Below are 144179 nucleotides of genomic sequence, written 5' to 3'. Positions count from 1 at the left end.
AAGTTTGAGTACAAATAGATGTAATTCTTTAAATACGTCCATGCTAATATGCTATGTTCATAATGCCTATTTTAATCAGTGTACGGGCAAAGAATTCGATGTTATATAAAATAGAGAGCTGTGGTCACAGCTAACACTAGACCTCAAATTTGGGACACACCAGTAGCTTTGGGAATATGTAGTGCATATTTTGGCCTACCCTTATCCATTGTCCTCTCTTAGTAAGCCTTCTCTAATTTTCTTTTGAGTGTCCTTGCTTCTCCAACACAGTATTTAGTGCAGGAAAAGCTGACTCCATTCTCCACACCAGAAATGGATTCTGGCAAACCAATTAACACATTCAATCTCTGACATAACAACCAGAGCCTAGTGGGGGTCAATGAAACACAAGAAGATCTTTGCTGAGAGTTTCTTTAACAAATAAATTTCTATACTCTTCTTTGAGAGCTACCAAAAGAGATTTTCTCTTTTTCACTGCTTAATCTGAATTAGGAAGCATTCAGTTCCCAGAAACTGAGCCTTTCTTGGATGAAGTAGACACTTTGGCAGGCAAAGAGGATAGTCAGAAAGTAAATTGGATCTTTGGTAACATGGTTTCAATTTCTGGATCAAACCTGGACTGAAATCTGACCTACCTCTGACTCACCAGTAAGTCAATAAATTACCTTTTGGGTTGTTTTTGTTCTGTGTCATTCAGACAAGTTCAGCACCCATAGGTCACGAAGTTCATAAATCTAGAAATATCACCAATAAGGAACATACTTGAACAAATTCACAAATTTTGTCTCTAAATACTATCACTATCACTTTTTTAAAAATATGGAATGAGCAACATTTTTAAAGGTAATAATGAAGCCCTTGAATTTTGTTTCCGGATTCAACTGATCAATAAGTATTGATTGAATGATAATGAGGGCAATATTTATTGACTATTCACTATGCTCATATAACTAAACAAATGCTATTTTGCTCATGAAGAAACTGAGGTTTCGGTTAAGTAACTTATCAAATGTCACTGAAGAAGTGGCACGGTCAGTACTTGGATCCATGCCGGTCAGACAGCAAAGCTCAGCCTCTGAACCCACCATGTATCCAAACGTTAGTAAATGAAAAGTAATTTTACTACATTCTCCATGTATGTAAATACTTTTCTTTCTTTTTTTTTTTTTTTTTTTTTTTTGAGATTGAGTCTAGCTCCCATCACTTAGGCTGGATTGCAGTGGCACAATCTTGGCTCACTGCAACCTCCATCTCCTGGGTTCAAGCGATTCTCCTTCCTCAGCCTCCCAAGTAGCTGGGATTAAAAGCGTGTGCCACTACGCCTGGCTAATTTTTGTATTTTTAGCAGAGATGGGGTTTCGCCATGTTGGCCAGGCTGGTCTCGAACTCCTGACCTCAGGTGATCCACCCACCTTGGCCTCCGAAAGTGTTAGGATTACAGGCGTTAGCCACTGCGCCCAGCTATGTAAATGTTTTTCATTTACTAAACTACAAAAAGTAGTTTGTATTACTAGCGAAATATATCCTGCACTCACAAGAAAAATAAAAAACCACATGACTCCAAAGCACAACAAAATAATGAACCATAGAATCTCAGAGAACTTTCAGAATCCAGGGCCCTCATGTAAGTGGCAGAGTGGTACAAGGAAGAGATGTGGTCTAGATGCAAGAAGTTGGGTTATTCAGCTACCTTCTGGGCCTCAGGCTCCTCATTTGGCAAATAGCCTGGCAAACTAAATAATTCTTTTTTGTTTGTTTTACTAATTTATCTTTCAATTGATAAATAGAAGTTGTATATATTTATGTTGTATAATATGATGTTTCAAAATATATATTCATTGTAGAATGGCTAAATAAAACTAATTGACATATGCCTCACTTCACATACCACACTTTCTTACCAAAAAATTGTTTTGTGGTAAGAACATTTAAAATCTACTCTCTTAGCTATTTTCAAGCATGCAATACATTGTTATTGACTACAGTTAGCATGTTGTACAATAGAGCTCTTGAAGTTATTTTTCTTCTAAGTGAAAGTTGGTATCCTTTGACCAATGTCTCCTCAATTCCCCCCCACCCACCACCATTCTATTCATTGTTTCTATGAGTTTAATTTTTTAGATTTTACATATAAGTGAGATCATGTGATATTTATCTTTCCATGCCTGGCTTATTTCAGTTAATATAATGTCCTCCAGGTTTATCCATGTTTCACAAATGACTGAATTTCAGTGTTTGAAAGGACAAATAGTATTCCACTATGTATATATACCACATTTTCTTTATTCATTCATTCATTGGTGGACACTGAGGTTGATTCCATATCTTGACTATTGTGAATGCTGCTGCAATGAACACAGGCGTGCAGGTATCTTTTTGAGATACTGATTTCATTTTCTTTGTATATGTACCCAGTAGAGGGACTGCTGGATCATATGATAGTCCTATCTTTAATTTTTTGAGCAACCTTCATGGTGTTTTCCATAATGTCTGTACTACATTCCCCCCAACAGTGTGCAAGGGGCGTCTTTTCTCCACATCCTCACCAACACTGGTTATCTTTCGTCATGCTGATAAAAGCCATTCTAACAGGTATGAGTTGATATCTCACTGTGGTTTTAATTAGACTAAAACCCTGATGATTAGTCATGTTGAGCATTTGAACTGAACAATACTTAACTTCCCTTTCAGCTCTTAGTGTCTAGTGAGCCTTGTCGGAGGAAGATTTCACAGCAACACTATGTGAGGTTACAGGTGTAGTCTTTGAATAGGAGACTAAAATCATCTACTGTATAATTAAGTAGATATTCCTTTTATGACCTGATTTAATTCTTTTGATGACATGATTTAATGTTTTCAATCATAATAATACTCAATTTTCTTTAGACATCCACCAGGTTGTATATAAACAAGCAAATGCATTCTGTTTACACCTTCTACTTCCCATAGCTCTAGACCCCACTGGCAGCACCCCTCAAAATTACTAACGGAATGTTAGTCCACAGAACCTCTTTAGAGGAACACAAACTTTCAGAAGGAAAAGAAAATAAGGAATATTTTGCAACATTACACAGAATAACCAAATCTGACAAACTGATATATAGATACCAATAAAATATTGCCATTAAGCAATAAATAAGCACATTAAGTCTGTGGGTGACTGGAAGCCACAAGAACAATGTCAGGTATCTTGAGTCATTTCTAATTAACAGAAAAAGTTTTTTATTAATTGAACCTCTGGCCATGTAAAATCTGATGAGTGGCTTTGAGGAGTAAGTTACATTCTGGGAAAGGTGGGGCTAATTGAGCCCTTTTAGCCCTATTCTTATGAGCATAATGAACTTAGTGGAATTTAAAAATGACTTAAGACCTGTGAAGTATCTGGTAATTAATAAGCATAATATAATTCCTTCCTAAATTTGTCCCACAGAGTACCATATAACTCAATAATTTCTTGAGATACTTATAGTAAAAAATGCACTGACATTAATCACATTCAAATATTTATCAAAATTACATCCAGGAAGTCAGTAACACTCTCTATTGTAGGTAGCATCCATTATTAATACATCAAGTGTATTAACTGGCATTTGTTAATTATTCACATAGCAAATGATAGAGTCCCACAAAACCTGAAAGAGTTAATGCAATTGCTTAATTTATATAAAGGTAAGACTGGCCACAATGACAGCCTAGTGACTGAGCATTCACTCACTGGCAAGAGAGCCAGGTGTCATGATTTCTAAAGAACAAAATACATTAATCCTTATTTATTTCACTTTCCAGGAAACGTATTTATTGAATACGTGAGCATTAGGTGCTACTTTTGTGCTGACTTGCATTACCCGCCCATAAGAATTTTCTTTCTTAACCAGATTGTTCCTCTCTGACTACTGAAAACATTTTACCATATTAAATCATTTACCATATTTACATACTATTCCCTCCCCCGGAACTGTATCCTCAACCTTGTCACATTTAAAGGACCCAACCTTTAAACCTAGCTCCAATATTGCCACTATTCCCCTCCCAAACAAGAGGTGTCTGTTTGCCTTTTAACCTCGGGAGTCATTGTCTTCATGATCCTCGCTGACCTCAGTTTCAAATGTGCCTCCGTATGCACTAAGGAGCCTGTTTCACTTGACTCCATGACTTACATTGCCTGGACCGCCCACCTGATACTCCTTTTCATTCTCAATTTTCTTGCTATGTATGGGGTCCTCTCTGCAAGCAGTTCATAGGCAGCTTGGAGATAGACACCATGCCTTGCCTCTCTTGGCATGCCCCACAGTATGTAAGGCAATGACTAACCATCCAGGCTCCCAATGTAAATACTGGGAGGATGACTTGGAGAGGAAGCATCTTCTTTTTCCTCATTCACACTCAATTTGCAATTGATCACTAAATGCTGCACAGACCGCTTTGTATCTTTATATTCACTCTGCCATATCACTGGTTATTTTCGAATTATACGGGAGTTGGGAGGTGACATCAAGTAGTCAGCTCTTTTGAGAAGTTTGGCTAGGAAGGAATGAATAAACCTAAGTTAATTGCTTAAAGAGAAGGCTGGATCAAGAAGGATTTTATGAGCAGGGCTTAGAGGGAAACGTGAGAGTGTTTATAATAAGATGCAGGAAAGAGGACGATGCAGCAAGAGAGATGGATAGGACACGAGTTAGGATTCTGATGGATAAAGTGTAGGAAAAAGAGAAAATGGAATCAGGTGGAAAACGTATAAGCTTTTTAAAAAATACACATTCATGTGCTGGGAAAAAATGGAGCACATCCAAATTTTCGAACAAAGCAGTTAGGTGGATGCCCACTTGAAACCTAATACGCACTGTGAACACAGTGGATCGCCAGCATCATTGTGGGATATTTAGCATGTGTTGAGCGCTCACCATCTCCCAGGCACTGTACCGGTGCGATCTTACATACATTATCTCATTCAATTACCACCCTGGCAATTTAGCATGCTAACACCATGAAGTATTAAATGCAGCATAAAAAACCTCCACTAGGAAAGCTTATCAAAAGGGTTATTTTGCTTTTTAACTCAGTTGTAGCAGAATGTCTTGGTGCCATTTTACAGGAATTGAAGAGATGTATTTACATAGTGACTGCAACCAGAATAACTCCCTCCAAGAAAGTTCCCACCAGGCGGTTACGGTGCACTTCTGGAGTTATAATAAAGCACATGATTCAGTAAATTCAGTCCTTCCATTGTATGATTAACAAAGACACAGAACATTACACAGGTCACCAAACTGCAGCGTGCTCACAGCAAAGCACCACAGCCCCAGCCTGACAGCCCGGAGACCGATAGATACCGCTGTCCCGAACACACACACACACACACACACACACACACACACACACACACACACACAGCCTTTCAGGTAAAAAAACAGCCTGCTTACAGCAGAGTCCAGAAACAAGGTGTTGTTGCTTTTTTGTTTTGCTTTGTTTTGTTTACTATTTTGTACTTTACTGTACAGGTAAACCAAGCACCATTTTCCAGCATTTTCTTTTTCTTAAGCAACATGCACATTTCTCAGATAACCCATTATATTTTTCAATAATATCACTGAGAAATACTCTCCACAAATATATGAACAACCTGGATACCTTTCATTCGTGAGTCTCAGCTATCATAGTTGTATTCTGAATTCACAAATCAGAAAATATTTAATAATCATTGGGATGAATTTATATGTGGAAATGCAACAAAGAACAGGATTTTTTAAAAAATCTATGGAATATTTCAGAGCATATGTACAGAAGGAAGTAGAAATAAAGGAAATTTAATTTTAAAAGACAGTCTAAAAGCAAGAAACCAGGCCTAGGATGCATAGTTGCTCCATCAAAATCGCTGCACACCTCTACATGAATGTCCATGCAAATGCCCTTTATTCTCACAGAGTTATAAAGAATAAACCCAAAACTCAAGAGAACAGTCTCACCTCACACCTCAGACTACACTAATCCATGCACCAGTAGTCTTGAAACATAATGAAATTGATCGAGCAAGACAAAACACAGAGAATGAAATATTAGTTTCAACAATAACGATAGCTTTCCAAAATCCCAAAGAAAAAAAATTACACTGTGATAGGACTGACAAAAAAAGAATATACATATATTTATTTATTGCTTTAACTCATACAGTAGAAAGATTAAATTACATCTGGATTTTTATTATTCTATTCAACACACATGGATTATTGAGGTACTCTACCTACCTCCTATCAATAAATAATATTAAATGAAGGAGGACTGATTCATGACTGGCATAAATTTTTTCAGTATTACTACTTGCCATGGACATTGCTGCTTTAGTGTTCTCTCTCTGATACCAACACACACACACTACAATCATAACCATAAACTAAATGACTACATACTCCAAATAGATGGCTGTTAGAAAATACTCACACTAATTGATAATGACATCATGCTGGTATGCACATTACAATGTAAATGAGGCTTCCAGACTCATTTATGGCTCTTTTATTCAAAGTTTAGTACTTATTGCTTTTCTTTCCATGGTTAAGAAGGTTCTTCTTAAGGCTGTGGGATTACTTATTCCTGCTGATTTTGCCCCTTGGAATTGGACCAAGAGTACCAATTTTTAACTGTATTTTAAAACAGATGCTTACCAGCAATGAAGCAGAATTGAAATGTATAATGGAAACCACATTACTGGAAGAAAACAAGTAAAGAGAAAACTGATTAACAAATGTATGCAGGCAGCCATTCACTTTATTAAAAATTGAGTTATTCTTTGCATCAAAATACAATATCACTGTTTCCATGCATTCGTCTGAGTGTGTACAAAGAGAAAGCATCCAAATGAATATCTTTTATTACAGATCGATTTTGAAAGGTGGCTTAAAATCCATCTCCCCCACATCTGTAAGCTTAAGTGACTTCTCAGGGTCATATGAAAGATCTAGGAATAAAATGCAGAACTCTGAACTTCCCCTGAAGTGTTTGTAAAACTCGGCCAGATTTAGAAAAACCTGGAAAGAAAACAATGCTTGATATCATGCCCAACTTTTCTTTGGCTCATATCTGTAATGATTCACAGCAAGACCACATGGTTTCCCTATGTCTCAACTCCTTCCTTTTCTAAGAATTCATGTTTCGAGAAGCCTCCATTATTCTCTTCAACACTATAGAGTATGGAGGAAAATTAGAGAAATGAAAAGTCAGGATCTTGATGGAGATGTAGGAATCTTTTTTTTTTTTCTTTGTGAGTAAACTTGAACAAAGCTAATCAGTCACATCATTTGGTAGTAAATACTTAAGTACAAGAAGGCTTATGTTCTCTGTGTTTAATCCACTTATAAGAACATTCCTCTATGTTTAAAATAATTGCACATTACCAGTATAAATCATAACAAGTAACTCATTAGCTAGACATTGTTCACTTATTACATTGCTCATGGTGGAGGGAGGAAACTGCATGTATTTTCATTCTCAAATAGCTGAATAAGTTTTTTTTAAATGTAGTATATGCTCTCCCAAAGTGAAGGAGGAGAAAACACTTCATTACTGAAAATAAATTACTGAGATGTAAAATTGGGATCGGAAATGATGGAAACATTAAGAGAAGTAGACTGTGATGATCTCACCAAGTGATATCACTGTAGTCATTTTTCAGTGCAGTAGTAATTTGGCAGAGGAATGGTCTGACAGTAGCTCTACATTCTGCTTAGCTGAGAGCTTCCCTTGTAGTATAATACATCATGGAATTGAAAGCATTCAGCTTTGTTTTGCAATTCACAATTCAGCCCAGGTGGGCCACTATTACACAATAACCGTGCAGCTGTTAGTATCATTGCCTAAATTGCCCTTCCTTTTTAAAATTTACAGTATAATCTGCTCAACCAATAGATACTAATGTCCAAAAACTCAGCTCTTATTTACCATTTACTCCCTGTAAAGGTCCAAAATAACTAACAAATCATTCTCAAAGGAATTCCAATTATGCTGCTTGTTCCCTTAAAGAGTATAAAGGAGTAAAATGTCAGCATTGTGTGTAAGAAATAAAGTGCTCACAACACCTGCTAACGATACATACTGTATAAAGCACTTAGCCTGTAATGCGTTTCTGGAAATCATTTCAGAAATTTACAAACATAATTTTTGGCCTATCTTCCCACCATTTTAAAGACCCTACCATATGCTACAATTTTCATCTGAATTGCCTGATTCTTTATTCTTGATGTTAATATGGTGGGGGAGCCTACAGACACATAGATTTTTGTCAGAGTTAATGCTCATAAAAATTAATAGCTTCTGTTGAAACTTTCTGATCCCAATGAAATTGTTCATTTATTTCACTGATAGTGTTTGTCTTCCTCCAAAAGCTGTTGAGCACATCCAAAGAGCTTTGTTCAGTCTGACAAATGATAAGTAGAACATGTGTTTACTCATTTGTTTTCAAGGCTTTGAAAACATTTTTTTTCTTTTTTGTTCTAAGGGCTTTCAAAGAGAACAATAAATTAAACAAATAAGTGGGCTGAGAACAGAAAGGTCAAACCTAGGTGTAATCTATGATTTGTCAATAGATAGTAACTAAAATAACACAGAATGACATCTTTATATTTTACAGATGAGACTGACTACATGCTAAAGAGGCCCTTACCCAATATATTCACTCCTAACCAGTTCTTTTGGCAACTTTTATAGGATTTTTTTTTTTAATCAGGGAAGCATTTTACTCATCAAATATCTGCCATATCGTGTTTAAAATGAGTTCAGAAACAAGCAAATTTACTCATCCTATTGCCCCATGTAAGCATCTCTCTTTGTTGTTCACAGTCTATGTGAGCTGAAGACCAATTTTGTGACTGAAGCGATGTTTCCCTCTGACATGGATATTTCTACATGACAATATTTGACTAACAAGTATATGAATATACCTGACACAGCTTTAGGATTCTAATCTCTATGAATAGTTTCTCAGTATGTGTTATTAAAAAGTTATCTGATCCTGATTCTGTTGTTTTCTGCCTCTCTGAAATAGCTCTCATTCATTATTTATTTGATTTATATAAAATGTGTTCACTGCCCAAGGACTTCTGGACTTTTGCATAAAATTTAAACTAAATCCGGCAGCTAAAATCCCTCTTAAACTGTAATGAAATTACCAAGTTAATGGAGCAGTGTAATCAAACCAAAGTTAATAAATATGCTGTGGCCTTAATAGATGCCATAAGAACAAACGTCAATGGATATTGACAATTTGCCATGTGAATGCAGGACATGTATTATGTTTATACTCATATTGTCATGCATTTATTATTTTTATGGTCCAGTTATACCCAGTGTATTGGAACCACAGCATCGGGCCTTGTAGAAATTAAAGAAATAAACAATATCCACTTTCCAAAAGTAAGTTATCCAGGATTTTTTAAAATAGCACACACTGAAGTTCACCAGAGGGGTTAGTCCATCAAAATGCACACACTCCCACTAACACACAGTGTGAAAAATGTGCCTTTAAAGCTCGGTAGAAACACAGGAATCTACAGGTGAGGTTTTTAGTTGGAAATACACTAAATGGTGGTTGTTGCACTTCTTTGTGTCTTTTATGCTTCAATGGGGAAAATACTTAAACTCACAGGAGTCTTTTTTTTTTTGGCATGTAGGCACCTAATCCTTTGGAGCACCCTTGATTCTTACCTTCTTCTAGAAGCTCCTTATAAACATCTGCTTGCACAGCACAGACTACATTTCAAATTCTGAACTCAAGAATGAAAGTGCCCCCAAAACTGATTGCAGAGCAGACAGACAGCCCTATTACTGAAATGTGTTTTACCAAGTTCTGCCCTGATCCCTAAACTAGATGAAAAGAGATGACACACACACACGGCTGGCTACATCACCTTTTAGATCTTACTGTTCTTACGTTTCTTGTTTATGTGTTCAAAGAAATAGTAATCAACTGCCAGAAAACCTATGTGTTTTTTACTGGAATAAAAAAATAAGAAATCACATTATTGATTTACTTTTTTCATTAACAACACTGAAATGCTTTTAGCTTTCTCATACAAACATTGTTGGTGAGTAGGCCGAAGCTTTGAAAACCAGGACTTTGGCAGTGGAAACACGACGTTTTTCAAGGGAAAATATAACAAATTCTTTATAAAGAATTACAATTAATAAGTTGCTCCAGGAGGTTTGAGCACAATGGTTTCTGAGTAACTGTACTTTTAAAAAATATTTTCATTTTTCTTTTTAAAGAAGTGTAGTAGATAATTGTTGAAATGGGAGGAATAGCTACACAGAAGTTCATTATACTGCTCTCTATTCTTAAGTTTGTAAATTTCTATTAAGAAGTAAAAATAATGTTGCATATATATTGCAGAAAACTTGCAAAGTACAAATAAACAAGAAAAAAATCACCAAAAGACATTTAATATTTTAGACAACATTCCTCTAGTTCTTCCATTAAATAAACATATATTATAATAATTATACAGATAGATACACAAATGAGCATCATGTTGTATATATCTTACTTGGCAATGTATTCACTTAATTTATCATTAACATCTTCTCAAATATGATACTTTGTAACCATCTAAAATTTCATTTTATGAGTCTGACTTGATTTACTTTATCATTAACCCATTACTGGACATTACCTTATTTCTCCCTTTTCCCCTACAATTATAAACAATGTTAGACTAAAAATTATAGGTGTATTTGCAGACATTTATGATTATGTCCTTAAGACACATTTCTAGAAATATAATTTCCAAGTCAAGGAGTATGGAAAAATTTTTATGCATATTGTCATACGAACATCCAGAAATACTGCTAATGCACATGCCCACGAAAAGTGCATGAGACTGTCCTGCCCCCATGTTTGCTAATGTTGACGGACAAGAGGATCTATGATTGTTTTAGCTTGCATTTCTTTCAACATTCGTGAAGCTGAACACTTTTCATGTCTTTCTTTTCATTATCTTTTCTTTTGAGATACACTCACTTACATTCTTATTTTTCTATAGGGGTAGGAGATTTGTCTTTTTCTTATTACCTCATACTTATTTCAATAATTCCACTAATGTAATACAAAAATTGGTTAAATTTTTATGCCTTAATTGCCCCATAACAAGACATGATTTCCAGAATGGTTCAGTGGCTTATGCCTATAATCCCAGCACTTTGGGAAGCCAAAGAAGGAGGATCACTTGAGGCCAGAAGTTCAAGACCAGCATGGTCAACATAACAAGACCCTGTTTCCACAAAATACTTAAAAATTAGCCAGGTGTGGTGGCATGTGCCTGTAGTCTCTGCTACTTGGGATGCTGAGGCAGGAGGATCACTTGAGCCCGGGCGTTCAAGGCTTCAGTGAGTCATGATCATGCCACTGTCCTTCAGCCTGAGCAACACAGAAAGACCCTGTCTCAATTAAAAAAATAAAAAGACATGATTTCCATACAAGTGAAACCATCCTCAATATATTAATTGGCCACTGAAGACAATTCTGTCTAGTGGCCAAAGTAATAATTATGGAAATAATATTATGAATGCTCACCCCTTGTATCACTGACAAAAAACAACCACATGCCACCCATGCAAGTAAGTGGACTTTTTACAATTTTTAATTTGTATGGGTACATGGCAGGTGTATGTATCTATGGGTTACATGAGATATCTTGATACAGGCATACAATGTGTAATAATCACATCTAGGTAAATGGACTATCCATAACCTCAAGCATTTATGGTTTCTTTGTGTGAAAAACATTCCAATTGCATTCCTTTATTCTAAAATGTACTGTAAGTTATTGTTGACTGTAATCACCTTATTGTGCTATTAAATACTGTATCTTATTTAATCTATTTAACTATATTTTTGCACCCAATTACAATCCTCACTTTCCCCCTCCCCCCTGTTCCCCACCCTTTCCAGCCTCTGGTAATTATCATTCCACTCTCTATCTCCATGAGTTCAATTGTTTTAATTTTTAAACTCCCACAGATGAGTGAGAACATGCGAAGTCTGTCTTTCTGTGCCTGGCTTATTTCATTTAACATAATAACCTCCAGTTCCATCCATGTTGTTACAAATGACAGAATTCCATTCTTTTTATGGCACAACAATGTTCCATTACGTGTATATACCATACCTTCTTTATCCATTCATCTGTTAATAGACACTTAGGTTACTTCCAATCTTGATTCTTGTGAACAATGCTGCAATAAACATGGGCATGCAGATATCTCTTTGATATATTAATTTCCTTTCTTTTTAGGTATATACCTAACAATGGGATTGCTGGATCATCTGGTAGTTCTATTTTTAGTTTTTTGAGGAGCTTATGTACTGTTCTCCATAGTGGTTATACTAATTTACATTCCTACCAACAGTGTAAAGGGTTCTTTTTCTTGACATTCTTACTAGCATTTGTTATTGTCTGTCTTTTGGATAAAAGCCTTTCTAACTAGAATATGATGATCTCATTTTAGTTTTGATTTGCATTTCTCTGACAATCAGTGATGTTGAGCATTTTTTATACACCTTTTTGCCATTTGTTTGTCTTCTTTTGAGAAATGTCTACTCAGAACTTTTGTCTTTTTTTTTTTTTTTCCGAGACAGAGTCTCGCTCTGTTGCCCAGGCTGGAGTGCAGTGGCATGATCTCGGCTCACTGGAAGCTCCACCTCCGGGGTTCACACCATTCTCCTGCCTGAGCCTCCCGAGTAGCTGGGACTACAGGCACTTGCCACCACACCTGGCTAATTTTTTTCTTTTTTTTTTTTTTTGTATTTTTAGTAGAGACATGTTTCACCATGTTAGGCAGGATGATCTCGATCTCCTGACCTTGTGATCTGCCCATCTTGGCCTCTCAAAGTGCTGGGATTACAGGCGTGAGCCACCACGCCAAGCTGAACTTTTGTTCATTTTTAAATTGGATTATTACATTTTTTTTTCCTCTTAAGTTGTTTGAGCACCTTATATATCCTGGTTATTAAACCCTTGTCAGATGGACAATTTGCAAATATTTTTCCCATTCTGTGGGTTGAGTCTTCACTTTGTTGATTGTTTCCTTTGCTTGCAGAAGCTTTTTAACTTGACGTGATCCCATTTGTCTATTTTGGATGTCTATGCTTGTAGGGTATTACTCAAGAAATCTTTGCCCAGACCAATGTCCTGCAGTTTCCCTAATGTTTTCTTTTAGTAGTTTCATAGTTTGAGGTCTTAGACTTAAGTATTTAATCCATTTTGATTTGATTTTTGTATATGGTGAGAGATAGAGGTCTAGTTTCAGTCTTCTGCAAATGGATACTCAGTTTTCTCCAGCACCATTTCTTGAAGAGACTATCCTTTCCCCGTGTGTTCTTGGCACCTTTGTTGAAATGAGTTCACTGTAGATGTATGGATTTATTTCTGGGTACTCTATTCTGTTCCATTTGTCTATGTGTCTATTTTTATGTCGGTAGCATGCTGTTTTGGTTACTATACCTCTGTATTTGAAGTCAGGTAATGTGATTCCTTCAGTTTTGTTCCTTTTGTTCAGGATGGTTGTGGCTATTCTGGGTCTTTTGCGATTTCATATACATTTTAGAATTATTATTTCTATTTCTGTGAAGAATGTGATTTGTGTTTTGACACGGATTACATTGAATCTGTAGATTGCTTTGGGTAGTATGGACATTCTAACAATATTGATTCCTTGAATCTATGAACATGGAATATCTTTTCCTTTGTGTCCTTTTCAATTTCTTGCATCAATGTTTTATAGCTTTCATTATAGAAAACTTTCATTTCTTTGGTTAAGTTTATGCCTAGGCATCTTGTTTTATTTGTACATATCGCAAATGGGATAACTTTCTTGATTTCTTTTTCAGATTCTTCCCTGTTGGCATATAGAAATGCCACTGATTTTTCTATGTTGATTTTGTATCCTGCAACTTTACTGGATTTTTTTTTTATCAGCTCTAATACTCTTTTGGTGGAAACTTTGTCTTTCCAAATATAAGATTGTATCGTGCAAACAAGGATAATTTGACTTCTTCCTTTCCAACTTGTATGCCTTGTATTTCTTTCTCTTGTTGCTGTAGTTAGGATTCGCATTCTATGTTGAATAACAGTAGTGAAAATGGGCATCTTTTTCTCGTTCCAGATCTTAGAGAAAATGCTCTCAGTTTTCCTCAGTTTTCAGTATAATGCTAGCTGTGGGTCTGTCATATATGGCTTTCATTGTCTGGTGGTATGTTTCTTTTATACACAGGTTTTTTTTAGGGTTTTTATCATGAAGGGATGTTGAATTTTATCCCATCCTTTTTCATATGATCAATTGAAATGACCATGTGGTTTCTGTCCTTCATTCTTTTGATATGATGTATCTTATTGATTTGTATATGTTGAACCATCTTTGCATCCCTGAGATAAATCCAACTTGGTCATAATTAATTATCTTTTTAATATGTTGTTGAATTTGGTTTGCTAGTATTTCGTTGAGGATTTTTGTTTCAATGTTCATCAGAGACGTTGGCCTGTAGTTTTCTTTTTTGATATGTCATTGTCTGGCTTTGGTATCAGGGTAATACTGGCCTCATAGAATGAGTCTGGAAGTGTTCCCTCCTCCTCTGGTTTTTGGAGTAGTTTCCTTAGGATCTGTATTAGTTCTTTGAATGTTTGGTCATATTCAGCAGTTAAGTCATCGGGTCTCATGCCTTTTTTGCGGGTAGACTTTTTATTACAGTTTCAATCTAATTACTTGTTATTCGTCTTCAGGTTTTGAGTTTCTTCATGGTTTAATCTTGATAGATTGCATGTGTCTAGGAATTTATTCATTTCTTCTAGGTTTTCCAACTTATTGGCATATACTGGCTCATAGTAGCCTCTAAAGATCCTTGAATTTCTGTGGTATCAATTGTAATGTCTCCTTTGTCATCTCTGGTTTTATTTATGTGGGTCTTCCCTATTTTTTCTCAGTCTGGCTAAAGATTTGTCCATTTTTTTATCTATTCAGAAAACAACTTTTGTTTGTTCATTATTTTTATTGCTTTCTTTGTTTCAATTTCATTTATTTCTGCTCTAATATTTGCCATTTCTTTTCTTCTGGTAATTTTAGTGTGGTTTGCTCTTGCTTTTCTAGTTCTTTAAGATGCATCACGGATTGCTTATTTGAAGTTCTTCTACTTTTTTGATGTAGGTGCTTACTGCTATAACTTTCCTTTTAGTACTGCTTTTCCTATATTGCATAAGTTTTGGTATGTTGTGTTTTCATTTTCATTTGTTTCAAGAAATGATTACATTTTCTTCTTAATTTCTTCATTGGCCCACTAGTCATTAGGAAGCATATTGTTTAATTTACATGTGTTTGTGTAGTTTCCAAAATTCCTCTTGTAATTGATTTCCAGTTTTATGGATTTCTCTCCACTGTAGTCAGAGAAGATCTTTAATATAATTTCAATGTTTCTGAATTTTTTAAGACTTGTTTTGTGGTCTAACATATGGGCTAACCTTGAGAATGACTCGTGTGCTGAGGAGAATAATAATATGTAGTCTGTAGCCATCAAATGAAATGTCCTGTCAACATGTATTAGGTCCACTTGGTCTATCGTGCAGATTAAGTCCAATGTTTCTTTGTTGATTTTGTGTCTGGATGATCTGTTAAATGCTGAAAGTGGGTGTCGAGGTCTCCAGCTATTACTGTATTGGGGTCTATACAATCATCTGTCCTTTAGTTCTAATATTTGCTTTATACTCTGGGTGCTCCAGTGTTGGGTGCATATATACTCACAATTGTTATACTCTTTTGATGAATTGATCCCTTAAATCACTATATAATGACCTTATTTGTCTCTTGTTATACTTTTTGTCTTGAAATCCATTTTGTCTGACATAAGGATAGCAATTCCTGCTCTTTTTTGGTTTCCATTTGCATGGAACATCTTTTTTCATCCCTTTATTTTCAGTATATTTGTATCTTTATAGATGAAGTATGGTTTTGCAAGAACAGATCATTGGGTCTTTTTTTTTTTTTAACCCATTCAACAACTCTACATTTTTTTATTGGAGAATTTAGTCAATTTACATTCAATGTTGTTATTGATAAATAAGGACTTATTCCTGCCATTTTATTTGTTTTCTGGTTGTTCCGTGGTCTTCTCTTCCTTCATTCTTTCTTTCTTGTCTTCCTTTCTGTGAAGGTGATATTCTTGGGTTGTATGTTTTAATTTTTTGCTTTTTATTTTTTGTGTATCTGTTCTAGGTTTTTTGATTTGAGGTTACCATGAGGCTTGCAAATAACATCTTATAACCTATTATTTTAAACTTATGACAACTTAACACTGATTGCAAAAAAAAAAAAAAAGAAAGAAAGAAAGAAAGAAAAAAGAAAAACTAACAAGCAAGCGAAGAAAACTAATAAAAACTCTACAGAAAGACATTTAGTTGTAGGTCTGCAAGTGAATGGAAGGGACAGGTTCTGCGTACATAGCAGTGGCAATCTTAAACTCAAGTGAATTTTCCTTTACCCCCACCACTCCAGCAATTACCCTTCCCCAAGTTTACTCATCTAAAGTCAATGACTGAGAAATGAAATTGTGAAGGTTTTCATGTTATTTTACTTCCTTTAATGGTACAATTATACAGATTAAAATAGGTGAGAGAAAACAATTATTATTATTATTATTATTATTATTATTGGAGACAGAGTTTCACTCTTGTTGTCCAGGCTGGAGTCCAATGATGCAATCTTGGCTCACCACGACCTCCAACTCCCAGGTTCAAGTGATTCTCCTGCCTCAGCCTCCCGAGTAGCTGGGATTGCAGGCATGCACCACCATGCCCGGCTAATTTTGTATTTTTAGTAGAGCCGGGGTTTCTCCATGTTGGTCAGGCTCGTCTCAAACTCCCAACCTCAGGTGATCTGGCCACCTCAGCCTCTCAAAGTGCTGGGATTACAGGTGTGAGCCAAGAAAACAGATTATTTTGGTCATTAGACTATTTATATTCACAAAACGTGCAATATTCCTTAGCTTCGGTTAAAGCAAATGTGTGCACAGTCTATGTTTTCTATTTCCTTTTGAACAGCAGACACTCCTCATTTTCAGGGATACATTCCAAGACTCCCAGTGGATGCCTGAAATTGCAAGTAGTGTTGAACTCTATAAATACTGTGTTTTTTTCCTACATATACATACCTATGATGAAGATTAATTTAAAAATTAATCATAATAAGAAAGTAACAATGACTAAAAAATAGAACAACTATGACAATATACTGTAATAAAAGTTACATAAAAGTGGTCTCTCTCTTCCCCCCCCCACACCAAATATTTTATTGCACTGCACCACGTGTATGAAAAGCAAAACCATGGAAAAGGGGGGATTACTGCAGTTGCCATTTTAGAAATCCATGTCCATGTTTACATCACTGGGTTTTACCCCATTCATCTCCCTTGCTAATTTTTAAAAAATTTAACTTCAAAGGTAAATAAATGAATGTGTTGTATTATTTATATAAATTACTGTCCACAGTATATTTTAATGTACTTATTATAACTATAAACATATATTTACTTATTATAACATACATTTGTTTGTCATTGTAAAAGCTAGTGTAATGAGACTCTTCCAGTCACATCAGTCTCAACATCAAATTTATTTCAATATTCTGACTTGGTTTCATAGTATTAAAATAAATTTTTGAACTACATAAGTAATTACAAATGATGGTTTGGAAAAAGAAACAAAAACCTTCCCTAGTTGTCTCAAGATATGCTTCAATTAGGTAATTCAGAGCTTAAAATAAAATCAAGGTTTAATCACTAATTGTATCCCAGCTTTTCTCAAAATAAGGCAGGCAAAAAGCACCTAAACCTAATAACACTAGAAATACCTTTAATATCACACTACATAAATATGTTATAGGTTCCCTTATTAATGAGCTATCAATGATTCCACTACGATGTGAATATCTAACCACCAGACATACTTGATTCTACTCCATGCTATATTTGAGCTGTTAAGCAATTTTATGTAAACAGGCATGCTAAGGCCTGATTTTTTTTTACATCATGAAAAATCAAAACACTCCTAGCCAAGGAAACATTTACATACTGTTCAAATGCATAGAGATGAGAAAACATTTGCACATCTGCAAAAAGTACCTACCTAACACAGTTTAGTAAGTTGGGTCCCTCCAATATGGTAATATGTGGACTATAATATATTTAAGTATGTGCTTTTAAGTATAGCATGAAAATATGGTTAATAATAGATGCTTTAAAAGCTAATAATATCCTGGTGATCTGTATTTATAAATACGAATACAGTTTGTAAGCTACTGCTTTGAGACATAGTACAGTGTATGTAACTTGGGTTCTTAATCAGATAGTCCTGAGTTAAAATTCTATTGTCTCTATGAAATAGCTGTGTAATACTGGGTAGATAATTAACTTTTTTAAGCCTCGGTGACCACATCTGTTGCAAGGTTTAAGGAAGAAACACACAAAAGGCACTTAGCCAGAATGCTAGTTACGACAATAGCGATGATACACTTTGCTCAATTCTCATCTTTTGTCTAAGGCCTATCCTGACTATCCTATTCAAGACTGCAACACACCTTGATTTTCTTAACCCCACACTTCTGATCTCCTCAGTCTGCCCCATTTTTCCCACTTTCTAAACAAACTATTAACCATCAGCCCATAGGATTTCCAGTTTTTTAAAAAATCACATGTAATTAGGCTCTTTGTACATCTTAACTTCTCAGAGTCACAAAAACAGGACGCCTTCCAAAATAATAATTAGCAAGTTCGTGAATCTTCAGATAGAATGTAGATTTTTTTCAACTCATCAGAATAGAATTTCTGAGAGGACAGAGTTTTTGCCTCTTTTATTGACCAAATGCTTAGAATAGTACTGGATACTTATACAGTAGTCCATAAGTATTCGTTGGATGAACTCATGATAATAGGAAAATGTCTCAGTATGCATTTTTAACAATTTTACCTGGTCTTAAATTGTGGAAAAAAATTCCTTACTCCATTTTGTTGTTCCTGATTCTCAGTGTAATAGTATAATTAATCACTAATCACTAAAGGTGGAGTTAGAAACCAGGCCTTAATAAGGAGTTTGACTCTCCATATATGGATACAACCCAAGCCAGCTTCATTGGTATCCCCCAGGATTTAGGCTTTGCATAAGGAAGAAAGGGACAGCTATCTGGGCAAAGACAGAAGCTAAAGTCTACAATGTTTCATCTAGCATATGCTGCTGCCAGAGAAAAATTATTCCAACATTGTGTGTCCACAAGAAAAATGGGCCCTTCTTTGTCCAGTCAAGGAAGGAACAGCAATTTTGCCAACGGTTTTTAGAGGATGCAACAGCAACATGAAATCGGAAGCATACTCTGCTCTACTATCTTAAGCTGTCCTTGGACCCTGGACCTGTGACCACCGGACTCTCCCACTTATAGAGTCCATCGAGTAGTCTGACTCTTCTTGAGTGTGGCTCAAGATTTGATGGGAAGGTTGCCACATCAAGAATAGCCAGACATTCATGAGAAGACTGCCCAGGCAAGAGTAACCCACCAAGTCTTTAAGAATCTAAGTTTAAACAAATCTCCACTACCTAATTCATCTGCTGAATTGTAATCAAGTTGCATCAGTCATGCAACTTGCATCTATGGCCATGGCATCAATTTAAGTCTAACGATCAAAAGGGAAAAAAAGACTCATTTCAGAGTGTCATTTGTCTAGAGGATGCAGGTCCCAAAAAGGGCATTGTCCTAGTGACCTTCCTAGTAATTACTAGGCTAATTCCTGAGCAAAGCAAAATCTACTGGAATACTGTGGCCTAATCTCATATGACTCCTGATGACAGCTGTGTGATCTCATGTCGTGGTGGTTTTGACTTAGATGTTCTGTTTGACTCCATTTTCTCTCTCCAAAGTCTGAACATCACTTCTGTTCTGCCATCCACCTTCCCTTCTTTTCTCTTTTCCAATTGTCTACTTTTGTTTTTCTGTGCAAACATTCTGAGTTTGTATTCCTTAGCATAAGGAACTGCTTAAAAATTTTCTGAGAAGAATCATCAATGTTACACGGAGATAGAGTAATTTTTCCTAAGGTTTCTTAGCTGGTCAAAAATATCCCTCAACCGAATTCACTATTCTAACTTGCACCAAAGCTACGCCTATCTGTGTACCAGTGACCATGAGGTGGCACCATAAGGGGCACGATGAGACTATCATCAAAATAACAGGCTGGAGACCAACCATTAACCATCAAGAGGCTATGATTTCTAGCTTCAGAAATATCATATATAATCTTCTCATGCTCTTTACAGACCTAGATTTCCAGCACACATAGGCAAACAGCCTATTTCCTCCCAAAATCAATGACTTCTATTATTATAAAATAAAATAGAAAATGGCTAGTAAATCCTGTGATCATTTGTTATAATCTTCTGAAAGCTGCACAATGACACCCTGAATTTCTCTCATGTAGATGCTTAACCTAGCTTTGAGGCATATGAAATGCATTTCACTCAAAAAGAAGGCACATGGGCCTTTTAGCAATGTAGAAAAATAATATTTAAATTTTTCCTGCTGGTCTCAGTGGCTCACGCCAATAATTCCAGCACTTTGGGAGGCTGAAGCAGGCAGATTATTTGAGGTCAGGAGTTTGAGACTAGCCTGACCAACATGGTGAAACCCCTTCTCTATTAAAAACGACAAAAGTTAGCCAAGCTAACAGGTGGCATGCGCCTGTAGTCCTCGCTATTCAGGAGGCTGAGGTGAGAGAATCATTTGAACCTAGGAGACGGAGGCTACAGTGAGCCAAGACTGAACCACTGTACTCCAGCTTGGGCAACAGAGTGAGACCCTGTCTCAAAACAAAAACAAAAACAAAAACAAAAATTCCATGTAGTGCACTCGAATCAGGATTAACCATAGCTACAAGGATATTTTCTACTGATTAATTTGCTTTTTTTCATCATCATGCTCTACCATTTACTGGATGTTTATCAAAGCACTGTAACAGATTCTGTGGAGGGTAGAAGAAATCATCATAACAGCTTCTGACACTAGTAAGTGGAATAAAGCTGTGCCTCAGGTGAAGCCTTTGAAGGCACCAGAAAAGACCTTCTGTTTTGAAAATATAAGCCCCACGAGTTGGCAATCCTCTATTAAAACCTCGTTCATTTGAGCTGCGAAAGAATTTTCCATCTTCAAGTGTCTCCTAGTACAAAACAAAACAAATGCCTCCTGGTAAGAGCTAAGCCATATCATCTCATACTTTAGTTATGACTATACACCTGGCTTGATAACCTACAAGAGTAACACACTAAATGGATTAGCAATTATTGTGAAGACCTTGGGGAAGTGGGAAGTACGTGGTGAGAGGAGAGGCACTGAAGGAGAAATGGAACGGCTCCAGAGATAAATTTCATCGACCCGGCCAGGGTCTTGAGCACGGCACACAGCTGAGGTAGTGCGGCATAGCGAGCAGAGTGGGCGGGCTGCAGAATCATAGAAACTAGTTAATACCTGTGCCTGCCTGCCACATACTTAGCCATGAGACATTAGGTCAGTTACCTTGGCCCTCTGAACCTCAGTGTCCTTGTCTGCAAAACAAAAATAATACCATATGCCTCTTAGTGCAAGTCTGGTGATGAGATGAAATAATGCATGTTATTTCATTTCCCTGGAATTATAAATGTGCAAATACACCAGAAATGTTTAATAACAGTAATGCTTTGTATTTGCCAAGGTGAATGTCTCAGGCAATGAATTCTTTGGGAAATTACATCACAATAGAATTTTCAGAGATGAAGCTTCCTTAGAGATTATCTAGTGGCTTTTAAACTTCTTAAAGCTCAAAATGCTTCCTTCTAACAAAATTTATAAGAAGGTGTTATGTAAAACAGGTAAAACTAGAATTGCTATTTTTCAAAGTTAGGGGGGCGAGAAGTAGTACAGAGAAGGGGGCAATAGTTGTTCAGTGGAGGCACTTCCCAGAATCTCCTAGAAGAGGTTTCCTCAAAAATGTCTTCAAAGAGCAATGGAGTCCCCTGCCATTAATTAAGTGGCACCCAGTGACTTTTAGGCAGTTTCAGAAGGAAAAAAGAAAAAGTCTGTGAAACCGTTTGATCATACATATTTTGCAAATTTCAAGTGCAGGATGAATTTTGATTTTTACAAAAATTCTTTATAGCTAGCTCAAATCATCTGTTTAAAAATCCTGCCTTTGCTTTAGGAATTTGGGTAAGTCTACCTTGGCTAACATTCTGGAAATCGGGTGCAGTGTTTCCTCAGCTGAAGTATTTTCACATAATACGTATGTCCCTGCTTAGGACGGTTAACTTGTTTTTTGCATTAAACTACCAGTTCACAAACATGGATCAGTGACCTAAAAGTGGTTCACTGAAGCATAAAAGGAGTGATGAAAATACTAACGTAAATACTGCCATAAAGAACAATCTGTAAATGGAAATAATTAACAAGACTCGCATGCAAATACAGATTATGAATCTAAATGTGCTGGGACAAGTGAATGTGTGAATGACATGCATTCTCACAAGCAGCAGCCCCTGCCAGGTATGATCCTCCTGGCTTCCAAATTCACAACCTCCTGTGACATGGGATAGGTTTTATTGGGAAAGGTCAAAGCTTCAAGGCCAGGATCGGCAAGAACAAAAAAGGAAGCCACTGTTGTTTCTCAAACACACCCCACCATCTATGGAAAGGCTTGCCAGGGCCCAGGACCTGTTCTTTTCACTTTTTATAGCTCAAATTTTAAATGAGTCTTGTCAACAGGGGGACTACACTACACAGTCTGCTTGACATTGGAAAGTTAAGATTTGAGGAACCAGCAATCTACACAAGTTGTCTGAGACAGCCAGCTGTCCAAGACAGGGATAACACAGGTCCCATGGGTAGTTACAGTCTCCACTGTCTGCCATCAGTCCTGAGGGTAATTAGGTACAGCCTCTCCAGCTGGAGAAAGGGGTGGGCTGGGGTGCAGCCCTACCTAGATAATTGTGCAAGAAATCCACAAGAAGTAGCCAGGATCACTTACAGACAATACTGCTCACTGCACAGCTACTAAGCAGTGGGCAATAACAACGGTGTTGAACAAGCCAGACATCTTCCTTATTAAATGTTGTGGAGTTAGTTTTTGCTAAAATCAGTCAAAGTCCCATCAGGAAGCAGAACAAATGTGGTAACTGAGGAGAGCTTATTAAAGGAACCGTTCACAAACAGGTGAGCAGCCATAAGTAAAATCAACAGCAGCAGGAGGAAGCCATTACCACCTCTAGGGCTGGAGGGGCGAGGGGAGGAATGGTTACCCAAACCCCAAGACGGCTCTAGCTGTGGAGGGGGCCGAAGGACAGAAGGTGGCCTTCAGGGCTTTTGGTGTAGGAATCTGGCTACTTCTAATCTGTAATTCTGCAGAGAGGGGACTGGGAGAATAAATACCCTGATCTCACTCTTCCACCTTCCAAACCCCTGGTGATGCTCCCATTGGCAAAACCCAACCACAAGTCAGAGGGCAAGGAATGTGGCAAAATCAGCTGATGAGGCCCATAAAGGTTGGCACGAGACCAAGCAGAGATGGGGAGAGAGTGGATATGAGGGGCGAGCGAAAAGTGTCCACATACTCAGAAAGACAGGAACCAGTGGCAATTTTGGGGAGGTCGGCTTAGGAGAGCTAAGGAGATGAGAGACTGATTACAGAGCTGGAGTGGGTAAGGAGAGATGATAAGAGAGGGACTACTTTTTCAATATTTTGATCAGGAAGGAAAGCAAAATGGCACAAAACTATTTTAAAGAGATCTCTGTAGTAGGAAAAGATAGTATTGTCTGGTTTGGAAAAAGGACTTAAGTTTCATCTGAACAGCAGAAGGATCCATTGTAAAGGGAGTGACTAGAGAAAGAGGGACAAACATATGGACCCAAAATGGGAAAGGACAGAGTTTTGAAGACAAATATTAGTGTTACATAAATATTCTCAAAATAGTATTATACCAACTGTTTTCTGGAAATCATTATCCCACCCTACAATAATTACTCACTCTTAGAATGTATACTATAGTATGTTTACTATATCATATTCTAAGTGTGTTTTATTAAGGTAAGACTTCACAATGTTCTCACATATGACCTGAACAGACTATAGTACTTGGTTGAAATGAGAAGACCAGATTTAAGTATTAGGTAAAGGTTAAGAAAACTTTAAATACATTTCAAAATTAACTATTGGAATACTTTCTTTGCTAAAAATAAAATATGTAACCAGAGTGAAGGCAATTACAAATTAAATTACTTTCAGTCTTTTTTCATTCTGCATCTATCAAGTTTCACGGATCTCAAGGCAAGAAACAATGCGCTGTCTAAATTCTATCACTAGAATGATGAGATCTCTCATTACCATTGAGGGGCATACTGAATTGTTTCCTGCCTGATCTTCTTAAGATTATCATTATCTATCACTTAATAGATTGAAGACCTCAGGAATCACAGTGTTTGAACTACTAACATGTCATTAATCTCATTAATGGCATTATTTTGTTTATTGTTGAAGAGCCTCACCATATTTAAAATGAGCCAGAGACACAGGAACCACAAAGAATGGAGTAGAAATGTTTACCCACTCTAAGAATACAGTTAAAATCTGTCAGTATTCATTGCCAAATATTGCCACACTGGACTGTCAATATCCATTATAAAATTATCTAGCCCTTTCTTAAGCGTTTTCCTGATACTTAAAAGTATGCTTTATTTTAAACATCCAATACTTGGTTAAACCAGGAGAATTATGAAAATGCCCCTCTTCAAGAGAATCTGATTTTATTTATAAAGTGTTGTACTACTCACAGGTTTATGGACACATCGATTGGAAAACTTTCTTTAGAACAGGAACCTGAATTCAATTGATCAAGTAATATCAAGCTACCCCACATTTCAATGTGATGGGGTAAAAGTCAGTGGTCTTTTAAAAAAATAACTGTGAACTAGACCCATATGCTTCCTTTTCTCTTCCAGTCCTAAAACAATAGACTAAGATAACAAACGGAATTTTGCAGGCTTTGGTTAGAGGCCTGTATCTTCAAAAGAGACCGAGGAAGGAAGACTTAAATGATTTCCCACGTAAGAAAGCATATCACCTACTGAGATTTGTCTTTCTTGTTGGCACCTATCTACAAAAGAAATGGGAGGCTAAAATCAGCTTCAACTTGTGCAAATTAAAAGTAACCTTCAGGCTAATGGGTTTTCAACACCACTTCTTACTGAGCAAAACATTTGTGTCCCATAAAATTAAATTACCTCTTCAAAACTGACTTCTCTAACAAATTACAACATTGAATTTTTTAAAGTAAAATTGTAATTCCTACAAAATAATTCCCCACTCCCTGAGGTAACCTTCCTATTACTGTTAGAATTGATTCCATCTTTAATGGAGTTTTGCATCTGGTTCTGGGGTGCAAAACCAAAAACAGGAGAAGAAAAACTAAAAACTGTCAAATAAATGGCAGCAAAATTAAAGGCCTGAAAAGTAAGCCAAATCTTTGAGATCACTGGAACTCCACGTTAGAGAAATAAATGCTTTATCATGTCACCAAACACTAAATTCAAGGAATATGGTAGGGTCCTTACCTTGAAGAAGGTGACCAGCTATCTTCAATTTCTTTGAAGCAGCGATCAGAAGGAAGTAATGAAAAAAATTAAGCACTGTAATGACTTTCTAAGGTGGTGACTTTTGCATTAACTCTAGCAATCACTAAAAAGTGACTATATTTTCACCAATTGAAGAAGTTTTAATATGGTCCTATTAATGTCCTATATAATGGGGTCCTATATAATGGGGTTGCAAGTCATAAACGTATTGTTGCATGCATTATTTGTACTGAGAACTAAACTAGCCCCTTCAGAAGTGAAAATATCAAGGAAAACAGTAAAACCCACTTGAAAAGATGGGCCATACAAGACTAGAGACGACTCAAAAACACAGGTTGACAGTACAAATTGTATAATTTGAACTATGAGACAATTTGAAGGCAAGGCACAGTTATGAGGTTATATAAAGCTAATGTGTTAAATTTGGTTCTAAAGACAATGGGCTAACATAAAGGAGAGGTTCATGATGAAATATTATCCTAGCATCTGTGTACAAGATGGACTAACGTCAGGAGAAGCACAATATTAATACTAACACTAATAATATCAAACACAGACCACTACTAGGTGTCAAGGCTGATATAAGCATTTTCATATATATATTAACCTGTTAAATCCTCATAGTCATGTTTGAAGGCCAACACTGTTATTTCATTCAACAGATGAGGAAACTGAATCACTTAAATAATGTCTGATTTTTACAGGAAGTGTCCTGCATAGCAACCTCCATGCAGGTAAATATAAGCCAAGTACATTTCATTTTCAAAGCAGGAGTTGATCATCCAAAGAAGTCAAGAATACTCATGCTGCTATGTGATATTTCTTATTGTTTTTAAATGTTTTTGTTGTGGAACACTTCAAACATATACAAAAGTAGAAAGAATAGTACACTGATGGAACCCCTTCCATTCACATACCTAATCTAGATTCATCTACTATACCTTCACTCACTTCCTGTGCCCCTCCCTCATTATTTTGGAATAAATCACATATTTTACATCATTTCATCATCACTAAATTGTTAGGCATGTATCTCTAAAAGATAAAGACATATTTTTCCTTCTAAACATGACCACAATACCACCATGATACTTTAGAATTTACAATGATTGCTTAGTATCAAACATCACTCAGTGGTTGAAGTTCTAATAATATATCTTACTTTAATACTTGTTGAAACTTGCAATGTGCTAGCATTAGGTACTTTGACATATACCATTTCATTTAAATTACTGCTACTTGAATTGCCTTTTCCCCACGTTCATTCCTACTAACTGGAACGACTCTGTCTCTTCAAGAGGATTCAGAGCCTCCGCAGCGGGCTGCTGTCGGCCTCCCTCCCGGCCTCCTGCTCCTCAGCGCGGTCCCCAGCCCTGTACTCGGCGGGAGGAGGCTCAGGCCCGGCGCCGCCTTCCGCTGGGATCTGTTCCCAGGCCCAGGGACGCCGGCCCCACCCCAGTTGCCTAGGTGACGAGGGGCCGCTTCTCTCGGCCGGCCGAGATCGCGGCGATGTCGCAGGGGACGACTCCCTGGGGGCCGACCCCAGCAGGGCCGACCCCGGCGGGAACAACGCCCGAATCGGAGGTACGCCGCCCCTTTCCCTTCCCGGTCCCAGTGCCGCTACCAGAGACCTCCGAGCTCTCATTCCCCGTCCGCGGAGTCAGCGGCCGAGCCAAATCCGGTCTCTGAAAAGGCGCCGCACGTCCGGCCCCGGCTGGTGAGCGGCCCGGGAGGGCGGCGGGGCTGGGAGCTGCGCTGGGGTCCCGGACACCCTCTGCTGCCCGGCGCCCCCCAGCCGTCCCCGGCGCGCCGTGCACGGTGCCAGCGGGTCTAAATGTATGAATTCTTCCATTGAACGTCTCTTGCCCAAACGCTCTCATAACCATGCGCTTCTACCGCAGGTTTTGTTTTTTGTTTTTGGGGGTTTTGTTTTGTTTTGTTTTGTTTTTTGTTTTTTGTTTTAATTCTAAGTAAAATAAGTGATCTCAGATTTTTAAATGGGCCAGTCTCTTTTTGAAATTGCTACTAATTCTGTAATGATTACAGTTGCGATTGCTCAAAAGATGTCATGAAATAATAGCTGTTTACTGGTGATGGACTGATTAATATTAGAAGGTTGGTGTTTCCATTATTTTGCCATTTTTTCTAAACAAATAAATAGAGGTCAAAGGACACTGGCTGGAAAATCTTCTCTCGTTATGGCTTTAGTTGCTCATCAACTTGACTTTAAGGAATGTTACTTAATCTCCTTGGACACCAGTGGCCTCCTGTGTGACAAAAGGTTGATCTTTAGGCCTCTCCCGTCACCAACTCTCCATAATAAATGGGTTTTAAGTAACTTTACTCATAAACTTAATATCCTGAGATTTTAAGAACACGTCTGCCGTGCCAGATATTACAAACAAAACATGTTTAAATCTTTGCACACAGAGTCTATTATTATTGTTCCTGGGAAGTTGTTTTTCTTCCATCAAGGCTCTAAAGGTGAATAATAATGTCTTAATTAACATTGCTTGTCTTCATTATTCGTTGTTCTAAACAACATTCTTTGTGCAGAAGATAAGTGTTAGCTACAATTTTATAATGAGGAAACACAGAGAGCCAATAATTCCATGCCTTGCTCAGAGATATGTAAGCTGTTCCCAGCCGAGATTCCTACCAAAATCAAATGCAGACCGCTAAGGCATGCGGACTCTCATATGAGCCTTTTGAAATTAGCAGACATTAAAGTACATTTTAATGTGATAAACTGGTTACTAAGCCTATTACTCCCTTGTGATCGCTAATGTAAGTAATACAATTTCAAAAGTAGCACAGGAAATTTTCCAATTAAATTGTGTTATTTAAATATATACCAAGCTTAAGACAATGCGCAATTGTCAGTGTACACATACACATGCTCACCCATGTAGATCATGTCCTTTCCAAAAAGACTGATCATTTGGGGTCTTAATGAATCTGGACTTTAAAAAGTACATAATTTTTTAAAAGATGTAAAGAAGTGCTATGCTTCGGGAGAAAAGACATCATTTGATAATGGTTGAGTCAGATGAATGAGCTAGTTACAGGCCTTTCATGATTATCTACCGTCTTAGGATTGTCAGCTCGCACATTTGTCAACTTCTTGGAGGGGCAGGTATTCTCATGACATGCAATTCAGGATGTGCTCAATCACTTAGTAACAAACAGAAGAAATCAAGTTGAAACAGAGACTCAATTAGCAGTGCTCATTTACTAAGATAACACACTAATTCGCTGCTTGATGGAAACTCCATTTTCCATTTTAATGAAAGCAGAGTTCCTGTAGTTCATGGGGAATATAGTTGATCCACAGAGCTGTGTCATTCGTTAAAACAAGTCCTGCCTGCCACCCATTTGTGCTGGTTGGGGGTGTCGTATGTTAGCTAGAAAAGATGGCAAGATTCTCTCTTGTGGTCTGTTCCCAAGGCCACCACTTTTTAGTTAAATACTGAAAGGTTCTTCTCAGATCAGATTATTTACAGTGTTGATCCCCCAACAGCTAATCACTTATGGTGTCATTTCTAATAAATTCTGTATCCAAAATGACTTAGCCAATAGCCCATGTAGTCGACTGAGCCAAACAGTACTGAATTAGTTCCTTTCTTGCCAAGTGCATCAGAAAGAAAGCATAAGCTTTCAGTAGTCCCATGTTTCCCATTTGTTGTTTGTGGCCAATATCTAGAATAGAAGTAATTATCGCAATCACATAGTAGGCGCTCAGTAAATTATGACTACTTAAAATCATGGATGGTCTGAGGCATGCTAGGGAAGGTGGTTATCATAGATTAAAATCTACTCTATGAGTTACTGTGAACAAGCAGATATGAGGTGCAGATCCAGAGAACTAATTTTTTCTGTGGCATTGAATAAGTCCTACTTGCCAGCCTTCTGAATTCAACATCCCGAGTTCTTTAGTAATACTGGAGGAAATGCCTCCCTTTACATGGTAAAACTAAACTTTTGGCAGATATCTGTATGAGTGCATAACAGAAAAAAATGACAAAAATCTGAAAATAAATGTTTGTTACAAATAGACCTGTAAGTGAAAGGAGTTTATAAATGTGCACTTGGAATTCAGTGATCAATCTTGTATTAATAAATTGTTCATATACTGACTTTCTTAATATCTTCAAAAATATCTAGGGAATAGAATCATAAGTAGTATACTTACAAAGAATATACTTCAACTTACATCAGAGACCTAAAAGAAAACACAAATGATTATTTCCCAATTGCTTCTTTTGAATAGTGTCTCTTGAAGTATGACCACATCACCCAATAGGTGACAATTAATGCATTCACGGCTTTATCAGGATAGGACACTTACATAATTTTGAGGGGAAAGATGATGTAACCTGTCTAGGAGATCATCAACATGTCCTGGAGCAGGCCATAGACAACTCTGTCTACACTGGGTGCTCCCTAAAGACTTTAGAAAACAGACCCCACTCCATCATTACAGAGAAAACTCAGGGCTCAATTGAGCAGCAAAAGTATCAGTTTCCTGCAACATCAGTGTCATTCAAGAAGTACTTCTTGAAATTATGAATAATTCAATGTAAGTGAACACATTGTGATCACATCGTACAGATCAACCTATGCAGGCTATGGGGAAAATGCCAAAAACGTCACTTAATATATTGTTGAGAAAACAGTACTAATGGAACTCAAAATGTGAGTACATGGTAGTTGTATTTATCAGACACTTAGAACCTGTAGCAAATTCTGGCTGCAGCATGGAGATATTGACGAACACTTAGGCTTGTCATTCTTACTGTCGATCTTTGGGTTTACTGTCTTATTTAAGAAGTCCGGCTCCTCCTCTCCCTTTTGTCGTCCTCCCTAGATGGCACAAATCATCTTCAAAATTTTTCTAATATTTAAAGTTGTATTTTACTATGAATTTGGTCTTTAGCAAGTCTAGAATATTTTTATATTTGAAATGAGGATCTAATTTTATTTCCTTCTAGAAGTGAATTACCGATTATGTCAGCTTCATTTACTAAATAAACTATTCTGTCTCTTCCTATTGAGAATAGACTGACTGTTGCTATCACATTATACATATATATGAATGGACAAAATAGGCAGCAGAAGAGAATAGCAAATCCCAAAATATGGGTGTATATTATATATATAATTTTATATATTATATATAAATATAATTACATTATATATAAATTTTATATACTATATATAATATAATTATATATTACATATACATTTTACATATATAAGTATAATTATAAATTATATATTTTATTATATACATTTTTATTTTAAAAAATTTATATATGCATACATATACACATGGTTATCTATATAAAATAAATTTTTGGATCCTCTATGCTTTTCCACTCACATGTTTGTCCATTAATATGTCAATATCATGTCGTTTTATATTCATCTTTAAAATCTATTTTGGAAAGTTCACTCTATTTTTTTTGACAAGTATGTCTTCTTCCATAGGAACTAAAAAGTTATTTTGTAAAGTTCCAGAATAATCTCACTGGGGCTTGAGATTGTCATTACATTACATTTATAATGTAGGAAGGACTTAGTTCTTTGAATTTGAAAGTTTTTAATAAATCTCTTTTATCAAGTCTTGTTCTTGAACTTTTGATAGTTTTATAATTTATATAGATACTCTACCTTTCTCATTATATTTATAACCAAGTATAATTCAATCAAGATTTTACCATTTCTGTTTCTAATTAGCCTCTTATATAGGAGAAAACTGACTTTTATATATTTATGTTATATAGAACCATCTTGCCAAATTTTTTATTAGCAATAACTTTTTTGTTAGTACAACATCAGCTTTCTTAGGTATGCAACCTTGTAATCTTCAAATAAGGATTTTTAAATTTCCTCATTTCTGCTATTTAAGTTACATATTTAGTTTTCTTATTGTATTAGCTAGAACATCTATAGTGTATTGAATTACAATAATGTTAGCATCCATAACCTTTTTTTAGTTCCTTGTTTTCGTAAGAAGGACTTAGGATTTCACTATTCAATATGATGCTTGCAATATGATTTTGCCAAATAGTCTTTTTCATGTTCAGCATTTTTTTTCTTTTCATATTTTACTGGGAGTTTTGCTGCTGAGTCTTAGTAAGTGCAAGTTTATTATATATTTAAATAATCATAAAATTTCACTACTTAATTTGACATAAAAATTATATTAGACCTGTTAATGATGATCCATCCTTGGATCTCTAAAATTAATCTTATTTGGTCATAGGTATATCTTGTAATTGTTTTAGTACATTTTAAGATTTGATTTTCTAAGATGTATTTTAATTATAATTTTTGCATCTGCATTGATATGTGATTTTGGTTTATAATTTCCTTTTTTGTTAGTTCAGGGTTTTGTGTGTAGACTATGCTGGCCTCTTAAAAATGAACTCTCTACAGTCTGTAAATATTAGGCTAACATAGAATTTATGTGTTCTTTGATTAATAAGTAAAACTACAAGTGTAAAACCACAAGTGTAAAACCATCTGGGCATGGTGACTTTTTAGAAAGCAGACTTCCAGTTTAGTTCATCTTTGATCAGATCAATTTTGTCATCTACCCCTGATCAATTTTGAGTACTTACATTTTCCCAGGAAACCACCCACTTTCTTAAAATTTTCTAATATATTGCCCCTGAATGTGACAAAATTTATATTATGTTTTAGTCACATTTGTCAAAAATTTGCCCATTTTATTAACTATTCTAAGGAATCAGCTCTTGCTTTTACTTATTCTTCTTTCACTTTTTTTTAATTGTTTTTTAAAATACTGGCTTTTTAGCTTCATAGCAGGACTATGGTAAGGTGAATGAGGCACTCTCCTTGGGCACGGAATTGAAGGAAGTACCAAAATACTCAGTAATCAAGATAAGTTGTATTTTAATGCAATACTTTAAAACATCAAACCTAATGCCCCAGAAAAATCCCTGGTGGATTAAATTTTTCAATAAAGATCAGATCTGTATTACTGACTTTTCCTTTCGCTTCAGCTCCAGTATGGCTTAGCACAGCACTGCTCCTGCTCCTTGGTTCATTTACTTTCAGGCTTGAAAACAACAACAACAACAAAAACACCTTCCAAGTCTAGAATTTGCAGACCAGTCTATGTCCTCTGTGACTAGGAAACTTCTCCTTAGTAATCCTTGGTGAAATCTGTTATCTTTCTTTTGATGAATACTTATTAAGAATCTTTTTAATATAAAGCACCACCAGTGATGGATACAAAGATGTCCCTAAAAGTTTACATTCTAGAAAGAAAAAATATATACAAATGTGAAAAGTTTAGTTGACATTAGAGAGGGGAAAAAATTAGAGAAAAACATTATCTGGCAGATAGTATCAGGCTTATAGTTTTATTGCTCTTGGAATAACTCCTAAAATCCACCCGGTGGTGGAGTAAAATGAATTAACAGTGCCATTTAACTTTCATATTTTCCTAGTTGGAGATGTAATTTTACAGAGAAAGCCACAATTACATAGCACATATTTTAGCTTATTTATGAATTTTCTATTATATCTTTAATTTTTACAAAGCAGAATGTATGTGTTGAAAGATTAAACATTTTTAGCCATCTGATATCTTTCTCATGCAAAGCACTGTATAAACAAACAAGAAAGCAGTCTGGTTTAAAATAGGTCCAGGAATATAATTTAAAACAAAAGAAAAAACCCAGAGGCAAACTCCCCTAAAAGATGATTATATGAAGCCTGCAAATTTTAGTAAAGGAATGAGGCTCTAATATTAGGCATCTTAGCTAGAATTAGTACTGTCCAAAAGGTTAAGATTATTGGATTCTCTTTCATATAGTTCTTGTGTGACCTACTTTTCTCCTATCCAGAGATTTTTCAAATCAGATAAATTGATCTGAATGTCTGTATAATTCACTTTTCATGTATATCTTTATTCATTATTAATATGACAGTAATCTTGTGTGTATTAAAACACATAAAAATTATATTTAATATGAATTCAAATTTAGGTTCAAATGACTTGCCTTGAGTCATAAAATTAATCAGTAGTCAAACTATCATGAGATCTGGAGTTCCTCTAAGTCCTGCTTTTCATCATGCTCCACTATCTAACAATGTCATCAGATGATGAAGATGAATTTAGACAGTCAGTTAGCAACCTATGTTGACATATCAAGAACTGTGGAATTCTAAAAAGAAATGAAAGATTGAATGACTGTCCCTGAGGAATTTACAATCTAATGGGATTGACACCATAGGAATAATTATACTTTACCACTAATAAAAATGTGTATAACCAAAATCATTTAAACAAATATATAGCCATATATTATAGATCAAAACAGTATCCTCAACAAAAACTGGGTGCATTTAATTCAATGTGTAAGTATCTGAGTACCTACTAGATGCAGCATACTAAAATACTTTTTCCTTAATGAGTTTATAATCTAATTATATGACCTAGTTTAGATTAATTGACCCACCCTAGCTTACAAAAAAAGTGGCTAATAATGTAGCATATTTTATTTCTAAATTAGATTTTCAAAGATAAAAACATAGCACAATAACCTAACATTAAATTACAAACATTAAGCCAATTACCATTATCAATAAGTGGTAGGTTTGATATTTTTCCACTCTTGAAAAAGAAAAAGAATTTGGTATGTTATCTGGTAAACTACAGCAAGGCAGTTTTTTTGTTTTTTTGTGGTTTTTTTGCTGCCCTTATCTATCAGAATTCAGTCGCATGAACACTCAATAACTATTTGTTGAACTGAGAAACATTTGCCCTCTTTCCCCACAAAGTCTCATAATTTTTTATTTTTGTGTAGCTGCTGCTGTCTTGCCTCTATTTCCCAATCTCTTCTTCCATCTCCCCTTCACAGCTCTTCTCTACATGCCCTGGCTTTGAGCAGTCTCATCCATTGTCACCGTTGCAGTTGACTCCTAAACCAACGTCTGTAAACTTGACCTTTATGACTCCAGCCTTTCTAACTAAACTCTAAACATTTCTTTCTCGCTATTGGTATTCCACCTTAAACTCAGCCACTGAAATCAACTCATCATCTTGCTATTTAAAAATTAGCATCATCTTCCAACACTCTATTTCTAGCATATAAAAAGGGTTGGCTGAGCGCGGTGGCTCACACCTATAATCCCAACGCTTTGGGAGGCTGAGGCGGGCGGATCACGAGTTCAGGAGATCGAGACCATCCTGGCTAACGCGGTGAAACCCCGTCTCTACTAAAAATACAAAAAAATTAGGCACACGTGGTGGCGGGCGCCTGTAGTCCCAGCTACTCGGGAGGCTGAGACAGGAGAATGGCGTGAACCCGGGAGGTGGAGCTTGCAGTGAGCTGAGATCCGGCCACTGCACTCCAGCCTGGGCGACAGAGCGAGACTCCGTCTCAAAAAAAAAAAAAAAAAGTTGACATGTACAGTTATGCAGGTTGTGCTCTGAACAAAAGCACTTGGCTGAGGGGTGAATGGGGTCTAAAACTACACTCTATTCACAGGCAATACACTTGGACACAGGGCTGTGTCAGCCTTAGGGAAATCTTTTTAGCACTTCCTCCACCCAAAGAGGATACCTTTGTCTAAGGCACATAAAGGTGGCGTATGTATTATTAGTATCACCACCATTTTCTCCAACTCACCTATTTCAGAAACTCAGAATCTCCATTCTTTCTCCCCTCTTTTAGGCCCCCATAATATGACTACATTCACCACTTTCTTTTTCATCCACACTGCCAAGGAGATAAGAGCAGTGCAATGCTTCATCCCTGCACTGTTTAAATGACCTCTTTGTTTAACTCTTCCTCTGCTCCTGTCTTTCCTTCACCCTCCAGTAGATTACCCTTCCTTAAAGCACAGTTTTGTCTTGTCATTTACCTGCTCAGAACCTTCATGGTTCTGAGCGCTACTAGCTGTGTTACCAGAAACAAACTTCTCAGACTACCATTGTTCAACCAGCCAGGGTCTAAAATATCTATGATGCCTTCACAATGTCCTGTACTTTGTGAGCACTCGTTGAATCATTAAATTTAAGATCGCCCACCATACCTTTCCAATGCCCACTTCCATCTAAGTCCAACTAGTCCTCCTCATGTAACCTAGGTAATATTGTGAGTTGCTGATATTTACAGAACTCATTCCTAACTATCCTATCTTCATAACCTCGGTGTTGCTGGTTCATTCACATGGGGCATTCATTGGCCACACCCAACCCTCCAAAGCCTATTCCTGGAACTCCTCTCTGTGGAGTTTGCTTGTCTTTTGCCTATACTTGTCCTTTCTTTTAGACTGAATGCTGCATTTATTATGGCTTACTTGTGTTCTTTTCTTCTTTTAACATCATCCTAGGCTTGTTTCTCTCACTAGATGTTAAGCTTCTTGAGGTTAGCACATCTTTCTTGTTTATATTTGCCTCCTCATAAGCCCTAGATTCAATGAAGAATGTGCAGATAATAAATATTTGTTGAATTGGAAACCATCGCCCAGTTGTACATATGCCCCAAAGACAGATTGACTGTTAGCCATTTGACTTTTCAGGTAAAAGGTACCATTGCATAATATGGAAAAGAAAAAATGTCATCTCGAAGGTTGTTGTTTTTAAATGTTTGTCCTGACAGCAACTAGACCATAAGAAGAACCAATTTTGATATTATTGGGTTTAATATATGAATGTACGATTGCAATAACTCACTCCGCATTGTGTTTTGGTAGAGAGACACTGAATTCCAGGAGCATGAAAAGATTCTATCTCCAGATTTTCTTTCAGCTGAACAAATCACTGATTTGTTAACGGAGGACATCGATGGAGTTCAAGAGTAAGCACTTCACTATTACAATCATATGTAGAACAGTTCGAGTTTTGCATCTGTAAACCATTGTGATTACGTATTTAAGATTTCTTCAAAATATTTGTTATGATATGCGCTGAAATATATCTGGACTCTGAAACACAAAAATTCTCAAATAACTGACTTTTTGCACTACTCAACAGTCTCCTTTATAAAGAAAATGTATTGCAAACCAGCTTACTAATACTTACTAATACCAAGAGCAGAGGTTTGTTGATAAAAGCAAGCTCTAGCATATGCCATCTTGTTTTCTCTTTCATTCATAAAACTGTCAGTATGCACATTAACTTAAAGGATGTTCTCCCTCGTTGTAAGAAAAGTAAGTTGTGTTTTCTGTAATGATAATGGCCAATACACTTTATTTTTTGGAAATCTTGAGTATTTGCCATCCACCTGTGATTTTCATCAGAAGTAATGCTATACTAAGTACTCTGATTGAGTACATGTTACTTAAAAATGTGAATACGATGGAATTTATAGTCATTAATTCCAATATATGTACATCTCACTCTTTAGGCCATTTATTTCTATAGTAGATCATCTGTTTATAACTTTTGTCAGATCTATCCAAAAACATAATATCCTAAAAGGTATTTTTAGTAATCACCCATTTAAAAAATGATCCTAATTTAGAATGGAAGCCTAATTGGCCATCATGTGTGGAGAGTGGGGATGATGTCATGCACTAGCATCCTGGTATCAAGTCTCTGCAGGCCAGTCCTTGGGACACAAGCAGGGTGTCGTGGACTATAACGGACAATAGAAAATGGCTCTGTCAGTGGTTATCACTGACAAATCTTACAAATGTTATAGCATAAAAATGACTTGCTACTGAGAAGGGAATATGACAAATGTCCTGGCTGGAAGAAAAATCCGAGAAGGGAAGGTTTATCAAGAACGGGTGAATAATACTGACAGGGCTTTTCCCGAACTCTCAGCTCCAGCGCTGGCAACCTCTGCTGGAAATTGATGATCTGTGATCAGCCATACCGCTTACTATCTGCATCTCTACAAGCATGAGTGAATTTAAAATTTCACAGATTTTTAAGCAAGTATCTTCTGATGATTTTTACCATTTTTATAGAAATTAAGATTTGTTAGGAATTCTGATTCTTAATGTAAGAATTGATCCATGATACCACTGATCATGTCTTTACGTAAAATGTTGTATTACTTTTCCAGGTAACCCCAAATGTTATTGATCATTGCAATGCAAAACAATAGGTATTTGATACTAGGCAAAATAGCACAATGCAAATAGCACACATTTTATACAGTTCGTAATGTATTTATATTAAATGTCAAGTAAAAGATATTATATTAAATACAATTAATATTAAATAAAAGATATTGCAAATAAGTGCTTTTTAGAATTATTTCTTCCCACGTTGTAAATTTTGCTATGTATCATACTTTGTGTGATGATTTTTTTTTAAATTATAGGCTCCCTTTGTTGTTGAAAATCTAAATTCTGAACATATTTTTAATCTTTAGGGGGTAAGGCCTAGGATACAGTAAATGATACAGAAGGTGTTGCAGAAGTTAGCGGTATAACAACAGCCAGGTTCAATAGCAGGTTGACCTTTTTAGACTGTCTCATTAATGTAGAAATCACCTGAAGTGACCTCAAATTTTAAGACATCATCTTTGGATAAATAACATCAGTATTATGTTAGGAGCCATTTCTTTGTAAAACAATTTTCTTGAGATTTTTTACATGATTTTTATAATAGTAATCCTGAAATATTTGCAATCTGTCACTCACTTTCAATTTAAAATAGCATTATTATAAATGGGGGTTATATGCTTTACAAAATGACAGAAATATAGTTAAAATATCCTATCACCAAGTGACAGAAGTATGTGAAAATCATAGAGTCTACAAAGTTATAAGCCTATTTAAATAAGTTAGAAGAAATCAGCACATTTCCCTACCTCTTAAAATTAAAAATTGCTCTCCATGAAAGCAGCCAACCAAATGAAACATTAAAGTATCATTAAAACATATTTCTGAAATCCACTGTAAACAGTTAAATGTCTGGGTACATCTCTCATGATCCCTTAGCTGCTATCCATCATAAATATTTTAATGTAACCTTGACTTTATTTATAGATCCATCTCAATCTTTTTAAAAAAGAATAAGGACTAAAATGAAAGTAACTATATAAACACAAGAATAACACTGAGACATCTTTAATAACCTTTCGGTAACTGGGCCTCCATGAGCTATTTAGCTCTTGCCTTGAGGCTTATTCCTGCATGTCATATTTAAGAATTAAAATGCACCCCATTGTCCAGAACATGCAAGAATAATGTAATATTTTTACCCAAATTCTCGGTGAGACTAAATAGATAGGTATATCACCCATCATCACTATACCAAACTTCCTAAAACACAGTGAATCATCTTTCTCTTTCCCTACATTCTCTCATGTTACAGCTGTAGCCATCTCTCCCCTCTCCCCTGTTCCAGCTCCCCTTATTCCCAGAGAAAAAGTTTACGTATTTGCCAGTAAAATACTGGAAACTGTGCATTCAAACCGTAGCAGTATCTTGCTCCAAATGCCTCCCTACATAATCTTTGGAGTGAAATGACTGAGCAAAGAATGGAAATGATAAATCCTTAGCCCTGTGGTTCAAGTTAAAAGGGAAGAGACAAATGGTATTAGGAAAAGTGGTGGAGAGAGTGTCGGGGACAGCAAAAGTGAAGAAGGTCAAAGAGATTTCACCAAAATATTCTTTGGCAAGTAGTTACTGTCATTCAAACACTGCTAAACATTGAAAAGTAAAAATAAAAAGCAAAGAACATATGCAAATATTCAGAGCAAATACTTAATTAAAAATACATAGTGTGCAGATGGCAGATGATGAGTACACTTAGAAGGAAAACTAACTGCTAGAAACAGAAGAAAATGTTAGGTTGAAGCTAATAATTAAAAAGGGCATCAGTTTCACAAAACAAGAGACCAAAAACTAAAAAACATGGTAAAATATAGAGAGAAGTAGCTTTTAGAACTAAGGCAAGAAACTAAGGCTAAGAGTAAAACCAATGTAGAACTTACCTTGCTGAAAATCAAGTCAGTAACATGAAAGACAAATTTAAGAAAACTTACATAAAGTGTAGATTAAAGCAATTATTTGAAGAAGTTAGAATATACATTCAATATAGTCAATCAGAAAAAAAAATCTACACTTCATAAAAGCTTTGATTTTAATATTTTAGTAGAATAAAACTTCATGTATTGCCTTTTTGTGGGATAAATTTAAAGCAAGTCACCTAAAGAGGAAAATAACAGGCCTCAGACTTTTCCCTAGCAAGGTTAGTCTGCGAAAATCAGTGGTGCAACAAGTAACCAAAATTTAGGAAGTCAAAAGAGTATGATTGCAAAATAAAATACTAATTTTGTCTGATGTTTAGTTACAGGGGCAACAAGACATTGCAATATTTAGAACAACTCAGAAAATACAGTATTCCTGTGGTCTTATTAAAAAATTTACTTCATAACCCAGCTGAAAGATAAATTGTGAATTTTAAACAACAAAACTGCCAATGAGAAATTGTGATATAAGAAGCCTGGTAGTAAGTACGGGTCATTTAAAATTAAAATAAAATCCAATATGATAATAATAGACTGAAATAGTTATTCTAGAACTTGTCAACAAAAATAGACAAGCACATGAGAAAAAAAGTAATTGAATTTCCTTTTCTCACCAAAATAAAACCGAATTGAAGCAGATGACCCCTATTTACAGTAATGCTATTTTAAATTGAAAGTGAGTGATTGCAAATACTTCAGGATTAGTGTTACAAAAATCATAAAATCACAAGAAAATTGCTTTAAGAAATGTCTCATAATAAAATGCTTTTAAAAACTTGTATCATAAATCTAAAGGGTTAATATCCCTAAGTATGCAAAAAACTTTTATAAACTTATAAGAAAAAGTAACCAATAGAGGACATTAAAAAGAAATCCAATCTAGTAAATAAGCAAAGAAATACATAAGATTGTAATCTTTGGCCAGGCGTGGTGGCTTACGCCTGTAATCCCAGCACTTTGGGAGGCCTAGGCAGGCAGATCACAAGGTCAGGAGATCAAGACCATCCTGGCTAACATGGTGAAACCCCGTCTCTACTAAAGATACAAAAAAAATTAGCTGGGCATGGTGGCAGGTGCCTGTAGTCCCAGCTACTCGGGAGGCTGAAGCTAAAGAATGGCGTGAACCCGGGAGGCAGAGCTTGCAGTGAGCCGAGATCGCGCCACTGCACTCTGGCCTGGGTGACAGAGTGAGATTCTGTCTCCAAAAAAAAAGAAAAAAGTAATCTTTTCTATTAGATTAGATTAGTAAATTATGGACAAAATCCAAACTAGATTGGAGTATAGAGAAGTGGACTTTTTCTGTGTGGTCTTGATGAAAGACCTATTTGGCACTGCCTTTCTGGAGGGAGGGCTAGCAGCATATCTCACCATGGCCAATATAATCCAGCAGTCCCAATTTTAGGAGTTTATTGCAAAAGATAATTGGAGTTTTGGAAAGATCTTAATTGATCATTTCTCTTTACTTTGGATTCTTAACCAATGGAGGACATCAAAGCCAATTTGGGAATACATACCTCTGATCTATTATTAACTGTATTTAGACCTCTCTCCTACTGATAAGACTTAAGAATGCATGAAGGCTTCCTACTTCTCCTTCCTTACTGAATACTAATCCTTTTATGTTCATTACAATTTTTTTCCCCGTCTGCAGCCTGTCTTTTCAATGTAGTTAGATTGTCTCTGGTTCTCCAGAAGTGTTTCATTTGTTTAACAAGGACCAACTTATTAGTCTTTTTCTTTATGGTTTGTATTTTGTGGTGTCACTTTTAAGAAATTTTGGCCTATCCAAATGTCAGTAATATATATTTTTTATTAAAAGTTTGTAATTTTTGCTATTGCCATTTAAATCTTTAACCCACCTGGATTTTATTTTAATGTATTGTATGGGATGGTATTTTATTTTATTTTCCATTTGGATAACCAATTCTCTCAGCACCATTTTTGAAGAATTTATACTTCCTCTACTGATTTGAAATAATACCTCTGCCATATACCAGGCTCCCACATGTATTGAGTCTGTTTCTGGACTTTCTACATATTCCACTGGCTTACTTACTTATCTCATAACAATACCACAAGTTTTCACTATTGTGGAAGTTTTCATACTGACTTTCACTTAAGAGTAAATGATACTGTACATTAAACATTGAGAAATAAACCTTGCCAAGTAATGTCCAGTGCAAATTAAAGTTCCCTGGCTAATAGACTAAAACCCTGCCACCACCATCATCAGGATGTCTGTATCTGCCATTTGAATCAAATGCCTGAAAAAATGTATCAAAGTGCATAGTGACATGCAATATAAAAAACTGAACTTATTGACCTAAAAATTAAAAATATACAATGTTCACATATATACATATATGTACATATGTATGACATAACAGGAAATTCAGAGATAGATTAACTCCAAAGTTAATTGAGTCAAGGTCTAAATAGTATCATCGAGAAATGAGGCTTAATCTTAGAACCCATTTTTCTTAGGGTTACAAGATAACTGGCAGTAGCAACTAAAGCCACTTATTTGCTCTTTTTTATTTTTATTCCAACAGGAAAAAAAGAAACTTCATCCTCTGTTATGAATTATTTAGAATAATTTAGGAGCGTGCCCATCATAGAACAATAATTATTATTGAGATATGCCATATACCAAATGGCATTAAGGCAAGGGGTGAAATTACCGTGATTAGCTTAGAATAATCAGAACTCGCTTTTGGGTTTGAGGTCTACCCTGATACCACTGTAGATGAAATGGATGTTGAAGAAATAGACCCATATCAACATCAGCTTTATTTGTTCCCAAACTTGTTTAATCTTGCTGTATTTATTAATCTGATTATATCATTTATTTTGATGTTAAGAATAATAAGGACTTCCATTTTTGAAGACGGCAGTAAAAAGTTGTCACACACGTATTACCCCTCTCAAAATCACATAAAAACAACAAGGAAATACCACCTTCATCTTTGTCAAAATCAAGAGAATGCTAATGGTCCAAACCACAAAATATAAAGATGATGGCTACTGTCATTATAGATCAACCAGAAGTGCAGGAGAAAATATAAGGAAGGATGCTCATAGTCACAGAGCTTAGAATGAGCTAATATCTATATATCTATATCTATATCTATATCTATATCTATCTACCTATCTATCTGCTAATGTCCCAGGAGGAGAAACCCTAAAGTACCATTCCAGGAATGCTTATCTGCAATAGCAGGACCAGGGTGTGCAGGCTTGGAGCAGATTCTTTCTGTAGCACAGGAAATTGACTGTTTATATGATAATCAAGAGAGCCTATCTGTTCTTTTCTTTCTTTTTCCTTACCAATTAAAAAAAAAAAACAAGTGCTAGAATAATTGACACAAAGTTACTTCATACAGAAAATGCCTACTAGTTTGTAACTTGGCCAGGTCTCCACCTCCAGTGTACTTCCCAAAAGTAGGTATTCAAGGACAAAAACTCACTTCATCCAAAGATAAGGTGTAAACAAAGAATATGCATTCCAGGACACGGCAAGAAAAAATAGAAGAGGAACAGGAAAGAGAAATAGCAAATCAAACACACCAGAAAGATACAACCATGAGCAGACAAAAAAGATAATCAACTATTTTATCATGAATTTTAAAACATATGAAGCAATTACAAAAAGCATACAACAGAGATATAAAAGCTTAAGGAAGAGATAAAGAAATAAAAGATTATAAAACTTGTTTTTAAGAAAGAGTAGAAAAGGAAAGATCTTGCAGAATTTGGGGGAAATTTAGAGCCACCCACAGAAGAAGTAACACTGCTGAAAATACACTAAGACACATAGAAGACGGTAATGAGAAAAGTATCCAAAATGAAAACAAAATAGACTTGAAAAATTTTTAAGGTTGAAGAGAAAATTATAACTCTAGAAAAAAATGACTAAAATATACATAATTGGAATTCTTTTTAAAATATAGCAGAATGAACTGGGTGCAGTGGTTTACGCCTGTAATCCCAGCACTTTGAAAGGCTAAGGTGGGCAGATCACTTGAGATCATGAGTTCGAGACCAGCCTTGCCAACATGGTGAAACCCCCTCTCTACTAAAAATACAAAAAAATTAGTCGGGCGCAGTGGTGGGCACCTGTAATTCCAGTTACTCTGGAGGCGGAGGCAGGAGAATCGCTTGGACTGGAGAGGCAGCAGTTGCAGTGAGCCAAGATCACACAACTGCACTCAGCCTCGCCGATGGAGCAAGGCCCTGCCTTAAAAAAAAAAAAAAAAAAAAAAGTGTGTATATATATATGTGTGTGTGTGTATATATATATGTGTGTGTGTATATATATATGTATATATATCATAATATTTAACAATTTAGTTCCAGAACATTTTCAGAAATAAAAGAAACTTAATTTTATAAATGCAAAAAGACATTGATTTCAGAGAAAAAAATACTAGTAAAATTGCTATACGTACACAAGGAAGAAAGAAAGGGAAGGGGGAAGACTGAGGAGAACCAGAAAATAAAGAGGAAGAGGAGGCAGGAGACCAAAAATAGAGTTTGCTCCCCCCTCCTCGTTCTGTCTCTCTCTATTTCTTTTTTGAATGTCATTTTGGTTTTATGAAGTTTGATGTAACTGAATATTTTCAGATTATGGGCATTATAGAATTTTCATTAAAGAAAAAGACCTGTTTTCAAAACTTAGGAAAAGAAATGGTTCTATATCTAATCTGACTTAATGTGTGGATTTTTCTTTTCTTTTACAGAAAACTGGGAACATTTTTGAATTTCAAAAACCTTGAAACTTGTTTAAAGGATGCTATTCTACTAGATTATTATGTATCTGGATTTTTGTGGGCTAGAGGAATGGATTTTTCTATTATTCAGTATTCAAAATTTATGACTTTACTAGCTATGTTACTTCAAAATCTTAAAAGTAAGTACATTATTTTTCTTTTTTTAAGTAAAACAAATTCAGTTTACCATCTAACTTGAGGTTCTTAAGCAAAAGTTACAGATTTTATTGTAATTTCTTTAATGAAAAATAAGGGTTTTTCCTGAGTATAGCAAATATATAGTTCATATCTCCATTGAGTTATAAAACCTCAAGTAATACTTAACAAAGGTTACAGTTTTCTTAATAGTCAATTTGCCAAAGATATGTTAATTTCATTTTAAAGTTGTATCAGTGTCATTCACCCTCTAAATATCTGAGGACTCTGTGATATTCTTGTAACCTTTCCGTAAATTTAAAACTACACTGAAATTAAAAGTTTATCAGTAATGATTAGCCATCTCTAGAATAGAATACTAGGAAGCTATAGAAAGGAAAAAATGAAGAAGCTTTCTGTGTACTATATGGGAAACAATATATAGTTATTAAGTAAAGCAAGGTGCAGAACTACATGCTTTCATTTATAAAAGAGGCAAAAACAAGAATCTATCCATATTTTTATTTGTGTGTACACAAAGAAATGCTGGAAGATACAGAAAAAAACTAATAATAGATATTCCCTGGGGTAAATGGTAGTAAGAACCGGGCATGTGGGCAACAGATATTGGAGGAAGTCTTTTCATAAGATTTCTTCGTTTGTATTTTTGAAATATGAATACATCACTTATGCAAAAATTAAATTTTAAAAGAGAATATGTAACATGGACAGTCCTAAGTTTTGGCAACTTCTGAGCTGAGTATTCATACACCAGAAATAGAATAAAAGAAAGTAAAAATTTTCATGGACCTCACATCCCAAATTTGAGAACATATTTCTTTTTTTTTTTAATGTATTTATTATTATTATACTTTAAGTTGTAGGGTACATGTGCATAACGTGCAGATTTGTTACATATGTATACTTGTGCCATGTTGGTGTGCTGCACCCATCAACTCGTCATTTACATCAGGTATAACTCCCAATGCAATCCCTCCGCCCTCCCCCCGAGAACATATTTCTTTTTTAACCTTTTCCCGTAACTTATAACTGACTCAATAACATTTTTTTCTAGATGAAACTTTATATTGTTGATATTACTGCAAAAATGAATTTCTAAAACCTGAGCAGGATCCCTCCAGCTCCTCATAAACCATGAGAAAGAAAGTACATATGTAGAACCTAACCAGAAAAAAAGCAAGGAATCTAGTTTTACCTTCTGGCAGAAAAAAAAAAAAAAAAAAAAAAATCCCACCACACTTTTAAACTGAACAAAGTTATAGTCATCATTAGGAAAGAATGTAATTTTAGCCAAATGTGCCAAGGAAAAAGGTAAAGTATGTTTACACTTCAACTAGGTAGCAGTAGAGTCCTGAGCACATAGCCACCACTCCCATTCAGCAACGTCATAATAGAAAAAGCCCAAAAGCGCACACTCTGGGCCTCTGGCAGGGGTGTACTCTGTCCAGTGTGGGAATTCCATTTCATGCTAGCTCAGTCTCTGATCGATCCTTGCCTCAAACTTGGCTGCATATCTACCAGGCATTCTACAGTCAACCCATCTGGAATCAAATTAGATCAAGCTAAAAAATATGGGACACCGAATTTGGAGACTCGTCTTAACAGTATATATTGTGAGGTCTGGTTTTTCTAGGACCTGACCGAACATAAGCTGTAGAGCAAGTTTATCCAACCCACGGCGCGCAAGCTGCATGTGGCCCAGGACGGCTTTGAGTGCGGCCCAACACACGTTCGTAAAGTGTCTTAAAACTTTATTACGGGATTTCCCTTGTGATTTTTTTTATGCTCATCAGCTATTGTTAGTGCTAATGCATTTTATGTGTGGCCCAGGGCGATTCTTCTTCTTCCAGTGTGGCCCAGGGAACCTAAAAGATTCGACGTTCCCACTGTAAAGTATTGGATAGACTGGATATTGGGCCTCCAGCCAGGTCCATAGGCCTAGATGGACTCCCCTCTGTATGATGTGAATGTTTGCAAGTAACTGTAGAATATTTTTTAGTTCTTATGATGCTAAATTGGTTTTCCCCTCAATAGGAACGGCAAATTCAGGTAACATTTATGTAGATTAACTTGTGCCAGTCACAGTGTGGATTGCTTTAAAAATATTGTCTTATTTAATTCACATGCCACCTTATGAGAGAAATTGGTAAGAGTCAGAGGGGTTCAGTGACTCCTTAAGGTCACACAGGGTCTACACTAGCAAGTGAGGGCCCATCCTCTTAAATACTACATCAAATGTGCTGGCTTCGGGCTAAATCTAGAAAGCACTATACACATGTAATAGTACCAGGAGTTCCATATGAACTTTTTTTTGTTGAGACAGAATCTAGCTCTGTCGCCTGGCCGGGCTGGAGTGCAGTGGCATGATCTTTGCTCGCTGCAACCTCTGCCTCCTGGGTTCAAGCAATTCTCCTGCCTCAGCCTCCCAAGTAGCTGGGATTACAGGCACCCGCTACCACGCCCAGCTAATTTTTGTATTTTTAGTAGAGACGGGGTTTCACCATGTTGGCCTGGCTGGTCTCGAACTGAGCTCAGGTGATCTGCCCACTTTGGCCTCCCAAAGTGCTAGGATTACAGGCGTTAGCCACTGTGCCCGGCCATGAATTTCTTATTTAATCCTCACAACGGCACTATACTTTTGAAAACAGGTATTGCAGTATTCTCATTTTACATAGAAAGGAAATGAGGCCAGATGTAGTGGCTCATGCCTGTAATCCCAGCACTTTAGGAGGCCAAGGCAAGAGAAGCATTTGAGGCCAGGAGTCCAAGACCAGCCTGAGCAACATGGAGGTACCCCATATCTAAAAAAAGACTGAAAAATTAACCGGGTATGGTGACCCACATCTGTGGTCTCAGCTACTTGAGATGCTGAAGTGGGAGAATCGCTTGAGCTCAGGAGGCTGAGGCTGCAGTGACCCATGATTGCATCATTGCATTCCAGTCTGGGCAACACAGCAAGACCCTGTCTCCCAAAATAAATAAATAAATAAAAAGAGACTCAGGTCACCTAACTACTAACAGTAAAGGTCAGTTATGAGGTATCATCCTACATTTTCCAATTAATTTTAAGTCTGGTATGTTCTTTCATTACTCTAAATTTTCAAGAATACATTTTGTTTCTAGAAGCTTTTGCTATTTGAGTGGTTTAATCTTTTATATTTTAATCACATCACTAAATGTGATTTTTAAAAGAGCAAATATTTCAGTTCGATAAATGAAATTATAACTTCCCTAATTTTTAAAGCAATTATCTACAGAAAGACATTAGACATAGAAAAACAGTTTTAAAGATTCAACTATTTTCAGAAGGAAATAGTCATATAAATGTATTTTTGTTTGATAAGTATAATTTCATCTAGAATTATAATCAATTATCTAAGAATTTCTCTTTTTCTGCATCTCTAATTAATATCATTTTATTAATAAAATGATTCAGATTTTCCATTTATTTATGAATTGCTTTTATCCAACAGATTTTTCATTTCTGAAGCTACTTCCACTATTATCAAAAGAAGTTTATCATGGAGAGAGAAATGTACAATAATAATTGAATTCCACTTAGAATGATATAGGAAAACCTAGTTATCCAGAAATAATTCACTGTATCTGACATACATAAAAGATGATCTGGAGGGAGGCAATGGGAAATGAACCAATTGTAATTCATTAAACCAGATTTTAATTGTTGTATATAGTTTTTATGCTTCTTTCTAATTCCTGTAAGTAGAAAAGAAGCTATACTAAACAAATTACAAGTTTGTGTTTATAGTGTCTTCCTAATATTTTAAATTACTTTCCTTTCACCTTCTTAGTAATTTTGGTATTTAGGGTAGAGCACTTACACCCCAGTGGGAAAGAGCAGCTGTTTAATCCAGAAATACCTGGTCCAGCAATCAGCCTATGTTCTCGTAACTTCTTTTAATCTCCACCCCCTCCCTTCCAAATCAACTCCATTACAACAAGTGTAATGTTGACTGATGACTTCAGAGAGAGAGACAGGGATTTGGTTGGTGGGGTCCACACTGAGCAGCACAATTCCCGCAGATCCCACATTCAGGCTCCCCGCTGACATTCACCTCCCCCAGGCAGCCAGTCCAGCCTGGCTTTAGTGTCTTTCTACTCTCCACCTCCAGCATCCTCAGTTTTATGTCCACATACCCATCGCTTTTCCGCAAACATAGGACAATCTGGCCAGTCCACTTACCTGACTCCATCTTCCCGGGGAAGGGTGGATAGTGTGTGTGTGGGTTGTAAATAATATTTTATCTGTCACAAGTAACACTGAGCATAACGGAACCAAATGAGAAAAGAAAATGGAAGTTTATGTTTTTATTACAGACACTTTAAAAGTTAAGTCTGAGGTGTTCTTTTTCAACTGGACAAATGCCACACAAGACAGTTTCGGGTGTGTGTTTGCGCTGGTGTGTAGCTGTGAGAGAATAGACGAGAATCACTGAGCTGTTTACTTCTGGTGGTGGTGGCCAGGTTGTGTCACTCTGTGCATTTTCATCCGGCTCTCACCAGCACCACAGGGCAGACATTTGAGAAACAGCTTACATGAGTTATAAGTCTGTGGCTGTGGAAAAGAAAAAAAAAAAAACTTGATGTTTTACAAAAAAATCCATATTTCTGACTTCCATTGAAAATCTTCAGACCCAGATTTACACATGGAAACAATTGGCTAAAGCCCGGTGTTGATTGACTCCATTCATTTACATTTTCAGCTCTAAGTTCAGTTCTGCTGTCTAGTAACTGAACCTCCCATCTAAGTCTTCCATTCCTCACCAGCTGTCAAACATCTTTTTTTGTAGTTTTCATGCTTTTATTCTAAGATTGTAGAAAAAAGAAAAAACAAACCCTTTTCATTTTAAAGATTTTAAAGTACAATTTGAACTTTTTTCTTTTTTTTAATCCTAAAATAGAATCATAAATTCTACAGACAATTGTGTAGCATTATAGTAATTCACAAATGTTGGGGCGGGGTCAGTTGCTATTCCTGAGACAGAGTCTCACTCTGTCACCCATGCTGGAGTGCTGTGGCACCATCCCAGTTCACTGCAACCTCTGCCGCCCAGGCTCAAGCCATCCTTCCACCTCAGCCCCCCAAGTAGCTGGGACCACAGGCATGTGCCACCGTGCCCGGCTAATTTTTGGAATTTTTGAAGAGACAGGATTTCGCCATGTTGCCCCGGCTGGACTGTAACTCATGGGCTCAAGTGATCCACCTACCTTGGCCTCCCAAAGTGCTGGGATTACAGACTTGAGCCACCGTGTCCAGCCAGCTGCTATTCTTCTGCATAAAATGTATTAATGTATTAAGAAGAAACAAGAGTTTTACCATTTATCCTCACAAATACTTAACAAAGTAAATTTTGGCACATTAAAAACATCTTAGATTATCTTATTCTGAAAACATCCATCAAAATAATACTTAAGATCTCTCTGGATTTTATTTCAGCACTACATATGTCCTTAGAGGACAGCATAAAATGGCTTGGAGAAGTTATGGCTGAAATAGGACCAACACATTCACAAAAAAGTGAGGACTGGAATATCTTTGATGTAAAACAAGCCAATGCTATCATTGATTACTTAAAAATCAGGTATGGATTATTTTCAGTAACATTTATTTTTCATTTCACATCTTCTGGAAAATGTCTGTTAAGTAAAAAGTAATTCAGTTTTTGGCAAATTCAGATATTTACAGAATTTATGCTGTAATTAGCCCAACCAATAATTAGGTAATTAAATCTTCTTTAAATTAGATGTTCAAATCTTTCATCTAATAACTAAAAGTCAGAACAGTGAATAGTTTGGCTAACTTTGCATTCCCAGAAAAAAAGGTTTGCGTTTGATAAATATAATTTCATCTAGAATTAAAATAAATTAAGATTTCCGTTTTCTTTGCATCTCTAATTAATATTTATTAATAGGATGATTCAGATTAATCAGATGCAATTACAATAGACTCTATATTTTAGGTAGTTGATCTTTCCAACTACCTGATTCTACATTTTGAAGAGCAACATTCATTGCTATTTAAATATTTATTTTGAATGCTTTGTATTAGAAATTGAAGAGATTTATGAATATACTTCCTCAAATTTATTACATCCCCTGAAATATCTTGTAATATTGACCAATTAAACTCATTAAGTCTTTCTTACTGCTTAGAAAATGATGGAAGGAAAAGTATTTTTATTACAGTGATTCTTCATTGGTGAACTAAGAAATTTGTCTTTTTATATAATCTGTCACAAGGTCTCCAGTAGAGTCATGCATCTCTCTAAAGGGACATTTTTAGAGTTTGCAAATATTCCAACAAGAGTAGGTTAAAATCTTTTGTCAAGCTGAAAGCTTCTGCATAATATTTTTGTTTCTCTTATACTATATACTCCAGTGTTTTTCAACTTTAAAATTTAAAATTCTAAAATAAGAGTGCTGACTGATATCCTAGACATGCTCATGATTTGCTTGGCAAGGATTCTAGCTGAAATCGAGAAAGCTTTTTAAATACTAGCGTGTTTAATATGATAAAGTTTATATATTGGTTTCTGGCATGAATTAATAATGTCATATGATATAATACGGTTTTTACGTAATAGCATTTGATATAATGTGGTTTCTTAATATTAAAACATAGCTCCTAAGGGGTATCTCTCAGTAAAAGCCGAAGTAGTTTTCATATCAATTAAAGTAAGGCAAGGTCCTTGTGTTGGGGGAGATGATGGCAATCCAGAATTGGAGGAGAGCCTATTCCTGAAGGTCTTTCTACCCGTCAGGGTTTGGGAATCACTGGGCAAGAGGAATTCTACTTTGCACATTGTGTTAGCATCCTTCTTTTCCTTCTCTATTTGAACAATCCCAGTTTCTCTTGCAGAACACATTTTTAAAACTGAGCTAGCCCAGGAAGTTTCTAATGGGCACAGGGACTGATAGTTAACCAGGGCCACAAAACCCATGCCATAATGACCCCTTCTAGAAGGTAAAGGATGGCAGCTCTTTTCCCCTTCATCTTGTCTCTCTGGGCAAATGTTCATTGACATATTTCTTGACATTGTCCTTCAGAAAACAATTAAGTTAAGAGAGGATGTCACCTTTAGATCCTAACCAGGGTAATTTCACATATTATAAATCCCTAATATTATTACTTCACTAAAAATAAAACGAAAAGTAGTATTTAAGAAATTAGTCAAAGTAAATCACAACAATTGTTGATGCTGTTAAGTCTTCATATTGTTATTTCAAAGAAGTTATGCAATTTAAATATCCCTATTACAGAACTACAAAATATCAGTTAGTAGGATGTCTGGAATTGATTCTGAAGTTGTGTAAAAGAAAATATGCTTTTCTACAACACCTGTTGAGAATCCCTCAAAAGTCCACAAATGAGAGTTTAGGGGGGACTGGGAGGAGGGGCAGCATCAAGAAGAATAACTAATAGATGCTGGGCTTAATACCTAAGTGATAGGTTGATCTCTGCAGCAAACCACCATGGCACCCATTTAAACCTACACATCCTGCAAATGTACCCTCAAAGTGAAAAGTTCAAGGAAAAAAACAGTTTAATAACAACGAAATCATATAATATTTTTCATTTTGATTACTACAAAGCAATGTTATAAATATGAAGGCAACCCAGTTATCAAAAGTATAAGTGTTTGAATTTAACCCGATACTAAGTTTACCCAACCACTAAAAGCCCCAGTCAATTGAGGTAGAGCAGTTTTTAGAACATGACCTATAGCACATGAAACTTAACTGACAATAAAATTGAAATTTCATCTGATGCCCTTAACACACTCTGCCATGTGTCTGTGATTTGAAAAAAACTAATACCAAATTTCCTCCCCTACATGACTGTAAGTACTGGCAAATCTAGCTGTACAAATCTAGTTTTACATTTGTACAATGTATTGTATAATGTATACAAATATAAATACTTCTGCAGCTTTTTAGTATAAAACATCATTTACATATATATGGCCCAAGTACACGTCTGTCATTGTGGATTCTACCTATTTATGGGAATTAGGCGATAGTAATCTCAGGTGTACACTCAATATAAGAGGCAGGTACCCAAAATAAGAAAATCAACCCTGCCGCTCTGTAAACCACAGGGTATTGCACTTCCAGGCATCGAGCCAGACATCTTGAATTATTTTCACTTCATCTCTCTTCAATTTAGAACTAAGACTAAATGTTTGACAAAATAATCTAGGAGGTTGAGTCAGTCAGAAGAGGAAGAAAATGCATTATCGCAGTTGAAGTGTCACTTTGTTCCCATACAGCACTACCTAATCGCTCCTGGTAAATCTGGACAAGTCCTGGACTTGCCCCCAAGTCTGCACCTTTGACCACCACATCCAAATCACGCATTTTATTTTCAGTGTTAAGAAGTGAATTTCCCTCTTGGCATGGGACAACCTAATTCCTATATGCAGTGAAAAGAGTAAGCCTGAAAGATTATGAAATTTCAGGAAGGAAGATCTATGAACTAAATTCTTTGTGTGACACAAGATAGAGAAAGGGAAATTTTATGCTGGTTCACTGAGAGGAAGCCAAGCTGTTTCCAAAATACTCTATAGTCTTTAATTTTTCTACTTAAAATCGGTTGTTGCCAGTGTAATATTTTTGACCTTAAGGCTTTCTCTAGATAACCAGTGTAAGTTAGGGAGAGTTTGAATTTATTTTGTGTCATTGAATTATCAGACTTCACTAATCTTGATGTATTTTTCTAGCCAACAAATCAAAGTAATGTCAAAAGCTAAGTTACTTTTCTGAATATTGATGAGTAATTTGAATGTACAAGAGGTTTTTTTCCCCAAAAAATACCATGACAGAGTCTGCACACCCATCACTTTTTAATGGATTGTGTTACTAGTGAGATCAACTGCTAATATAACTCAGAGAGACTCAGCTGCCTGAGGATTTCTTCATTGATTTCAAATGAATTGAAACTTTGATCCATTACAACATCCAGGAGAAGCCATTATTATACATGCTCTGTAGCTACATTTTGCAAATGTTAATTTCTCAGTTATATTAAAATCAATTTCCTTAAATAGCAAAAGGCACCAGAGTGAGAGAGAAACCACTAAGACAATTTTTTGTTCTTGGGCATTTTGCTGTATTATGAGTCTATTAATTTTCTCAACCAGCAGGAAGAGAACTAGAAAAATTCAAATATTATCACAAACAGGATATTAGAAGTCAGCCCTTCAGTAAATTTTTAACTCTTAATAATGCATTGCTCCTTAAACTTACTAGAATACTTATTTTAAGGACCTCCTATCCTTTGGTTCTTTATAGGGTTTTGTATGCTGACCACCTGGTCTTTAGGGTAAGAACTGAAGAAATGATCTTTTTTTTTTCTGTCGCCCAGGCTGGAGTGTAGTGGCACGATCTTGGCTCACTGCAAGCTCTGCCTCCTGGGTTCAGGCCACTCTCCCACCTCAGCCTCCCAAGTAGCTGGGACTACAGGCGCCTGCCACCACGCCCGGCTAATTTTTTGTATTTTTAGTAGAGGTGGGTTTTCACCGTGTTAGCCAGGATGGTCTCAATCTCCTAACCTTGTGATCTGCCCACCTTGGCCTCCCAAAGTGCTGGGATTACAAACATGAAGGAATTATCTTTCTTAAATTAATGTTTCCCTTTCATGTGTGACCGAATATTCTGCAGAAAACTCAGACATTTTCTAAGTGGATTTTAATTCATGCGCCCTCATTTTTCAGGTATTATCAGAGATTAATTTAACATTGAAACAGTTTGAGAATGTGAGAAGTAATTGATATAGAGGTAGATTATATAATTCAGTGCCATTTTTCCAGAGGAAAATGACTCCTGTTTGCAGCAAAACATAGCAAATAATGTGAAGTTTCATGTTATTTAGGAATGGTGCATTATTTGCTTTTAAGCTAGGAAAAGTCAAGATGCCATCCAATTTCTCCCTTATTTCTAACTTACCCACTCATTACAGATGGATTTACTGATATTATTCTAGGTATTGTGTTATACTGTCATCTCCTTAAAAACTAAAACTCTTAATTTCTTAGCATTTCCAGACAATTTCTTTTGGAATAAAGGAGGGTACTAACTCTATTTTGGTGTTTGATAGCATTAGCTTAGTCAATATGAAGTTTCCTTTAATAAATGTCTTTACATATTGTGGGGGTTTTTTTTTCCTGAAATCAACGTATCAGAGTGCACATTTATTTTATATTTCAGCTTATTTCAACACTACAAGCTATACGAGTTTATGTTCTTCTCTGCCAGGGAAGAAATTGTGATAGGAACTGAGGTAAGTAATTTATCTAGATGGAACCAATTAAGCAGAATCACTTAATGCATGCTGATCAGCATCTGGATCTTTAACTGCTTAAAGCAACTTCTTGTCAAGATTATTCAAGTGTTAATATAACCAACTCGTAGTTTGCAAAAAGAATAATTGTATAAAGTGATCTTTGGATTAGGAAAATAAGCTGTCTTTTGGCATTAAAAGCATTGTTAATCATTTATACTTTGTGTATTTATGGATTATTTGACAAAGTTCTATTGGATAAGGTACATATGTCTTCATAAAAATAAAATCAGAAAAACTGATAAACTAGTAATTTGCAAAAAGAATAATTATACAAAGTAAATGTAATGATAACTCAGTGAAATCCCTTCTAATTTCTCTTTCTTTTTCATTCTACTCATTGTTTAAGACCTAATTTAAATCCCACTTCCTCAATGAATCAAACTTACCTTAATTGTATCATAATCCCAAACAAAAGGTTTAGACAAACTCTGTAATCAATCCTATTATTGTGTGCCAACTGATCTCTTATTGCTGAGTTTGGGCTACTGTCGCACCAATAAGCATATCAATATTCACCGTGTTATATGGTTTCCTAATTGTTTCCTGTGGGTTGATATAGTCAGTACAACTCAACAGTAATTTTCCTGAAGACAAGGATATCTGCTGCTTTTCTGCTACAGCATATAGTACAATGTTGGATACAGTAACCCCTCAATTAATACTACATAAACAATTCAGTGCCTAGGACAGCAGTTCTACAATGAAAGGTCTATCTGGAGACACTTTCAAACAGGCTTTCTTATAGTCATATATTTGTAATTCCTAGAAATGAATCCTGAGTAGGAAAACATTTTTTTTACTTTATTTTGTTTTATTTTATTTTTTATTATACTTTAAGTTCTGGGATATATGGGCAGAACGTGCAGGTTTGTTAAATAGCTATACACGTGCCAGGTGGTTTGCTGCACCCGTCAACCCGTCATCTACATTAGGTATTTCTCCTGATACTATCCCTCCGTTTACTCCCCACTCCCCGACAGGCCCTGGTATGTTCCCCTCCCTGTGTCCATGTGTTCTCATTGTTCAACTCCCACTTATGAGTGAGAACATGCAGTGTTTGGTTTTCTGTTTCTGTGTTAGTTTGCTGAGAATGATGGTTTCCAGCTTCATCCTTGTCCCTGCAAAGGACAGGAACTCATCCTTTTTTATGGCTATATAGTATTCTATGGTGTATATGTGCCACATTTTCTTTATCCAATCTGTCATTGATGGGCATTTCGGTTGGTTTCAAATATTTACTACTGTGAATACTCCTGCAATAAACATGTGTGTGCATGTGTCTTTATAGTAGCATGATTTATAATCCTTTGGGTATATACCCAGTAATGGGATTGCTGGGTCAAATAGTATTTCTGGTTCTAGATCCTTGAGGAATTGCTACACTGTCTTCCACAATGGTTGAACTAATTTACACTCCCACCAACAGTGTAAAAGCATTCCTGTTTCTCCATATCCTCTCCAGCATCTGTTGTTTCCTGACTTTTTAATGATCGCCATTCTAACTGCCAAGAGATGGTATCTCATTGTGGTTTTGATTTGCATTTCTCTAATGATCAGTAATGATGAGCTTCTTTTCATATGTTTCTTGGCTACATAAATGTCTTCTTTTGAGAAGTGTCTGTTCATGTCCTTCACCTACTTTTTGACGGGGTTGTTTGTTTTTTTCTTGTAAATTTGTTTAAGTTCCTTGTAGATTCCAGGAAATCATTTTAAGGAGACTAAAGATGCCATTAAAAAATAGTGCTTCTGTAGGTCCTCAATTACTTTAGGGGGCTTTCCTGCCTCCTAGAAGTACCAGGGACAGGAGTGGCAATAATCAGAAATAAACAGTGAGTAAGGGGATATTCACATTACCTTTGTAATTTTCCTGATATTAAGAAACACATGGAACATGCCAGCTATTCTGACTTCCTGGGTATTGTTATTCTGGAATTTATAAATTACTTGCTTCATAAACACCTCAGTCACCATCCCTCACTCTTCATTTGGGTACTTGTTCTAATGCCAGCCTTTTAAAAGTGAACTGCCAGAAAACAAGGAACCCTTTTTGCTTCTGACTTTCCTAAAAATTACTTCTTTGCAGTCTCCTCATACTGTAGCTTAAATTAGGTGTCACTTGACAAAGTTTCACTGAAAAACGTTTCCATTTCAGAATTACATCATATCGTGTGACAGCCCTTGCAATAATTATCAGTTTGGAATATAATCCTATCTCATCTATTCAAGCAAAACTTTGGGGAAATGATAGTGGCTTCAATAACAGCATAAGTAGACATTTAGAGTGATCAAGAAAAAATTTCAGAAAGAACTCCCTTTTCCTTTGTTAATTACACAATCATGCCTTTCTTCTATATTGTAAGGATATATTTAGGTGACATTTACACTATGGAAAGATAAAATGGAGAAAGTAGACAGGGATTGGCTGCTTTATTTTCCATTGTCATTTGTATTTTCCCCAGGCTGACCAGGGCAATAAAAAAAAAATCTTTAAGAGAATGATGTTGGGTCTTTAAGAATTAGGCCCCTCATGGCATTTTAAAGGATTAGTGAAAGTATTTTATGACATTTTAGAAGTGTTTGCTAACCTTTGGTACAAATATCTGTTTTTTAATTAACAACCTTTCATGGAGGAGGTAGGGGCCTGCCCCAGTAATATGATTATTCATGCTGATATCAGGGCTCTGGGACCAAATAATGGCCACAAGACAAACACACGAATGTTTGAAATTTAACTCTTAGGCAAGCATTCAAGTTAGATAACACTGATGAAATTTAGTTTCTTTAATCATGGATAGATGAGAAAAAAACATAAATCCCCTCTAATCATAGAAGTGTCCATTTCATAAGTGAGAACAGAATGATGAAATAGAATATCACCATTTGTCAACCTTTAATAAAATAATAGATCTAGGCAATGATGATGAGTAGCTCCTGACATCACAAAAAGAAAGAAAACCAGACATCACTTGTTTGTTAATAAAATTATACAAAACCCCATATAAATTGCTCTTGCAGTTTGAACTGGATAGTCTTTTAGTCGGTCTTCTAACACTAACTTCCCATTTACTGGAAATATGGAAGATAAAGGAATATGTTAAGGATATCACAAAAAGGCAATTAGCAAACCAGGGTATAGGAGATTCTATAGGACAGAAGACATGGAATATTCAACAAATAAATATTCAAAGAAATAACAAAAACATAAAAGGTGAACCTGTGGATTAAAAAATGACTGAATCAAATTCAATGTAGGTATCTTATTTGGATCCTACTTCAAACAGACAGATAGACAAGCCAAACCACAAACACAAAACAGTTATGAGACCATCGAAGCATTTGAATATTGGCCACATAGTTGATGATGACTGTTACTAATTCCTGGAACTTGTTAGTGTATTCCTTTACATGGTAAAAGGGACTTTGCAGATTTGATTAAGTTTATGAATTTGAGATGGAGCGATTATTCTAGATTACTGAAGTGGGATCAATGTAATCTCCATGTAAGAGAAAGAGAAAGAAAGGAGGGTCAGAGTCAGAAAAAGGGAGATTTGAAGATGTCACACTGTTGGCCTGGAAGTTGGAGGAAGAGGCCACAACTTTATCAACTGTCTTGTCACCTCCTTCTCATAGTTCTTTTTAATCCTTAATTATTATTGTTCATTTTTCTTAAATATGAAATTTAGAAATAAACCTGTGCATATGTGGATTTTTAGTATGTGGCATATACAAATATTTAGTAAATTGGCATGTAAAGTTACTTGGGATAATTGGCTATGTGTTTGTTAAAAACAAATTAGATTTTTACCTTATACCAAACTTAAAACTAAATCCAATTTATTAAGAGGTTCATTTCCCATAATGGAAGACATATTCCTTAATGGCAAACTATAATTTGGTCAACACTTCCACTGAGAACAACTGGAAAAACTGGACAAGATTGTTTTAAGACTTAAATATTTGAAAGCTCAGCTAGCAAGCTCAAAAAAGATTATGAGCCTGACAGTCACAAATGCTTTCTACTTATAGGCATCTACAAGTTTGGAAAAGGTGGCTAAGAAACTTAAAAGCTGAGAAGTGAAGCTTTGGTAGACACATGGAGCTAGGAGAACAAAAATTGGAGGGGGAAGAGAATATAGCAAATTTTACAAGTAGCATGTTGGGTCTGCACAAGATCACATTTTAGGACATCAGCCCTAACTACCATGGACTGAACTTCAATTCCAAATTTTCTCCATTTCTGGTGGATTCAGGTTAGCTGTGTATAGTGTTGTTAACTTCCTCTGTAAAATAAAATCATGCTACACTCCAGATTGTATCAACAGTTTTTCATAACCAATGTCTGTTACATAATAAAAATCACACAGAAAACAAAAATAGACCACAAGTGTTCCAGATGATGGAGTAATTGGTCATGTACTTGAAAATAATTATCCTTAAGAAATATTCTAAAAAATATTCTTGAAAATAAAATATATAAATTTTAGCAGATAAAAATGATTACAATATTAAATGGAAGTTCTGAAATAGAAAAATACAATAAAAATTCAAAACCAAGTGGATGTGTTTAACAATTTAGTCCATAGCTGAAGAGAAAAATTGGTAAACTGGAAGATAAATCGAAAGAAAAAATCTAAAATAAAGCATGGGGATGCAAAAGCATGGTAAACACAGAAAATGGATGAGAGAGTATGGATATAGTAAAAGGCATAACGAGAGAACAAAAGTCAATTCTAGAATGAGAATATAGAAGTCATATGTGAAGAGTTAATTTTCCAGAACTAGTCAACACCATTAGGACACAGATTTAGGATTTACTTGAACTTCAAATACATGTCAATCCCCACCTAAGCATATTATAGTAAAATTTCTAAAAACGAAAGATGAAGACAATCTTAAAACCAGCCATAGAAAACAAAAGACATATGTCCTTCAGAGGAGCAACAATAAGACTGACAGCCAACTTCTCAACAGCAACAATGAGAGCCAGAGGACCACAAAGTAATTCCAAATCGTCTTAAGAAAATAACTGTCAATCTAGAACTTCATTCCAAGAAAAAACACTTTCTGTGATAAAATAAGAAAAAGGCAAACAAGGCAGCGCAAACATGGGCAAAGAATATGAACAGACAATATGAGGATTTTAATAAAGGGATTTTTAGATTAAAAAAATAAGAAAATTTATTATAAACAGAAACACACTAAAGGAAGTACTAATGGGTGCTCTCTGGGCATAAAGAAAATGATTCCAAACAGCAAGTGAGAGAAATAGAAAGGAATGAAGAGCAAGTAAAACGGGACAGATTAGGATGGATGGATGGATGGATAGATAGATAGATAGATAGATAGATAGATAGATAGATAGATAGATCAATCTAAATTAATATCAAACGTGTTACACAAAATGTTTTGTGAGGTTTAAAATACACAATGACAATAGCATATAAGTTGAGAGCAAGGTAAGTGAGTCAGTTTTCTAAGCCCCTCCTGTTGTTTGAGGAAAGTAAAAGTACTTATTTATAAATATTTAATAAGTTGAGGATGCATATTATATCCTTGGGGTAAGCATTGAATAAATGATAATGCTAAGCTAAGAGAGGAGGAAGATGTAACAACAAAATCAGTTGAAGTACTAAATTTAAAATGCAAAACTATAGTAATAAATATAAGAAAAATATTAAGGAAAATAGTTTAATTGTGGAATTGGCTATATAAATTTTTTTAACATGTGATGAAAAATACTGTGAATAAAATTTTGTTAAGTCACTGGGAGAAAACATTTGCAAATTAACATACGAAGGTCAAAAAAAATTTTTTTTTTATCGTTTTAGAGATGGGGTCTCATTCTTTTCCTCAGGCTGGAATGCAGTGGTATGATTATAGCTCACTGCAGCTTTGAACTCCTGGGCTCAAGTGATCCTTCCACCTCAGCCTCCCATGTAGCTGGGACTGCAGACACACACCTTCATACCCAGCTAATTTTTTTTTTTTTTTTTTTTTTTTTTTTTTTTTTTTTTTTTTTTTTGGTTGAGATGGAGGTCTCACTTTGCTGCCCAGGCTGATCTTGAATTCCTGGCCTCAAGAGATCCTTCAGCTTCAGCCTCCTAAAGTGCTAGGATTACAGGTGTGAGCCACCAATTCCAGCCCAAAAATATTTTATACACAAATAGTTTCTTTGATAAAATAAGAAAAAGGCAAACAAGGCAACAGAAACATGGGCAAAGAATATGAACAGATAACATACTTTACCAATAAACAGATACAAAGATATCCAACCTTAATAGTTATCAAGGACCTGCAAAAAATATGCATTTCTTAAATATAAGATTGGCTAATAGTAAAAAGATGGATTAATATCTTGTAAATGAGGCTGCAAGAAAACATAGCCATATTTAGTTGGTGCAATGTTAAATTTGTAAAGCCACTCTAGAGAGAAGATTGGCAAAATCTATAAAGTTTTTGTGAATGTGAATATCTTTCTTCCCTAAATTCAAAGTATCTTCTCTATAGACATATGTATTCATATTATATAAAGCTATTCATACCTGAATATTCATCAAAGCATGGTTTATTACAGCTAAAAATTGCAGAAGGTAAATCAGAAGGGAAATACTTTATTTAAATGAAGTACTCAATAAATACTTCATGTGTACATTCATTTAAATAAAATGAAGTACAGTCACACTATAAAAAACTATCAAGTCTTTAGAATGAATGTAGTAGATTCCTATGTATGGTTATGTTAATATCTCTACAATATATTCTTAATTTAAAAAGTGTAGAAGTAGAACAATATGAATAGTGTTCCCATTTATTTTTAAAAGCAAATAAAAATGAAAATATATAGATGTGTATATGCATGTAAGTGATTGTATAAAAACCAAAAGAATTTATATTAACAATTAATATGGCTTACCTTTGGGTAGTTGGGTGGAAATAGGAATGGAATAGGATGTGAAAAGGGACATTTTATTCTGTATATTTCAGATTTAATGTTAGGCTTTTACAATGTGAATGTCTTCACATATTTTTGTACAATAATAAAATTGTTCCCTAGTTCATTCCCGAGAAGTATAGTACTAAGGCACATTTTGTGAATTAAGTGCAGCATATAAACAAGCTTATATACTAACATATTGATAGAGTGACTTCATCTGGGTTTTTACAAGATGAAAGGCTGCATGGGAAAAAATACGTGAACTCTCAATCCATAAAATTAAGTGCTTTACAAGTGTGTTGCTACCATATTAAAATTTTCAATATAAACTAGGTTTAGCTAAAAAGTCATTTATAGAGTAAAAATCTGGTGTTGTGCTATAACATCCCAAATTTTCCCCAAGAAAATAAAATTTATATCATGAATTATGCATATTTATCATATTGTAAAAATATTTATTCAGCTTAATTTCACCAAAGTGGCAACACATCAAATCTTAGATCATTTTTATTTTCAAAGGTTATATCCTATGTATGCATTTCAACACACACACACATATATACGCATTTGTGTTTGGATATAAAAACATAAGAATAAATCTGCTTTAATAATTTCTCTAACTTACAAAATGTGATAGATAGGTATAGCTTTATTTGTAACCATTTAAGCCAACTCACTCACTCAGTTTCAAGATTTTATTTTGCAGCATGGACATTTTTCACGTAAGCCCCATTGCACAGCTCCAGGGGCACCATTCACATTGCAGTCCACGTGTTTAATGGAGTTGTGCATTGTACAGACCATGCAGTCATTGGTGGAGGCCCTGTTTTCTAAAGCGGTTCTGTAGCAGAATCTGACTATAATAAATATGATATATTTAGAAGGATATTTAAAGAAAATCATAAACATGCCTAAGTGGTTACCTTGACTAGAGTCACATTTTGGCAGTCTTTCATAACCCGAAATAATACCACTTAAGGTCAATAAATGTACCTCTCTAAAGTCAGTGAATGTCAACTGTATATAATTTCATGTTCTGAGCACTTATTCCTATAGCAAAAACAAAATAAAACACTTTTCCCTTCCTTATTTCAAAACCCACACAGATTGTGGGTGTTAATGACACTATGCTTAAACATCGTTAGCTTTGTGGCAGAAAATAACCATATAAAAACATAAATTTTATTTTCTTTCTTTAAACTATAAGGTTATAGTGTCCTGAATAAACAAACTATGAGACTTATGTAAACATTCACCCTTTTAAGAAAAAAAAGGACCAAAACAGCATTGCACATTAGATCATATTTTGGAAAGGAGGAAGGCAACTGAAGCATAGCCATAAAGATACCTTTTTTCTCTTCAGTTTACCCTTGAGATGTACCTATCAAAATAATCTAAACTTATCCAGATGATGTTTTTAATCTTGAAAAAGGCTTTTTTCTTGTTGGATGATCCTATTAGCAAACTACTGGAAGGGAAAATCATACAGGGCATAATTTGTAGTTTGACCTACTCACATTGGGTGTTGCTAAAGAAAATCAATCAGAAATTGTTGTGTTAAAATAACTCTACCTGCTCTACCTGGCATGTGTGACTAACTGACTTTAGAATCTATCATTTAAAGAAAATGGTTGATTCTTGGATATACAATTTATCAAACTTCACTCCAGTCCTTTTTCTCCAAAGCACAGAAAAATAATCATCCCTCTCTAAATATAAATCTTTTAAGAGAAATTCAAGGAATCTGTCTCCAGCAAAATAATTGATAAATGGCAGGAGCATAATTTAAAGATGATTTCCATCACAGATCACATGGCATCTCAACTCTTGAGTCTGTCACCCAAGTCTTCCCATCTGTTGCCCCAGGAGCATCAATCTTAGCTCCTCTGTGACCAGTTCTCTGATTGAGCTAGGTTGGCCTTTTCGTAATTACAGCTTTCTCATTTCCCTCTGCCTTGCAGTATGAGGCTGTTCTTACTGCTGCCTGAAAAGTTCTCCAACATTTTTCTACCAACCCATGCCTACTATCCCCTCATAGCTTCGTCTGAGAGACACTTTTCTTACAGAAAAAAAAAAAAAGTGAACAAAGAAGGAAGGAATAAAAAGTACTTTCTCTTACATTACCTTTTACTTGTTATTTCCCCAACATTAAATGTCTTGTTCAAAAATACTGTCATCATACACTCTCCTAGAAATTGACTTCTAATTATAAAGTGATATCTCAAGCAACCAATTACTATCTATAATTCCATGAGATCCGGGTAACTGACATTATTGTTTCTCCTGTTTTTCTGCGTATAGGAATTACATACATTCACCTAGTGTTCACTAACTGTTTACTAAATCAATTAATGTAAAGGAGGAACGTTTTATTTTATTGATTAATTACACAAAGTTATATTTGGAAAATATTATTTTGGTGTGTAGACTGAAAAAGTTAGATCAATCTCTTAAATTATTAATCATTAAGTCCATGACCAGGAAATTAAAAGCTGGTAATAGAATAACACATGTTTATATTAGTCATGTTTTTTATTATAAACTGCCTTATATGGACCACCTTGGGAAATGGCTAACTATAGCCCACTGTAAGTCAAGACTGTAAGATACCAGAGGCCACCAATATTATTGACTATATCAAAATTTAAAATTTCTAATCTAGGAGAAGGAAAGGAAACATCATAAACGAATTTAAAAATCAAACTCTAAAAATAACATTTCCAGTATAAATGACAAAAAAGACATAATAGTCTTAATATTCTATATAATCAATAAGAAAAAGGTTACCACACTAATGGGAAAATTAACAAAGCATATTTACAAGAGAAAATATATAAATAGCCAATAAACTTATGCAAAGATTTTTACCCTTTATAGTACCCAAAGAAACGTAGATTCAACAAAAATCAAATTCTCGAAAATTAAAATGAAACCATTGGCTTGTGAGAATGTGATGAATGGCATTCTCATACCCCACTGGGAAGAATGTAAATTGGTAAACTTTTCAGAGAGTGGTTTGGCAAGATATATCAAATTTTTATTTGTATTTACCTTTTGAGACAAGGATTGTCCTTCACTGGGTTTATCCCAAGTAGATAATCAGACAATGGGCAGAAATATGGGTGCATATATTTGATTATAATGGAAAAAAAACTGTGGAGTAGCCAAATGTCTGTTATTAGAAGGAAGTTTAAAATTCTTATGGTGCCTCTATATAATTCTGTCATCATTAAGAGTATTCATATAGTGTTGTACTTACAATGGAAAGTTATTCATGCTGTGTTAATTATTTGATAACAAGCTACTAAATTGTGTCCATTGTGACTGCAGTTTATAGTTTTACAGCCACATCTGTGTATGTATATGTACACATACACAGAGAGAGAGAACATATACATATGTATATGTATACATTTATAGTTTTACATCCACATCTGTGTCTGTATATGTATACATATATATACACACAGAGAGAGAGAGAACAAGTTCCAAAGGACATACATCAAATTGTTAGCAGCAGTCCTGGGTTGTCAAGAAAATGATGAAGAGCATTTAATGTCGATGGTATACCAGATAATCTTCGCTTTCTCTTTCCTTTGTACTTGTCTTTATGAAATTATTTTTCTGAAATTATTTTTTGCAATCAGCATGTATTATAGCATATATACATGTTCTCGTTTTTAAAAAGTAACAGCTTAAACTACCAAAGTTTTACTCCATTCCCTTTTATTTTCCTTACTTAGCATTATTTCTTTTTTTCTTGCTTATTTAACTTTTAAAAAATGCATAACATTATAAAAATGTCTGTTTTATTTTGAACAGATGCATTTCATGTTTATGTGATTAGGCAGTGCTCTTTTTCCCTAAAGCAAAAGGTTCTATTGCAAATGAAGATTTAATTATTACTCGAGGATGAGTATGTTATTATTCATGAGTTATATAAGTCATAAAAAGTGTCCAGGGTGATAACAATACGACCTAGAAAACAAGGGCTTTAGCTAAGGGGATTTACTCTGCTATTTATGATACTATCTGGCCAATAGATGGCAGGACTTGGGGGGATGAATGCAGTCTAAGAAAAATTGTGTTTCCATTCTGTGATTACAAACCCACAGAATCCATTAATAATCCATACTTCTGGCTTAAAGTGTTCTTTTCAGTCTTTTTTAGGATGCCCAGACATGCATGCCTAAAGTAAACTGTATCAGGTTCAGCAACCCACATTTTGAAGTGAACATTTTCAAATCAAAATGTTTTCAAAGGAAAATAACCTGGATTTTCCAGGACCAGAGGCCTCTGAAAAAGAAAAGATTCAGAGTGGATATAATAACTGTCTTCAAATCTAAAGGACTAGCAAGATAAAGAAGAGATTTGTCTTGTCTGCATAACTCCCAGATGGCAAACCAAAGATCGCTGGATCTTCTAGGGAGGATTTTTACTAAATAAATGCAATCCCTTTCTAAATATAGAAGTATCTAGAAATGGAAGGGATGAAATGTGGGAGGGCAGAGGCTTAGGCCTTCCTCAGTTTTATACTACCAATTCTCAGCACAGGTCCTGGCAGACAGATGGCACTTTAAGTTTGTTGGAATGAATTGAGAGGTAATAGGTTACATCTTCATTGAATATATTTCAAGTTTAGCAATATGGCTTTTGTTGAATGATATTTTCTGAAGTTGTTTAAAGCACTAGAAGGAAAATTGAACTAGATGATCTATGAGTATGTGACCATCACACCCAGATTTTTCTAGGATTTTTTAGGACTTTCAATTTAAACTATTTTGTCCTATTCTTCCCACGAGTATACTTCCAAATGTTATTCTCATTAGTAAAGTACAAAATTTATGATCAGCCAGTCTTACTCTGGGTAGCAATTACTAATAGAATGACAAAGTGAATTCCTCTCTATGGGTTGGAAATCATGTAGGATTGCTTACAGTTGGAGTGGATAAATGCAGTTGTTTATAACTAAAAGGTCACTTACCATAAATATGTAGCTGGCTCTATCTTGGTGAATGCAGACTTACATGTCAATGTAAGTCAACCAAGACTCTAGGGTGATATATTTTTATTGATTTTTTTTTAAAAAAGAAGATTTTGATCACAGTTCTATAATATTGGGCCACATACTAATGTTTTCATAGTGTTCATGTTGGCTTATGAGGCCACTCTTTAGGCTTGGTGAGTGTTTGACAGATGGCTGAGAATATACAAGCAGATATGCATTGTGCAGGAAAGCATGCAAGTGAAGAGTCAATTAAGAAAGAATAAACATGCTTAAAAAGAGGCCACCTGATTGGTATTCTGATGGCAGAATTGAGAAACTTTCTATGCAAATTATGCAGCTGCATCGGCACCATTGACATTATAGGAGTGAAGAGGAAAAAAAAACAACAAAGTTCTCTGTGGCAAAATAGCTCTGTGCTTGATCAAGGAAATAATATAAGGGGAGATGTGGTAGAGGGAAGTTGCTTTTTCTTCTGTTTGCCTGAACCACTAATGACCACAGCACAAGTGGCAAGTTTGACTGATGAATATGGAGTGTCATAGCTCCCAGAGCACTGATTTTGGACTAAGAAGAATTTAGATGAGAGATGCAACCTACTTTCCCTTATTTCAAGATTTGCATGCCTGGTACATACAGTATCATATAAATGTACCAAAGCTTGTGAGGAGGCACGCGCGCGCACACACACACACACACACACACACGTACACATGTCATACTCTAAACAGCGGGAGCACCAAAGAGATAGATCATCCATTATTCTAGGAATTTTTTTCTGCTCCTATTCAATACACAGTAACTTAAAGAATAAGGGACTTTCATGTAAAAAACATGAAGCATTTTAGATTGGAAAAAAAGACATAATATAAGCTCACAAATGAACCCAGTTATTTTGCTTCATTTAAAGAGTGGAAATCTGACTTGAATGATATGTTCCTCAGTAATAAGCAAAATACATTAAATAAATACAACATACTAATATTCATGACCTGGAGCAACTCATGTTTCTTCTATGAAGACTTTTCTGACTTCTGTAGACCATGCTGAATCCTCCCTCCTGTAGACCACCATTGATTTGAACTAAGGCACTGTGCTTTTTGGTATCAATTTATATGTAATCTGACTTTAGCCAGGCGGCCTTCAAGCCTGCCTCTGCTCTCTCTCGCGCTGTCTCTCGCTCTCTCTCTCACTCACACACACACTCTCTCTCTCTCTCTCACATATGCACTCACATAAACTCCTCTTGCTGCCCCCTACACACAACTGATTCCTAGGAGCTTGAGGGAAATGGTGACTCCTTACTATATATCTTTAGCTTTCTTTAAAAGCTCAGCCCAAAGATGATACATAGGGCATCACACAGAGACCTGGATACTCTCCTAAGTTTTCTGTTAGTTTTAAAAATATGTGCAAAGGCCAGGCGCAGTGGCTTACGCCTGTAATCCCAACACTTTGGGAGGCCGAGGTGGGCAGATGGAACACTTGAGGCCAGTAGTTCGAGACCAGCCTGGCCAATGTGGTGAACCCCCCCCCCATCTCTACTAAAAATACAAAAAAAATTAGCTGGGCATGGTGGCAGGCACCTGTAATTCCAGCTACTCAGGAGGCTGAGTCAGGAGAATCGCTTGAACCTAGGAGGTGGAGGTTGCAGTGAGCCGAGATCGTGCCACTGCATTCTAGCCTGCATGACAGGGTGAAACCCTGTCTAAAAAAAAAAAAAAAAAAAAAAAAAAAAATATACACACACACACACACATATATAAATATATGCCCAAATTCTTCCAAATGTTCTAGAACTTTCCCCTTGAAAGTAGGCTGGGCTTAGTGCCTTTCTTCTAGTGAATAGAATATGGCAGAAATGGCAGAATACCACTTCTAAGATGAGGCTATAAAAAACCTGTGGCTTCCATCTTGGTTCCTCTCTTGATCCCTCTCTTGCACTGGTGATGCCTGTTGCTACACTACAAGGACACTCGGCAGCATCTGGAGAGGCCCACAAGGCGAGAGCCTGAGGCCCACCTACAGATGCCTGAATGAGCTTGGAAGTAGATCCTCCTCTAGTTGATCCCTAAGATGAATGCAGGCCTGATTGACAGCTTGACTGAAACATCATGAAAGACCCTGAGAAAGTACCACATAGCTAGACTGCGCTCAGATCCCTGACCCACAGAATTGTGTATTTCTAAATATTTGCTGTTTTAAGCGCCCAGGCTTGGGGTAATTTGTTACATAGCAATAGGTAACAATACATTTCCCATTCATAACAGCAGCTGAAATCTCTCTCTTTTGCCCCATATTTCAATCATCCCCAAAAGGCTTACTTTTCTCTTTTTTTTTTTTTCGTTTTCTCCTCCCCTGTGTCTGGCTGCTCCTTGCACAACCCACTCTAGCCTCCTGTTATTGCTCTTCAATTTCAGAAAAGTCCCCTTGGATTTCTGGTTTAAAAAAAAAAAAAACAGTTCTCCTCCATGAATGGCTTGTCTCCCAAACCATTGTACATAATAGGTGCTTAATAAATATCTGTTCATAGTATAAGGAAACTTCAAATTCTTTTGACTTGCGCAAACAAAATTTATTCATTTGAAAAATATTTTCTTAACAATTGAGACTGAAGTTATGGAGAGAGGTGCTTCAGTGTTTGAAGCTAAGCCTTTTGTGAGCAAGACTCAATACTGATAACTCTAAAACCTTATCTAGTACCTGAACCAGACAGACATTGGACTCTATGTACTCTTTGGCTTCTTCAGCTTCTGGAACAGGAAGAAGCATACATTTTAATTTCACATGATCAAAGCTGCTGTACAGTTAAAGCCCAGCAAGTACTTTCCTCTCAGGAACAATTCTGGGTTCAAGATCATTTTCTTCTAAATGCATTTTACAGGTCAGTGTCTGTGGCCACCTGATTATCAAGGTATTTATCGAACAAATGCAGTATGCTGACCAGCATTCTAAGTACTCTGGAGACTTTCTGTCAGTCAGTAAGTTCCTGTACAAATATTACTTTTACTGCTATCGTGTGACACTGGCTAGAAAAACAAACACAGTTTCAAAATGCTAAGAGCCTAGCAAGAGAAACAGACATTAATTTAGTAAACCCACAGGCATATAATCACAAACCAAGTACTGTAAAGGAAAAATAGAGGTTACTCTAAAGAGATATATTAGAGGGCTTCTTATAATCAGTGGATCAAGGAAGGCTCCTCTGAGTTTATTATCTTTGTGAAGAGGTCTGGGCATAACCTGTTAACCAGGCAAATGTGTAGGGCAAAGGGAAGTGGAGTTAGTTGAGCATTTACTGTATTCTAGGCACTAAGCACTTTAAATATCACACACACATAATCTTCACAACAACCATAGAGGGTGAACACCTCTTCAACCATATTTTAAAAACATGAAATCTATGACTAATCTCCACAAGCCTAACTGCTGTCCCAAGCTTCCTCTGCAAAGACTTTGAGTTAATCCTTAAAAGTATCAAAGACAACCTTGAATGAAAAAGACTGTTTAGATCATTTTTCAGTTAAGCAGCATGTGATATCAATTACCTACAGAAGTTTCAACAGTTAAAACCCAAACAAAATAGAACTTAGTTTAAATTACTGCCTTCCAAACATGCACTCTAAAAGAATAAAGGATGATATAAATAATCGTGTAATGAAGTTATTTTCAATTATTCTTTTACAACCCTCTCCATTTCTTTATACTTTCTACCCAAGAACCCCATGATGCTCTTTTTATATAATAAATACTGCTAACCAAATATATATGTTTCAGTTTATGTGCAGTTTATGAAAACCAACACTGTACCGTGTATTAAATTACAGCCAAAATTGAGAAAAGAGAAGGGAACGCAGTTCATTATTCTTTGTTAAATAACGAATGTTTTTGAAATAATATGATCATTAAATGCAAATGAGCATAACTGATATAAATGTAAATTTTTCAAAACTTGAAATGTTCCTTAAGATAAACTCTTTGGCTGAATTCTGAATATTTAATTGTTCCGCTTTCACAAAATGAATGCAGTCACCTATTCAACATAATTAGTTATCTAGGGAAAAACAATTATAATTGAACATAGCTGCTTCCCAAATGCATTTTAAATAACATAAACAGTCCTATGTTAAATATTTGGCCTACTGCTTGGACATCTTGTATTTGCCTCTCCAGACCCCTTTTTCTACCCTACCACGTGCCTCAGAATGCTAATGTTATGGAAACCATCCAGAGGCTCCTTTGCTTCCTGGGCTTCTACCTGTGCCAGCAGGGTGCCTGGGTGGGAGAAAGCGCAAGGCTGAGGTGTTTTCGTTCCCAGCTCCCTCCGCATTGAATCACTACATGTTGGGTGCATCCTTCACAGGTTATAGTTTCTGTCCTGTCTATGCAGCTCTTCTCCCTGCGTTCTGGAAACTGTTCCTTCCTCTTTCCCAATCACCCGAGGGATAACAGAGGTAGGGTGCTGTGCCATCCCCGTTACTTTCCCTCAAACCAGCCTGCACCTTTGTATAAAGTCCTTTTATTAAACCCTCCTCAATGATCCATTTTCAGTGCACTATTTTCTCTTAGAACTCTAACTCTATGGTAATTGATACCAGGAATGGCCTCAGGAAACTGATCCTCAAATGAGATTCTGAATTGGGTTGTTCACATATGTGTGTGGTGTCCCGAAAGCTTACTGGGCAAGAGTAGGTGTAGGGAGAAATTGGGATGCAACACTGAGGAACATGACTGAGCATTGACTCTAAGGATATCCAACAGAAGATAATCAAATAGCAAGTTGAGCAGGCGAATGTGTTGATGTGGGTGCACTCAGGATTTGTTACTTGAGAATGTGGTTCCAGCACCCAGGAGTGACATTAAGAGTCTGCTAGGCTGCTAGGCTTGCCATACAGTCAATTAGGTTGTGGTGGCAGAACTTCCCTGGCAGGATGCAAAGAAAAGAAAGGATTTTGATAGTGCAGGGAGATGAAATAATGTACTATCCATTTAGCCATTTTCTACTTATCATCCCTGTGAATGTCCAGAGGATGCACTCCTCTTATCCAGGCAAGCTCCCCTTGTTGGGGAGCTTTCCATCATCACTGACCACCCCAGTAGTGGCTATTCTCAGTAGGCTGACTTCTAATCAGAGGCGTGAGATGCTTTGAACTATGTTTGGGATGAAGAGCTTGCTAAAGCGAACAGTCCACACACACCATTCTAATGACAAGCTTATAGGTTTTTAATCACTAAATGAATCTTCAGTATTAGTGAGAAAAACGTGTAGTAATGGAACTTTTTTAAAAGAAATCTCCTGAAAATATACACTGCTCACTAATGCTTGCATGAATGTACTCTGTATAATTGACACAAAAAAGTGTGGAGAGTTATTTCAAGTTTTGCACAAGGTAAAAACAGAAGCTGATACATGAGCTTAGTTGAAAGGTAAGCATCCCCCCGCAAGTACTTGGATTACCATTAACTATTTTCTTAATCTCTATGAAGCTCGATTCTTCATCTACAAAATAAGGGAACTAATATCTGTCTCCCATTGTTGTGGGGATAAACAAGACAGGGCAAAGTAAGTTTGCCTTGGGCATTCCTCTCTCATTGGCATTTGCAATCTATTACTACATCCTATACTGGAGCCTTGAGGTCAGGCTCCACAACTGCTTATTTCACAGAAGCATACCAGATCCTAACTAGTGAGGGTGACTGAATGAATTCATGAATGTGTTATTGTGAGGATGCAATGCAAGTGGTTACTTTAAGGTGTACCTTTCTTTCCTTCCCTCTATTGGTGTTTACATTTCACCTCTTCATTTGTTGCCTTTATAGTCAGGGACAATTTATTTAACTGCAGGTTTGCGGTAGGTTTCTCCTCATTAAAATTGAGATGACATCTCTCTCTTGTCCATTTGGGCTGCTATAACAAAAATGTAAACTGGATGGCTCATAAGCAACAAGAATTGATTTCTTACAGTTCTAGAGACTGGTAAATCCAAGATAAGGCACCAGCAGATTTCTAGTGTCTAGAGAAGACTTGCTCTCTGCTTTTGGCCTCTTTCATAAAGGCATTAATACTTTATGAGGGTGGAGGCATTGTGACCTAATTGCTTCCCAAAGGCCACCCCTCTTAACACCGTATATTGGGGACTGAGTTTCAACATATCAATGTTGGGGAGATGGTAACATTCAGACCATAGCAACCTATTACCCTCGTAGCAATGCTGTGAAATAAATTAGATAACAGTCTAAATACCTACAAAATAGGGAGTACTCCATACATTTTATTTTCCTTTCTTTTGTCCAATTTGTATTTCAAGGACTCAACACATTACAGACACTGAAATAAATGTTGTCCATTATGGACCACGCATAAACTTCTAATTTGGAAAGTTTATACACTGTACATTTCTTAAAAAAAAAACCTCCCAAATATCAGATTACTGCCCATGGGATTGCAAAATATTTTTATGCCTTTTATGGTTAAAATGCTCTAAGAATTTGGAAGAAGTCCTACTTCTGAAAGTTATTTCAATAAATCCAAAATGAATAGATGTGGAAAATATTTAACATTCAACGGTTAATTTTGAGTAAGAGACATGTAGTTGATTTTATCCCTTTTATTTCTACAAACCATAAGAAGAAACAGTTTGGACAGGTTCCTCAAAAGAGTCTCCCCAAATCCTTTTTAATGGGATATATCAACTCAAGTGTCACCCAAAGATTATTCCTAACCAATGTACATATTGTTTGACTTTGCTTGGAATAAACAAAAAGCTTAAAATTAGATTATTGCTTAGAAACAGAGCCATTAAATTAAAATAAGGCCAGACATTTGGAACTAAGTCAGTTTAAGAGAGTCACCTTTCATTAAATTATGGCTACCATGTTTGGATTGTTTTATTAGCTTTATGCCACAACCATAAAAACTCAGTTAAAATTTCACAGTAAGTGCCTAGTCCCTTCACACAAATTCACAAAATCAGTGCCTCTAAACAAATTCATTTTTCATACTAAAAGAAATGCCAATAACCACTAAATCACTAAAACTAAAAGGCAAAAAAGTGGAAAATTTTTTTAACATCATTTAAATCACTATTGGCCTGACTTACTTTTCCCCTTAAAAAAAAAAAAATGTATATATGTAGACAACAACTTAATGCTGTTTCCCCTCATTTCTCTCATTTTTCATAGGGTTCCAACACTCTATCACTATTTGAAATGTAACGAATTTAAACTTATTTAGCAAAAGAAGCTTTATTTATAGCCTTTTTTGTGCTGAGCAGCTTTTCAAAAAACACATTTTTCAGATTAATGGAAATGCTTGTGGTAACATTAGCTCTACTTGCCATTCCAAAACTATAAAATGAATTAAGAGGGGGAACAACTTGAATTAAAGCATGAGTGACTTCATAAAAATAAACACTTTACATAATTTGTAAATTTAAATGTTTGTTACCTCAAAATGTAGACAGAATGATTTACAAACATAATGCTTTTATTTGCCAAAAATAAGAAGAAATTTGCCTGATTACTGATTAAAATTATTTTAAATGATTTTTCCAGTGAGTTTGTTGTGTGTATATCACTGATGGAAACTTTTTATTCTGTGCCACAAATTCTCATTTCCACATACAGTTTTGTGACTGGAGACTTGACATGCTGGATTAATGGGGTGTGTGTGTGTGTGTGTGTGTGTGTGTGTTTGTGTGTGTGTGGAGAGACATAAATATAGAGATAACGACAGAGACATCATTGTAATAGCTTCTTTAGGGAGCTCTTAGAGTTAACTGGAGAAACCCTAACTTTCGTTGAACACAGTTTGAATTCTAAAGTAGTTGTGATGCTATTTATATTCTCCGAATATACTGTAAACACAAAATATTCCACTTTTTAAAATAGTGGAAATATATTAACAATAAAGCATAAAATTTACAAATAATTTTATCTTTCAAATATGAAAAATGCTTCATCCAAAAACTAATGATGCTGGTCCACCTGGTTTCAGCTCTGATGGACTACCTTGCAAGAAATCATGCTCTAATCAAGAACACATAAAAAAGTGGATACTTTTTTAAAAGTAAGTTTGAAGGCATTGGAGATTTTCCAAGGTAGTCAGGATTTAAGAGGCCACAATCCTAGAGAGAAGTGAAGATTTTTGAAGTGAACCCAATATTTGTGTTGCTCTTCCTCTAGGGGAATTTGTTGAGTTTTAGGAAGTACAAGGCAAGAAGTTGAGAAGCAAGCGGAGGACAGTCCTTAAGAAGCAGAGAAGCCAATAGAACTTTTGACAGTTTTCTAAGACTAGAAAACAAAACTCTGAATATAAGCATGTCAAAGTGGCCAGGATCAAGAGGACAAGATTACAGGAAGAAGAGGGGGTACACAGAAGTGAACCTGGTACTCTGTGATAGCTTTTCACTCCAGGCATTTGCTGATTCTTAAGCCATGGTGGGAAATTGACCCAAATGTATACTATAAACCCCAAAACAATCACCAAAAACAAACAAAAACTTATAGCTAAAAAGCAAGCAGAAGGGATAAAATGAAACACAAAAATACTCAATGCAAAAGAAGGCAAAAAAAGAGAACAAAGGAGTTATGGGACAAATAGAAACAAATAGTGAAGATGGTAGATTTAAACCGAACTAAATCAGTTATCACACTAAAAAGAAATGTATGCCTAACCATATAAATTATCACATTAAACATAACACCCCTTGTGAAAAGAAAAAAGCAAAGATGATCAGATTGCCAACTATATGACCCACTATATAATCCCTACAAGAATAAGGACATAAACAGTTTACAAGTGAGGAAATTATGGAAAATATGTATACCATGTTAACAGCAATCATAAAAAGCAGGAGTGGTTTCATAAGTATCAGACTCAATAGATGTCAAAGCAAAGAATATGACCAGTGAGAAAGAAGGTCACTTCCTAATGAAAAAGGCATCAAATCATCAAGAGGACATAACAATCGTAAATGTTTATATACTTAACAGAGATTGAAAATATATGAAGCAAAAGTCAATAGACCTGCAAGGAAAATAGACACATTTACTCTTATAATGGTAAATGTCAACACCCTCTTTTAACGATTAATAAAGACAAAGTTAGTAAAAATATAGACAACTTGAACAAGACTATCAAATAATTTGACATTATTGACATTTATATAAGGAAAACAACAGAAAACACATTCATTTTAAGTGCACAAAAAATATTTACAAGTTAGTTCATATTCTAGACTATAAAACAAGTCTAAATTAATTTCAAAAGATTCAAATCGTACAAAGTATGCTTTCTGATCAAAATTGAGTTTCAGAAGTCAGTAACAGAAAATCCCAAATATGTACAGACTAAATACACAGTTCTCCATAACCCATGGATAAAAGAAGAAATAAAAAAGGAATTTAAAAAGCATTTTGAATGGGTTGAAAATGAAAACACAAAATATCAAAGCTAAAACAGCATTTTGAGGGAAATTTATAGCACTAAACAGTCTTAAATCTTTAACTTCAACTTGCACCTTAAGAAGCTAACAAAGAAGAGAAGTTTAAACACAAATTAAGCTGAAGAAAAGAAGTAACAAATAACAGAAAAAAAATAAAAAACAAAATAAAAATAGAGCTTTTTATTTTAAAATCAACTAAATTAATAAATATCAAGACCAAGCAGGAAAAGAGAGAGAAGACAAAATTACCAAAATCAGGATTGAGAGTGGTGACATTATTAAAATTTCTACAAATATAAAAAGAATAAGAAGGTATTATTATTGTCAAAAACTGTGAAGAGTCAGATTTTACCTATTTTACAGGTTAGCCTGTCTCTGTCTTGTGGATACTGGCAGAAGATTCAAGACTCCTTAGTCAGAGAGAGTTAGAGAAATAAAACTCAATATTCTCAAATTGAGCTGAAAGAAAGGATAAGAAAGTAAATAAAAAGAGCAGAAATTAAAGAAAAAGAAAATATATACAATGAGGAAAATAAAGCTATGAGGTGATTCTTTAGAAAGGCTAATGAAATTAATAATCCTCTACTAAGACTTTAGAGGTGGCGGGCGCCTGTAGTCCCAGATACTCGGGAGGCTGAGGCAGGAGAATGGCGTGAACCCGGGATGTGGAGCTTGCAGTGAGCCGAGATCTGGCCACTGCACTCCAGCCTGGGCGGCAGAGCGAGACTCCGTCTCAAAAAAAAAAAAAAAAAAAAAAAAAAAAAAAAAAAAAAAAAGAATAAAAAAAGAAAGATGAAAATACAATGTCAGTAATAAATTGAGGCGTCTCTAAAGATCACATAAAATAAAGATAAGATAATATGAATAACATTGTGTCTAAATTTTCATACTACATAAAAATGATAAAATTTGAAAACTTCTCTATCAAATAAATGGAATTAAATTATAATATCTAAAAATACTACCTTTTTATTTTTTAATTTTTTATTATACGTTAAGTTCTAGGGTACATGTGCACAACGTACAGGTTTGATACATAGATAGACACATGCCATGTTGGTTTGCTGCACCCATCAACTCATCATTTACATTAGGTGTTTCTCCTAATGCTATCTCTCTCCCAGCCCCCTATGCCCTGACAGGTCTAGGTGTGTGATGTTCCCTGCACTGTATCCAAGTGGTTTCATTGTTCAGTTCCCACCTATAAGTGAGAACATGCAGTGTTTGGTTTTCTGCCCTTGTGACAGTTTGCTGAGAATGATGGTTTCCAGCTTCATCCTTGTCCCTGCAAAGGACATGAACTCATCATTTTTATGGCTGCATAGTATTCCATGGTTTATATATGCCACATTTTCTTAATTCAGTCTATCATTGATGGACATTTGGGTTGGTTCCAAGTCTTTGCTATTGTGAATAGTGCTGCAATAAACATACGCGTGTGTGTGTCTTTACAGTAGCATGATTTACAATCCTTTGGTTATATACCCAGTAATGGGATTGCTGGGTCAAATGGTACTTCTGGTTCTAGATCCTTGAGGGATCACCACACTGTCTTCCACAATGGTTGAACTAATTTACACTCCCACCAACAGTGTAAAAGCATTCCTATTTCTCCACACCCTCTCCAGCATCTGTTGTTTCCTGACTTTTTAATGATCTCCATTCTAACTGCCATGAGATGGTATCTCATTGTGGTTTTGATTTGCATTTCTCTAGTGACCAGTGATGATGAGCTTCTTTTCATATGTTTCTTTGCTGCATAACTATCTTCTTTTGAGAAGTGTCTGTTCATGTCCTTCACCCACTTTTTGATGGGGTTGTTTGTTTTTTTTCTTGTAAATTTGTTTGAGTTCTTTGCAGATTCTGGATATTAGCCCTTTGTGAGATGGGTAGATTGCAAAAATTTTCTCCCATTCTGTAGGTTGCTGTTCACTCTGATGGTAGTTTCGTTTGCCTTGCAGAAGCACTTTAGTTTAATTAGATCCCATTTGACTATTTTGGCTTTTGTTGCCATTGCTTTTGGTGTTTTAGTCATGAAGTCCTTGCCCATTCCTATGTCCTGAATGGTATTGTCTAGGTTTTTTTCTAGGATTTTTATGGTTTTATATCTAACATTTAAGTCTTTAATCCATCTTGAATTAATTTTTGTATAAGGTGTAAGGAAGGGATTTAGTTTCAGCTTTCTACATATGGCTAGCCAGTTTTCCCAGCACCATTTATTAAATAGGGAATCCTTTCCCCATTTCTTGCTTTTGTCAGGTTTGTCAAAGATCAGATTGTTGTAGATGTGTGGTGTTATTTCTGAGGCCTCTGTTCTGTTCCATTGGTCTATATATCTGTTTTGGTACCAGGACCATGCTCTTTTGGTTACTGTAGCCTTGTAGTATAGTTTGAAGTCAGGTAGCATGATGTCTCCAGCTTTATTCTTTTTGCTTAGGATTGCCTTGGCAATGCGGACTCTTCTTTGGTTCCATATGAACTTTAAAGTAGTTTTTTCCAATTCTGTGGAGAAAGTAATTGGTAGCTTGATGGGGATGGCATTGAATCTATAAATTGCCTTGGGCAGTATGGCCATTTTCACGATATTGATTCTTCCTATCCATGAGCATGGAATGTTCTTCCATTTGTTTGTGTTCTCTTTTATTTTGTCAAGCAGTGTTTAGTCGTTCTCCTGGAAGAGGTCCCTCGCATCCCTTGTAAGTTGGATTTCTAGGTATTTTATTCTCTTTGTAGCAATTGTGAATGGGAGTTCACTCATTATTTGGCTCTCTGTTTGTCTGTTATTCGTCCACAAGAATGCTTGTCATTGATTTTTGCACATTGATTTTGTATCCTGAGACTTTGCTGAAGTTGCTTATCAGCTTAGGTAGATTTTGGGCTGAGATGATGGGGTTTTCTAAATATACAATCATGTCATCTGCAAATGGGGACAATTTGACTTCCTCTTTTCCTAATTGAATACCCTTTATTTCTTTCTCCTGCCTGATAGCCCTGGCCAGAACTTCCAACACTACGTTGAATAAGAGTGGTGAGAGAGGGCATCCTTGTCTTGTGCTGGTTTTCCAAGGGAATGCTTCCAGTTTTGCCCATTCAGTATGATATTGGCTGTGGGTTTGTCATAAATAGCTCTTATTATTTTGAGATACATTCCATCAATACCTAGTTTATTGAGAGTTTTTAGCATGAAGGGCTGTTGAATTTTGTTGAATGCCTTTTCTGCATCTATTTAGATAATCATGTGGTTTTTGTCATTGGTTCTGTTTATGTGATGGATTATGTTTATTGATTTGTGTATGCTGAACCAGCCTTGCATCCCAGGGATGAAGCCAACCTGATCATGGTGGATAAGCTGTTTGATGTGCTGCTGGATTTGGTTTGCCAGTATTTTATTGAGGATTTTTGCATCAATGTTCATCAGGGATATTGGTCTAAAATTCTCTCTTTTGGTTGTGTCTCTGCCAGGCTTTGGTATTAGGATGTTGCTGGCCTCATAAAATGAATTAGGGAGGACTCCCTCCTTTTCTATTGATTGGAATAGTTTCAGGAGGAATAGTACTAGCTCCTCTTTGTACCTCTGGTAGAATTCGGCTGTGAATCTGTCTTGTCCTGGACTTTTTTTGGTTGGTAGGCTATTAATTATTGCCTCAATTTCAGAGCCTGCTATTGGTCTATTCAGGGATTCAACTTCTTCCTGGTTTAGTCTTGGGAGGGTGTATGTGTCCAGGAATTTATCCATTTCTTGTAGCTTTTCTAGTTTATTTGCATAGAGGTGTTTATAGTATTCTCTGATGGTAGTTTGTATTTCTGTAGGATTGGTGGTGATATCCCCATTATCATTTTTTATTGCGCCTATTTGATTCTTCTCTCTTCTTCTTTATTAGTCTTGCGAGGGGTCTATCAATTTTGTTGATCTTTTCATAAAACAGCTCCTGGATTCATTGATTTTTTTGAAGGGTTTTTTGTGTGTGTGTGACTCTATCTCTTTCAGTTCTGCTCTGATCTTAGTTATTTCTTGCCTTCTGCTAGATTTTGAATTTGTTTGTCCTTGCTTCTCTAGTTCTTTTCATTGTGATGTTAGGGTATTGATTTTAGATCTTTCCTGCTTTCTTTTATGGGCATTTAGTGCTATAAATTTCCCTCTACACACTGCTTTAAATGTGTCCTAGAGATTCTAGTACATTGTGTCTTTGTTCTCATTGGTTTCAAAGAACATCTTTATTTCTGCCTTCATTTTGTTACTTACCCAGAAGTCATTCAGGAGCGGGTTGTTCAGTTTCCATGTAGTTGTGCACTTTTGAATGAGTTTCTTAATCCTAAGTTCTAATTTGATTGCACTGTTGTCTGAGAGACAGTTTGTTGTGATTTCTGTTCTTTTACATTTGCTGAGGAGTGCTTTACTTCCAATTATGTGGTCAATTTTAGAATAAATGTGATGTGGTGCTGAGAAGAATGTATACTCTGTTGATTTGGGGTGGAGAGTTCTGTAGATATCTATTAGGTCTGCTTGGTGCAGAGCTGAGTTCAAGTCCTGGATATCCTTGTTAACCTTCTGTCTCATTGATTTGTCTAATGTTGACAATGGGGTGTTAAAGTCTCCCATTATTATTGTGTGGGAGTCTAAGTCTCTTTGTAGGTCTCTAAGGACTTGCTTTATGAATCTGGGTGCTCCTGTATTGGGTGCATATATATTTAGGATAGTTAGCTCTTCTTGTTGAATTGATCCCTTTACCATTATGTAATGGTCTTCTTTGTCTCTTTTAATCTTTGTTGGTTTACAATCTGTTTTATCAGAGATTAGGCTTGCAACCCTGCTTTTTTTTTTTTTCTTCCCATTTGCTTGGTAGATCTTCCTCCATCCCTTTACTTTTAGCCTATATGCATCTTTGCACGTGAGATGGGTGTCCTGAATACAGCACACTGATGGGTTTTGACTCTTTATCCAATTTGCCAGTCTGGGTCTTTTAATTGGGGCATTTAGCCCATTTACATTTAAGGTTAATATTGTTATGTGTGAATTTGATCCTGTCATTGTGATGTTAGCTGGTTATTTTGCCCATTAATTGATGCAGTGTCTTCATAGCATTGATGGTCTTTACAATTTGGCATGTGTTTGCAGTGGCTGGTACTGGTTGTTTCTTTCCATGTTTAGTGCTTCCTTCAGGAGCTCTTGTAAGGCAGGCCTGGTGGTGGCAAAATCTCTTAGCATTTGCTTGTCTGTAAAGGATTTTATTTCTCCTTCACTTATGAAACTTAGCTTGGCTGGATATGAAATTCTGAGTTGAAAATTTTTTTCTTTAAGAATATTGAATATTGGCCCCCACCCTCTTCTGGCTTGTAGGGTTTCTGCCAAGAGATCCGCTGTTAGTCTGATGGACTTCCCTTTGTGGGTAACTCGACCTTTCTCTCTGGCTGCCCTTAACATTTTTCCTTCATTTCAACCTTGGCAAATCTCACAATTATGTGTCTTGGGGTTGCTCTTCTTGAGGAATATCTTTGTGCTGTTCTCTGTGTTTCCGGAATTTGAATGTTGGCCTCCCTTGCTAGTTTAGGGAAGTTCTCCTAGATAATATCCTAAAGAGTGTTTTCTAACTTGGTTTCTTGGGGTTGCTCTTCTTGAGGAGTATCTTTGTGGAATTAAAATAAATGGAATTAAATTATAATATTTAAAAACATTTTCCACAAGCAAACTTCCCAGTCTAAGTTGCTTCATATTTAAGATGATATAAAATTATATGAAGTTTTCCTATAAATTTTTAATATTTAATATTTTTTCTATATTTCCTATAATGCCATAACATGACAAGGACATTCATTGTAAGAAAGGAAAATTACTGACATATCTTCCTTATGAATACACAAATTACATTTTAGTATATCCTAAAAGTGAGAGTTGCAACAGGGAGGAAGCAGAAGCTGCCAGTCCTCTTGGAAGTCAGGCCCAGAACTGGCACAGTGTCCCTTCAGTCTTGTTGCATTGGTTGAAGCAGTCACAGAGTCAGCTAGGGCGCAAGGGGAGCAGAAATAAACCCCACCTTTCAATGGGGGGAGTGACAGGGAATTAGCAGGCACCCACAATTCATCACATCTTCCCACCTCTCTCAAATTTATGCTTGTCCAAAACCAGCTCTATCACCAAAGTTCATTTCAAATCCTCTCTCGTATGAATTATTAACCCCTAAACTGAAAATAGCTCTTCCATTTTCCCCTGTGAACTCTCATTTTTATCTCTACCTTTCTTGGGGCACTTTTAACTTCCAATCTTGAATTATTTATATGAGTCTTATCTCCTCTACATTTTAAATAACATTTATTTCTAGTTACTGAAATAAGAAACTCATATTGTAGCAAATTGTCAAGGTTCATTTCTGAATAATACCTCTCTCAAACTGCTTTGCAAATATGAGATGCTTGATAAACATTTAATAAGTGAAGATTGTAATAAAATCCAAACTTTCTAATAGGTCAATACTAGGTATGTCTGAGATTGTTTGGCTTGTAACTTTCTTCTGTATACTAATCATATATTTTTAAATACAGATAGGTAAAGTGAAGCTGAATAATAGTTGTGTCTATTTTACCTGACTTACGTTGGGGAGAATAAAAGAAAAAGAAAATAGTGTAACGGCGAACACTTACTGAATTCTTAACTATGTGTCAGGCACGTTTCTAAAGACTTCATCCTCCTAACATCCTGCAAAGTTTCGAAGAAAAGGAAAAAATTACCAAGGAATGCAAAACAAAGGAAACAAAAGATGCAGAAAAAAAATATCCTATAGACCTGAAGAGCTCCAAAACATCTGAAATTCTGACATAAGTTGGCTACATGGTGAGGGAAGCTGGCTTCTAAGAACACACACAGGAAAGAACTTTGGAATAAAGGGCACTTTTCCTATGACTTAATCTATTCTTTCCATATTTAATGGAGTACTATTTTATGAATTCTTATTTTTGAAAATAAATACATCAATTTTCTGGCGATTGGAACTTTGAGGTCTTCAAATTACCTTCACTTTTAATATAATGTTAACATCTTTAACTGCCAGGAAAAGAAAAGCCTAATAATGACTTAGTTTTTAAAACTGGTGCTGTACCTGGAAATCCACAACTACAATGAGACAAAATTAAAAAAATTTCTGATACTTTTATTTAACAACCAAAAGGTATTGCCTGTTCAGTACTATGCTTTATAATGGTGGAAAAATGGAAAAGGAGTATAATATGGTACCTGACATCAGAGAATTATGCAATCTATTTGAAAAGATAGAATTAAATATTTAGGAAATTAACAGGAAAGCTTTAGTTTAAAAAACAAGATAGAGGTCAGGAAAGGGAGGAATCACTTTGGAATATAACAGCAAAATAAATTTTTGTTGGAAGCATTGGGAATTGAGGTGGGCTTTCAGAGAAGGGCAGAATTTAGAAAGGTTAGCAAAGAATATTCCAGATTTGAGAAGGTGAAAATTAGTAACTGCACAAGCAAGGGCATAGAGGCAAGAATGATTGTAATGTTTTAACCCAATAGCAGGGAAGAGATGACTCATCTTGAGCAGGGTTATGTATTTGAGATTATTGGAAAATAGAATCTAATGGGTAAGGTAGATTATGACAAGCTCTGAATGGATGCTGATCAGTGTGGTTCAGGCTGAGTACAGTAAAAACAACCTGAGGCCGTTTTCATCCCTGACTGTGAGAGTATTTAATGTACTAACGGGACCTTTACTGAGTTTTAACATAGGAAAGTTCCTCCCAAAGCGTAGTTGGAATGAAATCTTCCTACTTGTTTTCCATAAAATCAGTATGATTTTCCATAAAGAGATTATTATTTTTGACACGAAGCAAAGGTCAGAGTTTGGGTGTGTATTTGTGTCCATGAACATTATGATGTGTGTAGGTGTTTTAATTTCCAAAGTCAGGGTCAGGAGGCAGATTAGGGCTATGGTGTCATGACAACCAATCAAGCTGTTTGTTTCAGTCCAAAAAGTAGTCAATTCACTGGAAAATGCTCAATCAACTAAGTGTAAATTAAAATAGTTATGAATTGTTTGTAAAAAGCAACCACAGTTTGTTTTAAAAAGGTATGAATAATTTTGCATATGCATAATTTTCCATAAAGATATTATTCTTTAAACATACAGCAAAGGTCAGAATTTGGGTGTGTTTATATGCATGTGTGTTTGTGTTTTAATTTCCTAAGTAGGGGTTAGGAGGCAGATTAGGACTGCAAGGGGCCAAGCCAACCAATCAAGTTGTCATTTTGGTCTTTGTCCTTGTCTACAAAGTAGACAGTTCACTGGAAAAAGTTCAAGCAATTAAGTTTAAAATAAAATATTTACCAATTCATTATGAAGAGTTGCCTTAAGTTTATCTAATGAAAGGTATTAATGTATCTATTATTTTACCATATCTAACAGCTTATCACTCTATTATATAAATAAGTATGATTAAACTGAGGGGACATATTTCTCACAAGAAGGTGTTCATTTCTACCCAATACCTATATCTTCTAGGTGCTTAGAAATTGATTTCCAATTCATAATAAAAAATCCAGTAAAATTGTCAAATGAAAAGCTTTCATCAATTACTTTTTATTTTATAAACAATTTTATAAACATGCTTTGAAAACACTTTGTTAATTTTACAGAAAGTCATTAGGCTGCATAAATCACTTTTTGGGTACATTTACTAATGGAATAAAATAATTCCAATATATCATTTGCTTCTGAATGCCTCAGAGTTTCAGGAAGGTATTAATAAGGCCCTGCTTCCTGTATCTGAAAACAAACATTTAGTTTGATTATTGCTTTCTTGAGTCTTAGAAAAACAAATTATGAAAGTTATAATGGACTTCTTGGAAAGGTAATGACATAAGGGCATGGTTACAAAACTGCTTTGTTTGATTTCCAACTTAAACTAAGAAAGGCTAGGCCTACTTTATAAACTCCAAAGAGCAATTATTAGGTAAATATTAGTTAGACAATATTGAGAGTAGACACTGATATGCTAGTTTAACTTAACCTCTCCAGTTAATGAACACAATATAGTTACAGGTTACACATGATTAAAAAAAAATCTAGATACTCACCCCCACACCCTCCACACACACACATTTTTTTGCTTAGCTTTGAAAAACACAGAAAATACTCAGCATAGGGTCTACACTTGCACTGCTGATGAGCAAGATGGGAAATGACTTTTCAAAACAGCATCTTGTTATGTTTGACCTGTTCTTTTAATTAAGAGTGGTGTCATCGGGCCAGGCGCAGTGGCTCATGCCTGTAAACCCATCACTTTGGGAGGCCAAGGCGGGTGGATCACCTGAGGTCAGGAGTTCGAGAACAGCCTGGCCAACATGGTAAAACCCTGTCTCTACTAAAAACACAAAAAATTAGCTGGGCGTAGTGGTGGGTGCCTGTAATCCCAGCTACTCTGGAGATTGAAGCAGGAGAATCACTTGAACCGAGGAGTCAGAGGTTTCAATGAGCCAAGATCGCACCGCTGCCCTCCAGCCTGGGCGACAGAGTGAGACTCCATCTCAAAAGAAAAAATAGACAAAGAAGAAAGCAAAGAAAATCACACAAAAACTGTGAGGGAATAGACATAGAAACAAGGATTGCCAGAGAGCCATTCAACATGCATCGGACTGCTGTCTCTGAAGGAAACAGTAGAACGAATGGAATAAGAAATCATTCAAAGACATCATTGAAATAACATTTCGGCAAAGAAGAAACACACAGGATCTGAAGAACAAAAGGAGCCACTGTTCTAAAAGAAAAAGATAAATGACACACTCTGAGATGTCGTCTTACAATTGAACCTCAGTGATTTTTTTAAGCATGCAAGCAATAAAAATGCGTCACCAACAAAGGAAGAGGTAAAAAATAAAAAATAAAAATAAAAAAACAGTGACTTACAAATTCATGTTAGCAGCTTTACATGCAAAAAAAACTGTGGAACAATATCAACAGGATTTACGAAGAAAAGAGATTCGAATTACAAACTTAGTCAAATTGGCATTTAAATGTCCAGATGATAGGAAATGATCTCAAATTTACAAAGTCCGAGGAAGTATATCTCCCACATATCCAGCTAGCATTTCTAAAAATATCTACTTGTCACAATCTAGCCAATATACAGATTAATCCAAATAAAAACGACAGGAATGGGAAAGTCACAGGATGAGAAATGGCAGGTGATTATTAAATTCGGTTGAACATAAAATTAAGGCCAAACAACTAATTAGTGTAAAACAGTATAATGTTTCTAATTCTTGAAAGAAACACTACATCATATGGTCGGGGCGGGGGGGTGGTAATGAGGACAAAACCTTCAGAGAATACCACAGTATCTACCAGGATTCTGGGCATGAAACCGCATCTTCAAAAAGACTTAAAGAACGGTCTCTTTATATAGTAGTGAACCTCCATGGGCTGGTAGGCACCCATGTACAAGCAGTAGTAGGAAAGCATAATATTTCTGTTAGATTGTATTGCTGGTCACCCACCTCTGCCTTTTTTTTTTTTTTTTTTTTTTTTTTTTTGAGACGGAGTCTCGCTCTGTCACCCAGGCTGGAGTGCAATGGTGTCTCAGCCTCCTGAGTAGCTGGGACTACAGGTGCCCGCCACCACACCCGGCTAATTTTTTGTATTTTTAGTAGAGGTGGGGTTTCACCATGTTAGCCAGGATGGTCTCGATCTCCTGACCTCATGATCCGCCCGCCTCTGCCTCCCAAAGTGCTGGGATTGCCGGCGTGAGCCACCACGCCCAGCCCCACCTCTGCTTTTTCTGGGGAAGGCTTATACTTCCCTGCCCCACTTAAAGTTAGATTTGCCTATTTACCTGAATAAAATGTGAGCTGAAATGTCATGAAACAGATGGGAAGAAGCTTCTGAAGCTTGTTTGTGCTTCTCCATCACGTGAATCCCTAGCTAGACATCAGGAAGAAGCACCACAACCAACCTGTGATGGATATGTACCACAAACAGTAGTTGTAAGTCATTGATATTTGGGAGTAATTTTGTAGCAGCAAATCTAACCTTTCCTCAGCCTGAAGAGGAAAGGGAAGGGCAATGCATAATAGAGTCTAATAAGGGATGGAATCGTGGAAGAGGAGCCACAAAAGAGGAACTGAAGTCACAGAGTACAGCATAGGCCACAGCCATGATGAAGCAGTCGGATGTGGGGCAACAATACCCTGACTTCTCTTTCCTCCCACCATTTTACTTGCTGCTTGTGGCTCCCTTTCACCAAATCTAGCTGGAAGCAGAAGACTGACGAGTGATGCACTCCATAGAATTCAGTGTCACAAGCCAGGTTTCCCATTATCCAGTGCTGTGACAGATTTTGTGTGCAAAATCTTTATTAGGAATCAACACCTGTGAAGAGAAGGGGGAAGAAGCAGGATCGGACAGAGAAAGATGTTGAACGTGTAATTATGCAGACAATGAACTAGAAAACCTTAGCCAGTCCACTGGGGAGCTCTGACCTAAGAATTATCTATAAAAATCTTCCACAGAGGGCCAAAATGCTCAGCCATGTGCCCATCATGACAGCCCTGAAAAAGGCTGATGGCCAAAGATATTTGTTGTCAATTGGATGAGTCACTTTGTATACTTGTTTGTTTAGTTCTTCTGTGGTGAATGGTCTCTGGTGGGCATTAACATGTGACACATACATACACACAAACCATATGTATATTTCCTCTTTTTACCTTTGGAGAAAACATTATCTTAAGCAGCCATCACAAATTTTTAAATGTAATATTTTGTCCACAAAATAAACCTCAATAAATTCCTATATTAGAAATAGTAGATAATGAACTGTCTGACAATGATGCTTTAATGTTAGGAATGCAAAACAAATGTATAAAGAAACAATACAACAGCTGTTGCAAATTTTTAAATTTACTGGAACAACTCTTAGCCAAAAAGTAAATCTAAATGAAAATTGCTAGAAAAATAACAATCTACAAATTAATTGCCAAACCTATGACACATAACCAGAGCTGTACTCAGGCCCCTAAAATTGTTTTAGTGTGAAACAGTACAAAAATTAATAAAGCATTTACTCAAGAGTTTATTAAAAAAACATTAACAGCAAAGAAATCAGAAGAAAGTCATTAATGATCAAAGCGGAAATAAATGAACTTTTTAAAGAAAAGTGGTAGAACTCATAAATTCAAGAATTGCTTCTTCTAAAAAAAAAAACTAGGTAAAATACTAGCTAGTTTAAATTTTAAAAAGAAAATTAAAGGATAAACACCAATACAAAAAATACATAAATTAGAAAGCAGCAATGGCCATAGATCACCACAGAGAAATGTGGTTGAAAGAGAAGTAAAAATTATCAAAATAGACACTAGATTGTATTGAAAGCCTTCATCAACCAATACCTATGGGAGAAAAACTGAAAACAAAGAAGTCTTCAAAGGGGAATTTTTAAACCTTCAAATAATTGATAATTGACACGTATTTAACAAGGCTAGAGAAAGTAGAAAACCTGCTCACATTTTTTATAAATGAAAAATAATGATTCAAATCCTGTCAAAAGTACTCTAAAAGGGCAAATTACAAACAATTCACTTCTGAATATTGGTACAAATGACCTAATTAAAATGTTGGCAAGTAGAATTCGGCAACACTTTAAAAGAATAACACATCATGATCAAGTGGAGTTATTGCAGGACGGCAAGGATGGCTCATTGACATAAGTCACCACTTGGTGGACAAGAAGAAAAAACTGTTATAATTTTGATATCTTCTTGATAAACACTAAAAAACACTTGATATGATTTAATATTCTCACACATTACTGATAGGGGCTTTTACTAAAATACGAATATAAGGATATTTAATATTTTTATAGTATACAGTCCCCAAATCAAAAGTGAAAATATGAAATACTAGAAGCATTCCCATTAAAAATGATGCTAAGACAAGGTCCTACATTATTTAACATTTACATGACTGGCTTTTACTAGTCAATGTAATAAGAGATGGAAATAGGCAGGGTATTCGTGTGCTCAGATTGCCGTAGCCAAGCACCACAGGCTAGGTGATGGAAACAATAGAAATTTGTTTTCTCACAGTTCTGGAGTCTGGAAGCCCAAGACCAGGGGCCATCATGCTTAGCTTTTGGTGAGGGGTCTCTTTTTGGTTTGCAGATGGCCACCTTCTCACTGTGTCCTCTCAGGGCAAAGAGGAAGAGCCAGCTCTCCAGTGTCTCTTTTAATAAGGACACTAACTCTGTCAGATCAGGACCCCACCCTTAGGACCTCATTTAACCTTGATTACTTCCTTATGCTAAATGCAGTAACATTGGAGGTTAAGGTTTCAACATATAAATTGAGGCTGGAGGGAACACAACTGATCATGGCAAAAAAAGTATTACTACTGGAAAGAAGGTAAAATTGTGATGACCTTTAAACTGTATAACTATTTATCTGAAAAAGCCCAGAGAATCAATTGAAAATTCCGAGGAAAAAAAAAAAAGTAGCATTCAGTATGCTGGCTTTAAAAACCAAAACACAAAAGTCAGTAGCATTTTTATGTTTAAGCAATATAATTAGAAAATATAGCAGAGTAAAAAGTCCATTCACAAAAGTAAGAAAAGTTTTAGATAGCTATGAAAATCCCAAAAGAATGACCCAAATGATCAAACTATAAACTTTCCTGAAAAAACTAAAGGAAGACCTTAACAGAAGAAGCATACGTTCTTCATCGATAGAAATACTCAATATTATACAAATTCAAGCCCTTTCTTAATGTTTAAATCCAATGCGATGCCAATCAAAACTCTTAACAAAATTTTTATTTTTTCTAACAAAATTTTTGACTGGAGTATACCCATTCAGGATATGTAGACTGAGAATAGAGAATATTGCAAAATTATTCTTTCATCTGGAGAAATAAACATGATGTAATAAAGAAAAGCTGACTATACCGTATACAATTATACAGGATATGGAAAAGACCAACAGATCACTGTAGCACAATAAAGAGTTTAGAAATAGCTGTGAGCCTTTTCTTTATCTTAATATCTGATAAACATGGCATTGAAATTAATGATTGAAATATGGAAAACGGGAAAACACTCCCATATCTAAAAATTAGATACCAGAAGTAGATTTTATATAAGTGAACATTCATAATTTGTTTATAGTTTTGGATGGGAAGTCCTTTGAAAATGTCTCATAAGCCACAAAGGAAACGATGGATAATTGTAAAATATCAAAATTATATTTTTAATTGCATCAGGCACCAAAAACAAGCTTGAACTTTTTTAAAAAAGAAATATTATTTGTAACACATGTTAAAGGGTTAATATCATCAGCATCTTATATATCAATAAGAGAAAGGAAAACACCACAACAGCAAAATAAACAACATGAACAGGTATTTCCTAAAAGAAGAAAGAAAATGTCCCCTAATATATGAAAAACATATTCAGGCTTGCTAATAGTAAAAGGGATACAAACAAGATAGTAGGACACTATCCCTTCTATATCAGATTGGCAACTTTGTATGTTATCCCTGTGTGAGAGAAACTCTCATACTGTTTGTGGAATCTTAAATTGGGACTCCACTACAGTGCAATTTTTAAAAATCTATCAAAATTTTAGGAAGGCATACCCCTTGACACAGCAATTTTAATTTCAAAGCTTTGTTCCAAGAAGATAATTCAATATGTGTAACAATATGTCCATGAAGACTTCTGTTCTAGTGTTATTTATGACAATCATGAAAATTTGGAAAATAGCGTTCCTCAATAAGAAATCGATTAAGCACACATTTGTACATACATCCAACATAAGGCTACATACCGATTAAAAATTATGAGCTTGTGCATTTCCACAGGCGATTGACAACAAAATTACAAAATACCTGTATCATGGTATCTTATTTATTAAAATAAGTACATATATAATATTAAGTGTCACAATATAAAACATGTGGGCTATATTTTTACTTGATTACAGTGCAAAATATCTGGGAAAATGTTTAATTATTTACAATGGGATTTGGAGTGATTTTGTTTTCTAAAAATATTTTTACTATTTGTATTGCTTGAACTCTTTTACAATGATTCTGTTTATTTTTATGAATAAAAAGCAATAAAGCCCCTTTATCTGGTGGGGAAAATGTTGTAAGAGGGGTTACTTTGTGCATTCATAATAGTTAGAAAATATTATTATTCATGGAATCATATATGATGGCCCAGAACTGGATGACCTCCTTTTTACTCCTACAGCCTTCATTTATGGCACTTGTACAAATTATAATAATAAGGCCAGGTGCAGTGGCTCACTCCTGTAATCCCAGCACTTTGGGAGGCTGGGGGCAGATGGATCACCTGAGGTCAGGCGTTGGAGACCAGCCTGGCCAACATGGCAAAACCCCGTCCCTACAAAAAAAAAAAAAAAAGTACCAAGTGTGGTGGTGCACACCTGTAATCCCAGCTACTATGGAGGCTGAGGCACAAGAATTGCTTGAGCCTGAGAGGCCTACGTTGCAGTGAGCCGAGATTGTGCCATTGCACCCCAGTCTGGGCGACACAGTAAGACCCTGCCACACATACACACACAAAATTATAATAATAAGAGATAAAATGTGATCTTAGAGCTATCACCTTCTATTAGATTATAAACTTCTTGAAGGTAGGATTATTTCTTATTTTTTCGACTCCCATAGATCTTAACATAGGGAAGTACTCAGTAAATGCTTATTGAATTGAACCAATTATACTCTACAACCAAAAAAATCCATCATAATCTCTATACCTACACTAATAAAACTGGAATTTTCAATTATCTAAGAATTTCAAATTTATCTAGTTACAAAGAGAAAGATGTATAAATTGTTCATTTCATAAATCTCAAGAATAGTTTTACATTAATAAGATTTTCACTGATATTCTCAGAATATTGAAGAAAGATTTAAATTGTTTCAAGTTAATTAAAATGCATCTGAAAGAGCTCTAGAGTTCAAAGAATGTATAATCAAACCCCTTATACACAGAATTTCTCTCCTGTAAAAGGAGAAAAAACTAGAAATGTCTGTTTTCATCCATAACTGTCTTCAAATAGCAGAAGCTTGGTTAAGGAAAAAGAAAGATTTTTGCATGTTTCTAGGATAAAAGAAAAGCAGAAATATTTTCCTGATAATTGTCATTCTATTCCTTTTCTGTATTTTCTGTAGCATGTATTTATGTTGATTGGGAACATTTTATAATTTTGCAAATTGTCAGCATGACTCAATACAAAATAGACCAAAATAATTTTGAACACCTAACTGATAATATTTTTAAATATTCCTTGAGCTGGAACAATTAGATGTTTGAATTACTTACTCTGAATGCTAATGTATGAATACTTTTCTCCTGTTCCACATTCGTCCCTCTATATATAAACTATTTAAGTCACAGTATAATTATGGAATATGTTAGTAGAAGGAAGGCAAAGTGTTTTATCAATGCCTGTAAGCATCATTTACATTAGCATCTGTTACAGAATTGGTTTTAAATTTTATTTCTAGATCCTTAAAACCTGTGGGTTACACACATCAGTATTTTTAGACTGTAATTTCAAAGGACTAAACCCATTTTTGAACCTTTGTTTCAACATGCGTTTGAAAACATATAAAGATATGGGTATTATATTTTTCTGATTTTTTTATCTTTCTTTCTGATTTCTTTAGCTTCTTCTAGATCTGTAAGTCTTCTTGTGTATTGTTGGTTTTTCTACTTTTTTGTTTGTTTTTCCCTTAAATATACAAAGTTAGTTCTTACCTACATTTATGTACAAGGCCTTTAACACTTGACATGTCAGTTCTGTGATATTCGGTAACAAAATACCTTTCCTGAAATATGGAATTGTGGAGACAGACCTGCCAGCATTACAATTGGCCTGTCAGTCTTTGCAAAGCAGCACCAAATATCACCCAGCCCCTGTAGATCTCTGGGCAAAAACATATCAATCCTCATAAGTGAATTCAATAGAATTCTTCTTGTCAATTACAAAGATATAATAATTTGTATTATCTCTTCACATTTATAACTTCCTTAAAGGTGAAAAATGTATTGAATCCTTGAGAGTACAGGAATTACAAGTTTTAAAAATACACATACATACGCAATTTGAGTGTTTCAATTAATATTAAATAGATCCCAAAAGATTACTTCAGAATTTGAATTTTCAGAAATTTTGACCAAGCTAAGCTTCTGCCAGCACAACCAGAAGGAGGCTAGCTAGATGGAGCTTATCCATCCACAGGCCACCTTTGAGTCAACACAACCGGCAGTAGTATAGGAGACTGCTATAGCCAGAGGCAAGTTTTCTAAGCCTTTCCTTCTTCCTCCTTTCTTCATCCCATTTCCATTCTCCTTCTTGAAGTCATGGCCAGGATACTGGAGAGAGGGTAATGGCAGCGCATGTCTACAGTCAAGATTGTCATAGCACGGCTTTGAAATGTGGTTACGTATGGGGGGAACTGGGCAAATAAGTAAATATATCAAAAACAATGAGCTTTCTGACTGTAGAAGGGAGTTATATCTGTGGTAAGGGGGAAGACTAGAATAAACCATGTGGTGTTAGACGTATCAGTGTGAACTAAGGGTTTTAAGACAAATAGACAGATAGGTATAATAAGACATAATATAATATTTTTTCTAATTTTGTCTTCTAAGAGGGCTGGATCAATGATACCTCATTAGCAATGAGCAAACTTAGCAAACTTAAGGATTATGATTTACTTTGAGATTCTGATTACTATTATCTATGATTATATACGATGTACTATTTCATTTTCTAGTAGCTGTTGTTGTGCTTTCATTGAATCGTAAATCCAGTTTAAGACATTTCTCCAAGGAAGACAGACAAATAGCCAACAGGTATATGGGAAAAAAATGCTCGATGTCACCAGTCATCAGGGAAATGCAAATTAAAACCACACACTCGTCAGGATGGCTATTATCAAAAACAAACAAAGGACAAGGTGAAGATGTGGAGAAATTGGTACACTTGTACACTTTTGGTGGGAATGCAAAATTTCTAGCCACTATGGAAAACAGTATGGAGGTTCCTCAAAAATTAAAAATATAACTGCCATATATGATCCAGCAATCACACTTCTTAGTATTTATCAAAAAGAATTTAAATCAAGATCCCAAAGAGATTTTAGCACTCCTATGTTCACCACAGTACTATCCACAGTAGTGAAGATGTGGAAAACCCTAAATGCCCATCAACAGATAATGGATTTTAAAATGTGGTGTATACATACAATGGAACATTATTCAGCCTTTAAAAAGAAGACACTTCTGCAATATGGACAGCATGGATAAACCTTGAGGACATAGTGCTAAGTGAAATAAGCCAGTTCCAGAAAGGCAAATTCTGTATGATTTCGTTTATATCAGTTATCTAAAATAGAGGCCAACAGGGAGAGGAAAATGGGGAGTTACTGATTAATGGACATAAGGTTTCAGTCAAGTAAAATGAATAAGCTCTAGAGATCTCCTGCACAACATTGTGCCTACAGTCAATAATGATGTATTGTAGACTTAAAAATTTGTTAAAGGGATAGATCTCACGTTGCATTCTCACCACTAAAAGTAAAATACGCCATCCAAAACAAAACAATGAGCACTCTTAGCACCCAGCTCTTGGTTTCTAAATACCGTTGTCCAATGAAAGAGACTATGGCTTCTTAAGAAATGTCTGACTTTGTGTTTGGGAAAGGAAAAAATTAGATGGGGCTGGAATATGTTATCATGACAAAAAGTGAAGAAGAATGATGGGATCTTGCCCAAAAGACACAGGATCCAGCTTGAAGGGTCTCCTACTAGCCAATGTGAACATCCAAGTAAATTATGATAGGAACAAATTGTAACTATTTGAGTAAAATACATATCCATGAAGCACTACAGTTATAAATAGGTGAATGAAAAAAAAAGATATATGAAGAGGAAGGAAGATGCATCAGTAGAATGACAACTAATAAATCCAAAAGAAACAATACAGTTACAATATTGTCATTTAGTAACCATCCCACTAATCGATTTAGGAATGAATGATCAAAGAGTGCTAAACTTGGTAGGTGTAAGTTTGGTAAGGAATCAAATATTTAAAGAGTGCCAATGTATTTTCCCATAAAATTATTATTAATTGTTTAAGTAATAAATATAATGTACTGAATAATTAGTTTCACAGTTGAGAAACTTGGTAGATACCATTTTATCTAAGTAATAAACATTCATAATGTAAGTAATAGTGCAAATTATCAGTTTCCTCCTCATATACTGCATCAAGATAAACAACATGAATTCTGTGATATTCCTGTCAAAAATGCATAAATCATGAAGAAACATCAGACAAACCCAAAGAGGAAGATCCTAAAAAGTAACTGTTGTAGGCTCTTTAAAAATGTCAAGGTCAAGAAAAATAAGGAAACACTGAGAACTCTTGTAAATTGAAAGAGACTAAAGGAATATTTAAATACAACACATGCTCCTAAATTGAATATTGGACTTATAAATAATATTATTGGGATAACTGGTAAATGTTATTGCAGTAGAGGGATCATATGGCAATGTTAGATCTAAGTTAATTTTAATAGCTGTTTTCTGGTTATGTAGGAAAGTGTCATTGTACTTAAGAAATGCACATTGAAGTATGACAAGGGATGCTGCATTAGTCTGCAATTTATTTCCAGTAGTTATATGGGAGCACTATGTATTATTTCTCTAACTATATGTAAATGTGACGTTATTTCCAAAACAAATTAAACAAACAGAATTCCCGAGGTCGTGGGAATTCTAGGAATGTTCATCTGAGCTATCAGGAGAAGCTGCTTCCACACATTCTGGCTCTTGTTTTCGCTGGGTTTTGTTACATAATCCTCCCCAAGGAGGCATGGTTCTTTCAGTCCTTCACCTGAAGATGAAACCCACATAAAACCCAGGATCTTCCTCTTATCTCCCTTGCATTGTAGAGGTTTTTAGTATTTACCAAATCTCATATTTCACTTTCTCATTTTTTTTTTTTGTTTTAAGAGAAATACAACAGTTGCCCCTCAAAATACTTTCAAGGAGTCAAACTTGGAAATTAAACAGAATTTTGCAGCAAAATTTTGATTAGTATGGAGCATTTTGCTTAACCAAAATTTGCTTTTGACATATGATATTTTATGAAAAATCTATTGGCACAGTTTTCTGACTGGAAAAACATTAAAAATGGAGGGGAGGGAGGGAGGGAGGAAGGGAGGGAGGAAAGAAGGAAAGAAGGAAGGAAGGAAGGAAGGAAGGAAGGAAGGAAGGAAGGAAGGAAGGAAGGAAGGAAGGAAGGAAGGAAGGGAGGGAGGGAGGGAGGGAGGGAGGGAGGGAGGGAGGGAGGGAGGGAGGGAAAAGTTTCTTTTTTAAAGGGAGATCTTTTAGTACCTCAAAATCATATAAAATCCAGTAGAAATTGCTTCACCCTTAATATAGATGCCAGAAGTTGCATTATTTTGAGTGATTAATATCAAGTCATTTGATTACAATTTACCTGTTCTAAAATTTCTAAACAATGAAGAATCTCATAATTAAAATGTTCTGATTAACTAGATTCCAGATTTTAAAGCAAAAGAAAATTTTGATTGTATATGGTTCTGTTGTTTGTCTGACTGTATAAAAGTTGTCAGTTTTTTATAACAATATTTAAAAGTAATCTTATTATGTGAAAGCAGATTACCCAAGTATTTCTTTAAATCTACTTTTTGAATCCTTTATTGGCATAAAGATCTGTATGAGCTGAAAGAAAAGATATTTAAATTAATACAGTCTGCCTGGATTCCCCAGGGGAGTGATGAACTAGCGTTTTAATTACTAACAAATTTAATTATTCAATCCAGGTGTGAACCATCAAAAATTTAGAGAACTCCTTTGCTTTAAGCAAGTACTTTTCATTTCTAGGAAAACATGATGCCATCAATGTCTAATCTAGAATGCAGATTCAGAAAGCTGTCAGATGTGTACTGTGGTTACATTACTTTGTTTCAATTGTAAATTCCCAGAACATTAAATCTATCAATAGTTGACTGTAAAGACAACAACTACCACCCAAAAGTTAAGCCCTGCTGATATAGCCCACTTTAACTTTGTACCGGTCTTGGATTTACCTAAATCCTTTTGGCAAAACTGAAAAATGAAAAGTTTCCTTACTGGAAATAGATTTGCTATGTAAACAGTTATTAGAACCATATAATCTGTATCTATAACTACTGCTCCTGCGACTTTTCAAATTTAATGAAACTGTCTATTCGATACAGCTTTCTTGGATTTGCAAGGCTCTGTTAGTCCTCAAAATAATAAGGCAAGTCTCATAAAGACAGATGGCAATTGCCAAGATTACAATTACTTTTATATTGATTTTAAAAACTTTAGTAAAATACCAAAATATGTTATCTCCTGAAGAACAACTTGAAAATAAACTAGTGAAACTGAAAGTTAGGATGAGAAACACTTATTAAATCTTAATCTTGGCCATCTTTATGGCCTTAATCTCCATCTTTATCATTACAATGAATGTTTTTAGAGCTTTTATTGGGATCAGGCGAACCAGTTTGGAAATGCTTTGGTATTTATGTTTTGATTCTGTTTCTACATTTACTAAGATTTATGTAACTGTCTACCATCTAATTAGCTAGACACACCATTGCAAGTAATATATACCATGTTTAAGTAATCCCATTTATATGTGCTTTTTATACATACTATCATTTATAAGTAATAAATGCATTTATCTGTTGTAATGTCTTTTGGTTTTGATTGCGTAACCAAATGTTCTAAACTATTTCTGTTATTTCAAAGCATTATATAATTTTAACCTACTTACAGTTTATTTCACTCAGAGCATGCATCCTGCCATTTTTTGCTGTATTTTGAGATAAGATTTTATGTTGAATATATGCCTCAAAAGAAAGATTAAATTACCTATAGCCATGTTTTAGCAAAGAAAAAATATTTACCATATATGAAATCTACCTAGCTTGAGTTTTGAAATCTAGACTTTTCTAATCCAAGAGAAGGACTCACTGTTTAAGGTTTTTAACCAAGAGCTGGAGAAGGACAGAATGAATTGCTGTGGCTGCAACTTACACCAGAGTCACACTATAGTGCCCTCCTGTGGAGGTTTGGTTAAAACTTCATTTTTGTGCCCATGAGAATGATTTTCAAACCAAGTGACAGAGTCATCACATTCAGAATTGCCAAAGTTCAATATAGTTTGGTCATTTTTTTTCATTTGCAACTAGACTTTAAATTACTTTTAAAATACAAGAAACATTCACAGTGCAGAAGATTTGCAGTTCAAAATACAAATTGAGACTTGTCGGCATTTTATCTACATTTCTTATTTTATTTTAGTGGATTTTTAAGATATTTATAGGTTTATGTAATACAAAGAGTTTTCTTGTTAAAAGCATAAAGATTATAATATTGTAGAATCACAAAACAAAAAATAGCAACAAAAGTTTAGACTATACACTCATTTACATTCATCAAAAAATGCAAACAGTGTTTCTTTTTCAAACTGTGATACTTCCCCCCGCTTACTCCTCACCCCCAGTTAAAGAGTTAATGTTTTCTCTGAAGATAAATTAATGCTACTTATTAGTTATTTATTTCAAAATAATTTGGTTCATTTGTTTTTTCTCTCTGCCCTAAACCTCCTTTTACCCTTAATTTCAAGGATATGAAAATGTGAATTTTATCGTATGTGGCACGTGCACACTCATATATGCCCTGAGACCTCTTTACACATTTATCCTTTGTATACCTTTATAATTAAGTTTCAATGTATACAAAATTCTCAGGTCAATGGATTAGGTATTTCCTTTTGCATTTCCTCTTTTCCTCCCCAGCCCAGTGCTCCAGCACCCAAGCTTTTCTAATTTGTGACTGCCAGGGATGCCTGTTAACTACTGAAAACCTGAAGCCCACCTTCACTCTTCAATGGGATATTAAACAGGTGTTAAGAATCACAGAACCTAATTAAGACTTTATTCAAGAAGTAGGAAGGGGGAAAAAAGAAACTAAGAAGACTTAAGAGAAAAACCAGAAAGTTATATGCAGCATTTTATGTCAACAAGAAATACAATGGATTTTTGTCTCTTCACATAAATCTTTTTAAATCTGTCTCCTGAAAATGGGAAGGAGAAAACATTGGTTTTTCAAAGTTTAAATGTCTGTAATTACAGACCATTAACTAACTGGCAATGTTCATAACTAAAGAAGTAAGTGGAGTGCTTTCTGTAGGAATGGCCATGATCAAAGAGATTGTAAGTAAGCTCATCCAAACTAGAAGTGTCGGATAAAATCTTAAAACAAGAACAGAAATAGGATGAGAAAATGCAGAACAGGGTGGAAGATGGTGTTCATTTCCTTTAGTAAAAATGGCTTAATTTGTGGGACCAGATTAGATAAGAAACATAACTGAGAAACTCAACCTAACCTGAAAGTAACCTTAAAATTTTAAATAAAATATGCTTAGTATTGCGCATTCTCATTGTTCTGTGTTCAAAAGAGAATTTAGAAGAATGAGATTTTTCCAAGGCCTGTAATACATAAAGTTCCATTAATGAGTGAAGGTGATATCTAAGATACCTCTTTAGAATAGTTTCAAGTCAAGAGAATAAAATTGGGAGTCAGCTAGAAAATATCCCTCAAAATGATCCAGGATGAACCCCCAAAAGCCATTTATAAAGTAAGTAAGCATCACAGGGCTCATAGTCAAAAGGGAATGTGTGGGGCTCAGAACACATCCTCTCCAGAAATCTAATTTAGTAACATCGAGAACTTGGTTTGCTCTCTTTGTAGGCACTATGCAGATCTGAGAGCAGTTTTCTATCAATAAAATCAGATAAAGTCATTGAGGTGAAATCATCTAAGATGAGGTAGCTGGAACCCTTACATCTTTAGTCCTAGTTTCCCACCGTGGAGCAACCAAAGTTAGACAGAGGGCTACAGTCTAGTACCAATATAGCTTATTCCCCTGCCAACCTCTCTGGAGCTTCTGCTGTCCAATGGAGGTCTTGTTGAAAAAGATGAGGGCCTTGCTTTCAAGGAGTTCACCTTACAGATGTGAATGTTAGCTTTTATCTATCACCTAAGTTTATTTCAGGAATGTTTTTGTTTTAATCCTAAATTTCATTTCCCTCTCTATTTCTTCTGTCACATGAGCCATGGCAAAAATTGCTCCAAAGGCTTGATGAGAGTTGGAGAAGAGAAGAATATGTAACCAAGTCTGATAAGTGAGGGGAAGAAAGAGAGGTTTGAAGAGGTGCTCACAATTCTCACTCAGTCTTTCCTATAATTCCTTCCCATAGCAGTTCTGAAGTAATGTGGCTCAGAACCCTGACCATGTAGCTGAATCACTTGCAGTGCTTTAAAAACAAACTATGTTTGTCTAATTATCAGTGATACTGAGCTTTTTATCACATGCTTGTTGGCCAAAAGTATGCCTTCTTTTGCGAAGTATCTGTTCATGTCCTTTGCCCACTTTTTAATGGGGTTATTTATTTTTCTCTTGTAAATTTGTTTAAGTTCCTTATAGATGCTGAATATTAGACATTTGTCAGATGTATAGTTTGCAAATATGTTCTCACATTCTGTAGATTGTATGTTTACTCTGATAGTTTCTTTTGCTTGCAGAAGCTCTCAAGTTTAATTAGATCCCATTTGTCAATTTTTGCTTTTGTTGAGATTGTTTTTGGTGTCTTTGTCATGAAATCTTTGCTCATTCCTAGATCCAGGATGGTACTGCCTAGGTTGTCTTCCAGGGTTCTTATAGTTTTGGGTTTTACATTTATGTCTTTAATCCATCTTGAGTTGATTTTTATATATAGTGTAAGAAAGGGTTCCAGCTTCAATCTTCCACATGCAGCTTCCACATCCAGTTATCCCAGCACCATTTATTTAACAGGGAATCTTTTTCCCCATTGCTTGTTTTTGTCAGCTTCATCAAAGATCGGATGGTCATAGATGTGCAGCCTTATTTCTGGGCTCTCTATTCTGTTCCATTGGTTTACGTGCCTGTTTTTATATCAATGCCATGCTGTTTTGGTTGCTGTAGCTATGTGGTATAGTTTCAAGTTGGGTAATGTGATTCCTCTAGATTTGTTCTTTCTGCTTAGGCTTGCTTTGGCTATGTAGGCTCTTTCATGGGTCCATATAAATTTCAAAATAATTTTTTCTAGTTCTGTGAAGAATGTCATTGGTAGTTTGATAAGAATAGCATTAAATATGTACATTACTTGGGGCACTATAGCCATTTTAATGATGTTGATTCTTCTTATCCATGAGCATGGGATGTTTTTCCACTTATTTGTGTCTTCTCTGATTTCTTTGAGCAGTGTTTTGTAATTCTCATTGTCGAGATCTTTCACCTCCCTCATTAGCTGTTTACCTAGGTATTTTATTGTGTTTTTGTGGTTGTTGTGAATGGGATTACCTTTCTGATTTGGCTCTCAGTTTGGTTGTTGCTGATGTGTAGGAATACTAGTGATTTTTGTACACTGATTTTGTATCCTGCAACTTTGCTGAAGTTGATTATCAGCTGAAGGAGCTTTTGCACCAAGACTATAGGGTTTTACAGATAGGGAAGAATCATGTCATATGCAAACAGAAATAGTTTGGCTTCCTCTCTTCCTATTTGGATGCCCTTAATTTCTTTCTCTTGCCTGATTGCTCCAAAGAAGACATACATGCGACCAACAAGCATATGAAGAAAAGCCCAATATCACTGATTATTAGAGAAATGGAAATCAAAACCACAATGAGATAGCATCTCACACCAGTCAGAATGGTTATTATTAAAAAGTCAAAAAATAACATGCTGGTGAGGTTGCAGAGAAAAGGGAACCCCTCTACACTGTTGGTGGGAGTGTAAATTAGTTCAATCATTGTGGAAAGCAGTGTGGTGATTTCTCAAAAAGCTAAAAGCAGAACTGGTAACCATTTGACCCAGCAATCCCATTACTGGGTATATACCCAGAGGAATATAAAGCATTCTACCATAAAGACACATTCACGCGAATTTTCGTTGCAGCACTATTCACAATAGCAAAGACATGGAATCAATCTAAATGCTCATCAGTGACAGACTGGATAAAGGAAATGTGGTACATATACACCATGGAATATTATGCAGCCATAAAAAAGAACGAGATCATGCCTTTTGCAGGAACATGGTCGGAGCTGAAGGCTATCATCTTTAGCAAACTAACACAGGAACAGAAAACCAAATACTACATGTTCTCTTTATAAGTGAGAGCTAAATGATAAGAATTTATGAACACAAAGAAGGAAACAACAGACACTGGGGTCTACTTGAAGGGGGATGGTGGGAGGAGGGAGAGGAACAGAAAAGATAACTATTGGGTACTGAGTTAAATACATGGGTGATATAATAATATGTACAACAAACCCCTGTGGTATATGTTTATATATGTAAGAAACTTCCACATGTACCCCCAAACCTAAAACAAAAATTTTTTTAAATGATATCTGGGAAAAACAAGCAAATATCTTTGCTTATCAATTAAAGAGTATACAAAAAACAATAAATAAAATATTTTTTAAAAAAAACTACAACACCTCCCCCACCACCATTCTAATTCAATCGGTCTGGGATAGGGCTTGGCATCTCTAGTTTTTAAATGCTCTGTGGAGATTCTAACGCACAACCAATGGCTGAAAACCAGCAAATTAAATTTTGCTGCAACTGTGTATAATTTGCCAGCATACATTCATCTACCATCCACTCCCCAAAAGAGACAGAAATGGAGGCCAGTTACAGGAGCAGAAAGGTAGCAGGAGCCTAGATCCCAAAAGATTTTGTGAAAAACAGAGCCACCATACAGGTTGGTACTGCCTACTTCTGGATTTTTATGTGAAGGCAAGATAAAATACTATCATGTCAAAGCTGCTGGAATTTTGGATTTTCTGTCACTTTAACAGCTAAATATAATACCATCTAAATATACCAATATCACTACTTTATATTGCTGTTAAACAAATATATTTTTGCTAGTAAACAAATATTATATTGCTAGTAAACAAAAATTAGCCACCTTTCATTTTTAAATAGTTAAATTCAAAACATCCTAATGATAAGTCCAGAATCACCTCTATTATAACATATTTTGTCTTCTCAAAAAAAATTTTTCTTATAATTGTAACTAAATATTATTGTAGTCTACATTATGTCTTAACAATTATACAATAAATGTTGTAGTGGCTTGAACCTTCTTGCAAATTATGCACAGTAAAAACTATATTAAATCAAACACAGATAACTTTGAATTTCAAATACATCAACTTGGCCTGCACTAATAGTAAATTTTGGTCTATAAAAGAACAAAGACACTCATAATTTAGAGAATATTACATGGAGGCTGTTTATAAACCAGCTCTTGCTCTCTTAAGCAGAGCAGTTTGAATTTGGCAGCATTTGTTGTTTATATGCAAATGGACATTGCTAATTATAAGTGAGGTTTTTTTTTTTTCTTTCTTAAGTCATTAAGGTATATGCAGAATCTCAACTTGTAACCTTTCATTAGCTCTGTCAGTTACTATACCAGTCTTTTTTAATAGGGATCTGCAACAGAACTACATTCTACGGAAAACAATTAAATGACTATTTTCTGAATTTTCTCAAGGATGGTTGCATAGCTAGTAAGATTCTAGATGCATAGGAGAGAAATTAACTCATTACAAAAGTTGATGCCTTGGGCATGAGGGATAAATTCTCTAGGAATCTTGCTTGAGAGGTTGAGAATTGCTACCATTGGCCGGGCGCGGTGGCTCAAGCCTGTAATCCCAGCACTTTGGGAGGCCGAGGCGGGTGTGATCACAAGGTCAGGAGATCGAGACTATCCTGGCTAACATGGTGAAACCCCGTCTCTACTAAAAATACAAAAAACTAGCCGGGCGTGGTGGCGGGCGCCTGTAGTCTCAGCTACTTGGGAGGCTGAGGGGGGGAGAATTGAACCCGGGAGGCGGAGCTTGCAGTGAGCCGAGATCACGCCACTGCACTCCAGCCTGGGAGACACAGCGAGACTCCGTCTCAAAAAAAAAAAAAAAAAAAAAAAAGAAATATTCTATAATTCAGACTGCTCTCAAATTTAGACTGGCTTTCCACCAAATTCATCCAAATTAAAAATATTTACTAGATATGAAAGTAGCTTTAATTCTTCAGAAATTTGAGTTCATTTTTAAAATTATATCTTTGGTAAAAGTTCTCATGTAAATGTTATAAACAGCAATTTAGATTGCAAGTTTTAAGCATGAGACTGGTATAACAGCAGTATTTTGAGCAAAGTAACTTGGCAATGTTATAACAACAGTTTGAAATGAAAAGTGATTAGGGACAGAGAGATTAATTAGAAAATTAGGAAATTGCTAAGTTATTTTTTTTAATGCTAGCATATAGCAATGGTAATGGAAAGGAATGGACTTATGTAAAATATATTGGCTGGGTGCAGTGACTCAGGCCTGTAATCCCAGCACTTTGGGAGGCTGAGGCACGAAGTCAAGAGATCGAGACCATCCTAGCTAACACAGTGAAACCCCGTCTCTACTAAAACTACAAAAAATTAGCCAGGCATGGTGGCACGCGCCTGTAGTGCCAGCTACTCGGGAGGCTGAGGCAGGAGAATCTCTTGAACCCAGAAGGCGGAGGTTGCAATGAGCAGAGATCACACCACTGCACTCCAGCCTGGGCGACAGAGCGAGACTCTATCTCAAAAAAAAAAAAAAATTATAAAGGAAATTTAACATAGAAGTTGGTAATCACTTGGATATAAAAGACCTGAGAAGTTAAGACAAACCAAAATTTGCACACATTTGAACAACAGGATCTAAAAGAGAAATTGTGCCATTAACACAGCCATTAACATAATTTGAAGCCAAATTTTCATAATAATAGTAAGAGATGTGAATACAAGTTTAGTTTTAAATACATTAAGTTTAATGTGATATTAGAATGACAAAATATAAACTTCCAACAAACAGATAGGACTGGATATGTATATTAGGTCATTGACTCAACTGGGAGAGGGAACTCTTGTGTAATAATCTATACCTATCTTTGTGTAGATACAGCTTCTCATACCATAAACTGTGACATCATGATAGAAAGGTGCCAGGTTCTGCCATATTGCAGTGTGACTGTGTGTCCTTTGCGGCCAGGCTTTGGACATGTGTGAGTAATGGAGGGGAAACCAGGTTTGAAATGTATGGAGCAAGCAGCAAGCCTACGGGATATTCATCTAAACATCAGCTGTGTAAAAAGCTATTCAAGTCTTGCCATGAGTTAAGTGACATTTTAAGAACTCTAAAATATATTTTTGAAGACTTGGAATAAAAACCGAAGTGCAAATGAAATGCAAACATTTTATTCAGTAAATTTTGAATATACCATTTTAACTGCAATTTGGGCAGACTTTTGGAATGTTTTAGTTCAACAAGTGAGAAATTACAACTTCGGATTTGGAATTATATGCAGAGTACCTTCTTTTGTCATCTTTAAATTGACTTATTTACTGAGAACCGAGAAAAAAATTAAAATATAGCGGAATGTGAAACAAGAGCAATATAAATGAGCAATGAAATCAATAGAAATTAATTTAACATCAAGAAGTAAATCATAACCCCCCAAAATTGAGGTCATAACTAAAGTAAGAATCCAATACGAGGGCTGGGCGCAGTGACTCACGCCCGTAATCCCAACAATTTGGGAGGCCAAGGCGGGAGGATCATTTGAGGTCAGGAGTTCGAGACCAGCCTGATCAACACGGTGAAATCCCATCTCTACTAAAAATAGAAAAATTAGATGGGTGTGGTGTGCACCTGTAATCCCAGCTACTCGGGAGGCTGAGGCAGGAGAATTGCTTGAACCCGGGAGGCAGAGGTTGCAGTGAGCCAAGATCGCACCATTGCGCTCCAGCCTGGTTGACAAGAGTGAGACTCCATCTCAAAGAAAGAAACAAAATAATAAAATAAAATAAATAACAATAAATTTCAAAAATCCAATAAAAGGAAGAAATACATTTTAAATGGAAGCAGTGAATAAGTTTCTACACTGCTTATTATTAATTGCTAACGCAATTAATAGAAGTGAATAATATGACAACATTAAAAATAGATTTAAGCTTCTTGCATTTTTACCAAAAAAAAACCTTGTATTGATTAAGGTAGCATAAATTGTACAATATGACTTTACAAGGAGGGCAACAACACAACTCGGTTAATGAGTGCCACCTATTTAAGGAGTAAAGAGTATTTTAAATTGTTTCCTGCATAAAATAACCTGAAAAGAAGCTTAAATCTTGTAGTTAATGTATGAAGAAAACTTGCTAAATGTTTTCTGAAATTGGACATCAATGCTAAAATCTACAGGATGTTACCAAAAATAAATTGTGAGGCTGAAGTTTTCCTAAACTATTAATAACTTAAAAACATATCCTTTAACCAAGCTAGAAGAAAGACTAATTTTTCTATTTTTTTTAAGGAAAATAATATCCTAATATTGTTGTACCTGAATGGCAGATTAGAATATGAAGCCCAAAAAAGTAGGGTAAAGTGTATTATTGAGATAGGTTAAGCACTTAATTGTTAAATTTAATTTTTAATTTTGTGCTATTTTTGGAATTTGTTAGCTTTTTAATAAAAGTAATTTGTTGTTCTTTTATTATTCTGTATACCCACTTCTGTGAATTCTATAGATTCACTTCTGTACCTAATTTTGTGTCCTGATTTAGCTTCAGGCTTCACAAAATCTTCTCTGGCTGCTGTTTGTACATGTTTCTTATCAAATGTGGGGAAGCAGGGAGACCAGGTAAAAGGTAATGGCTGTGGTCTGAGTCACATGGAACAGAATGGTGGCATGGAAGGTAGAGAGAAGTCTATTTCAGTTTCATTTCAGAGCATATATGACAGGACTTGTCAAAGAATTGGGTGCAAAGAGTGAGCGAAAGGGAGGAATTAAGAATACCTTCCAGGATTTAGTTTGAGTAGCTGAAAGACTGGGGAGGAGACAGGGCTAAGGGAAGAAAAAAAGCTTCTTTGCCCTGGACCTTGAGTTTGTCATGTTTTCTCCATGCTGCCTAATGTATTGTACTTTATAGTGCCACCCACATTAGACTATAAACTCAAAGAGGGCAAGAACTGACTGCTTTTGACACTCATGACATAAGATTTCTATTCAGTTGAATTTAACATGTGTTGCACCAACTATATGCAAGATGCTCCACCAGAACTAGATTCAAATCCTTTGACTCAAACTCAAGCTACAAAGAAAAAAAAGACAAGTGGATAAGAGCCCAGATTTGGAATGAGATAGACCAGACTTAGCACCTTAGTTCTGTCACCTGCTAATTGTGGGACCTTGGAACAGTAACATCACCTCTCAGAGCTTCTTGTTCCTCATCTAAAAATGAGAATGATTATCCCTGTCTTATAGGATTATCACAAAGTAAAAATAAAACAATGTGTGCAAAATTCTTATTACAGTGCCCAGCATACATTAGCACTCAATAAATGGTAGGATGTACTTGCATTTGGTTTTCCTGCCAATACAGACAATATCTATAGCACAGACATCACAAAATCAGTGTACTAGAAAATGCTGAGAGAGAAGTTATTTTTTTTCAGCATAAGAACATATCTTAAATAATTTCAGGAGAAGATAATAGGTTTCTGTATTCTTCTAGTCCAGAAAAGGAGGAAGGGGACTAAAAGGCACCATGAGCAAAAATAGAATGAATTTACCCAATTCTTTACTGCACTATTTAACCTCTGCTTTCTTAATCATATGCACAGCAGGGGAAAGGATGTGCTAAAACAATTCATGTGTCATGAACAAAGCAGCCGCAGATTTTAGCTCAAAAATCACACTAGGAAAACCACCAGTTGGAAGTAAAGTAATAAGACCGAATTTATTTTTTTAATTGAGTCTTGAGTTACAAGCAACCCTTTAATTACATTAATCAAGCAGGCTTCCTCTCAACAAATGATGAGGGAAATACATTGTCTTAACTTTTGCTAAACTTGTTTTTTAAATAGCTGGATATTATTTGGACATATGGAAAATAAATCCCTTGATTTCTTTTTTATTTTTTTCTCCATCTTTCAATGTAGCCATAGCAAAAGACAAACAGATACTTACTTCTAGGCATGACTTACTCTGAAAGATTGTAAATCACATTTTAAATTTAAAACACTTACATTTCAATATTTAAAGCATTAGCACTCGACTAAATTTCACTTTAATTTTCCTTTCCATTTTTCTAATTTTTGCATTTTAAAATATGTTTCTAAGAAAGTTGGCTCTACCAAATCAGCAGGTCATTTCTCCCATTTAACGGGTGGAAAACCCAAGGCTTGTAGGAGATTAGATGATTTGCCCAGAGGTCTTGTAGTTACAAAATACCAAAGCTGGGGCTGAACCCAGGCCTGTTTGACCCTAGCTTTTCACCAATGTCACACATATCTTTTGTTCTAGAATGCTCTCCTTATGTATCTATTCATTTGTACATGCCACTTCCTCTGTCTGTCTATCTGGTATTTCCCCTCCCTATCCATCCCCATCTGCATGCTAACTCCTATTTCTCCTTTGAGATTCAACTCAAGCACCACCTCCCTTTTTAAGCTTTCTCTGAATCCATTCTTCTCTTCCCTCCCACCAAAAATAAATTGGCTATCCTTCTTCTATATTTCTAGAACACTCTACATATACTTCTAATAATTGTTTCATTCTGCAAATTATGTTATTCCTACCAAGCGTCCCCACCACCCACACAATAGACTGAGACCTCCTTGAAAGTCAGAGACTATGTGTTGTTTGTCTCTGAATCCCCATGACCTAGTACAGTACGTGGCTTGGAGTGCATGTTCAGTGAAGGTGAAAATGATAATATAAATGAGAGTGTATAAAATATAAAGTTCCTTGTTTTCTGAAAAAAAAAAAATGAAAGCTTTAAATAATTGCTGAGACCTTAACTTAACTTTTGAAGATATACAGGATTTATAGAAGATGGCAGGAGGAATGTTAAAATCTAAAACAAGTGATTTGAAATAAACCCTGAATTGAATTGAAATTTCCAAAGTATAACATTATTACAAGAAATGTAAATAACCTTAATTTATATTTCTATTATTTCAGTCGTACTTTGAGAATGCAGTAAAATTGTTCGTATTTTGTAGTGAGGGCTCTAAACGTGCACATTAAACATTTCGTGTTTCCTGGCTTTTAAAAATGATTACTGCCATGTAATTTACACTTTGTTCAAGGAAATGAACAAACATAGCATCATTTTAATCAGGTCATCAAGCAGCTCAGCAGCAACTCATTTGGCCTAATATATGATTAAACTTGTTTGAGCCAGGTGGTATTTCTCGTATTTCTCAGATAACCACGTACAATCTCAGTTTGTGATGAAATAAAACTAGTCCTTCAGTACATGGCACTCCTATGTTGTGCTGGCATATCAGCCCTCCTCACACTAGGAGGTGCTAGCGAGTCAGACCTATTGTCCTCAGAAAGGAGACAACATCAGCCCTGGTACTTACTGCCCTACTGTAACATAAATCAGCTTAGGCCCTACCTAAGAAAAATGACACCATACAGGTCTTAGTAAGAGAATTAACTTAAATAACACCAGCAATTCAATAAAATAAAAATAAAATATGGCAAACACTTTGCAAGCAAGTTGAAATGGTATGAGTTCATTTCCAAATGCACACTATATTCTGCAGACCTATATTTCCATTTGCTACTTTTTCCTTGAATTAATGTCTAGTCTTTTGAAAGGGTAGCAGCATTTCAGTGCTATTCCTCTGTGTATACAGTCAGTAATGTTTGTCAAGAGCTTTGGGAGGAAAGGACTACATAAATGTCAGTAGTTATTAATATTAGGATTTTTATGTCTACTATCAAATGTGTTTTTCATAATCTATGACCAGAGGTCTATTTGTATCCATCTAACTATAAACGTTTTAAGTAAAAATAACCATTGACCAAAAACAGTATTTCTTCTGTTTTTCTTTATAATCAAAGTAATATTTATCAGAAGTTAACAATTATACTCAAATTCTTCCAGAGCCAAGTTTATTTTGACATGTTTTTATATTCCAGGTCACTTAATGCCACTTATTCCTCTGGCTTTGGGTAACTATTATGAGGCATAGCTAGTTGACAAGGTCCACCTACAAACTCCACTATGCCCTCCCTGTCCTTGCTCTTCTCTTTGGCCCATCCCTAGCAGGTACATTGTTTTGCTGTCAGCTAAAATCAAGGACTCACCCAACAGTCCTCTACCCCTATGGCCCAACTGTAGCCATTTTTAAATAGTGTTACAATGAATCGTACAGGCATTTGTATCCCTGCCTTCTTTCTCGACCTTCAGACCTTAACTCTTTTGAGGCAGAAATCCTGCCTATGACATGTTTTGTGCATGGAACACACACAGATCAATTGAATTGAACCAAAATCTAAATCTTACGCAAAAAACAAGACTCTTCCTTTAAACGTGTGATGTGCTGTAGCATAAAGCTTACTGGCAGAGGGTCACAGCAAGATGGCTTTTCACTTTTTTCTCAAATGTATTTCAACTCCATTTTCTTTGAAAGACCCCAAGTGTTCTTTAAAAAGGAGAGGATGGAACAGTTGGGTTGACCTACAACTGGTTCTCTAAGACTACAGTTCAAATCTTAATTCGAATTAAAAACCAAGATGGATTTGAGGGCCTCTTACCACAAACCCTATCTGCTAATGCATTTTTTTAGGATCACACAAATTCCCATGTTTATCATGTACTCATAAAAACCAGAATAGGTCAACATATATTGGCTGAGTTACACAAAGAAGTCTACAAAATATAGGCCTATGCTCTTCCTGGCTCTGGTCAGCAACATTAGCCCTTCACTTTTATATGCACTAAATTTTACTCTAGTTTTAATAATAATCACAATAAATATAATAATAAAATCATGTTTATATAAGAGGTTCATCTTGTTTAAAATGCACTGAAAATCATGGTGCTTTATAGGACACAATATATGCTCTCCTTGGTGATTTAAAGGTGATAACTTCATGTGATTCACTACCACCTAGTTCTGAACTTTCATAATATAATGACTCATTATGATTTTTACATTTCTTAGGGAACCAGCTTGGTTAAAAACCTTGCAGTTGTTTTTACTGGGGTCATCTGAACTATGGTTTCCAGAATGTTCATGAAAAAGACATGCTTATATATTCTGAACCACTGTAATCTATCATGGCTGGTGCTTGGTCTGCGGATTATGAGTTTACAGTGTCAGCCCAGTGAATTAAAGCTTTGCTGTATATCAGCTTGCCACACAATTATTTCCAGTTCATATCATATAAATCATCACTCTTCACATGACAATCAGTAATTTCCATCTCGTGTTCTAACTATCCATGTTTTGTCTTAATGGTTCTGTCTGATTCTGCACCTAGGATGGTGTGACATGACTAGTACTAATAGCTTAGAAAATAAATTTCACTGTCACTAGAGCCTATTTAAGGAATATTCTTTGTTCTCACTCTTTTTTGTAAAGCTGTTTTGTATATGTTGAAATAATAGGAAATGAATTTAAATAGAAACACTTCTCATGTCTTATCTCTGCAAAAAAAAAAAAAAAAACATAATTTACAATAAATTAGCACAGCAGTTGTTAGTGTAGCTCAGCTTTATTTTGCAATTCTCACACCTAAGCTCACAAGATGACACTTTTTCTGATAAGGTAATCTTTATAAGGTAGTTCTGTAGGTGATTAAATCTGACAGATGCTAGTGAGATGGTGAAGTTCAGAGATATAACAGTAAACGCTTTAAAAAAATTCTTGTAAAAATAATAAAATGTCTTATGATCTACCAATAGAAAAATCAATCTGACAAAAGAATAAATTAGTTATAATGCTGCATTTCTGTGTCTAAAACCAAAATAAAATTATTTACCAATAAGTAGATAAATATACTAATTATAACAAAATACACTGCAAGGAAACTGGTATTTTTCAGATAAAGAATTCGTGTAGTAACATTGCTTTCCCAGTCATTTCTTAGTATTTACACAGCATTGTTGAGTAGAATGAGAATAATAAGCTTCTAACACAAACAGAAGCCAAAGAAACAGAGTGTGTCATTTCATAACATTTTGATAGTCTATCTGTTCTTCAAAACATACCTTGAACACCAGATCTTTCAAAGGTACAACCTTCATCTTTTCCTGGGGCAATGACGATAATCAGTGGGTTGGTGTTTCCAATGATACTAGCAATCTGAAATATGTTAAGGCTTAATTGTAGATTGTATAATTAGATTAAGCCAATTAATGCTATGGCTTGGTTTTGCAATGCTCCTTTATTATTTGAATGTTTTTAGCCCTGGTTTCTTATTTCTAGCAGAGTTTCCCAACAGTAGCTCATTGTCCTTGCTTGTTTTTGATTACTTAAACCATGTTAGCTTTGCTAGAGTCGATTGATACTTCAATCTGTTGAAGTGCTATGTTGCAGAACGTGCTGTTTTCTGATTTTCTTATATAAATATTAGTTGCCTAATGTACAGAGTTAATTTATAAATACTGGAAAGTTCCCTGGATCAAGTAAATTAACATACTGGGCCAGATTCATTGGCTTCATTAGCAAATCTTCACATCAAGGCTGTCTTCATACAAGTGTGAAAACCAGAAGGACCCTTCTAAGGTTTTCTTGGCGGGAATAATTCTCTCATCAGATAACAGGCTATACCCATCCTAATATTCCGGTCTTATCACCACAATCGGTTCATTCTACACAACTTCATCTAGCATGGACACTTTTTGGAAGACCATTAACATAGGAGGAATATGGAAAAGCCAAGGAGCAGGATTGGACACCCAGCTGAGGAGCAGCCTGATGTATAGGTTGTATTGGGGAGGTGAAGTGGGGGGAGATACAGGAGAAAAACAAAACCCTAAAATTTGGCACTATTAATCAAGAGACTCTATAAAGGGGACAATCGCAATATATAGTGACTTACTGACCATATAAAACTACAATTATTTCCTACATTTAATTCTTCAGTAAGTATTTATTTATTTTCCCACTATTTCTTAGCTACCTGCCAGGCAGTGAAGTTAGGAACAAAACAGACCAAGTCCCTGCCCTCGGAGAGCTTTGTTTAGCATTGTTGTAGACATAAATATGTGACGTGGAAATTTAAAAAACAAAAAGCCTCACGCTTTTAAGCTTTTTCTACATGCCAGGCACTGTGTGAGTACCTTTCACATATTGATTTAGTCCTCTGAAGAAAACACGCAGTGGGTAACCACCGTTATGGCCATTTTCTAGGCAAGGAAACTGTGACCCTTGCTGGAGAACTGTGAATGAACATGAATCCTCAGAGAGCTGCAGTTATGCCTTTGACTGGTGACAATGGCAGTGTTCTGACCTAGCAGATGATACAGCTTTTTTGGTGTTCGAGTTTTAAAACAGTATTTGTGCCGTAAGATGGCATTCTCTGTTTCCCACTCAAAGAAAATAAATTATTCAAACCGTGAAAATAGGTGCCTAAAATCCATAGGGCCGAAGCAGCATTCTAGGCCCTGTGGGACAATTGTTGAGAAAACGCCAATGCACCCCTGGGTCTCTGTTAGAAGAGTTACTTGGTACAGCTGTATAATTCCTTTTATGAAATGGATGGGTCTGATCAGGAATCAGAGCCGCGGGATGGACAATGAGACTCATCCACAACAGAACTAATATCTTATTCACCCAGGTTTGACTTTAAAATTATATCAGCCATGAAAATTATTTCACTGCCTTCTGTCGTGAACAATCGGACTATATTTAATTTTAATCATTTGTATGTAAAAATAATAAAAGCCACCAAAATAGTCTATAGTCAATTTTCTGATAAAGTAAATTTGTTTTTTCCCCATTTGTGATTTAAATGGCCTCCAGAAAGTTTTTTTGGAAGTAAGTGTTAATTAAAAATATGGAAATGGATTTAAAGCACATTACAGCGCACAGTGGAAGAATAATCACAGGGGCTCGGGTCACATGACCATCCTCATTTCTCTATGTATTTTTTAACTGTCTAGGTTATTGGTTGTTTTTCTGCATGCCTGTTCCTAGAGAAAACTGTGATTCCAGTAAAAACAGTAATTACACTTATAACAAATAGGACAAATTGCCATTTGAGCAGGAACATGCAGTTTTAGTGGCCAAAAGCAAACTGATGTCCCTATGCTTTCCTGTTTACACAAATGAATTAAGTGTGTTCTCAGCTTTCTTTATACATGCAATGCTTTTTATATCTTGCCATCTTTAAAACCTATTCAACCCCTCATTCCTGACTTTCACTGACTTATTTTGGAACAATGCACTGTAGTTGGTGCCAACACGATGTAAAACCAGTGAACAAATTCTCTTTCTGAATTTACCAGAGAATGCTCGCTTTCACAGCTCTAGTATATACATGTCATTTTACTTTTCTGAACCTGTATTTCCTCATTTATAAACTAGAGATAAACATTTTTTGGAATCCATAATGAACTACTGGGGTTCCCCTTCCCGCTAGGTGCATGGGTTTCAGAGTCAGATAGATCCGGGTTCAAGTTCTGAAAGAATTCTCCATTTTTTAGTTGTGGGGCATTGGCCAAGTTATTTAACTTCTTTGAGCTTTTGGCTCTTAATCAAAAAAATGAAGTCAATAAAACCTTTCCTCCAAATGCAGTATGACTTTTTATACTATTTATAAAGTGCTTTCTAACCAGCCCAATGCCAGACACAGAGTAAGTTCTCAATAAATGAGAGCTGCTTTTTTTTTTTTTTTCATCATCACACTTTATTTTCCCGAATGGTGGCCAGCACTGCCCTTAGGGCCTCCCCATTGCACACCTCCAGTGGGTACCTTTCACATTGTATTGTAAGTGGGGGACCAGAGGAGGCTCATGGAAAGCGATGTGAATCATGGCCCCTAGAGTCAGGCAACTTGTCAGCCCTCCTAGAAATTCACTTCCTGATGTTACTTTCATCAGGAGCTAAGTGAGGGGTGTGTTATCTCTGAAGAACTCTTTATTATTTTAAACTACACTGTGTCTATAAAACGGTTTAATTATAAGTCAGTTAAAAATAACTATCAGGCCAGGCACAGTGGCTCATGCCTATAATCTCAGCACTTTGGGAAGCCAAGGCAGGTGGATCACCTGAGGTCAGGAGTTCAAGACCAGCCTGGCCAACACGTTGAAACACTGTCTCTACTAAAAATACAAAAATTATCTTAGTGTGATGGCAGGCACCTGTAATCCCAGGTACTTGAGAGAGAAGAATTGCTTGAACCTGGGAAGTGGAGGTTGCAGTGAACCGAAATCGTGCCACTGGACTCCAGCCTGGGTGACAGAGCAGGACTCTGTTTCAAAAAAAAAATGATAACAAGAACTATCAATGAAGTCAAATCAGTGAGAATCTGTTTGGTTGTTTAGAATTCTGCTAATCAAACAAATACTGTAGGGCTCCACTGATACGAAATACAGACAGTTGCACCTGATGCAACAATACAATGACTAGGTTTGCTTCTCCAAGTGTTAACCATTTTTCAAGACAAATATTTAAAGTGATCTGTAGCTGGTCTAACAAACTAGGCAGCCCCGAAGATTTTTAAGTGAATGGACACTCTGATGAAATACTCAACATCCAATGACTGCCCCCTGTGTACAAAGACCTGAGCTAGGTAGGGGTCCTTAAGTTGAATATGACGTGTCCCACGTCCTTGAGTTATTTCCACACAATGGCAAGAGATCACTCTACCTGGCTGTCACTCAAGGCCAATGTGACAAATACTATGAAGTGGAATAAGCAAGAAACTCTGAGAGCACAAGGGTGATGAGGAGAAACGTCGCAGAGGTGATTGAGCTGGGTGAGAAGTCCAGATGGATGAGATGGGCTGGCAGGATGTGGGGGAAAAGCGTCCCCAGCAGAGGGAGCAGCACAGGCAAGACGCAGCTGAGACCGCAGCTTCCTCCACGCCTTGCTTTGCTTTGCTCTGTTTTGCTTTGCCTTTTTTTTTTTTTCTTATTCTTTCTTTTTTTTTTTTTTTTTTTTTTTTCCCATATAACAATTATGGAGCATCCACTCTGCTGCAGGCACTGGGCAAGCAGGAAAAGAGTGAGTAGTCTAGTACAGCTGGAGCTCAAGATCTGTGAAGGCAAGAACATGGAGCTGAAGGCTTCAAAAAAATAGAAGGGCGCAAGTGGGACCTGCATCAGTAGGTGCCCCCAATGAGTTTTATGGCTGACTTAATGTTAGGGACGAGTGAGAGGGCTGAAGACAGCTGCAAGGCTTTGAGTCCAGTAACTGAGAAGCTGGTGATGCCACCAAAAGATAAAGGAACTGGAGGAGGAGCGGGTTTGGGGAAGGTAATTAAGGAAAAATAAATGGACAAGCTTCAGCCTGTCAGTGATTCCAGTAAGCACTAAATGTGTAATCCAAATATTCTTCTACATCGTGACAGAAAAAATACTGAATCTGGGGATCTACACAGGCAAGCAACTTTGAGTTTTGTCTAAATAGAGAAAAAGCCACTTGAAATTTAGTAACATAAGATGTAACATCTGTAGCTGGACTAGAGATGACCTAGTCCAACTCCCTAATTTTACAAACAAAGAAACCACATCTCAGACTGAGCAGCAGAGCCAATCCAGAACTCTGACTACACATTTAAGGGGAAAAAAAATCCACATTTTTAGAACATTCAAATCTGGAATAAAGATACCACCTAGATTTTTCAGAGCTGCTGCTATTTCAGTTTGTTTATTTTTAACTAAACTAGTGTGATTCGCAGATTGTAGGTGAGAGGTCTCTTTTGAGAACATGTATTGCTATGTACACCTTTGTCCACAAAATCAGTTTTGTAGTTAATTTCTGAGATTTCAGATTTCATGAAAAGCCAGAGAAACTTAGAGTACCTAGACCCATTCTTTATAAGGGAAGACATGCTTCTTTAGGTCACTGAAATAATGATATTTGCCATGTATGGAATAAAAAGCTGCCTTGCCTAGGAGGAAGGACTTGGGTGCTCACTGAAAGTGTCCTGTTTCTAGAATGCCAAGCACATACAACTAATTGGCAGTAGTTTCCTCCCAAGCAAGAAAATCCTGCCTGCTGACCAGAGAAAAGTGCCTAATACGGTTAAAGAATCACTAAATGAGACTTTTTTAAAAAAACGAAAAAAAAAAAAAGGGTAGGGGCTAGGGAGAGCTAAGCAGAGAGGGAAATATTGAGAACTGTAACATGTTTCCTGGTAATAATTTATGAGCCTACTGGAGAAAAAAGAAACACACAAACTATGAATAAAATATCTAAACGTAAACATCATGCTTTCTGCAAATTTTCTTTAGTTAAAAATTAAGGCTGAGGTTGACTAAAGTAAATGACTACATTTTCATGGTCTCTTATTTCCTTGATGCTAAGGGTTACCAACTGATTTACAACTTCCTGTGTTGTTTTTTAAATCTATATTTGTCAGCATATTTTTAATGTCAGATTACTTAAAATAGACATCTTGGCTCTAAGAGGTCAGAAATAATAATATTAGGTTGACTTCTCTGAAGATTTCATAGCACTTTACAAACATTCTAATTTAGCACCAAAAACTTTTTATTTCTAACTGAATATGGTTTTAAGAAGTTTCGCCCCCACCTTTCAATTGCAGACTTCGGGACTGAAGTGCAGTTCAATCAGTATGCTTTGAAGTTAAGTAAATTACATGATAGCTTTATCCAAATAGTTTCAGCCTCCTCCTCCTATTCAGGTAGTTTCAACTGTCAACATAACAGGAAGTGCATGAAAAAAAGAAAGACTCGAACCAAGGACCTAGCATTCTTCCATTGTAGTTTCTTTCTGTTCTAACCATTATAATTTATTATCTCATATGATTTCTGCAAATTATAGGTGCTTATTCAAAAAGAGTATAATATGAGAGCCTTGAAATAGCTTCATCTTCTTGTAAGCTATCATAATGTGTAATGAAAATGCAATCTCCATAAAATAAAATTTTAAAATATTAAAAACCTCAATTTTAAATAGAATACTCTAGAAGAAACCAAACAAAAATCCATGCTTAGAATTGTTTGAAATATTTTATACTGAGTTCAAGGGTATGCCTTTTAGAGTATAACCTAGTAAGCTAAACAAATATACTCTGAGTGGCTTCTAAAAAATATTTTGAAAAGCATTAGATTTTTTAAACTATTTATAATGGCACCATACTTTTCCATCTCTCACCCTGAGGAAGTTGCAAGGTAAGGTCAATCTAAGAATCAAAAGTACAATGCTGAATTTAGTAGTTGAGCTCCAGTATTTCATTTTCACAAGAGAGACGTGTTGAAAGTTTGCCCTATAAGCCCTGACTCTTTACTTTTGACAAAATTTGTTAAAGGCAATCTTTTAAAAATGAATGCAATCAGGGCAACCACAGGCCATATTTGAAGCTGAAAAACAAAAGATAAAGAGAGTGATAAATTGGGTGGGGGAAGGGGAGAGGCAGATTCTCTAATTGGAAAGTTAGATGTAAACACTCTCCTTTTCTAAATAGGTGTCTTGCCCTACTCCTGATCATGCTACATATCTACCTCATTATGTCATTCTATCTAGGCCTCAAAAGAGAAATTGTTTGGGACCAAGGAACTCTTCAAATAACATGGTATTGAATATATGTTTGATATTTTAAAGACTGTCACTATATGGAAACACAGTGATGGCATGTCCTCGTTAACAAATTCTTCCCAGTTAATTGGGCTGCTTGGGCAATGTTAACAATTACATATAAAAATAGCATGGACCAGCGTCCTCAATATGGCTACTCTAGTCTGTCTTTCAATGATGGCATTAGAAAGATGATCCTTTCAATAATAACAGTAATTATAAGTAATAATAATAATACACCTTGAGGTTTAATAATGCTTTCCCTTTGAAGAACTCCCAGTATTTTCATCCACATTATCTAGTTTGTGCTTGAAACAATTCGATGAAGTAGCCAGGTAGCAATTATCATTATCCTCCTTTTACAGATAAATAAACTGAGGCCTAGGGTTGTTCTTAGCATCCCACAGTTAGGAATAGAGCCAAGTCTAAAGCCTATAATTCCGTGATCTATCTTCCAGATTATTGCATCTTTAGAAAATATCTGGGTATCTGAAGCACTGCTCTATCCCTCAGGAAATGTTTACACCACGGCCAGATCAAAACATCTTTTCCTTTTAAATTGCATTTACACTACAAGAAGATGCTCCTTTTCTGGTTCATGAAAGAGGATTTTATTGTCTGAGGTCATTAAAATAGGAATACTCAGATTTCTTTCCAAATTGTCATATTGGCCTTAAGCAGGAGTACACTTAAAAATTCAAAAGATATCTAAAATACTCTGGAATCAGTTACTTTAATTATCTAACTTTTTAAAAATTATTATTTGAAGCCCAAGCGAAACAAGATCAAATCAAGAGATAAATAAAAATGGACACAAGGTGTTAACTGGAGTGTCCTAGCCAGATTGCAAATTGGTTTACCGTGGCCTGCCAACTTAAATTTCTCCCTGCAGCTTCAGCTGGAATGGGTAATCTTCATTTCCTGTCCTAACTTGTTGTACTGTGTTACCGTTCACTGTTTAGGTGATTAGCATGTGTGGATCTGATGGTCTCAAAGCTCTATTAAGTTATAAATGTTCAAACTACCAGTATGCTGTGGATAAAAATAGAACTTGCTATTAGATGTCTATTCATACTCTGCAGAAGCCTGGCAACATTTTGAACCTTTTCAAAATGTAAATACTGCATATTAAGCATAGGAAAGAAAATTAATGTGCTGCATTTGCAAATTTATTTCCAAGTCAAAAATGCAAAGGAGGAGGAGGACTCTTGTTAGTAGAATTGATATTCTACATTTACAGAGTATATTAAGAAGATTGTAATGGCCCTATCACAAAAGAAAAATACTTTAAAAATGGATTAATTAGTTTCTCTGATAATGTTGGCTTTTGAATTTCCTCTTTTCATTTAAAATTTATGGCCTCAGTATGACATTACTAGAGTTTATTGCATTTTGCAGGTGGCATTCATATGTTGTTGCTTTATGTGCCATATATTGTGGGCAATGGATTGCAAGTTTTTGTTAAAAATTTCCAGAACCACACAAGTACTTCTTAATTAGACTTGCAAATGAGTAATGCCTTTCTTCAAGGGGGGGAAATCGTTAAAACATTACAGGAATTTCTGTGCTTTTTTTTCCCTTAGTTAATAGTCAGGAAAGTTTGCAGTAAAGTTTACTTTTTGAAACTTTGACATTTTATAGTAAGTTCTGATTTACATATGAAGTCATCATCTGACAATTCCAAACAAATGTCTTTACAAAGCAAACCAGTATTTTGTCTATGTGCCTGTGTCTCAAAAAAGCTTGAGCAGATTTATCTTGCTTTCTGCTATTCAAAATAGTGGAAAGATGTAATCTTAACTGCATATTTAATATCTTAAAAATTTAATAATAGATTTTAATAATTTAATAATTACCCCCTTAGTCATAGATTCCAGTGGCACAACCACTACACACAAATCACTATACTTTCTCCAAACAAGCATTACTAAAGTAAAACAATACATCAGAGCTCATACTATTGATAATGTTAACACGGAAAGTAGAAAAAAGAAAGCATGAAGTGATCAAATTTTCAGATAAAATCTTTATACCACTTCTCAGACACAGTAAGATCTAGAAACAGAGTCTAATTTCTATAAGCATGTTTTTAGATCCAAACTGACCCTGTACTTAGTTCCAAGAGAGTTCAAAATTCTTAGTATTTATTCCCATGGCGGATGTCCATTTCATCTTGAATATGCAAATTTTTAAAAGATTTCTTATGATTTTATTTGGCTTGTAAATAACAACCTTGATTTTTTAAGATACATAATGCTTGGCAATGACATTTTATACTTACGAGTATTAAATTATGCCAAAAAGCCATTTACTTGATATTCTTCAAATACTATAGCACAATTCAACTTAAAGCACAATTCAACTTTAAATACCATAGCACAAGTCAGGTAAAGATGTAAACCATCTTAAATAACACTAATGCAATGTGCACGTAATGAACAATATAACTAACTTAATTTTCATGTAACAGATAACATCTGGGGGAAATGTATATTGGCAAGTTATGCAAAACTAATTTTCTAGCAACCACATCTGTAGATGTTATTTATTGTATGTTCACTTAACAGTCCATTATTCTGTTTAGAAATCTATTCTCTTCTTTATTAGAGCTTTTAATGTACTCACCTTAGTTCAAATGGTCTGCTCATTATCAGAAAAAATATAAATGGCATTCACATGGAACAACGTGATTGTTTTTATTATATCCATTTGTGTTCAAGCATTCAAAAATGGCAAGAGAAACACATTTATTGCTTTACATTCGAAGTAATATTTAGGGGGTATTTGAAAGTCAAGCAAAACCAATCATTTGGCCAAATGGATGTATGTGTATAATCAGAAACTCCTGATTTTTAATCTCAGCATTAGGCCTCAGGCAACTCACTTAAAGGCCTTCCCTTTGTTTCCTGATCTGAAGATTATGAGTGCTATTCTCATATAGAAAAAGGGAGGTTGCTAAATCAGAGTACCAAATAGGAGTGTTTTTTTAATAAACATTCTTGATCCTTTTCTGTTTTTATTTTTCCAGATTTAAGAGGTAACATATTAGACTTTTGAGGGGAAAAAAATGAGACAATTACAATTCTGCAGGAATGTATAAAAATAGTTATAAAACTAGCTTTATTTAATTTGCTTCAACTATTCATAGACTTGAGGAAATTATAACGTTCTTTCAGAAAATCTAACTTAATAAAGCTGACCATGTCTCTCTGTTTTTAAATAGATTTTATTACAGAACCAGCGATGTTGTAAAACATGAGGTTTTGTTAAAAAAAAATACAAAGGCCTAATTGTATTTTTTAAAGAAACTATTGCATCAGACGGTTTCATTTAAACATAGTTTCTGGCTCTGGGCTCTCACCACAATTATTGATTCTAATTTTCCTTAAACTTGCTTTTTAAAAAGGCTACCATTTTTAATGTGAAAAAAATCACTGTGATGCTTCTGGGCATTATGTTTATTTCAAACCATATATTTGACAATGTACTTTATTATTATTAATGAAAAGACTTTATATTTACCCTCTTCTGAAATTGGGACATTTCTTTCCCTTGCAGTATCTCACTAACACAGCTAAGCGTAATTCTTCATAAAAAAGAAAAACAGAGCTAGGGTTTGGTTCACTAATAGTATGCAAAACACCCTGAAGAAATTCTCACCCCCTAGTTTCTGTGCACCAATTAAATCAAATTAATAGTTATGTGGGCTACACTCATAAAAATGAGGGCAAAGAAAAGCTCAACTCTCAGTCAGAACTTCAGGTTCTTGGGAGTTTCACTCCACCAAAAAAATGATGATGTGGAAGCTGGGAAGTTCCAAGTTTCCAAGTGTGTGCCCAGTACACACACACACACACACACACACACACACACACACACACACGGTGCCAAAGACCAGGAAACTGGGTAGTTGGTGAGTCATTCAGATGAGCCTTATAAAGAAATCCAGAGCACAGGGATGTGAGAGAAAGAAATGAGAGAATTGGACACAAATACCTGCTTACATTTAAGTGTATAATCTGATGGGGAAATGGGTACAAGTAGAAAAGGGCCGATGGTAGAATCTGCTACTACCAGGCCGGAGAGGCAACCTATTGAGAACTTCCACAGGGTGTGAGGTCAAGTGAGCAGAAAGGCCTAGCCTGTGTATGGCCAAGCTCAGCAACAAGACAGATATGGTGACAGTAGACCAGAGAAAATTCTACTGCCTTAAAAACAACACTTTTACCTTGCAGATTATCTCAGTGCCTGCAGTAAATTCAGTAAACTCCATTCAATTCCTTTCTCTCTTCTTTTTGCCATCTCACTCATCCCCACCACCCCCACTCCTGTTCCTCAGTGTATATTAAAGTCTATACCACTAAGTAAATACCTCATCATCTTCCCTTGTCTCTGATTCCCATGTGCAGCTTATTTATTTTACCTATAATGTTTCAGAGGCCACTAAAATATGTTTAGCTGTCTCCTTTTCCTAGCTTGGTAAGATAAAGAGCAATAGAAGGTAAAGGAAGGATGAAAAACAAGAGTGCTGAAAAAAGGTACAAATCATTTTGTGGGAAGATGAAATTCTTGTATGCCCCATTTACGAAAAATGCAATGGCTCGTGGAAGTGCATAAGAGAAAAGAACCGTTCTGATATGTTTTCTAAATATTCTATTTTGATTAACATTTAGTTGACTTAAGATAAACAATCTGGAATGATGTCACCTAACAGAATAAAAATTAAGTGCTTGATAATAGCAGTAATTTCCAAATATGGCAACTTAATGACATATTACAGTTTACTGAAAACCACAAAGGACAAGAAGTCAGCACACCAGAGTTTAACTCCCAGCCCTGTCAAGAAGTAATTATTTGACCTTAGGCCAATCATTTAACCTCTTGGTTTCCAAATCTTTTTGCCTATAAAGTTAGGACACGTTGGGGCTTCTATATATTTACACTAAGCAGCAACTTTGTATAAAATCAAGTTAAAATTAATAATATTAATTCAATGCAAAACACATAAGCATTTGTAAGACCAAAAATAAAACTTAGCTGCCAGTACATTCCAAAACCTATCTAAATCAAAAACATTAATATTTAAATGGTGACATGTAACATACAAATTCATTTGAAATATCGTGGAGACATTAAAAATGAATTCATGATTATTTCATTGGTTTTTCTTTTTCAGGCTTCACAGGATGATAATTATTTGGCGAATTTATGCATTTTCAAATTTTTGTCTTCAAACTTACATTTGAAGCTCTAATCTTGGGGCCTGACTTTGTCAGCATACTGTGGGTGACTTCATCTCTGGGCCACAATAACAGGCTCCTATAAAGTAAAACAATTTATCAATGTAGTAGGCGTGAAAACGAGAACCCTCAAGTGGGCATGTCTCTACAGATCAACTGGGATGGGAATTCAAATTATAACCAAAATATTGCTTATTAAACATGGAATTAGAACAACACCTAATTAAATGAATCAAATGTTTAATGTGATGAATACCCTCATCTCCCCTTTCCCTCCCCTGAGACAGAGTGAGATGGGCACTGCCAAAGTTGGCTTCCTTGACTCTCCTTTCCCTTCATTTCCAGTGTTAACCAACCATCAGCCTCCTTCTGAGCGGCACGCTGCTGCTAAAGAATTCTTCAATGCTCATAGTGAAGTCTTGCCTTGCCCTCTGTGTGTTTGGCAAATCTCCTCCCTGGTCTACTGGCTTCATATATTAACCTTTGCAGCCCTTATCGTCTTCATCACCAAGTTCTTGATGGCCACTTCAGCAGCTACATTCTGCCGAGTCATAGCAGTCCCCATCAGGATGTCATTAAGTGTATTAAACACCTAATCCTCTGCCAGAACTAGAGAAGATACACATAGCATCTAAAACTTGGTTCTCCACCTACAGAGGGCTTATAGTCAGGAGAAAGGGGATACTGAAGCACAAAACAGTTAAGATCGAGGAGATACTACATGAAATCGTAAACCACAGAGTATAGAAAGGGAATGAGACAGTGGGCAAACAGTGTTAATTTTGAGAAATGGAGCTCAAAAAGCACTAGAGAACCAAGAGGGCAATGGCATCAAAAATTCAAAGGAGGTGGCACTTGAAAGATAACAGACTTGGAACTATGGTACATATGTAACGGAACTGACCGAAACTGTGGTTGCTCACCAAAGGCTGTGTCATAATTCAACTTTTTTCTTCCCATCAGCAAGTGATAGAGGTTGTCAAGTCTGCATGTAGCCCTTTCCCAAATCCTCTGGAAGAAGGAATCTCATCTGATATTTATTCAACATTCATAGAGCCCCCCACAACATTGGATACAGAAATGAAGGTATGTTTCTTTTTGTCTTTTCATTCACCCTACCTCATCATTATATTCTCTTGGGGTGGGAGGAAACGAACTAAAGGTTTTCTTCACTTTCTTTGCCTCTGATTTTTCCCAACCAAATACAAATATTTCTCGAAGTGTCAATTCAAAGATGAGACCGCTGATGGTAGTTCAGCAATTTTAATCCTTTGCACCCCACCCTTCCTAATCTCCACCTTCACTTTCCCCTAGGCACCACGTTGATACCATGACTTGATCTGTCATAATCCTTATGAATGGGAATATAAATGCAGAGTAACATCAAATCAAAATCTCCCTCCAGATTGACATTGTTTCTGCTAGAAAAGTATCCAATAGAAATTTGAGGTTCAAGTGAGAACACATGGACACAGGGAGGGGAACAACGCACATGTGGGCCAGTTGGAGGGTGGACAAGGAAGGGAAGGGAGAACATCAGGACAAATAGCTAATGCATGCGGGCCTTAAAACCTAGATGACAGATTGACAGGTGCAGCAAACCACCATGGTACTCGTATACTTATGTAACAAACCTACACATTTTGCACTTGTATCCTGGAACTTAAAGTAAAATAAAATAAATTTAAAACAAGAAGTTTTACATTCCATATAAATCACCGAATGCTCTAGAAATCACCTGAGTGTTGTTTACCTTCAATATTCTAGGGGTTGGATCAAGAACAAAGTCCTGAGGAGTCTCAGCCAGAAACTGACACTTCAAACATGGATCCTTTAGTTGGGTTCACCATTGAAGATGTAAAATCAGTGCTGGATCAAGTCACAGATGACATTTTAATCAGCATTCAGGTACTCAGTATTGATAGTATGCTCACTTACTTTATTACTGGTTAATTAGCCAACCTTAACTTTAATGTCTATAAACACTTCCCACACGGCCAGCACGAGTGATGCTTATGATGAAGTTCAATTTAACAGCTTCACGTAATTCTCAGTTGCGTCATCAGAGATTCAGTAAGATCACAAAATAGATTTTCCAACAGCATCTAGTGTGGTGCATGTTATCAGTTAACAAAATCAACGACAAAATCCAAAAAATAACATGGTAAAGGCTTTATATCTTGTCAAACTGTAAATGTTGCTCATGCAAAAGGAATTGGAGTGCATTTCTAAATGGTAAACACTGAAGATCAAACCTTAATCCTTAGCTAAGTGTTCTCCCCAAATTTCTAAAGACTTTCAGATCTTTGAACTGCCTCTCAGACAGTTTGTTCCTTTTCACCTATCATTAATGGCTAAGCAGTTTACACCAATAACTACACGAACATAGTGATGGCAGCAGCCATATGAATAGCAGCTGCCAATGATTTATTAACTGGCTTAGGTTTATGCTTAGTTCTTTCTCATTCTGTTCAAAAAACAAACAGCCATTTCTACCCCAACTCAAAGACTTACAGGAATTCACATAATTTTTCGGGCCAAATGATTAAATAAGTAAAATGCACATTCTGAGTACACTTGCAATTTCTTTAGAAATGACTATAAATCAGGAGGGCAACCTAGTGCATATTTAAAATATTAATGCACCTCAGGAGAAGATTTAGTTGTCATCTGAACATGAGACCATATATTAAAAGCCCACTGTATTAACAACTAATTTAAAAAGAGCACAAGATTAGCTTGGCATAAACATACCTTGTTACTTGTTTAATCATCAAATGTTATTGCACTATTTACACGAACATTTAATGATTTGGTGCCAACAGGCTCAGCCAAAGTCCTCAGCTTAATAAGGGGTGTTTAGTGTTTACCAGAAATAGTGGAAGAACACGTTTTACACAAAGCTTTATTGTTAACAATCCCATGAATGTAATAACTGGTTATTGTGTAGAAGGGCAGAGTGCAGTTGAATTAAGCTGAGTTCAGAACATATCTCCTTTTTAGATTTGATAACATTTCATCTAAATATAGTTTATGTATAATCATGGCTCTGGGCTCCTTTGCAATCCTGCAGCTCTGAAATTATTGCCGAGGAACTACTAGACAGTAACTGAATTGTTTGCAGGCCCAAAAAATCGAAAACGTCTTTACCAAAGCTGTCTTCCATGCAGTGAACAGTATGTTTTTAACTCTTCATTGAAATTATTTTCAATATTACAGTCTACAGCATTTATACCACTACTCTGTATGATAGCTGTGTGTCTGTATGTCATCTTCCCATTGGCCTGAAGCCATCCTGGAGGTTCAATAGCTTGCTCACCTAAATGTAATTAAGCACGGAGAGGACATGGACCAGAGGACAGGGATGCAGATCCGCTAGGTGCCACAATCATTTCCATAGTAAGTGGATTTGTAGATATCAGCCTGGGCCAAATTACTGCCAATTTTTCAATGAAACAGCATGATGATGTGGAATTATACAATGGCTCGAGATGGCAAACCCCTTTATGTATTTTTTCTCGGTAATCCTAGTAAACTCCATGTGAGTGAGGCAGGCACTTCCCCTGATAAATTGAAAAATGGGACACAGAAAGACTTAAGTTATTTGTGCAGAGTTCCCAGGGTCGACAACTGATGAAAGACCCTGAATGAGAGCTGTGACCTGGGTTCTAGTTCTAATTCCAGTGCTATCCACAAAAACCACATAACTTCTAATATCACAACCAGACTACTTTGGATGTTAATACTCCCGTGGTGTGGCACTTTTTCCGTGTTTACCCTTGCGTCTTGGTCAGATTCCAAGTTGGGTAATTACTCTCTGCTTACCTAAATTCCTCCTCCTATTTTAGATGTATAGGTTATTTTCCACTTCTAAAACCTGCCCTTCCAGTGTTCCTTGCTCTAAGAACTGCCATATCCCGTTTCAAAGGTAGCTATGTGTCAGTGGTCAGTGTATATATGCCATTTGAATACATTGACCTGCTGTAGGAACATTTAATGAATTACTGCTTGTGAGATGTTTTAAATTTTCCCACAGTTTTTTTTCTCCTCCTTTGTGTAAAGGTCATACTGTTATTACAATTTTTGCAAAAAAAAAAAAAACTGGCAGTAAATAATTCATGTTTTAAGTACAGTTTTTTTCAAAACTCCTTTTCTATGTGGTTTCAGGCATATTTGACCTTCTCTAATACAGAAATTTCTGAAAATGTAGTATGAATCCATAAGTTTTTTATGTTAATTCACTTATTTTCCCATTGACTCATTTTATGGTTTTAGAGATTTATTAAGAATGAAGTTATCTTGGCCCTGGGATGTTAATTAAAATTATACTGAATAGAGCAAACATTTTAAGCCTGTATAGTTTAGGTATTTTAATTTTAAAGATACATTCAAAATGAAATTATTTTGGCCCTGAGTTGTGTAATAAAAATTATACCCAATGGAGCAAACTTAAATATATTTAAAGAACTACATTTCAGAGAAATATGAATGCTAACACTAAATTCTTACATTACATGTTGGCTGTTGGCCCTGTCTAAGCAATAGGGTAAAATAATGTAAAAACTTTGAGGGAAGTTTGCCATCTTGGGACGCTAGATGTTTTTAGGTCAACTTGAATTTTCCAGGTTAGAAAAGCTGAGCGTGAGATCATCTCAAAAAAGTGGTCAATGAGAGACTACTGAACCTATTTTTTTTTTCCTTAAAAAAAAAAAAAAAAAGTAGAACCAGACCCAACCACAGTGTTTGCACGATTGTTTGTCTGTTCAGCAAGGTTCGAAGAATGATAAAGAAAAGTGGCTAATGGCAGCCTGTTCTTGACTAGAAGTAGAGCCTTTAGATCCAAACTCCGCTGGTTGTGACTGAACTAAAGTACTAAGCACTAAAGTCTGGAGATCTGAAACATTATTCACCTTTGTCAGTATGCCACTCTTTTAGGTGCACCTTCATGAACCTTTTCCCAAGGCCTACACTTGTTTTGATAATTTCTGTCTCAGTAAAATACCAGAAAGGCCTCCAAGTGAATGTAAAATCTCTATGTAGTAGTGAAACAGAAACTGGTAGATGATAAGCACATTAATCCTTAGCTGAAAAGAAATGAGATTACTGGTGGGCATAGAGGGACATTAATTGAAAGTGGGAAGAATCAATTGTTTGAGTGGAGCAATTCTTCCCAATCCCTTGAAATTGTGGTAAAATTATTTCAAACCGTTTTAATCCCTATGTGGTCCAATATGTTGTATGCCATAAATTTATTTTAATGAGGCAGGAGTAACAGATTTTTAAGTATTTCATGACATCATAACAATGAAAGATAACATTGGTGAAGTATATCACAAAATTGGAAGTTGGAATTACGAATCCAAAAACTAAAGTGTGATGTTAACATAATCCTATTCCCCTACTTAATTTTTAAGGTAAGAGCTAAAATCCAGGTGGTGAAGTGAGTTACCTAAGGCGACATAGCTGAACTAGTACCTAGATCGTCCCAGTCCGAGACCAGTGCTCCTTTCGACCCTACCTAAAATCATGCGTAGATGATGATTTCTTTAGAGTCAGTACACCCTAAAGAAAAAGTTCCTCTGTGACCTGGAGGGCAGTTCCATCCCTCCTTGCCTCCTCCACCCAACCACCAAGAAAGGAAAAGATAAGAAACCAGAGGCCAGAGCTTGATCCCAAGGTTTACTAAAGCTTGAATCAGAAAAGACTCATACTTGTGAGAATTCTGAACCCAGAATTGTTGGCACATATATGATCTTTCCAGAAATATCATATCTTACTGTGAGATGAGATCACATCTCATCAGATAAGGCAGCATGGACATTTCAAAACTATCTGTTATAGTTACCCTCTTGTAAATAAATATGAAAAATTATATCTGGGCTTAAAACAGTATTTGATTTTTTTAAATGTCTTCTATTTAAATTAAAATAATGAAAGGTTTGCAAAGTACAGTTACCCTGAAGCCCTCAAATAATGTTACAGCTATTAGAAATGTAACTTTTTGAGTTTATTAACACAGAAGTGTATAAGCTACTCCTTATACAGTGGTAGACATTTTTTAAATCACCTAAACAAGAACAAAAACACCAATTTTGCCACGTCAACCACCACTGGTTTTTCTGTACCTAATTTTATTATCCCTTGTGAAAAAGGGAAGACATTTCCAGGGCTACTAATGTTTAGATAATGTGAAAGTATTTATGGAATTGTGCAGGTAGCAATATGAGTCCACAGAAGATCACTGCCAGAGGCAAAATGCTATCACCACCTCGGCAATCACAAAACCTGAGAGTAATTGCTTACTTTTTTTTACCAAAACTATACCACAAAGTGGCATCATTCCAAGAGTTCTAATGTATGATGAATACTCTTAATTATGGGAATTGTTCTAATTGTAAGATTATTTGTGTTGTTTTTTCGCAACAGAAGCTTCCTGGGATCTCATTTAGAATGTATTACACAGAAGACACAGACATCCATTGCAGATGGGTGGAGGGACCCACAGCACTGCAATAACTGAGCCCAAAGCAGTTATTCTGATTCGGTGCTTATTGGTAAAGTCTGTCTGAAAATACAGATAAATTATCCTATCTTCCAACACAAGGCTATGTGAAAAATGGCCGTCCAAATACCACTTCCTGTTCATAGCAGACATGCTATACATTGGAAATGTGCAGAGAAATATGATAAAGTGTTATCACATCACTACAGGCTGAAACACAGCTATGTCTGCAAAACAGGAAGGTGTGTGAGGGATAATGTCTGTCTTTAGGCACTATAGTATGTCAAAACCACAAAGACAATGTGCAGCAAAAGATAGCTCCATCATAACCACGTTTTTTATGATTGTCTTCACAGACCGAGATAAACGAAAAACTGCAAATACAGGAAGAGGCCTTTAACGCACGAATAGAAAAATTGAAAAAGGCCTGAGGACTCGGTACAAGGAGAGTGATGCTAAACTTCACAGAAACAAACAAAACCAGTCAGAATAATAGACTCTCTGGAGCGTCGTATCTCCGTCACTTAGTTGTGAAAGGAAAACCAAGCCCCAGTTTTTATTTTCCTAAGTAATTAGGAAAGTATTGGTCCCAATTTTGCTATCTCCCATCCCATAACAGCCTCTGAATTTATTGTACCAAGTGTAATAAGAATATTTTGTATACAAGAGTTTGGAGAATTATATATAAAAATACAATTACTTTTATGATAGTCCTTTGACGTTTTGACTAATAAATGCTATTCATCTTCAAGAAGAATGAAGCCAACTTTTTAAATAACCAGAAATAAAGAAAAATGATAATAACTTTATCCATTTTGACCCAAATGAACTGCCACATTACTGGAACACTGTGAAAAGATACCAGTACCACACTACTGAGGATAAAATTTGTTAAACAATAGTAATTCAAGTGCATATGCAAGGGTTTTTTGTTTTTTTATTTTTTACTGAAATCATTTGTTTTTCTTATTTAAACGTTTCAGTGTGAAACCAATTTTCTGAAATTATATAATGCAGTTTGAAGCACTTTAATTTATTCTGTACTGTATTTGTTATTTCTAATCTTGTTACTCTCCCAGGAGAATACATGACCTATATAAAAAGAAGCAATGTATAAATGGTTATTAAAGACCAACCTATATATAGATTGTAAAAATCTTAAATACAAATCAAACTCATAGAGTTCCCAAAATTAACCATTATATTGCAGTGGAATGATTTTTTTTAAAATCTCAAGTCTTTAAATACCTTTATTAAAATATAATTTCAAAAGAAAAAATATCAACTTGCCAGCTGATTGTCCCCAGTTGGACAAATTAATTAATTACTACCAAATTCTTTTCCAAAGTTCTTATACATCAGAGTATGCTGGAATGGAGAGCAGTTTCCTCAAAAATTTTCTAGGTTATACAGTACTTTGATAGGGGTGACACTTGATTGAATATCAGCTTTAACCCTACTTTCTCCATCAGTTCAAAGAAACTGCCCAAAATATATTCACTGGGGGCACAGGCAGATCTGACAGCATTTGGTAATTTTCTAACTACACTGATCAGCGAAGTAAGAGTACCTTTTAAGGTAAAACAATGTTTATTGTTCCTGCAGTTCCAAGACTAAAAGGCCTGGAGATGTGTTTCTTCTCTGAGCTGTCCTTCCTAAATGAAAACGTTGATGGCTGCAGATCAGTAGGAGGGCTCATGAAGTCTGGATTCCATCAGGCGGTGTTTTCTCCAGAACAAACTGAAACTGGGGAGACTGCAAATGTGGAATAAAGGAGCTTCCAGAAATCACCAAAAACAGCTTCACGTGCAATCGTTGGCACAGAATAGACCTGCATCTCCAATAAAGAGTGCTTATCTGAGCAAGGATATCAGTCAGAAGTATCAGGACTCTAAGACTGAACCAAAATAGCACTAGGATCCCTAAACACCATATAGAGACAATATATGTAAGCATGCCTAAAGCTGTGGTCTCTAGACTGAGACTCCCACAGTGTGATACTGGCTTCACACTGGTGAGTGTGTGACCTTGGACAGGCTACTCAACTTCTATTTGCTCATCTGTTAATTGGAAGTAATACTTTTTTTGAAGTGGTTATGAGGACTCAATATGCCGCTGCCCATCCCTAATACCCATTGCCCAGTTGCTTGATTAGACTGTCTGCCAGAATTCCGAGCCTTCTCTTTCTCTCCACTGGCACCTGTGGGGCAGCATGTCCTCTCCCTCTGTTGAAGTCATCCCATGGTAGCCACCCTGCCACTCTGCTCTCCTGTATTTTCCATGGTGGAGAAGCCCAGGGATCTCTCTGGCAACCCAACTTGAAGATATAATAATAATAGGAGTAAGAGCAACCACAACTTGCAAAAGTATTTTTTGCCCATTCAAACAATTGGATACATGCATAAGTGGTCTTTTTTTAATATTGCTCTTTACATTCCTTTTCAGCAAGTAATATATCGGAGAGAGAATTTCCTATCAGTACATTTTAGCAACCACGTAATATTTCATTTTATCAATTTCATGATTTTTTGATGGGTCCTCCTGCTGAACTTTTTGGTTTCCAGCAGTTTGTTATCGCCATGCTGCATGGCCACCCTTGCGCACACATCTTTGTGAATGTGTATGATTATACCTGTAGGACAAAACTCTAAAGGTGGAATTCCTAGGTCCAATTGTATGTGCATTCCAATATTCTTAGATATTGTCAAAGATATTTCACCATTTTGTATGCCCACCAACAGTGTGTAAGAATACCTCTTTCTCGGCCGGGCGCGGTGGCTCAAGCCTGTAATCCCAGCACTTTGGGAGGCCGAGACGGGCGGATCATGAGGTCAGGAGATCGAGACCATCCTGGCTAACCCAGTGAAACTCCGTCTCTACTAAAAAATACAAAAAACTAGCCGGGCGAGGTGGCGGGCGCCTGTAGTCCCAGCTACTCGGGAGGCTGAGGCAGGAGAATGGCGTGAACCCGGGAGGCGGAGCTTGCAGTGAGCTGAGATCCGGCCACTGCACTCCAGCCTGGGCGACAGAGCGAGACTCCGTCTCAAAAAAAAAAAAAAAGAATACCTCTTTCTCTACATTTTACCAACAACATACATTAGTCAATTTTTTGTCTTTGATATTCTGATAGAAAATAATGTCACACTATTGCTTTAATTTGCTTTTATTGTTTTACACCACATGGGTTGAATACCTTTTCATATATTTATAAGAAAATATATATATATTCATTTAACATATATAATGTGTGATAATAATATATATATTATTATATATATTAATATATATAATATATATATTATTATCTGAGAGAGAGATGATAGATAGATAGATAGATAGATAGATAGATAGATAGATAGATAGATAGATACTATTAGTCTTTAATCGTTAGCCTCATTTTATAGTTATGGAGCCTGAAGCTTAGAGGGATTACTAACCTAAACAGAGTTACACATTTAATGATTGGTGGGACGGGGCTTCCAAACTGAGTCTGACCTACTTTACAGATGACGAAACTGGAATACAGAGAAAGTTTAGGTAACTCTCCATGATCATACTGCCTGCAGGTGGTAGAATTAAGTTTGGAACTTGGGCCAGTATGATCACAAAACCCAAGTGCTTAACCTTTATCTTCATCTAGCCATCTCGTAGTTGATATGAAATAAAGAGAAAGCTGACCTTTCCTTTTCCTTACTATATGATAGTATTATTAGAATAAGCAAGTTTGTTGCTGTTCCCTTATTACTATAATAAGGGAACAAACTTGCTTATGCTAATGAGTGTATTAAGTTTTTGAAAAATGTATCCAAGGATAGAATATATAACTCATTTCCATTCATCTATTCATTGTGATGTATTCGTTGAGCACCTTCTATTTGCCTGGGCATTTAGTGGTGAGCCAAATAGACATGGTATCTGCCCTAATAACTTAGTGGGGGCAGTTAATAGTAACTGTGATAAAAACAAGCTCAGGGAGTTAGGAGAATATAGGGCAAAGGAGCTTGTGGCATCTAAAAGGTCAGAGAATCTTCCTATGGGTATCAACATCAGGGCTGGGCCCAAGAAAATTTAACCAAAGAGAAGGTGAAGGAAGATGTGTTTCTGACAGAACGAGGCATGTGCCAAGTCCCTGGGACACAAGCTGAAGCTGAAGAATTGTCCAGAGCCAACGCTGTTGTGGGGTTGTGGAGCACATTACAGATTTTTATTTTTATTTTTTATTTTTATTATATTTTACTTATTTATTTATTTATTTTGAGACAGAGTCTGGCTCTGTCACCCAAGCTGGAGTTATGTGGCGTGATCTTAGCTCACTGCAAGCTCCGCTCCCAGGTTCACGCCATTCTCCCACCCCAGCCTCCCGAGTAGCTGGGACTACAGGCGCCCGCCACCACACCCGGCTAATTTTTTTGTATTTTTAGTAGAGACAGGGTTTCACCATGTTAGCCAAGATGGTCTCGATCTCCTGACCTTGTGATCTGCCCACCTTGGCCTCCCAAAGTGCTGGAATTACAGGCGTGAGCCACCGTGCCTGGCCACAGATTTTTATTTTTAACGTAAAAACAATGACTCATTGTTGACAAACCTTAAGTAGCAAGTGACATCAGATTTGTGTTTTTAAAAAGGTCATCTCTCTGGTACCAAGACTTCTAGCCGTGGAGACCTGGAAAAGGGAATATTCTTATAAAAAGAGTCCTACTGCTAATGATGTCATAGCAACACTTCATAGCAGTTTCTAAGAGAGGGAGAAATAAAGAAAATGTTTGACTTTTTTAAAGTGACAGAGTCCACCTACTCTAAACACTCTTTGGCATAAAGGTTGCCCTCTGAAGAGCCAGTTTAAAAATAATACCAACCTATCACTTAGGAGCAGCTTTTCTCTCGTCATCCACAATAAAGTATGTTTCTTCTATTTGCAGGAATAATTTGGAAAACTTTTTGCATAGATCCCATGATAAGTTTCAAAGAGCAAATATATTCATTATGTTATAAACAAGCCACAGACTGCCACTATTTCAGGTATTTGCAGGCACTGTTGTGCCTAAATATAACTGTGGAGTCATTTTTCCAAAATCTGAATATAAAGCCCCTATTTCTATCCTTCATTTGATTGGAACCATTCAATCATCCTGGTAGATAATAAGTTTGCATGTTCTTAGATTGCATTTCATTATGTTTCAGTTCCCCTAGAGAATAAATGTGCTCCTTTTCCCAACAATTGTAGAAGAGAAATACTTCTGACATCTCAAATTTCAGCCTCTGGAAGACGTCCCTCTTCTGGACATGAAAGTCATTTGTTTCCTGGACATTCATTTGTTAAATAAGAGAAGTCAAGACCCCCTCGTGACAGCCAAAATACCTATTAATTTAAGTTTCCAAAGAAAAACGAATCCAGATCAAAATAATTCCATCCAGATCAAAATAATTTCAAACCAAAGAGAGAATACTAAAAATTCCTTTTGCTTTCAGGATGACTTTCCTTTTCACAGAAGTACCTTCAGTGAAGAAGATTGGTTTATCATATTTTATTTGTCAGAGCTGCCAAAGTGTTTTATGTTAATATAATTTTTAGCTTCAGAGAATGTTCATTGAAAATGTCTTCAACGGTCATTTTGGTGTTTGTTTCTTCCTTTTAATCTAGCTTGTAATTTATTCTGGGCTTTCTAAGTACCACAATGAAAGAAGACAATTAAGGTCCTTAACTTGAGAGAGTCCATGGAATTAATGACGTTTATAATCTAGAGACAGAAGACACGCAAGTGAATTATTTTTTCAAAATAACATGCAGAATTATAATCACAAAATGTTTATAAGGATAATCCTCAAACCCATATAAACCCACTTACTTAAAATAATGTTGGTCCAAATCTTCTTTGCAGAATTCCAAATAAATTATGTGGATACTCCACTCCAAAGGAGGAGGAGTATAACTCCACTGATGTATGGGCTGTACATAGTGACTTCCAAAGAATATACTATGGAAAAAATAATGCTTTTATAGTTAAGAAACCTGACAAACACTGCTTCGGCCAGGTTATCAAGGTCAACATCAACAGTCAATAAATCATGTTAATTCATGTACCCTTGATATGAGGTGAAAATGTTGAAGATCTCTGTGATTGTCATGCCAAAAACCTAAAACCCCGGTCTAATCATGAAGAAAACATCAGGCAAATTCCAAAAAAGGAACAGTCTATACCTGATTAGTACTCCTCAAAACTGCCAAAATCATCAAAACAAGGAAAGTGTGAGAAAATGTCACAGCCAAGAGGAGCTTAAAGAGAATGACAACTAAAATGTAATAAGGTATCCTGGATGGGATTCTGGAACAGAAAAAGGAAATCTTAAAAAATATGAATAAACTATGAATCTCAATTAATAAAAATGTGTCAATAGTAGTTCATGGACTGCACCAAATGTACTATACTAACGTAAGATTAATAATAATACTAAGAGGAAACTGTGCAGTGCCGGAGTGGGGACAGCATAGGGGAATTCTGTACTATCTGCTCAATTATTCTACAAATCTACAACTATCCTTAAAAAATCTAAAACTGTTTTAAAAGAATAAAATCTATTAATTTTTAAAAAGAATCTTAGTCAAAACAAAATTAATTAGAAGAAAAAATGCCCACAGTCAGATGTCACTATTGATAAAGTGATACCCCCTTGCAAATGTCACATGGAAAATCAAATATAGTCATCTTGCAAATTAGAAAAAATATGCTCAGAAAAAAGAGAAAGTAATACATCCCATTTTAAAGAGGTAATTGTAAATTTCAACCGTTCTGGACTTATTCATACCTTCTTAGTTCCATAGTAGAATTTGAAACTTTTCCAAAAATATGCACACTTTATAAAAGCAGAGAACATAGATTTCTTTTAGCACCAAACTCGTTGTATAACACAACATTATAATGTGTTCTATCAGCTGATCTTAAATAGAGAGATCAACCAGGCTGGGTACAGTGGCTCACGCCTGTAATCCCAACACTTTGGGAGGCCAAAGCAGGAGAACTGCTTTAGGCCAGGAATTCAAGACCGGCCTAGGCAACATAGAGAGACCCTCATCTCTACAAAAGAAACTTAAAAATTATTCATGCCTGGTGGCACATGCCTGTAGTCCCAGCTACTTGGGAGGCTGAAGTAGGAGGATCATTTGAGCGTAGGAATTCGAGGCTGCAGTAAGTTATGATTGCACCACTGCATTCCAGCCTGGGGGACAGAGTGAGACCCCATCTCTAAAGCAAAAAGAGAGAGAGAGAGACAGAGAGAGAAATCAACCATTTATAGAATGGCCCCAGTCTCTCAAGCAGCTCACAATGAGGTAAGGCTTCTTTAGATTCTGCTAAGATTTCTCTAAATGAGCAGTCCTTGTTTTATATAACATGGAAAACACAGTAAATACATAAACAAATAAATGCTATCCAGCTACTTGAAATCAAGCCTGGTAATAATCATATCACCTGCCATCCTGGCACCAAAAAAAAAAGAGATCAAAATAGCCTGGTTATTAATATTTTCATTGAATATTCATCTCAAAATCAAAAAGAGGAAAAAAGTAGCCCCTGTTTTTGTTGTTGTTGTTGTTGTTTGTGTTTTTTTCTTTTGAGATGGAGTCTTGCTTTGTCCTCCAGGCTGGAGTGCAGCGGCGAGATCTCAGCTCACTGCAAGCTCCACCTCCCAGGTTCACGCCATTCTTCTGCCTCAGCCTCCAGAGTAGCTGGGACTACAGGCGCCCGCCACCACGTCCAGCTAATGTTTTGTGTTTTTAGTAGAGACGGGATTTCACCATGTTAGCCAGGATGGTCTCGATCTCCTGACCTCGTGATCCACCTGCCTCAGCCTCCCAAAGTGCTGGGATTACAGGCGTGAGCCACTGCGCCCGGCCCCTAGGCCCTGTTTTTATACCAGTGACATTTTATATTAATGCATTGTCAATACATGTATAGCTTTCACAAAACCAAGGCCCAAATTCAACCAGAATAAAAGTAACATAGTACTCATCTTCCAACCTCACGTGGGAGTTGTTAAACTGTTACAATGACCAACAAAATATGGATTTTTTTTTCCTTTTTTAGTATAAAAATTGATATGATAATTTTTCATTAACTCTACCCAGTCCCTTTTTGGGTTGTTATTGGACTTTATGGATTAGGATAAATTTAAAGTTTGCATTGAATTTGCAATAGTCAAAAATTCCAAATAAAAAGTGTTCTCACTTGATTTTGCCAGAGCCAGAATTGTTCCATTTGCTTAGTATGCATAACTGAATGATCGAACAAAATCCATGACCAACAAGATTCGATTTAAAAATAGTACTACCGTAGGACCATGGTGGTAAAAGTCCTAAACATCTTCTAGTTTAACCCTTTCACAATAAAGAAACTGAGGGCCAGGAAAGTGAAAAGACGCTGTAATAACACAAGTAATTTATGGCAAAGTCCAAATTAGCATCCACATTATCATTCATTCATTCAAACATGGTTATATTCAACAAATGTTTACTGGGTGTCTTCTGTGTGTCAGAAGCTATGCTAAGCATACATCAGCAATACAGATAAAACCACTGCCTCATGGAGTTTATAGTCTACTGAGAGAGGTAGATTTTAATCAATCACATAAACAATTAGTTTTAAAAAAACTATAATGCATTCTAGAAAAAGGGTATACCCTGCAGCAAGAGCTCACATAGAGAAATTTGACTAAATCAAGGAAGGTTCTAATGAAGAGGCACATGTCAAGGATGAATTGGGCACTCATTAAGGAGAGGAGGAAGTTTTTAAGCGAAGGGAACAGCAAGTGCAAATCCCTGTGGAAATAAAATATGGAAGGCAGAGCGTGTGAAAGGAGGCCTGTGTGGCTGAAGTCTCTAAGTAAGAGCATTTTCAAAGTTGAGGATGAATAGGTAAGTGGAGATTAGATAATGCAGAACCTTGTAAGTCAGAGTAAAGAGTTTTGTCTTTGTCCTAAATACAATCAGAAGTTACTAAAAGATTTTAAGCAGAACTTGGAGGTGGTTGGTGAAGGACAGGCATTTTGCACTATGCAAGGATTACTCTAGCTGCAGTAGGAAGAATGAAGAAGAGACCTGGGAGGATGGGGTCACCCCAATTAGGATATTTTCCAGCCCAGTGCTCTTTCTATTACCCTACATATGTGTCAGAATCTGCCCACCAAAATCCATTTTCCCATTCTCCCTAACCATGTGGCTGGACTCCATTTCCCAGATCCCTTTGCAGTTAGGTATGGCCATGTGATGAAGTTCTACCCAGTGGAATGTGGGCAGAAGTGAAATTGGCTATGTTAAGGGCTTTGCTCAAGACCAGGCAACACCTCCTGCATGTTCTCTTCTCTCATCTTCTGCTGGCTGCATAGCAGTGAGGACAATGAGAATTTGAAGGTAACAGTGCACTTACCAGCCTCAGTTCCTGAATAAACACATGACAGGAGAAACTCACCGACCTGGAGCACACATCCAGACTGTCTGACAAGCAATAAATATAAACTTCCACATCTTAGAGCCACTTCATTCTTGGGTCTATTCTTTACAACAATTTAGCCTGTTCTAATTAACTCAATCGATATGTCTTTCTATGTTATGCATACATAATATGTCTCATATGGGTCAATGTCTATAAACTGGAAAAACAACTAGCAAATTCATTAACTAGGGACCTGCTTATAGTTTTATTATATAAGGTAATTACTTCTTAGTTTATATAAGCCCACAGTCCCTCCTAAACTGGCATTCTATGAAATAGTTGACTGAGCTTCACAAGTATGATGAATTGCACACTTAGGAATTTTCTACCAGGGTCCACACCTTAACTACTTTCTCCTACAAGTGAGGCTAGTAATTTTTAAAATGTCTATGATTGGCTTGGGATTTCTCCAACAAGAAATGTAAAAAACAAGGCCCTAAATTATTAATTTGCTAGTAATTTTCCCCTTAGGCCAAGGTCATTTTTTCAGCTGATATAGTCTTTAATTCACTAAAAATTATTTACTAAATACCTACTCCAAGAACCCAGCTAAGTCCCTCAGCAGAGCCAATATTGATGTGTTGACTGCTACGGATATTAACTATATCCAGTTCTCAACACTAGTATGTATTTCTGAAGTATTAATCTGGCTTGGATAGTAGACAGTTCCATAGGTTAAAATAAAAGGCACAGTCAGATCATACACAGAGTTGGAAAGAGAAGCAGAACTTTGTTTTTCCCTCTTGCAAACATGCTCAGTTAGTAGTTGACCACTTGTGATGGGTACCACCTGAATCAGCTGGCATATTCTTGGCTGCAAGTAAGCAAAATTCTAAACCTAAAATGACTCAAAAAATAACAAAAAAAAGATGTAGAGACCCTTCATGACATCATGGAGGACCCAGATCATTTCTCTATCTGTGGTGCCCTCACCAGCACCTTGGCTTTTGTCCCCAGTATTGTTCCTTTATAGTCCAAAAATGGCAGCAATATCCTCTCAAAAGGACTAAATACTCAAAAAAAAAAAAATTCTTTTTAAGAAACTTTTTTTCTTCTTTTATATCTCTTCTTAAGAACAAGAAAAACTTCCCAAAGCCTGCCAAGAGAATTTTCTGTGTCCCTTTGGCCAGAATTGTGTCACATGGTGAACCCTAAACCAGATATTGATAAGCGAAGTAGAATTCTCATGATAGATTTAGGTGGGTTAACATTTGCTAACCAGGACTAGAGGATGGCCCTGAAAAACAGAGTCAGCCAATACTTGAACAAAACTGGGATTCTGTTAGAGAGAGAAAAAAAAGAACAGCTATTGGGCAGGTAATTGCCATTTCTACTCCACAAAGTGATCTTCCCTTTATAATATTTCATATCTTGAAATGACCTAACATTCTCTTCATTCTTCATTTCCAAATTTAGATATAGATAATAGATAGGTAGATAGATAAACAAATAGAAATGTTCTTCTTTTTCAAAGATTATGCTACTGGTGCTAATTATTATCTCTATGTGTGGGTGTGGTTTAAAAATAATTGTCATAGAAAAACCTACTGCATTCTAACATGTCTGTGAAAAATAGCTAGAAATTTTTGAAACCAAGTCTATTCAGTTCTTAGGGTGCTGGCCTCATATTGAATTATTATTGCCATTTCCTTTCTGCTGAAATTTTGATGACATGGTCATCACTCATTCAACCAAGTGTGGCTATTTCAGATTTAGTTAAGTGTCTTTATTCAAGGTGTCCTCATAGGCTCCTTTATTTGTTAGAACTATTTCAAAATGAATAGACAGATGAATCACCAGGGCACTGCACAGCACTAAATGGAGGAAATAAAACAAACAAAATAATAAGACAATTACAGATTTGGGAAATTGTTTATAATATACTATCAAATGATAAAAGGGTGAAATCTATCATTTAGTATGACTTGTGTTTGTGGGGGAACATTGATAGGCAAAGAAAAAGAATTCAAACAAATTGGAGGGTTATCTGTTAGTGGTGAAACTACAGGTGATTTTTTAAAAATCTTTTTGTGTTTTTCATACATTCTATATTGACTTTTTATGAATAAGAAAAATTAACCACTGCTTCTGACAGGCGTATGCTGCATCCCAGCCTTCAGTGTCATTTGCCAGCCTCCAGATCAATCCACTGGAAGCTTGGAGATTAAAAGTAACAATCATTAGAATGCAGCAGGCACTGTTTTGACCCAGGGAAGCCCAAAGAGCATCCCAGAAACAGTTTTGTTCTGGAAAAGCTTCCAATCTAAGTTAAACACATTGACAGGCCCATGACATCTGGTAAATAGACACATTGCCTTTGCAGTACTGAGATAAATTCTAAAGATGGATTCCAGCAAGGATTCAGTCGAAATCAATTTCATAATGGTGGGCCTGTCACATCGCCCCAACTAAGCTTCAGGTTTATTGTTTATAAAATGCATGAAGTTGAAAACAGGTGAAAGGAGGCAACACTGAGAAATCTTTTCCTAAAAGTCAAGAGACATACTGACTTTAGTTTAAAAAAAAAAAAAAAGAACTAGAAAACTAGTCTTAGAAGAACACATCTTAAAGAATATCTCAAATTGACTAAAAATTGAAACACCAGATGCATTCCCATTAAAATCAGGAATGAGATAAGGGTTGTGATTTGAAGTAATTGTATCATTCCATGTTTAATGTCTGTCTCCAGCTTAGGCTGTAGCTCTGGAAGGACAGAAACTGTTTCTATCTCGTTTGGTGCTCTATCTCCAAGGTCGAGCATGGTTTCTGGTGCAGGATAGGTACTTTGTAAATCTCTTGTGAAAGAAAGTGCAGAAGGCAGACTGATACGCTGGTTGGTTGGCTGTTTTCACCAATAGTATTTTGATTTTTCTACCACTGCCATAAGACAGCGTGTAGGACTTAAAAGTATAATTAACACAAAACCAAAATCATTATTGTTTGTAGACTGTAAGACTATCTACAACGAAAACCCATGAGAAAATCATTCTAAAAATTTCAGTAAGAAGCCAAATGAGAAAATAAATATTAAAACATAGATTATCTGGCCGGGCTCGGTTGGTGGCTTACGCCTGTAATCCCAACACTTTGGGAGGCCAAGATGGGAGGATCACTTGAGGTCAGGAGTTCGCGACCAGCCTGGCCAACGTGGCAAAACCCCATCTCTACCCAAAATATAAAAATTAACTGGGCATGGTGTGCACACCTGTAATTCCAGCTACCCAGGAGGCTGAGGCAGGAGAATTGCTTGATCCCAGTGGGTGGAGGTTGCAGTGAGCCGAGATCGTGCCACTGCACTCCAGCCTGGTTGACAAAGTGAGACTCCATCTCAAAAAAAAAAAAAATAGATTATAAATTAACAATGGTTAGAAAATATAATGGAAAAAAATCTCTTACAAGAGTGACAAACATACAGAATACTTAAAGTGGCAGTAAGATGTAAAGGACCTGTTTGAAGAAAATTATAAAACTCTTCTAAAGGACATTTTGCTAGATGCAAAGTTTAAATATAGGAAAGATGTCAAGTTTTAAAAGTAACTCCACTGAAAATCTCAGGAAGCATTTTTGTATTTGCTGATGTTAGTCTGAGGTGAACATGAATATTGAACCAGTGAGAGTTCAATATTTGAAAAGCTGAAGAGTAATAAAGTGTGACAGCTTTCAGTTTTAAAACCATTATAAAGCTAAAACACTTAAAAGTATGATATTAGTGCAAAAAAATAGAAACCTAGTTAATGAAACAGAATACAAAACCCTAAAATGACCTATACTAAGAATGTGTTTTGTGGTAAAACTGATTTGGGTGACTGAGTCTGTGGACTTTGGAGTCACTCTATCTTCAGGTTGCCTCTCCGCTCTGCCTCTTAATAGACAAGCAACTTGAGCTATCTAAGCCTCTGT

The 144179-nt window shown here is 35.8% G+C and overlaps 1 protein-coding gene and 1 long non-coding RNA gene across 5 annotated transcripts; one reads left to right on the top strand and one right to left on the bottom strand.

Moving 5' to 3' along the window:
* The first annotated feature begins 27107 nt into the window (after positions 1-27107).
* On the top strand, positions 27108-131826 carry CABCOCO1 (ciliary associated calcium binding coiled-coil 1). Of its 4 annotated transcripts, XM_050803066.1 has the most exons (8): positions 27108-27249; positions 36403-36506; positions 44378-44547; positions 50022-50166; positions 54791-54863; positions 125256-125378; positions 126060-126200; positions 131151-131826. In XM_050803066.1, the coding sequence occupies exons 1-8, from the start codon at positions 27175-27177 to the stop codon at positions 131223-131225; spliced, it is 906 nt and encodes a 301-aa protein (XP_050659023.1). In that variant the 5' UTR covers positions 27108-27174; the 3' UTR covers positions 131226-131826. The 4 variants fall into 4 exon arrangements, with proteins under 4 accessions (XP_050659023.1, XP_050659026.1, XP_050659024.1 ...); XM_050803069.1 differs by lacking the exons at positions 125256-125378; positions 126060-126200; positions 131151-131826 and adding an exon at positions 82970-91339; XM_050803067.1 differs by lacking the exons at positions 125256-125378; positions 126060-126200; positions 131151-131826 and adding an exon at positions 82849-91339.
* On the bottom strand, positions 48878-49840 carry LOC126962185 (uncharacterized). The gene is made up of 2 exons (XR_007728616.1): positions 49793-49840; positions 48878-49139 (listed from the first exon to the last, which is right to left on the bottom strand). It is a non-coding gene; the product is annotated as an uncharacterized LOC126962185 (long non-coding RNA).
* Positions 131827-144179: the final 12353 nt, after the last annotated feature.

The sequence above is a fragment of the Macaca thibetana genome, chromosome 9, assembly GCF_024542745.1.
Source record: "Macaca thibetana thibetana isolate TM-01 chromosome 9, ASM2454274v1, whole genome shotgun sequence".
NCBI lineage: Eukaryota > Metazoa > Chordata > Mammalia > Primates > Cercopithecidae > Macaca > Macaca thibetana.
Note: the sequence above shows the minus strand (reverse complement) of the source record. Positions and strands in the feature narration are given on the sequence as shown.

Bases quoted from the DNA above. Each gene is read 5' to 3' on its own strand.
- CABCOCO1 (XM_050803066.1), top strand. From the start codon at position 27,175: ATGTCGCAGGGGACGACTCCCTGGGGGCCGACCCCAGCAGGGCCGACC. The intron at 50,167-54,790 runs GTATGGATTATT...TTTATATTTCAG, and splicing joins ATTGATTACTTAAAAATCAG to CTTATTTCAACACTACAAGC. The intron at 125,379-126,059 runs GTATGTTTCTTT...TCAATATTCTAG, and splicing joins CATTGGATACAGAAATGAAG to GGGTTGGATCAAGAACAAAG.